At 42.7% G+C, this 144,179-nt stretch overlaps 7 protein-coding genes across 14 annotated transcripts in view; 2 read left to right on the top strand and 5 right to left on the bottom strand.

The window, feature by feature from the left end:
- LOC308324067 (Na(+)/H(+) exchange regulatory cofactor NHE-RF2) overlaps positions 1-2,899 on the top strand; it is a 49,948-nt gene extending 47,049 nt beyond the window's left edge. For 2 of the 3 annotated variants that reach the window (XM_080775981.1, XM_080775980.1), the window contains exon 6: positions 528-2,899. In XM_080775981.1, coding sequence (XP_080632107.1) covers positions 528-695 — 168 coding nt within the window. In that variant the 3' untranslated portion in view covers positions 696-2,899. The remainder of the gene's footprint in view (positions 1-527) is intronic. The other variant, XR_013964872.1, reaches the window with a different exon arrangement.
- Positions 2,900-40,006: 37,107 nt separating this feature from the next.
- On the bottom strand, positions 40,007-49,566 carry dhps (deoxyhypusine synthase). 2 transcript variants are annotated; one of them, XM_080775987.1, is made up of 10 exons: positions 49,441-49,566; positions 48,202-48,403; positions 47,642-47,806; positions 46,748-46,869; positions 46,411-46,507; positions 46,215-46,301; positions 44,715-44,820; positions 43,131-43,234; positions 42,398-42,523; positions 40,007-41,548 (listed from the first exon to the last, which is right to left on the bottom strand). In XM_080775987.1, exons 2-10 carry the CDS (start codon positions 48,394-48,396, stop codon positions 41,453-41,455), a joined length of 1,098 nt encoding a protein of 365 aa, XP_080632113.1. In that variant the 5' UTR covers positions 48,397-48,403; positions 49,441-49,566; the 3' UTR covers positions 40,007-41,452. The 2 variants fall into 2 exon arrangements, with proteins under 2 accessions (XP_080632113.1, XP_080632114.1); XM_080775988.1 differs by lacking the exons at positions 48,202-48,403; positions 49,441-49,566 and adding an exon at positions 47,906-47,997 and having other exon boundaries at positions 40,014-41,548.
- A 1,713-nt stretch (positions 49,567-51,279) lies between these two features.
- Positions 51,280-52,193, top strand: LOC308324076 (guanine nucleotide-binding protein G(I)/G(S)/G(O) subunit gamma-12-like; the record flags this gene model as incomplete). Its single annotated transcript, XM_080775992.1, has 2 exons — positions 51,280-51,372; positions 52,068-52,193. The coding sequence occupies 2 exons, from the start codon at positions 51,280-51,282 to the stop codon at positions 52,191-52,193; spliced, it is 219 nt and encodes a 72-aa protein (XP_080632118.1).
- An 881-nt stretch (positions 52,194-53,074) lies between these two features.
- Positions 53,075-60,495, bottom strand: fbxw9 (F-box and WD repeat domain containing 9). Of its 3 annotated transcripts, none has more exons than XM_080775969.1 (9): positions 60,355-60,495; positions 60,096-60,182; positions 59,555-59,679; positions 59,130-59,277; positions 56,831-57,851; positions 56,384-56,532; positions 55,062-55,265; positions 54,467-54,532; positions 53,075-54,029 (listed from the first exon to the last, which is right to left on the bottom strand). In XM_080775969.1, exons 3-9 carry the CDS (start codon positions 59,671-59,673, stop codon positions 53,958-53,960), a joined length of 1,779 nt encoding a protein of 592 aa, XP_080632095.1. In that variant the 5' UTR covers positions 59,674-59,679; positions 60,096-60,182; positions 60,355-60,495; the 3' UTR covers positions 53,075-53,957. The 3 variants fall into 3 exon arrangements, with proteins under 3 accessions (XP_080632095.1, XP_080632096.1, XP_080632097.1); XM_080775970.1 differs by having other exon boundaries at positions 60,473-60,493; XM_080775971.1 differs by lacking the exons at positions 53,075-54,029; positions 54,467-54,532 and having other exon boundaries at positions 55,109-55,260.
- A 633-nt stretch (positions 60,496-61,128) lies between these two features.
- LOC308324057 (transportin-2) lies at positions 61,129-97,899 on the bottom strand. Of its 3 annotated transcripts, none has more exons than XM_080775962.1 (26): positions 97,796-97,899; positions 95,460-95,559; positions 94,567-94,642; positions 92,997-93,146; positions 91,092-91,198; positions 82,228-82,361; positions 81,769-81,850; positions 81,556-81,678; positions 80,917-81,035; positions 79,673-79,733; positions 77,811-77,982; positions 77,058-77,210; positions 75,994-76,219; positions 74,919-75,090; positions 74,458-74,544; positions 73,693-73,800; positions 72,837-72,995; positions 72,546-72,633; positions 71,766-71,864; positions 70,974-71,009; positions 68,622-68,717; positions 67,409-67,484; positions 67,084-67,183; positions 66,605-66,679; positions 65,373-65,515; positions 61,129-64,968 (listed from the first exon to the last, which is right to left on the bottom strand). In XM_080775962.1, exons 2-25 carry the CDS (start codon positions 95,556-95,558, stop codon positions 65,408-65,410), a joined length of 2,706 nt encoding a protein of 901 aa, XP_080632088.1. In that variant the 5' UTR covers position 95,559; positions 97,796-97,899; the 3' UTR covers positions 61,129-64,968; positions 65,373-65,407. The 3 variants fall into 3 exon arrangements, with proteins under 3 accessions (XP_080632088.1, XP_080632089.1, XP_080632090.1); XM_080775963.1 differs by having other exon boundaries at positions 72,837-72,983; XM_080775964.1 differs by lacking the exon at positions 70,974-71,009.
- A 20,894-nt stretch (positions 97,900-118,793) lies between these two features.
- LOC308324066 (somatostatin receptor type 5-like) lies at positions 118,794-124,996 on the bottom strand. The gene is made up of 4 exons (XM_080775979.1): positions 124,625-124,996; positions 122,521-123,292; positions 121,871-122,305; positions 118,794-120,252 (listed from the first exon to the last, which is right to left on the bottom strand). The coding sequence occupies exons 2-4, from the start codon at positions 123,229-123,231 to the stop codon at positions 120,169-120,171; spliced, it is 1,230 nt and encodes a 409-aa protein (XP_080632105.1). The 5' UTR covers positions 123,232-123,292; positions 124,625-124,996; the 3' UTR covers positions 118,794-120,168.
- A 2,353-nt stretch (positions 124,997-127,349) lies between these two features.
- LOC308324072 (L-rhamnose-binding lectin SML-like) lies at positions 127,350-133,144 on the bottom strand. The gene is made up of 9 exons (XM_080775989.1): positions 133,106-133,144; positions 132,147-132,191; positions 131,782-131,832; positions 130,631-130,766; positions 129,840-129,949; positions 129,692-129,736; positions 129,086-129,218; positions 128,064-128,167; positions 127,350-127,697 (listed from the first exon to the last, which is right to left on the bottom strand). Exons 1-9 carry the CDS (start codon positions 133,134-133,136, stop codon positions 127,684-127,686), a joined length of 669 nt encoding a protein of 222 aa, XP_080632115.1. The 5' UTR covers positions 133,137-133,144; the 3' UTR covers positions 127,350-127,683.
- Positions 133,145-144,179: the final 11,035 nt, after the last annotated feature.

The raw sequence follows: 144,179 nt of genomic DNA, 5'->3' as shown, positions 1-144,179 counted from the left end.
AAATTTGACACACGCGTTCCACACCCCCACAGGGAGTGCAGTGTCCGGCCTTGAGTCGGAGGCATACACCGCTGTCCAGAAACACCACAAACGTATCACCTGTAGAATTTCCAGTCTCTGCCTCAGCCAATTGATTACCATGGCAACCATATACCTGCCCTTTGATTACTTCCACTTTTCACAGTCAGTCTGTCTGAAGAGTGCAATCTTCAGACACAGGCAGACAGACAGATACAGTCAGAGATCTCCATATGGGACACAGACATACGGTTAAAACGGGTGCTATGACAACGGGTATATTGCATACTAGGTTCCCAAGTAGGCCAGTGGCCGACGGCCCGGCACAGGTCTAGTAGGCTACTATTTAAGTAACGCCATACCTGTATGTCGGCAACAAACATACCATGTCTTAAAAAAACGTGTCTGAAACTCTCCACCAGCTATCCACACCACAAATGTCTGCCATAGATGATTACCATCTCTCCAGTACCATTAATGCCTCTCTCTCTCTGGATACGTTTGTTTAGCTGGCGGAAGATGAGGGAGGCCGTCTCATGGACCCGTTCTCTGAGATCGGCCTGCGTCTGAGCCCCACGGCGGCCGAAGCCAAGGAGAAGGCACACGCCAAGAGAGCAAAGAAGAGGGCGCCGCAGATGGACTGGAACATGAAATATCAGCTGTTCAGCAACTTCTGAGACATTGTCCTCCTCCCCCTCCCGAGGTCACCTCAAAGATCCTTTGGAAATACAAACGCTTGGGTATTTTTTGTTGTGGAACATTCTCTTTTTAATCCCAGGAAACGATATTCTCAAACATGACCACAAACGAGACCACAATTTGTTCCCAGCTCAGCCCCATGCATGAAGAAAAGCAGAAAAGCACAGAATAATGATGGTTTACAAAGGTTTGAGCCATTTCTGCAAGCCTCAGAGAGCTCCCAGGTGTCATGGACTGACTGCCGCCGACTTGTAAAGTTCCTGCTCTTACTTTTTGCACACTTTTACAACTAAAGGAAAGGAAAAGCCTTGCATACTTACAAGTTTTTCCTCGTTTTCTTATAACTTGTCCTTTTTTTCTCCAACAAAGCATCTCTCATTCTTTCTTTAGACACAAATGGGGGGGTTAGTTATTTTTGTATTAAAAAAATAAAATTAAAAAACAGAAAATGAGTAAAAGTGTCATGGTCACAACCCAGACTGCATTGTAAGAGTTTTATGAACACTGTGACTTTACTATTTGTAATAGTTTGTATTGACCCATGAATTGGGGGTCCCATTTGTTGTTAGTTGAAGTTCCTATTATTCTCAGTGCTTGACGTTGGTATCCATCCATTACAAGAACGATAAGAGGACTGAACGCTGATTGGTTCATTCATTTACCATTGGTATATGTCTTTCCTTCTGGTATCTCAACATGTAGACTATTTGTCTACCCACTAGCACAATTGTATTTGTATCTACAGTATATACAGTATATTTTATTTTTGCATAGAGTTCAGTGACAATCAATAAGCTTCCTGTACCTAATCCTGACTGCTGTAGGCCTTTACATCAACTCAGCGTTATTCACAGTGAACCACTTTCTTAAAGGGACACTTTTTGCAAAGTTAATGACCTTTAGAAGATTTAGAACACTTTGTGTGTGTAATATGTGGTTTTAGATATTTTTGATTTTAGCAGTGAGCCCGGTGGCTCACTTACTTCCTGGACTACATGTTGTTTCAGTAAGACAGCCCTCCCCCTATCCACAAGGAGGAGCAGTGCACCAAAGCATTATGGGAATTGTACTCTGGGAACTGTAGACACTGGGCTCCCTGCTAAAATATCTAAAACCACATATTACACACATAAATAAAGACCCCTAGGAAAGTGTTCTAAATCTTCTAAATGTTATTAACATTGCAAAAAAGGGTAAAAGTGTCCCTTTAAATGTATGTAATGTACATGTAACATGTAATGCATAATACAATATGATCACTAACCTCTGTCCCATACTTGTAGGTATATTGCTCCAATAAACCCGTAAACACAGACATGGGGGATCACCACTAATACGAAACGTAGTACCAAAAAACAGGAATAAGTGGAGCCAGATGGACTGGTCATGTGAGGACAAGTGGTATAAATAGTTGAGGGTAAAAGCTATGATTTGACGTCATTGATCAGCAAGCCACTGCCTGTTGTGTCCAGCAGAGGGCAGTCTAAGCCAGCAAACATAGGTTTCCCTACATACAGTGTGCATGTGTGTGTGTGTGTGTGTGTGTGTGTGTGTGTGTGTGTGTGTGGCAGTGAAAATCTCAGAAAACAGTTGTTTATCTGAAACATCCATCACCACCTCACAATGTTTTGTACAGGCAGGAAGTTCTAAAACAAAAACGAAACGAACATGGGAGAGAGAGTTCATGGTAAAAGATCTATTCCCGATGGTGTATTTCATATGGCAGATGGCTGGGAATTGAAGGTCAACCTGGTTTATCCTTCGTTGTACGCTGGTGCCACGCGCAGAAAACAACCGATATACAAACTCACAGCACTGTGTGAATCTGGTGCGAATGTGCCACATTGTGAGGCTGTGAGCTTGTAGATCTGTTTTTGCAGAGAGACACCGTCGTACAACGGAGCATAAATTGAAGTGATGGAGTGGAACATGATGCTTGTTACTATGTAAAATGAATGTAAAGTGAGGAAGAGGGAGGAAGAGTATGTTAGGATTTGTTTTTTAAATGCCCGCTTTAGCATAAAAACTCAGTAAAGAAGGTAAACTATAGGCCTACTAATAAACCTGTATTCGTTGTCCACCCTGTCCTCACATTGTTTATAAGTTAATACGAATGTGTAGACATAAAGCTACCAATGAATTTACAATCTTCTGTATCAATAAATATGAGGGAAAACAAACAGAAAAATGAATCAGTGTGGTCGTTTGGATTCTTGAGTTCACTTGATAACAACATGACAGTTAATCATTTTTTATCTCCGAGCCAAAGGATACAATGAATCGAGTACTTAACTGGCAGAGATATAAGTCAATAATTGATAGTAAAGAAGTCGATAGCAGGGCATCTAAGATACAAGTAAACTGAAAATGCATCTGGACAGTTAGTCATTTTGTTTTGAAAGTATAGAATCAAGAATTAACTTTAAGTTAATGTGCACATAACCGGAATTTGACTTGGTGAAGTGGGTTACTTATAAAAAATCACACCCGTGTGAACCGAGTGGTGCAACTCCCCTCTCTCTCCCCCCTCCTCTCTCTCTCTCTCATTAGCAGGCAACAGTGCAGCACTGTCTCTCTCTCTCTGTTTCTGGCAAACAGCGCCCCTACTGGTACTCATTATGGTGCTCATTAATGAAAACATACCGTAGGTGAACACATAGGTGAACACGGGAACACTGACATTGCTGTTCCTTGGAGTGGTTGCACCACTCAAAAACAGAGCATGGGGTGGCCATCGCTGAGTGGTTGGTGAGCCGGCCTGTGGGGAACCAGAGCCCTGGTTGTCCTGTGGGGAACCAGAGCCCTGGTTGTCCTGTGGGGAACCAGAGCCCTGGTTGTCCCGTGGAGAACCAGAGCCCCTGGTTGTCCTGTGAGGAACCAGAGTCCTGGTTGTCCTGTGGGGAACCAGAGCCCTGGTTGTCCTGTGGGAAACCAGAGTCCTGGTTGTCCTGTGAGGAACCAGAGCCCCTGGTTGTCCTGTGAGGAACCAGAGCCCCTGGTTGTCCTGTGAGGAACCAGAGCCCTGGTTGTCCTGTGAGGAACCAGAGCCCTGGCAGGCATTTGGTGTCAGTTGTTCATGAACCTGGCTGTCTGGTGGAAGCAGTTGTCTCTGAGCCTGCTATAGTGCTAGACGGACCCTTGAGGCAGTGGAACGGCTGTTCATACGACCCTCTGCAGCACTCTGCGCTTGAAGGCAGTACAGTTCCCATCATTCCAGCCGGTGATGTATCCAGTCAGGATGCTGTCGCTGGTGCCTTTGCAGGCCCATATGATCTTAGGCCCCATGTCAGAGTTCTTAAGCCCCCTTTAGGTGAATGAGGCATTGCTGTGCCTTTTTCTTAACCACATGGCTGATGCATGTGTGTGTGTGTGTGTGTGTGTGTGTGTGTGTGTGTGTGTGTGTGTGAGAGAGAGAGAAAGAGATAGTGTGAGAGAAAGAGAGCGAGAGATAGAGAGAAAAGGGGGGGGGGTCTGATTTGTGAGAAGAGGCTGTTCAGATGTCATTGACGATCATAATTGATAATGTGTGAAAAAAGAACCCCAGAAATATTGTTCTTTGAAAACACATTCTCCAGAGTTACAGCCAATAACTCTTCCTTCATGTCCTGTCATGGAAATTAGGCTAATGTGATCTGGATGGATGTTTCCCACAGCACAGCACAGCACAGCACAGCACAGCACAGCACAGCACAGCACAGCACAGCACAGCACAGCACAGCACAGCACAGCACAACACAACACAGCACAGCACAGCACAGCACAGCACAGCACAGCACAGCACAGCACAGGACAGGACAGGACAGCACAGCATAGCACAACACAACACAGAGAGCAGTGAGCACAGCACAGCATAGCACAACACAGCACAGCACAGCACAGCACAGCACAGCACAACACAACACAGAAAGCAGTGAGCACAGCACAGCATAGCATAGCACAGCACAGACCAGCAGTGGTTCGCAAAGTGGGGTCTGGGGCCCTCCCCAGGGGTCATTGGGGGGGTTCCAGGGGGTCCCCAGCAAATTGTGTTCATATACTGCACTATAGTGTCAAATTCAGTTTAAACACTTTTATACTTATACAGCTGTTCAAAAATAGAAGACCTACAAGGTCACAATACATATCTGCTATCTGCTATTAGCCCACATCTTCTCTTATGGGGCACAAATGGCACAAGATCTTTTCAGATGGGGGTCCCTGGCCTAGTAAATACATTTGGGGGTCCTTAACATGAACGTGAGTGTGGGAGAGGCTGTAATGAATGAAGAATCGGGGACTAAGGGGAGCCATGGAGCTTACTGAGGATTACAACTAGTGCACAGACAGCTGTCATACATTTAAGCCTAATTTATACATCGTCGCACGCCCGTGGCGCTCACCGGATTTTCAAGCTAACTGCGATACGTCTCATTGTTAGCTCGGAAATCTTTTTTATTTTTTTGGTGGTGCAAAATAATTCAAATTAGGCTGCATGTACGCACCCACGACGCTCGCACACACACACACACACACACACACACACACACACACACTGATGAGTATAAGGCTGGGACCAAAGCTGCATTTTGAGAGGGCAATAATGCAGCGATAGACCAGATCAGGTCAGCTGATAAACTGGACCAGGCATGGTTGAAACAACATTTGGGTCCAGTAGTCATTAGAGTCTTTCTACGTTGTTTTGTGTGCAGAGAACCAGTTAGTTTGGCTGGTGTTTCCACCTCAGCCCGGTTCGGTTGTAAACCAAACCAAACTGCACAGAATCGTGCTGATCAGCACGGATTAGCCTTGATTATAGAGGGTATGTGACATTATCATCAAACCCGGAAGTTATGTGGGAAGTTCGGGAACGCCTACTGAGTGGCAAATAACGACTTTCTGGCCTCGACAGCCCATACAACCAAACAGAAAAGTCCAATATGATTGCATAAACGACGTTAAACACTGTTAAACCCACTTTGCCACTCGATTTGCCACTCACTTTATGCATACCCTCTATTCCATGTCCACCGCTTTGTAATCTTGAATGGTTGTGTGACTGTAGAAGGTTTCCATGTGCAGTGACAGTACAGTGACAGCAGGGTTTCTCAAAGTGGGTGCCGTCGTGACACACGTCCAGGGCTGCCTGCCACAGAACACTTTGACAATGTGTAATTTCTCCATATCACTTCAGGTTAACCACTTAGTGTAGACCCTCTATACCTAGTAAGACGGACCACCAAACCTCCTTGGCAAACATTGACGATCTACAAACTGATCTATAACTGTGGGCCTCACGATAATAAATACACATGAGGTGAATAAAACTAAGAGAAATTTATGTAAATTAGTAAATTATACAAGACACTGCGGGATGAGACAAACACAACAATGAGCAGGTTTGTTTAAGACGCGCCACAAAGGCATCTTTGAACATGACATCATGTCTCCTCCGTCTCTACGTTTCACTTCATCTCAGTGCGCCGAGATAATCCCTCCAAGGATGGGATGCAACTGCTTTTGTTTAGTGTCTGTGGCAATATCTATCTCTGCCCCTCTCTCTCTCTCTCTCTCTCTCTCTCTCTCTCTCTCTCTCTGCCTCTGCCCCTCTCTCTCTCTCTCTCTCTCTCTCTCTCTCCATTCTGGAGGATTATGCCAGTACGGGCATACGGTTTCACTCTGTTCCCAGAATTTCCCACCGGCCAGCTGCCGTGGGTCTTCTGTCCCCGCAGAGGTCACACAGAGGTCAGAGAGAACGAGAGAGTTTGTAATTATATGCATGTGTTTGTGTGTGTGTGTGTGTGTGTGTGTGTGTGTGTAAACGCATCATGTGTGCCCCATGTGGTATCTCTCAGTGTACCCTCGCGTGCGAGTGAGTGAGTGAGTGAGTGTGTGTGTGTGGTGTGTGTGTGTGTGTGTGTGTGTATAAACGCGGCATGTGTGCCCCATGTGGTATCTCTGAGTGTCCCCTCGCGTGCGAGTGTGTGTGTGTGTGTGTGTGTGAGTGAGTGAGTGAGTGAGTGAGGTGTGTGTGTGTGTGTGTGTGTGTGTGTGTGTGTGTGTGTGTGTGTGTGTGTGTGTGTGTGAGTGAGTGAGTGAGGTGTGTGTGTGTGTGTGTGTGTGTGTGTGTGTGTGTGTGTGTGTGTGTGTGTGTGTGTGTGTGTGTGTGTGTGTGTGTGTATGCATGCTCATCTTGGTTCTGAAGCAGGCAGTGACAGAAGGGTCAGCCAGGCCTCTCCTGCCCATCATCTGGTTTCTCACATCTCCTCAGTCACGCTGAGGTCAGCAGACAGGTCAGGTTTGGGTCACATGGTAAAAGGCAGCGATGACAGTGCCAGTAATGTGGTGTCATCATCATCTTCATCACCATTGCTATGCTGCTCTGTGGACGGGGTGAGATCACGCATTTCACATATACGGGGGTAAAATGGATTGGATTGTGTTTAGATGTACACACAGTAGCGAGACAACAACGAGATCACAGTTCAATGAACTTGGAAGTGCAGCTCGATTGTTTTAGCAAATACAGTGGAAAAAAGGCAGTGCTGTCATAAGAACTCTGTATCCACAGTCATCTATGATGTCAATCTTCTTCATGATGATCTATGAGTCGTCTAGGCCTATGACATATATATGACATAATGACTCAAAATTTGACCAACCTTTCAACCTGATCAGAGCCCTATAGAATAGTGTAACCAGACCCTGCCAAAGACCCGGCCATAACTTGCTTCTCCAAGGGAGCTAGCTCTCTTCAATCGGGGGTTGACTCCTGCAGCTCAGGGTGCTAGGGTCTTTACAATATATCTATTTCAAAATGTATAAAAACACATTATGTGTATAGTAGAGGTACCGTACTTCTACTTCCTACTGGCAGAGTGTGCACTGGTCAGGCGAGTGCTTTGTGAGATTATCTCCGGTCCGGACACGGACAGGCACGAAAACAGACCCTTTTTATAGACGACTAGTCTCCTGCAGAGCCACATCTTCAAAACAATTTAATCTACAGTATATCTGTTTTTTGAAAAGACAGACAGAAATGAACCGAGTACAAGCAGCTCTGGTGGAGCACCGCTAAGGCTGCAGCATTCAGGAAGTAGGCCACACATTGCTTAGCGCGAGGTGCGCACAGTGCCGTACCTGGTCTTAGCACGAGGTGCGCACAGTGCCGTACCTGGTCTTGGTGGAAACGTAATACCACAGGTGGGCACATTATCAGCCTCCCCGGAGGCTACGGCGGGGGCCAGCCAGGCTGGTGACGTCATCACATCAAAGGGAGCGACTGCAATTTTCAGGGCAGTGAAAAAGCCATGCAGAGAATGGAAGCAGAGAACAAGGAACCCGCAGGTGGGCACTTTCTCTATTCAGCGAGGTCCCTGTCCGTCCATGCGCTATTTCTAGCCCGTCCTATTATCGGGCCGGGTTGATTGCACATCTCACACCCTCACTGAGGACTTTTCATGTATTTCCTGTTGAACTTCTTTTCTCTTTTTTGTCTCTCATTCTGAGTCTGCTTTCGCGGAACACTGACAATGAGCCACGTACTGTTACTGGTGGACTAACCACACCCAGCTTAACCTCATGATAGTTGTTGCTGTTACTTTTCAGGAATATTAAAAAGTCACACCTGTGTGAAGTGAGGTGGCGCTAATATATTAAAGTATAACTCATGTTGATTAGGTGATGTAATGGTGATGTAAAACAAATGGTGTCAAAACAATACAAATTATCTTTATTGTTAATGGCATTTAATGTTTGTGTTAGGGACAAGATGACGTACATTTTCTCCTCATTGTCAATGGTGTTTTTAAAACAAACATTGAACTAAAAACAAACATTAAACCTGTATATACAGTGCTGGCGCCCCTCAAAAATGCCAAAATAGCAGAACTACAAGCTCAAAATGCACCACGTTTTGAGCTTGTAATTTTTGTGACATTGTGGTACGATAAAGTTTATGGGGAAAAAAACACATAAAAAGTTTAAATATGGAGAGCTTTCTGCGCAACAGCGACGGTATTTAATTTGCTGCACGTTTGTCGATAATAACATAATCTACAAGTGGGGAAAATGCTAGGTGATCGGCAAGAGCTCTCCGCTGTGCCGCACAGAGGGTGTTGTAAGTTGGTCTTTAGAGTGCCACCCATTGAGCTGTGCCAGGCATGCATGGAGTGCACAGGGTGCCCACAAGGAGACACAGAGAAACCATGAGACCATCCACAGAGAGAGAGGCAGAGAGAGAGAGAGAGAGAGAGGGCGAGAGAGAGAGAGGCAGGGAGAGAGAGCAGTGAAGGGAGGGGAGGGGAGGGGGGGAGGCTAGAGGGCGGGAGACTCCGCAGCCATGGCAACAGTGTGTTTTTGTTAGCGCGCGTGAGTCAGACAAGCGGTGAGTCACAGTCAGGAGGAAACACACACACACACACACACACACACACACACACACAGTCACTCAGGGGGAAGCCAAATAAGGGCAACTGCACCAACATTCAGAGAGAGGGACAAAGAGAAAAAAAAGAGACCAGGAGTGAAGACAACGAAAGAAGGAGTAAAAAGAGGAGGTGACATGACGGAGGGGGGTCTGTAACAAACCTAGGACAAGTAAGAATGGAACCAAACAAACAGGCAGAGTAATGGTACAGAGAGAAATGGAGGCCAGAGGTCTGGAGGAGCGCACACACTGTAACCAGACTAGTGGTGGACAAAGTAATATGCTCAAAATTCAGAAGGACAAATTATGATGTACATTTTCCTTTTATATATATCGAATAACTATTAAATTACTATAGGGGTTAATATATATTTTGTGAAGTTTGGGTCCAATATTTCCACTTGAAATGTAGGGCTAATAAGATAAAGTTGTGTTCTTTATCTGCCCTACGTACTACTTACGTTACTGTTCACCACTGCACATAAAACACACATGATGATCAGAGGGGAAGGAGGTAGAGGGCACACACACTGTACCCTCTCCCAGGAGCACCCTTCACATGGGCGGGGGGGTGCGGAAACGCACGCAGACACACCCAGGTGCACACACACACACACACACACACACACACACACACACACACCTTGGCTTAACACACTAAACCACCCATTTATTTGTAGGGATTGTCCAACGTCTGCACGCATTGGAAAGCCGTCTGGTTTTCACAGATCAAACGACATAATTGTCTTTGATTTTCTTTTTAGAAAGTTACAATCTGTGTGGTAATAATAATAATTAGACTTTTATCGATCCCCGTAGGGAAATGCAGTTATGACCTTTTTCTGAGTGGAAAAACACGCCCGTTTCCTTTATTATTATACATTTTTGTGAATTAAGTTGTCAATGAAAATTTGAGTTGACAAAAGGATTCAGTTGACAAAAGGATTCAGTTGACAAAAGCTGAGCTAGCTAAAAACCATTACAGCTAGCAACAACTAGTAACCTAACATTTTAGAGTTAAGACACTCACTAACCACTGATTTGTACTTAGTTGCGTGCTAGTGTCTCACACTGAGAATAGCCGATCTACAAGCCCACAACCCGACGCATGCAGTGTGACATGTTGTGAGCTTGTAGATCTGCTATTTTCTGTGCGAGACATGATGCACAACCCAAGTATAAATCAGGCCTAATTCCCTTCTTCTTCAAGTCTTTGTCCCTCTGGCTGATGGGTTTATTTTCCCACGGCCCATTGTGGGAGTGGAGGAGCCCTTTAGGTGGGCGAAGCTGACTGACTGTATTTACACTAAAGGAATCTGAAGGTTTATGTGTGTGTAGGCAGAGGTTTACATACACACATAGACCACGGCTTAATGTGTGTTTTGGCTACCGTTGGCCCTGACAGAGCGCTTCTACGCAAGCTTGAGTTTGTGTGTGTGTGAGTTTGTGTGTGTGTGTGTGTGTGTGTGTGTGTGTGTGCGTGTGCTCTTTCTTCAGGGTAAAGAGAGTGCTCAGTGCTCCAAATATATCTACATCTGTAGGAGTGGCATAAAATAGCCCCCCAGGCAGACCCTATACGAAGATATGCCTGTTTTTACAATATCATAAAAGCTGATATACTGCCATGCTCTCAACACTTCACTTCATAAAGCCCGTCCCCGGCTGCCCGCCCCAATGAGGCCAGTGGGGGCTGCCTGCCCCAATGAGGCCAGGGGGGGCTGCCTGCCCCAATGAGGCCAGGGGGGGCTGCCTGCCCCAATGAGGCCAGGGGGGGCTGCCTGCCCCAATGAGGCCATGGGGGGCTGCCCGCCCCAATGAGGCCAGGGGGGGGCTGCCTGCCCCAATGAGGCCAGGGGGGGCTGCCTGCCCCAATGAGGCCATGGGGGGCTGCCCGCCCCAATGAGGCCAGGGGGGGGCTGCCTGCCCCAATGAGGCCAGGGGGGGCTGCCCGCCCCAATGAGGCCAGGGGGGGCTGCCTGCCCCAATGAGGCCAGGGGGGGCTGCCTGCCCCAATGAGGCTAGGGGGGGCTGCCCGCCCCAATGAGGCTAGGGGGGGCTGCCTGCCCCAATGAGGCTAGGGGGGGCTGCCCGCCCCAATGAGGCCAGGGGGGGGCTGCCTGGCCCAATGAGGCCAGGGGGGGGCTGCCTGCCCCAATGAGGCCAGGGGGGGCTGCCCGCCCCAATGAGGCCAGGGGGGGCTGCCTGCCCCAATGAGGCCAGGGGGGGCTGCCCGCCCCAATGAGGCCAGGGGGGGCTGCCTGCCCCCATGAGGCCAGGGGGGGGCTGCCTGCCCCAATGAGGCCAGGGGGGGCTGCCCGCCCCAATGAGCAACAACATCTACTTTCAGACAGAATCCTCCCCTCTCGGCAGGTGAAACGCTGCTGAGAGACAGGTGCAGAAAGTATGTATACGGCTGTCACAGGCTTGACCCTGAGCTACCGCCATGGGTCAAAGGTCAGCACTAAGTGGAGAGGCAGCTTTTAGAGAGTGATGTTACTGTCGGGAAGATAACAAGAGGGGACAGAATGTAGTGTGGTGTTGTAAAGCTGGGAGAGGGAGGGGGTACAGGGACCAAGTGTGTATGTGTGTGTGTGTGTGTGTTTGTTTGTTGATTGGTGATTAATAGGACACAGGAAGTCACTCAGTGGTGTGTCACAGATGATGTCAGCGGTTGAGCAGAGGAACCCAACCGCCATGTGGCCACAGATAGACTTCCTGACTCGCTGACCACACACACACACACACACACACACACACACACACACACACACACACACAAACGTAACATGCACATACAAACACACACACGACACATGAACTCATGAGGTCATGACATAACACCATTTTTCGAACAGAAACTTGTTAGTTTCTCACACTCAAAATACTCTGTCTGTCTGTCTCTCTCTCTCTCTCTCTCATGCCATGAGCTCACCTCTGGAGAATGCATCTCCATGTCTTGACTCCTTTGTGCTGAGCACCATCTCCTGATCACTGCGTACTCTGAGTCTGCTCCCCAAAACCTGCATGCCTGACAGCTCTAATGCCATCCATCTGGCCTGACTGAACAACTGCTTCTGAGAGAGAGAGACAGAGAGAGAGACAGAGAGAGACAAAGAGAGAGAGAGAAACAGGAGGAGGTAAAGATGGTGTGTATGATAGGAAACGGGTGCTGGGTGCAAGAGAACAAGTGAGCAAAGGGCAGTAGCTGGATTGAAACAGATGTGTGTGTGTGTGTGTGTGTGTGTGTGCGTAGGCTGGTGGTGGGCTGGGGGTGAAGGTGGTCCTGGCTGGATATATTTAGTGTGTGGAGTGAGAGAGGGCGGTCGCTTCTCAAGGGGTTTTTCCAGGGGAGTATATTTAGACGTGGGGACGTGTATAGAAGACAAGAGGGAGGGATGTGAACACACTAGTCTACTAATGCCAATCTGATGTAAGAGGCTGCAACAGAGGGACACACGCACATCCCCTCTGTCTGTCTGTCTGTCTGTCTGTTCCTGCAGACTGCACCTATTAACCTCCACAGTATTTCACACGTTATGGTCTTCACACACACCCATAAGACTCACTCACTCACACACCCATAGAGGCCTTGCTTGCACAAACATTTTAATAGGGCCTTGTACAATCACTCACACACACACACACACACACACACACACACACGCACACACACACACACACACACACACATTGTATGCTCATATATTCAATGGAAAAACACAATTCGATCGTTAATCCCAATTCTATTTCAGTCAGGACAAATCAAGAATGGATGGAATAGATATTTATTGAATATAAATGAGCAATATGTATATTATGGTTTGGCGATGAATTGGATCTGCTTTTTAGGTACTCAGATCAAGCGCATCAGTCCCGGCCATAGGGAATCCGAATCCCCCGTACCTAAACAGTAGATCCAAAAGTACAGGTGGTAGCTGGGGTGGAGGAGGGTGAGCATTAAGGTTTATATACAGCAGCGCAGCAGATATAGCAGTAGCAAGCAAGCAGGAGGAAGAGTGCAAACCTTCCAGTTTATGTAGCCGGTATGAAAATGTGTGATTGGCTGAGTGAATCATGTGGATGAGAGCGTGATGCTGAGGCGGGCCAATTAATGACCGGCAGCGACTGCACTGAGGTTTCCTGGCTGAACTTGCATCGCGCAAGTCTGTGACAGGCGCGATGCTCATTAGTATGAGTGTGTGCACACCTTTGAGACAGGTCTGACAGCATGGAACACACCATCATATCTCCTATAGACAGCATGGAACACACCATCATACTGTAGGTCCTATAGACATCATGGAACACACCATCATACTGTATGTCCTATAGACAGCATGGAACACACCATCATACTGTATCTCCTATAGACATCATGGAACACACCATCATACTGTAGGTCCTATAGACAGCATGGAACACACCATCATACTGTATCTCCTATAGACAGCATGGAACACACCATCATACTGTATCTCCTATAGACATCATGGAACACACCATCATACTGTAGGTCCTATAGACAGCATGGAACACACCATCATACTGTATCTCCTATAGACAGCATGGAACACACCATCATACTGTATCTCCTATAGACATCATGGAACACACCATCATACTGTATGTCCTATAGACATCATGGAACACACCATCATACTGTATCTCCTATAGACAGCATGGAACACACCATCATACTGTATCTCCTATAGACAGCATGGAACACACCATCATACTGTATCTCCTATAGACAGCATGGAACACACCATCATACTGTATCTCCTATAGACATCATGGAACACACCATCATACTGTATCTCCTATAGACAGCATGGAACACACCATCATACTGTATCTCCTATAGACATCATGGAACACACCATCATACTGTATGTCCTATAGACAGCATGGAACACACCATCATACTGTATCTCCTATAGACAGCATGGAACACACCATCATACTGTATCTCCTATAGACATCATGGAACACACCATCATATCTCCTATAGACATCATGGAACACACCATCATACTGTATCTCCTATAGACATCAGACATCATGGAACACACCATCATACTGTATCTCCTATAGACAGCATGGAACACACCATCATACTGTATGTCCTATAGACATCATGGAACACACCATCATACTGTATGTCCTATAGACAGCATGGAACACACCATCATATCTCCTATAGACATCATGGAACACACCATCATACTGTATCTCCTATAGACATCATGGAACACACCATCATACTGTATCTCCTATAGACAGCATGGAACACACCATCATACTGTATCTCCTATAGACATCATGGAACACACCATCATACTGTAGGTCCTATAGACAGCATGGAACACACCATCATACTGTATCTCCTATAGACAGCATGGAACACACCATCATACTGTATCTCCTATAGACAGCATGGAACACACCATCATACTGTATCTCCTATAGACAGCATGGAACACACCATCATACTGTATCTCCTATAGACATCATGGAACACACCATCATACTGTATCTCCTATAGACAGCATGGAACACACCATCATACTGTATCTCCTATAGACATCATGGAACACACCATCATACTGTAGGTCCTATAGACAGCATGGAACACACCATCATACTGTAGGTCCTATAGACAGCATGGAACACACCATCATACTGTATGTCCTATAGACAGCCCAGTGCCATGCAGGCCCGCCATTCCAGACACCGCAGGGTAGACGGGGCGAGAGAGAGGGCCGCCAGCAGCCCTGTGCGTTATTTTCCGAACACCAAAGCAGCTAACGTAGTAAAATAAAATAAAAATACAAAAAAGAGACGAAAAACGAGGGCCACAGCTGAAAAAGCAATGCTAATAATAATGAGAGCAAAGAGAGAGAGAGAGAGAGAGAGAGAGATCAGAGAGAGAGAGAGCAGTGTGGTCTCAGTTCAGCTTGCTAAGGATAATAGCATGCGCGCTGGCTGGGGCAGATGGAAGGGGAGAGGAGAGAGCGAGCGCAGAGCCGCAGTGACGCCATTGTGGTTCCACGGCACTTCCTGTCTACTGCCACAGTGTTTGTGTGTCTTGTCGCCATAGCAACTGCCAACACATAAATACCAGAGAGGGAGTGGACAGAAAGAGAGAGAGAGGGAGAGAGAGAGAGAGAGGGAGAGAGAGAATAAGGACAGACCTATAACCAGTCAAAGTCAACTGAACCCATTCTGAGCCTCCTGTAGTTGGCAGGTTCGTCAGCTGGGCTGAGCCCCTGCTGGACTTCTCGTGGACTTTATGGCCGCTCTGGGCCTGTTTTCTAGTGACGTGGTGTGGGATGGATGAGTGTGAGATGAGGTATGGCCTGAAATGTCCCTGGATCTGGGGCCCGTATAGGTTGACAGGTTGGTTTGGCGAGTCACCCAGTAGCCGAAAGGTTACTCACAATCCCCGTTTTGTTCAACCCACACTGCCAGTGCTGCCCAAAAGCTACCTCTGAGTGCAGGCAAAGTAGAGTCTGCCCTATACTGTATATCCATCCATCCATCCATCCACTGCCACACTCATTATGCTCGCACCCACCCTATTATCCTCGCTCTCTCCCTCGCTGATCGAGCTCTTCATGTCATGACATCACACACACACAACAGAAGTGGTTGGGTGACATTAGTAATTGTGCTGATGTCAACAGAGTCTGATTTTCACCGATATCGGTGCATGTCCATATTTGGGCATAATACAGGAATACAGTTCTTGAACACCAGTAAGACACGCATCCGTGCACGCCCTTTAGTGTTTAAATCACAATGTTCACCAGTCGGTTACATGTGTACACATGCATTCTCAGAGTTCGATGAGCAGTCAGCATGTTCCTGTGTGGTAATAATAGCGGTGTGGACACAGCCCACTCTCCCACTGTACAGTACAAACACAGCAGGAATGTAGGCCCATCTTGCATCATTAAAGGGTAGGGATATCGTTGCCGTCGGGTGGAAACCTCCTACTGTGTGTCCAAAAGCATTCCTTTTTTGTTTTCACTACTTTTGTGCAACACTCTTGTATGATGAAGTAGTAGGGCATCAATTTATGGAAGAACATACGTTAAAATATGGAGATACTAGGTTGTCACCAACGATATACAGTACAATACCACAAAGAACGGTTTACACTGTGTATGAGTGACTTTTCATCTCCATCCATCTCTCAGAATTTTCTCTCTCTCTCTCTCTCTCCAAATACATTTTTCCGCTGCTTGTTGTATAATTAGATGTGAATTACCATGACGACCAAATGGGAGGTTCTTTCTTTTCTCCTTCTTTCTCCTGCAGGGCCCTGAGGCTGAGATTAGAGTCACTTAACTGCTGTCTGACTCACCGTCTGAGTAGATCACTCAATGACTCAATGACACACACACACACACACGCACACACGCGCACACACACACACACACACACACACACACACACACACACACACACACACACACACACACACACACACACACACACACACACACACACACACACACACACACACACACACACACACACACACACACACACACACACACACACACACACACACACACATCTATACACAGAGTATCCTGGGTGACTTATTCATTTGTTGTTAGTCTCTCTACTACACCAGCTATTCTCTCTCACACACACACACACACAAATAATTGGCTAAACACTAAGACACTATTGATAACATAACATTAATATTATAAAAGTGCGCTATGAGCTTGTAGGTCTGCTATTTTTTTAAATGTGGCACAAATATTTGAATATATATTCTTTCAGAGTGAAGGTTTTTCACTCAAATCTTTGCTTCTGGGGGTGGGGGGGTGTCCCTGGAACAACATATTTTCAGATGGTGGTCGGTGGCCAATTACATATAGTTTCTGGGGGCCTGGCCATGAAATATTGAGCACCACTGACATAGAAACTCTCATTTCAGAAAACTGTCAGGATTTAGAAGACATTTTTAAAATGTCGACGTCAGGCCTAAATGGTTTAAAACATTGACAAATAGGTTTACATTGTGATAAGTAGGAACTTACAGTAAGTCGAATGAAAGACAGAACGCAATCGATCAAATCCATCACCAAAATTGAGTTAAGTGATCCGATGGGTGGGCCACGCAGACACTTTAGATTTTCCAGGTGGGCCCTGATCCAGAAAAGGTTGAGAACCACTGTGCTAACTAATTGTTAACGTGCGTAGGCCTACAGTAGGCCTTTCGCTGCTGAAACCTTGTATCTTCATATTTCAACGCTTTATGTTTTTATGTATGACAGTGCCATGCAAAAGTAGCAAAAAACTGACTGTATACAAACACGCTCACAACAGATTGCAAACTGTAGCTCCATTTACACCTGACATTAAGCTTGGCCTGCAATCGGATAGTGAAAAAATAATGGGGTAAAAAACCTTGAACTAAGTCAGGTGTAAATACAATGCGCATACAGTATACAAGATGCAATGAAGATCCAATTACGCAAACCACCTCTGCAGGTGATCAGAGCCCCATTGGGCCATGCACATACAGTAAGTGATGACATTTAATTGCCATGCATCGCCAATCTACACACAGTCAATAATGACATAAACGGAAATAAACTATAACGCGTGCAGAGAGCCTACTAGGAAGTGTGTGCTCACAGGGCAGTCAGGTTGGGCAGCCAGCCTGCCATAGCATAATGGAAAACAGAAGGTCCCATGCAGGTTTGACTCCTAGCTGGCCCCGGCTGTCGAGGTGTTGATGAGTAAGACACTCACTGTATGCTCCCTAACCGCTTGGTCTGACCACTAGAGCAGCAATCAACTGGGTGGTAGTCTAATTATTATCAGAAAAATTATAAAACGAAATGCAAATAATGAAGCCATTCCTGTGCATTGGACAAATTTCTGCGGTACATGGTTTGAGGAGACGAAGAGTGCCTCATCCTTTACCGAGTAGGAAAGGACAATCTGATTTCAACATAGGTAGGTGTCAGTGTAATCAAGATGAATCCTATCTGGGCACTCTCCGGATATGAAACACATGCTGACGGCAGGTGAAACGGGGCCATCCGCGCCCGACCCACATTACTCCAGATTGTTGTTGCCTGACTGGCATCAACATCCATCCACAGATCTGCTCACAACACGCATACGCACGCGCACACGAACACACAGAAATGGGGGTGTACACTTTTACAACAGTGCTGATGTCTATCAGGTTTCGACATACAGTAGATGACGGGCGGCGAAGATCGTGTTTCAAATAGCTATACAGTATCACACAGTCACACACAGCCAAAATCCCCAGTGTTAGTTGAACTCTGAGGGAGTGCAAAAATGGACCCTTTAGGATTCTGATAAATCTGTCTCTTTGCACCACGATGAATATTTAATGGTGCCCGTGGTCTCAAATCCGGCTCATCTTACCCCGGAGATTCACAAGTACCTTTTACATGTCAAGGAAGTGGACAGATGCTTAATGTACATGAAATAATGAATGACATACTGTACATGTGTAAAAATACCACACATTTAGATGAAGCGAGACAGGCAGAAAGACGAACAGAGCTGCGATGGAAAAGGAGATAAAGCAGATGAGCCCCCCCCCCCCCTCTTGCCCCGCAGACCCCCATGTCTGGCGTCACTGTATGCACACACGCACAAACACGCACGCAAACACTGCAGGAAACAGTAGAGCCTATAAACAAATGCAACAAAGCAGACGCACTCGTGGCCCTTCCTTCGTTCAGCTTGCCAGTTGTGCAACGTAAAGAAAACTGAATCTAGTAAATCCCCCCGTGTAGACAACATAGAGATTGATGTCCGTAAACACGACTCCATCCCTCTGTCTGAAGATAAAGGAGCTGGCAGGCAGCGCTGATGCTCATGTGCCTACTGGAACACTCATCGCCCCTTAAGACTGCACGAGTTGCTAAATGCTAAGAGTCAGTTTTGTGTGTCTGTGTGTGTGTATTACTATACTTGTGAGGGCCAGATGTCTCCAAAATTACACTAGAATTGGAGACATTGCAAGGAAATTTTCCTAGTCCAGACAAATTTGTTAGCTTATGTTTAAAAAAAGATTTGAGGCAGTAGGCTTACAATTAGGAAAAGACTCAGGTTGGGGTTCGACATTCAGGAGGTTACGTTTAGGGGTTAGGAGTCGGTGACATGTCTGATTTATGTCAGATTTTTCGGTTTCCAGTCATTTTCTGCAATTTTCAAAGTTGTCTAAAATGTTGACGTCCTCACAAGTATAACAATACAAACGTGTGTTTGTATGTGTGTGTGTGTGTGTGTGTGTGTGTGTGTGTGTGTGTGTGTGCGTGCGCACGTGCGTGCGGTTGGAATGTGTGATGTCTGCTCTCGCAGGGGCGTGGTCGTCTCTCTCTCTCCCTCTCTCACACACACACACACACACACACCCTGGGATGAGTCTGGGAGGGTATAGTATATGGACGGATGGACGGGAGGAGGGGAGGGGAAGTCATAAAGACTCTAATAACCCTGTCTGTCTCTCAGGAGCTCGTCTTACTCGCCCTGTGCTGGGGGGAGAGGACGAGGGAGGGGGGGGTTGTTTCAACACAGGACAGGTGCAGATCAAACTGAGCTTAGACTCACAGACAGAAAGACACACACACACGCACGCATGTGTGACAGGCATTTATGTACACAATACATATACATATATACCACCTGTCATCTTAAAGGTATAGTGGGATAAGTGGTTAAAACAAAAAGGGTTTTGTCTCGCCCCCCTAGAGACCTCTAGGCGAGACTAACCGACCACACTAGATGTCTGTGTCGGTGGCCCAAATGCCAGGTTATTGTTTTGTTTTTTTAACCAATCACGTCACTTATACAAGGTCACGTGAGGAGGTTGGCCTTAGCTTTCAAAATTGCAGTGTTCCCCTCTGCCCTTGGCGATTGCGATTGGATGCGTCACCAAATTACATGGCTACGTCGCTAGTTGAAAACTAGGATAAAGATACCAAGGATTAGTGAGTGACGTTAGTTACGATTGAAGCTGCTTATAAGATACCAGGCTTATACAGTATCTATCAGTAAGACGCCTGAGGGCGAGAAGCACTGGCCATATATGGAGTGTTATCTGCGACCTTTGGATCGCAAAAATAATTGTAATTATAATAATAATATAATAATAATTGTTGACGTTAGTTGGCTGTGCAGCGATGTTTCAAAGACCGCCAGCGTGCACTGTTGTGAATTGTTTCTCTGTTATTATTATAACCCAAGCAAACGGCAGGAACACAGTCAAAGTTTATTATTCGCTCTAAACTCTGACTCTTCTTCTGTCACATTACAATCACATTCTCTATCTCTCAAAGCCCCATAGACCACAGGTGCTCCCTTGTTGCACCAAAGTACCATTACAGTTCAATTGAAGTGTACTCGGGTACAAAACAACATTACTAATGTGAATGCTGGCCACTAGGGGAGGGCAATTGTATTCGGCAACCGTTCGAATCTTGCGGCCCCGTTGAAATTATTTGCCGACCCCTCTGTGAAATTGCCCTATACCATTGGGTACTATTGGGTTATGTTTTTGATATAATAATATATCAAAAACATAATGGCATAATGTGTTGAAACTGTTCCAGATTTAGCTGGAGACCCCCTGGAACCCCCTCAGGAACCGTTGGGGATCCCCGGACCCCACTTTGAGAACCACTGATCTAAGGTCTGATATCACCAACGACCTCGGCTCAACCCGTGGCAGATTGGAATCAAAAGTGCGTCCAAGGATTTTAAATAATGTCCACTTTGATCCTTGTCAGACAAACATACCGAAGCAAGACCTTATCACGTGGGAGGGGCTCCGGCTCACAAAAGCTCTCAAATGCAGTAAAAAAAATATATAATAATGACAAGAGGTTCTCCTTGACTTGGCCTATATGTCAAAACAGCATATCAGGTTTCGAAACACTAACACCCCCCTTTCTTCTTGCACAGTAAAACACCCTCTGTGTTAATTTAACTCTGAGAGTGTAAAAGTTAAATCAACACTGCCGCTTTCGACTGTGTGCGTGTTTAGCTTGGCTATCTTCCTGCTTGCCGTTGACTCAAACAGCCCTTTTGCTCTTTTATTAGCAGCTGCGCGGCCAATTATCTCCCTGCCCCCCCCTTTCCTGTGCTCTGGTAGTCGCCCTCAGCCCTCAGCCGCACAGACGGGAAGAGAGGGAAGGGACGGGTGGAGGAGGAGGAGAGAGAGAAGAAGTACGAGAAGAAAAGAAGAAGAAGAAGAAGCATAAGAAGTGGAAGAGAAGAGGAAGAACAAGCAGCAGAAGAAGAAGAAGGAGCAGAAGAAGGGGCGGGCCAGGGTGCTCTGACGTCGTCAAAAAGGAATCCCCTTGACTGGGCTGGGTCTGCCTGCCTTCTCACTCTCACCCTGTCTGGCTCCCAGACACACTCTCTCTCACACACACACACTCCTGTCTGCGCAGCCAAAGGAAAGACATACTGACAGATAGACAAACAGGGGGAGAGAGAGAGAGAGAGAGGGACAGATCAACTCACATTAGGACGGGGAACGTCAGGAGAGGCAAAACTAAAGAGAGAAAGAGAGAGATAGAGAGAGAGAGAGGAAAAGAGAGACGAGTAGTTTTCTCTCAGGTAGGTACAGATTTCCGTGTGACTGCTGCCTTCTGAGAATTCCTCTCAGATGCAGGTCGTTGCCTTTTACTGTTATATGGCTTTACTGCCTGGCACACCTTGTATGCCTTTTTCTTTCAACTTTGTAGCCTCAGGACCGCCCCGGCGGCGGGCTCCCACCCACAGAGAAGCTGTTCACACTCATTTTTACAGGGAGTTCCTGCAACCTGTTGATCGGGACGGGAGTTCACACAAAAGTGACTGTGATGCGTGTCTGCTGCTCAGACTGTGGAGCTGCATGGTATAAAGTGGACTATAGCGCTGCTGTTCCGTCTCGCCTGAGGTCTGCTATTGTGGACTGTCTCCGTCACAAAGGTCAGCTGTAAATGGTTCCTTTGAATGGGATGGTAGTTGTTTTCTGTCCGTCTGTCTGTCTGATCTGTGTCTCAGAATGGATGTCTTCTGGCCTGTTCGGGTGATTGGATGTGTGCCGATTGATTGTCCAGACGTAATGACTTACCCTGCCTCTCTGTGTGTCTGTCTGTCTGTCTACCTGCCTCTCTGTCTGTCTGCCTGTCTGTCTGTCTGGCTCGCTCTACACTGTGTGTACGCTGTCTGACTGTCAACATACTGTACTGTCTATCTCTCTGCGTGCCTATCAGTCCCCCTCTCTCTGTGTGTGTGTGTGTGTGTCTGTCAACTAACCACAGCTGCATGCAGAGTTTTTTTGGCAGCAGAGTGCAGTGGACGGAGGTCATAAAAAGTTCTGGAAGAGCACAGGGCGAAAAAGACGTAGCCGTGGTGGCGTGGAGTGCGAACTGGGCCCGCACGAACATTCCTCTCATTGTTCAGAGGCCCTGTAAGTCTGTGAGCTGCGCTGCTTCCACAAAACCTCCATGAAAGGAAGGGAATCTACAGCTACTGTAGCTAACCCAGTTACAGCTAGAGGCTTCTAGAGCTGTCTTCCTGTCTGCCCGCCTGCCTGTCTGGTTCCCCTTTGGGAGTGCTGGTATAGACCATATTGGGATATCTAAGACTAAAACGTGTCTAAAACGGGGCTCGGAGAGAGGCTGACCTATGGGGATGATGTGGGCTAATGAGGGGCTAATTTGGGTTAACTATGGGCCCTCTTGTTTCAGCCGCCATGGTCTGCTGCAACGCTACGGTCTGCGACTTTAACCCCAGATAACCTCTCAGCCGAGGGCCATAACACAGAGAGAATGAGGCAGAGGGAAGGAGTATAGTTACGATTAAGACTCATTTACGAGGAAGCATGAGTTAAGTCTGTTGCTTTCCCCAGGTTGGCGGAGGGTGTGTAGAGCCCAGGATCACATTAGATGATTGACACAGTGGTGAAAAATGGGTTACAAAATCGTGGAATAAAAAATATATTAGAAGACTCATTTATGGTCGGTCACGCGGGAAAGTAGCCGATCTACAAGCTTACAATGCATCAGCGACGCGTTTGTTGTGTGCTTGTAGATCGTTTTCTGCGATCTTTGTGCGACATAGTTATGAATTGGGCTTTATACTTCCCATTCATGGAGGGAGAGAGAGGGAGGAATGAAAAGAGGAATGAAAGTGAAAGAAAGCGAGGTGAAGACCCAGTAGCCCGGCCGTGGTTCTGGTGAAGCCGCGGTGAGCGAGCGAAGGTGTGTGGGTACAGGTGGGTGTGCCGGTAAATGGCGTCTCTAAGAATGGGCCCGGGCTCTGGAAACCGTGGTGTATTGGAATAGTATGTTGTGTTTCAGTGTTTGACCGTGTGTGTGTATGTGTACTGTGCATGTGTGCTTGAGTGGCAGCCGGGGGTTTTAGTGTGTGCATGTGTGGTTGGGTGGCAGCGGGGCATCTGTGCACTAACTACAGGGCTGATGGTGGTAAGGGGGGTTTGGCAGAGAGTCAGGCCCCAGCGTAGGGTTACACGCGCTGGGATAGAGGGAGCACAACCACGGCCTGGGCTGAGCCGGGCCTTTAACTAGGCTGGTTTCACAGCACTAACTGCACTTTTTTTGTAATCTTGGGCTGGAAATACTTTTTATTTTCAGACTAATGTCCCACATGTGGCACGTTCCATTGATTCCAGGCCTCTCCTTCTCTCTCTCTCTTGATTGAAGAAAGGCTGCAGTAGAAAAAGGCTTGTATAGGCAGAGGGGAGCGCCAGGAGTGCTCTGAATGTCATTGAAAGTCGTGGGCTCAGCAATAATTGCCCCGTCACACGCAACATGAAACAAACGCGCCATTACTCGAATGCATACGTGTCGTGTGCACACACACACACACACACACACACACACACACACACACACACACACACACACACACACACACACACACACACACACACACACACACTGTATTGTATTGTGTAAAAGTATCCAGCCATGTTGCGTTTTTTGTGTTATCCCATTCATAACGGATTTGCAACCAAGCCAATATTATGGATCTGGTGGGGGAAATATTATGCTGAATTTGCATCTGATCGATCTAGAGGTGTTTGCGTGTGTGTGTGTGTGATTTTGTTCCCTGAACCAATATTCCAAATGGACTCGTAGTCTCGTACAAATACATTCATGTTTTCCAAGCGTCGGGGACTTACACACACCTTATTGTTATCTCCTCAGCTCTGTGATTACCAGTCTGTCACAGGTAGAGAACTTGCCATTCGTTCTCCATGGTTTCCCTCTTCCAGAGCTAACATACTCGGCTGCGTGCTTATCGGGGAAAACTGTATGTTTAAGAGGTGTAATTTCCACCACAGCAATTATGGAAAGCAAACATTGCCTATTTGCGCTTTTAGCTGCGATTTTTTTTTTACTCAATTGTTTACACAATGTGTCCAGACATAGAATATTTCTTGATAATTGTCGTTGCGTGCAGTGTCGAGCACACCAGATCTACAACCTCAAAACGTGTCAAAGTGCCACGGTCATGTGAGCTTGTAGATCTGATGTCAGTGCTCTTCTAGCTAACAATCCGTCTTAAGATCATGATCACTCGAAACAGAGCATAGGGAGCGAATGGCTGTCTCCCTGGTAAAATTCCCTGATGCTATGGAAAGATACAAATGCATCACAAACGTCGGCGCGATACATTAAATAATTATTAATGGATTGTACAATGGCGGTTGGAGAGAGACTCCGGGGCGTCTCTCTGTCTCTCTCTGTGTTTGCACTGTGAAGTGTTTCACGGCCGGGAGGTGAGAATGATGTCAGACTGGTATGTATTTACACTATTCCTGGTTTATGAGAACATGGTCCGAGGCTCGCTAAACGCACACATGCCGCGTTTGCCCGGCAGCAGTGGCCGACCACTGACATAACCCTGTTTGTTTATAGATAGTGACCGTACTGTGGGGCGCAAGACGCAGTTTGCGCGTGTGTGTCTGTGTGTGCGTTACTGTGAGGACACAGGCAGATAGAAGATATGTGTTGAAACAACAAGGGCTTGAGATCCAGCTGTCTCAACAGAGGCTTTTCCACTTAGCGGTATGCCCTTGTGTAAACGGCAATGTCAACTCTGTAACTCGGAGCGCTCTGAAGAGGAGAGAGAGAGAGAGATAGAGAGAGAGGGAGAGAGAGATGATCGGAGGAACACAGCCTGTAGCCACGTCTACACTTTGGACATCCATATGTCCAGGCTCAAGAAAGATGCTATGCTATTAGAACACACACATCCACTTTTTGTCGTACGACGGTGTAGCTCGCCGGAAATGGCCGATCTACAAACTCATGACGAGTCGTTAGTTTGTAGATGTGCTATTTATTAATTAAGCATCGCAAACCGCAGGCACACGCGAAAGATTCTCAAACATAGACAGATTGCCCCACAGACGGAATTGTCTCAACTTAAACGGCCGCAGGCCATGAGCACATACTCAAAAAACATTTTGCCGTTAACAGGGTACATTGGCTCTTGATCGTTAAGTCAGTGATGTCAATGTTCCTATCCTACGCCTCTGTCAGGATGCAACACGTTGGCACAATTAAGAGCTGCCAATGGGTCGCCAATGTGATGGTTTCTTACCCATCGTAAACATCCAATTTGACTACAAAGAAAACGTTTGAAAGCTGCGAAACTGTCTCTCGCTGCTTTACGGAGGCACGTCACATAAAAACTAAACTGAGCAGAGCAAAAAAAGAAAATCCCACGAAGGGCCAAACGCAGAAAGAAATGCCCAAGGGACGCCGTGAGTGACGGAGACGATTCCAAAAAAAGGCGAGTGTTTGAGGTGAGGCCGGCGCTGGACGGGCGTGCGTCAACCCCCGGAGTGCCGTCATTAGAGAGGAAGGGAAGGAATGAGCTCATGGACATTAACGGCTGTGGGTTCCAACGGGGAGGGGGGAGAGAGCGAGCGAGAGACAGACAGAGAGAGAGAAACCGATGGAAAAGATGAAAAGACAGAGAAAATAGCACACTATATGAAGCCAGTGCCAGATGAAAGGACGGCGGGATGGAGGGCTTTAGGTTGATGGCGCGGAGGAGTTCAAGAGGAGTTAGCATGCTGTCTTTGATGGGTGCCACGTGACCTCACGTGACCTCTCGCCTGCAGACGCTCCGCCGTGTATTGCGACCATATGGATCCTCGAAGCGGACCTTGCGCAGGGATCTGTGCATTTTCATGTGAAGATGACAGATGAAGGTGAAAAACGTACAGAAGGTACTGACGCGTTTCAATCAAAGAGAATTTTAATCAAACGAAACATTAATGCAGAGCTCTCTTTTTATGTGGAGATGTGTGTGGAGGCCCCGTGTTTCAGCGCCGCTGTCCAAAGTGGGGTGATTCAAACGTAAGAGCGATTTGTGAAAATGTACCACGTCACAATGTGAAAAACCATATCTCGGCCTAACTCAATATAGCCCTAAAATGAGTCAGTCCAGCCATGGTCCTGGCTTCCATAATGTTTCTAATTCTGTAATCTATGAGAGACAGAAAGCGAGAGAGAGAGACACAGAGAGAGAGAGAGAGAGAGAGAGAGAGAGAGAGAGAGAGAGAGAGAGAGAGAGAGAGAGAGAGAGAGAGAGAGAGAGAGACAAGCAGACAGAGAGAGAGAGAGAGAGAGAGAGAGAGAGAGAGAGAGAGAGAGGGAGAGATAGAGGGACAAAGAGAGAGAGAGAGAGAGAGAGAGAGAGAGAGAGAGAGAGAGGAGAGATTCAGAGAGCGAGAGAAAAGGAGAAACAATGTTTTTCTTCATTCTACCCAGCAGCATCAGAATCACAGTGTGTTCTGGGTGGTTAATGTGGTGTTATTGGTTGATTGGACCACAGGCCGGGGAAAAGAACATTGGTCTGGAGAGGACCGGGGCCGATATGGGGAAAAGAACATTGGTCTGGAGAGGACCGGGGCCGATATGGGGAAAAGAACATTGGTCTGGAGAGGACCGGGGCCGATATGGGGAAAAGAACATTGGTCTGGAGAGGACCGGGGCCGATATGGGGAAAAGAACATTGGTCTGGAGAGGACCGGGGCCGATATATACGCATGAGAAATGGACGCAGCCTCTGTTGTTTGTGCCTAAAACGCCTGGCCAAGCCAACCTTTCATTCACTATTTCCATGTTCTTGCATCCATTCCCACCATGGTAGCTTGTCCACACCACATCACTGCCATTTCTGTACACAAATCACAGTCAATTAGGACAAAACTGTCTTCAGCTCCACAGAAAATGGAATTTATATAGCCTATATACAAAATTTAATTAACTATTTTCAAGTGATTCTCAATAGACTTGGACATAAATGGCAGCGTGACAGCAGTCTACAGTAGCCCATTTTGCTTTCCAAGTTGAAAGCTTAGATGAAGTAAGGTGGCGCGATATGAAATCTGACAAAGATGATAAACAATTAGCGGCCGTCAAACTGTTTTGTAGGCCGTCAAACATTTTGTAGGAATGTTGTTGACTGAATCAAAATGCGGCTGAATGTAATTATACATTTGAGAATACCTCCGGCAAGTTATATAATATTTGAGGACAAGCGTATTGATGTCTATTAGATGCTTTATCATATTTTCCAGATTTTGCTTCCGACATGGTTGAGGCTCATTTGTGACAGTAATCGGTGTTGGGTTTCTCTTATATATCACTCCAAATTAATATTATTTTACTTTATATTACTTGGTATGAAAAGAAATTCTCTACATTACTCTGAAAAAAGAGATGTTCAATAGAGCGCCGAAGTCCTGGCGTCACTCGCTCGTCCCCTCGATTCCCCTGGTTTCACGGAAGTAATTTCTCTATGGAGAATAACATGGGCTCATCTTAATATCGTTTCATATAAGCGTTGTGGTCCAAAAATAAACAATCTGTCTCTCTGCGTTATTGTCAGGGAGGTGTCTGTTTCAAGCGAAAATGTAACTAATTCAGTAGCAGTAACAATAGCGTTTTCTCTCAGTCAGTTGATTCTTCATATCCATGATGAGTGAAGTGGCCTGGATGATTTGTTTATTTTTCAAACACGCATGAATATATGAGGCGATCTAAAATGCCCCTATAGGGATTACAATGCAAATACAAATTACATGAAGCCGCAGATTTGCGCCCTCTACCGATATTGACGTCAGACTTCGGTGCTCTACAGCTCCTTTTAGAAATGAATCCACTATATTGGAGCAATAATTAATCTCACAGGAGTCAACTGCACATATTGCAGCCTCTCAAACCTAAAGGAATACAATTTATGTACGTATATTAAAGATATTTTCGCTATTTTTGAGTGGTGCAACCACAGCAATGTCCGTGTTCACCTATGTGTTCACCTATGTGTCCGTGTGACGTTAATGAGTATGACTATTAGTACCAGTAGGGGCGCTGTTGTGCCAGAAACAGAGAGAGAGTGCTGCACTGTTGCCTGCTAATGAGAGAGAGAGAGAGTTCACACGGATGTGATTTTTTTTAAACGGACGAATAAATAAATTATTTTATTCAAATATATATTTTTATAAACGATTAAATCCATTAGTTGGATGAACTTTTGAAGCCCCACTTTACGGCCCAACCCTGGTAATTACACACTGTAGCATCTTAGCATCTGCATTGGGTCCCTGGGGTCACTGTCACTGTGTCCCTGGCAGCAGACACTGAGTGAGAGGTCTGCAGACTAAAGCCTATTTAGAGTGTGGAGTTCCCCATGCACATGTTGCACTGGATGACACTGACTCATACCTTGTACACAGCAAAAGAATCACACGCCACTGGAGCGCCCAATTAAACGCCATGCCAAAACAACATTCAATCGGATGTTTCATTTAACCACTTTAAACCTTCCTACTTTGGGCATGTCATTACAGGGCGAGAAGAACAGAATTGCCCCTGAGAAATGTACAAGAATTTAAAGGAAAATCACAGTTTTGGAGAAAATGGTGAAAATAGCCAATCTGCGAGCTTGTTGTGAGTGATGCAACGTTTTGTGAGCTACCGGTATCTTTGCTATTGTTCATACTATCAAGTATACATATAATCCCATGTACTGTATAGTTTATAGTGTTTTGCAGAAAATATCAATACCAGCATAGAGATTCTTTGAGATTTAACTCATACTTCGTCATACGCCCTTCTCGCACTGAAAATAGCCAATATTATGCTTCAAACAATAACTTTTCTTCTTCTTTTTAAGGGTTTATTTTGGGGACGAGCGACGCAGCCGTACATGGATGCATAAAGAGATCTTGAGCCGGGCCGTGTGGTGGAGGAAGCAGAGGGCCAGGGGCAGGGCAGGGCAGGGCGGGGCTAACATCTTAATGGGACCGCCACTTCCTCCTAAGCTTATTCTCCATGCTGTCATTGAAAAGCTATTTTTATAAGAGGCCACAGGAAGTAAGCGAGTCTCTAGAAGCACTCACACTCGCGCACACACACTCGCACACACACACACACACACACACACACACACACGACCGAGAAAGGCCTTCGACAATGGTCTGTGAATGACATAGTTGACACCGAGCAAATAAGGCTCCACTCGGGCTCATGCGGTGGTGCTCACACACCCAGCACATAACCACACACATACGTGCAAACACAGTTGTACTACATTACGCACACAAGTAACTGAACCTGTTGAACCCTAGCGTCCTTATTCGGAGTATGCCACAATGGATGAACATTTGGAGCAGATCTACAAGCTTAGAACGTGTTGAGAGCTTGTAGATCTGCTATTTTCGGCAAAGAGAGTTGGTTTAGAGGGGGGAAAGGAGGGGGCCTATAGTATATAGACCCCTGGGGGAGTGTTGAAATAGACAGACAGACAAATGGATCCTTATGGGTCCATTTGCATGCATTTTACACTCTTGGTAGTTAAATGAAGGCTGAGGATTTTTCTGTGTAGAATTAAGTTGACCCCCCTCAAAAACTAGCCGGAGGCGTTATGAGATGGGAGTTTGACAGAATGCCTGGCAAAGTAAAAAAAAAAAGTTCCATTCAATGCTCAGTTACCTCCAGGCCCCGCACTGGCGTTGATGCAGGCAGCTTCTATGCGATCTACGTGTGTGCACTTCTGAAGTCCACCTCTGCAGCTACTACAACATCTGTGCTGTTGGCCAGGGGAATTCCTGGCAGAGTGATTTTTTTAAACTAAAGGACTAAATCACATTGCCAGGGATTTCCAATGGCTGGCATGAAGGAAGCAACCTGGAGCTGCATGCATGGGGGCCATGCCCCCCTCCCCCCCCCCCCCCCCCCCCCCACTCCACATTGTTAGCAAAAAGTCACACACATTAAGTGTTGCATGGCAGCGGGACTTAACTCGCGTGTGAACAGTGTAATTATCCTTCGTGTTCACAGTGGTTAAGTTCTGCCACCATGGGGCTACAGTCTGCAAGCTGGGGGGGGCATCCCTGGGGAGGGGGGCATAGATGTGATAGATGGATGGATAGTAGTACATGACACTGACTGAACCCAAGCTCTCTCAACGGGGGCTTTGTGCTGCTGTACATGTCTTAACCGCAAAAAGCATATTCTGAATGGCCATTCTGATAGACCCCTCTGTGTATAAACATATCCAGAAAACCTCAGTACTCCAACAAACCAAATGTATTTCCTGTGGCTGCCGAAGACAGAAAAATGGTAATGGCCAAAGCGATGCCAGTACACAATACACCAACATTCAGTTAATATACCGTCCACGGAGGCACTATAGTAAAGTCATGATGAGTGTTCAATTGACCACTTAAGCCCTACAGTATATACTTCTCGGTCTAAGCAGCAAGGGTCTGTTTTTCTGCCAGTGTTTGGGTATCCATAATCCAGTATATACTATACTATATACCCAAATGTACAAATACATCTCCAGGAGGTTCTCGACACTATTACGAGAGAAAGTGCAGTTTGCAGTGAAAGACGGTATACAGTAAATGGCCTCTTATGGCGGCCTACCATTTTCACAGATAACTACCTTATCTGTGCCTTTGATTGTAATGCTCCAAGTCTAATCGTTTCTCTTCTCATAGTGTGCTCTGTGTGTGGTGGAGTGGGCGGACACCTGTGGCGTTCACAAAGGTCTCTCTATTCTGGTAACTAGTGTGATGGTATCCAGTGGTGCATTTACTCACTGTATTACTTAAATTTACTTCTACTCCACTACATCTCGGATCCAAATATTGCACTTTTACTCCACTACATTTATTTGAAAACTTTAGTTACTAGTTACTTTGTAGACTTATATAAATAGCAGATCTAAAATCTCACAATGCGTCAACATTGTATAGTACATTAGAAAACTTTTGTGACCTTCTGCATAATGAGTAATTTCTACTTTTGGTGCTTTAAGTAAATTTTGATGCCAATACCTTTGTACTTTCATTCAAGTGCATTTAGAATTCCAGAGTTTTACTTGTAAGAGAGTAGTTCCACATTGCAGTATTGATACTTTTACTTAAGTAAAGAATGCCAGTACTTTTTCCACCACTGTGTGTCGGTATCAGAGCGGTGCTTTCTAGTGTGGCTCAGAGGTGACATGCACTCTGCCTAGTGCACGGTGACGACGTGCACTCTGCCTAGTGCACGGTGACGACGTGCAGTGACGACGTGCACTCTGCCTAGTGCACGGTGACGACGTGCACTCTGCCTAGTGCACGGTGACGACATGCACTCTGCCTAGTGCACAGTGACGACGTGCACTCTGCCTAGTGCACGGTGACGACGTGCACTCTGCCTAGTGCACGGTGACGACGTGCACTCTGCCTAGTGCACAGTGACGACGTGCACTCTGCCTAGTGCACGGTGACGACGTGCACTCTGCCTAGTGCACGGTGACGACGTGCACTCTGCCTAGTGCACGGTGACGACGTGCACTCTGCCTAGTGCACAGTGACGACGTGCACTCTGCCTAGTGCACGGTGACGACGTGCACTCTGCCTAGTGCACGGTGACGACGTGCACTCTGCCTAGTGCACAGTGACGACGTGCACTCTGCCTAGTGCACGGTGACGACGTGCACTCTGCCTAGTGCACGGTGACGACGTGCACTCTGCCTAGTGCACGTCGTCACTGGAGTGCAGCTCTGTGACGTCAACTCGCCAGACACTGTGTGTGACATAAACCAGTTGGTTCCATTTGTACACTCTCAGAGTTACAGACCCATAAGGTTCCATTTGGTTCCAAACTATCATTTAGCTGGGGACCCCCTGGAACTCCCTCAAGGACCCCTGGGGGTCCCCGGACCCCACTTTGAGAACCAGTGATATAATCTGTATAGACTCAGAGTATAAGGTTGGTGCCGGGTGGAAACCTTGTATGTCGAAAACGTTATTATTAATATTTAAAAAGAAACACACATATCGTGTGTGATGAAGTAGGGAAATTCATGTATGGGGAAAAAAGAAAAACACTTGGAAATGTGTAGATACAAGGTTTCTGCCCGACGGAAACGAGATGTCATCTGTCTCATTACGGTCTTCAAATGTTCCTTTAGGGCTGGTAATATGTTATCATCTGTACCAGAGGCTGGTAATAACCATGTTATCATGTATATCAGAGGCTGTCAACATCACTCACGGGGCTGTGTGTTTGTGTGTGTCTTTGCACAGGTGTCTACTATACAACTCTAAATGTCTGCTGCACGTGTATTCTGGGTGTGTATGTTAAGTGTGCATGTCTATGTAACTTTGTGTTTGCATGTATATTCTGTGTGCATTGTCCCTGTGTGTGTGTGTGTGTGTGTGTGTGTGTGTGTGTGTGTGTGTGTGTCTGTGTGTGTGCGCACACACACTCACGTGTGCTCTTGTATTACTATACTTGTGATGACTGTATACTATACAGTGTATAGTATGGTAGAAATTGATAAATAGACATTGCGAGGACCATTTGTGTGTGAGTGTGATGGTTTCTCTCTCTACGCCTCATGGGCTGGTCTCCTGTGCCTGCTGTGCTGATAATCAGTATGTGATGTTGGCTGGCTCAGTTCAGCAGGAACAGGGGTCTGGTCTCACGCACACCAGAGCACACACACACACCCGCGCGCTCACACACACACACCCGCGCGCGCGCTCACACACACACACACACACACACACACACACACACACACACACACACACACAGATCAGTCTCCTAGAATAGCACAGACTGTTAAATGAAATGATTATCATGCCATGTCCATTGTCCATGTATGCTTTATTTATTTTTTCTCCAATATGGATAATATTCATGTTTATTCAGTGACCGTACTTGGTACTTGACAATATTCCCTAAGGACAATGAATGATGTCATTCAAATGCAATCATTGTCCATTTAACCACTTTTAAGTGGTTAAATAGCTCTATTCTTAGAGAAACGGACGTGGGAGTTACGACTGTGCGTGGACCGCTCAATTCCGTCTACGCCCAATTCCTTCGCCACAACATAGCAGATCTACAAGCTCAAAACGCGTTGCAGCGCAGCACGTTTTGAGCTTGTAGATCGGCTATATTTTGGCGAACTTTCCCCCATGAATAGGCATGCTGCAATTCAAGTGGTTAAACGAAAATAATCTGCACTGCTGCTTGAGTATTAAAAACAATTCTCTCTGTTGTGGAATATGTTTGATGATTTAATAAAGTATTCACTGAAGGTGTTTTATGGGGAAATATTGTACAGGAATAGAATATATTCTGTTTTTATATACTTTCCTTACATATATATATATACTACAGTAGTCCATTGTGTTCAAAGTATGTATTCAGTCCAAGGTTCTGTGCCTACAAAGACCCTACCTAAAAAAACAATAACTAAAAAGAAAATAATTTTCAATTTTCTGAATTTTCTGAATTTCTGAGTCAACCTCAGTAGTTTATCACATATTATAGAACTTAAAAACAAAAGTCTTTACAAGCTGTAAGCATATCCATTGAAACATTCATGGCTGAAGAAATACTGTGCCTAATTCAAATGTGTGTATGTGGTTTCATGATTTTTTTATGATGTTCTTTCACATGCAAATAAAAATCCCTCCAGGCTGGATAATGTGTTCCTTGCCTGGTGTCTTCTCTCTGCACCACCACAATACATCACACTGGTTACATGAGCAGTGGTGGAAAGGAACTAACACTAACATTTTGATTAGTATTACAAAACAGACAGTAACCTAACCACTTCAGCCCAATTTAGACCATTTGAAAGTAGCCGATGGGCTATTTTCAAAAGATTTGAGAATGTGACATTTTGCATAATGAGTATTTTTACTTTTGGTACTTTAAGTACATTTTGAAAGCTTGAAGCCAATACATTTGTACTTTTACTCAAGTAAATGTCTTTCTATATTTCCATCCTGGGACTGAAGTCCTACACACAGCAACATACACCTGGTTTACCATCCTGGGACTGAAGTCCTACACACAGCAACACACACCTGGTTTACCATCCTGGGACTGAAGTCCTACACACAGCAACACACACCTGGTTTACCATCCTGGGACTGAAGTCCTACACACAGCAACACACACCTGGTTTACCATCCAGGGACTGAAGTCCTACACACAGCAACACACACCTGGTTTACCATCCAGGGACTGAAGTCCTACACACAGAAACACACACCTGGTTTACCATCCAGGGACTGAAGTCCTACACACAGCAACATACACCTGGTTTACCATCCAGGGACTGAAGTCCTACACACAGCAACATACACCTGGTTTACCATCCAGGGACTGAAGTCCTACACACAGCAACACACACCTGGTTTACCATCCAGGGACTGAAGTCCTACACACAGCAACACACACCTGGTTTACCATCCAGGGACTGAAGTCCTACACACAGCAACATACAGTGTTAATCAGTGGTGGAAAAAGTACTCGCATGCATGTTTCAGAAGAAACTAGCAGTAACTGAAGTTTTCAAATAATTGTGGAGTAAAAATACAATATTTGGATCTGAGATGTCGTGGAGTAGAAGTAAAAGTAATGAAAATTCAAAGTACTCAAGTAAAGTAAAAATGGAACCTACTGTAATTACAGTACTTTTGTTACTTTACCCCACTGGCGTTCACTGTTAACCACTCAAACCCTTAGTTGAGCGGAATACCCCAGAACTCTATACTGGTCTTTTTCTCTCTCTAGTCTGTCTACACCAAATATAAAATGATATAATACATATACGGTAATCAGTGAAAACAGCTAATCTACAGGCTCACAAGCACTGCGAGTGTGTAGATGCTGTGTTCGGTCAGTTCAATAGTAAAGCTTGTTCTAGAGATTCCAGAATGGGGATGCTAGGGTTCATGTGGTTACCACACAGTGTAATAATGGGCCGTTAAATGTCCATAACACACACTGTAATAATGGACCGTTAAATGTCCATGACGTCAGCTAACACTCTGGCTTTTGCTGTGAAGGCGGTAGGTGGTGAAATGTAATTTCACAACACGGTTGGGTAATGAACAGAATAATGCATGGAGGCCTCTCTCACGCCCAACGCTTATCCAAGTTGTGCAACTCGAGTCAATTACATTAACCTTCTGCATTCATCTATACTGTAAGTGATGGTCACCCAATTGGCAGCAGTGCTAGCAGCAGAGATAGCACGCAAAACTTGGGTAACACCAATCATGTTTCACAGTGATAAATTCCAGTTCATTCAAATTCATATCTTCTCATGATCACAAAAAAGACACCACACACACACACACACACACACACACACACAGGAGTACTGTATTGCACAAGCCACTGGTGTACTGTAAGGTTGTAACCACATGCTTTCACAGAATTATATCCTGTTATGCATGCATGAACAGGGCAGGCTCAGACGCAGTCTCCGGAAGATGACACTGCTTCTGTGCAGATTTCTGATATTAGGGGTCCGAGCAGTGAGGCTGAAGGGACCTTATTGTTCTTGTTATCATTATTATCTTTGTCAGGCTACAAGTGTTTGTGTAGCAAAAGCCATATAGAACATACAGTACAATCACCCAGATTGGCAGGTGGTCACTCAAGGTGAAGTTCAGAGAAGAGGGGAGGAGAGGACACATCCCTGGGGAGGGGTGGATAGTAGGATCGGCCTCAGGTCTTAATGGGTTAATCATTATTCTAGAGTACATAAAATCAACCAAACTAAACAACAAATGGTCACTCCTAGAAGGACCTATTGATGCCTTGTGTGTTTTTAAACTTCTAGCGAGCGGGGTCTCTTTTCTTGACTTTCATGCAATGTAGCACTTACAAATAAAATGTATTATTATTACACCTGTGCTACTGCCCTGAGTGTCCTGACTGAACCTTGAGCTTCCCATATCACTCAGGCTCTGGGAGGGAGCAGGAGATTAGCTCCAGATTAGAAGCACGTTAAAAGGACAGATAGGGCGCTTAGCCGCTGTTGTGCGGATGTTTGCTGTCGTCAGGTCGTCGCCATGGCAACGCACACACAGCGCCCGTCATCGACGTCAGACAGCTGCGTCAGGACACGAGGAACGACGGCGGTTTAACCGACCAACGACTTCCTGTTTCTGTGAAAGCAGCGTGTTCCATGTTCTCTACAGTATATCTGTCCCACTCTGTCTCTCTCCATGTGCATCTGTTTGCCTCTACATTTCACCCAACCCCTCCCCAAGTATCGCACTCATCTTTCCTTCACCCCTTTCTCTCTCACTCATTCATTCTCTGTCGTCACACCCACACCCACCCAGCCCCCCCCACACACACACACACACACACACCCAACCTCACCTGCCACAGCCTATGCAGGTTATGAAAGCACGGGCGGGAGTTCCCAACTTCCCATGGCAACATAACAGGTAAACAGTGGGAGATAAGGAAGTGAGACGTACATGTGGGTAGAAGTGTGAGAGTGACGACAAGCTCACATACTGTATGCACACGTGCACGCACACGCTGACATGAATATGCTAATGTACACAAATGTACCTAAGCTGTGTAACTCTCTCCCTCGGTCTCTGTCTGTGTCTCTCCCCCTCTCTTCTAACTCTTACGGATCCACTTGGTTACATTTGTACATTCTCCAAGTTACAAAATGGATAAATTAAATTGACACAGATTATTTCATACTGTATGTAACTCTCTCCCTCTCAGTCTATGTGTGTGTGTGTGTTGTGTTGTGTGTGTGTGTGTGTGTGTGTGTGTGTCTCTCCCTCTCTCTTAAACTCTTACGGGTCCGTTTGGTTACATTTGTATCAAGAGTTACAACATTTGTAACCATTCAATGGTTAAATTGACACTGATGATTTCACTGTGTAACTCTCTCTCCCAGTAGATCCACCCCACCCTACAGCTGCGTAACCAGCCGACTCTCGCTCTGTTTCTTTCCTTTCCTCTCTCCTCTGCTCTCCATTCTGGTTCTCACAGTGGGGCGCTGCCAATCTGGCTGGAAGGGAAGCGCTCATAATTACCATTATGACTACTGTGGCCCGGCCCGGCCCAGGACGTCACACACTGTACCGATTGTTCCGCGCCAACACTGTCTGCTCTGTGCAGCACACGCCATGCAACGTTATCATAGCGTGACTGCAGCTCACACACACGGCACAGCACCACGCCACAACACAACACATGCGCATGCATGCGTGTACAACTGTACACACACGCACAGACAAACATAAACGCTATCTGAATGTTCTATGCCTCTTCGTCTTCCTGTCATCCTTCAATAAAGCAATGAACAAACATAAGCTTCAATGAACTGCATGATGGAAAAACCATACATCACTCTGTCTTCTGTTAACCGTTAAGCCCTGAACACACACACACACACACACACACACACAGGGGCTGTGTGCGTGTGTGCATGTGTGCAGTGAAATCCTCGGACCTCAGTGCTGATTTAACTCTGAGATGACCGAAAGCAAACCCTTACATTTGGGTCATTTTCTACAGCGTTTAACAGATTGTGTGTGTGGTGTGGTGTGCGTGTGTGTCTCAGTCTGAATGCTAATCTTTGCTTGCATGTACTGCATGAAAACAAGCGTGCATTTTGGGAAAGTTGACCATATTGGAAAGTTCTATTCCAATACTGCAACTCAGCGTCCAGAAAAGAAAAGGCCATCATTCCCACATACACAAAAAAGAAAGATGTAAAAAAACAACAAATAATAAAAGTTCCCCACATCACCAAGGTTTCAACGTACACAACACAGTCAGTATAATACCCACATTTCCATTCCTGCGGTTGCAAATATAATTGGATTGTGACGTGTTCTGGAAGTGAGGGATATATGGGAACTATGATTAGCCTCAGGAAATATCCGCTCCCACAACAGGACAGTGCTCTATTGCTATGGGAAATGTCATTATCGCTGTTACAGTGTGCGCTAGATTGGTCCGCCTGATTCCACTGGCGGTGGAAACGGGAATTTATGAATTCCTCCCGACATGATGCTCTCTTGTGTGTTTGGTGGGTGGAATCTTAAAGCAGCAATCCGGAACGTATTTTAAAACCACATGAACCCTAGCGTAGTAGAAATCTGCTCTTTCATGTGGAGGAGAACCGGGTTCAAATCCAGGGCGGGACGTCAAAAGTAACGGATTGCGGCTTTAAAGCCTGACTTATCGTTCACTGCACACCAAAAATAGACGATCTACAAGCTCGGTGACGTATTTGCCGAGCTTGTAGATCTGCTATTTTGGGAAAAGGGGGAATGTATGTGAGAATTCCTCCCCACATGAATGATATGCACTCTTGGGTCTGGTGGGTGGGAGCTTACTGCGGGTCTTGGCAGCGGAGCAGTCCTCACGTGCAGCATGTCTTCTGATGTCCTCACTGGCCCCGCGGTCCGCAGGGGAAACCAGCTCCAGGGGCGGGACTTCCCAAACAACAAGTGAGGTGATTGGTGGGCTCGTCACCTGAAATGGCTTTTGGCCGTGGAGGAACATTCCACACAATTACTCGTGTGTGCGCGCACACACACACACACACACACACACACACCCGCGCACACGCACACTTTGTTACTGCCAGATGCAGTGCCAAAACAAGTTCATCACCACCAGTCACCACACCTACAGTGTATGTGAGAGTTTTGGAAAGGCAAGATGATTACAGTTAAATTCCCAGAGTCAGGATTCTTTTTTTCACAGTGCCACTGCTAGATTTAATTTGTACAAAAAGCAGTCTTTCCTTTTCGCTGTAAATAAGAACAAAAGGCAAACAACTGAATTAGCGTCTTCATGCCCGATTTAATAATTTAAAACTGTTTCAACAAATCAGCCGATCTACAGATACTTGCACGTGGCGTTGCAATTAAGCTAACTGATCATTTGAACAGATTGTTCCCCCCCCCCCCCCCCCAAATAAAAACATATTTAGAATAATAATGTTAGAACTTGGAACACATCCATTTGAAATATATATAATATATAATATATAAAGAAAACGTATCTAAACTACAGGTAACCGCCAAAATAAAGAAAATACCACAGTAAATGAGGCTTACAAGACCATTATGGAAAGCGGGTTCTTGCAGTGCCATTAGTGTGATGTGCATTTTCCTGGCAGGGCTCAGGTCTACCTAACCAACGCAAAAAGAACATTCATAATGATCACTTTCATCCACAGACCAGGCGTTTCTATCTGGATGGCTGCGGTTCCTTTCAGGTCATGAATGATGCTCCAGCCCATGGTTCCAGCATGACAATAGCTCCATCTGTAGGACAACAGTGGTCACTACACATGTCCACGCTCAAACTAGTTCTGAATAAAAACATTATGGGACTGCTTTCTGCCACTGTATGTACCATGCAAAAGGAAGGCAACTCTTGCATAAAGTGTCTTAATAAATAAAAAATATTGATAGTTATCTTACGTTGTTTTTCCTCTGCTTTGAAAAGTCTGAAAAGGACACGCGCGCCAACAATTCACTGTTTGAGTGAGTGACAAATATAACCATCTTTATTGATTCTCGATTGATTGATACATTGGTATCACATGAACTGTTGTAGATTTGCAACTGTGAAAAAAATCATGTACCGTACGCAGTACAGTGGTTCTCAAACCTTTTCATTTCAGTGACTCCCAGTTTGGTATGCACTGGGCCATATAGAACCCCATAACACGCTCTCATACACTCTCTGAGTTACAGACCTGTAAGGGTCCATTTGGTTCCATCTGTTACAGAACTGTAAGGGTCCATTTGGTTCCATCTGTTACAGACCTGTAAAGGTCCATTTGGATCCATCTGTTACAGACCTGTAAAGGTCCATTTGGATCCATCTGTTACAGACCTGTAAAGGTCCATTTGGATCCATCTGTTACAGACCTGTAAAGGTCCATTTGGATCCATCTGTTACAGACCTGTAAAGGTCCATTTTCAGTGCAATAATTAATAATTTAGCTGCAGACCCACTGGAGGTCACCCGGACCCCTTTGAGAACCACTGCAGTGCATGATATTGTAATATAGGGCTGGGTGATGATGTGACTGACTGACTGAAATAAATAACACAACTATTTCAAACTTTTGTCTGAATAATGATTAAGAATTCTAAAAAAAATACTAAAAAGTGAAAACAGGAGTTCTACAAGCTCACAACATGACACGCTGTGAGCTTGTAGATCAGAGAATTTGGTGAAAAATAAAAAAAACAATGTAGTGGAGGGTAAAAAAGTGAACAATGTGAATAATGCGATCACATCCCCGTTCTTAGTTATCAGCAATATGCTGGTAACTAGGAGAAACATCATTTAGTCTTTTTTCCAAAGCTGCTTGCCGATGGAAAACAAATGACAAATATAGCACTCTTGGATCTTGTTTAGCTGCTGTGAAGTCATCAGGGATTTCTGTCAACAGTAAATTTGGATTCAAACTTGAAATAAATAAAATATTGCAGTTTTGTAATCCAAGCATCTCTCACACGCACTCCCACCAGCATATACACTAGTGCCACATACTCGCCTATACCACAAATCAATAACATTCTGTAATGTCTTTGGTACATGCTACACAGCATGCTATCAGGCTAATTCAATCCCCCTAGATCAAACCTGTAGCAACACTTGTAGTTTATAGAACAACTTTAGAGATATAAAGTTATGTATTCCGTAGCTATATTTCAATCATCAGAACAGAAGTTGAAACAAGTTACAGTACATACATTTTGAAATTAGGTAAATGTCACATTATAACTTACCAGCATCGTCCATTGCATAAGGCATTCTTGTTTAGCATTACAGTGCTAATATTTACATCGCATGGCCCGAACAAAGAGTTGGGAGAATGACAAACTTCTTTAAATAACACAAAAAGGGGTGGGTGGGGGAAAAAAGTTCCTTGGAGTTGCTAAAATAAGGGTTCCCTTTAATCCGTTTTCTTGTTAGCCGTAAACTTGTCAGCATGGAGAGCGAACGTCTCAGCCACAAGGAGGGGGAAGACAATAGTAGCATCTGCATAAACCTGGGTAGAGAGCATAAGGAACATTATATGTTACAGGATGCCATTTCTGCTGCTTTTTAAACATTATGACGTTTCTGCGTATCATGACAAAATAGGGACATGTGAGCTTGAAAGTGGTGTGTCTGTGTTTTTTTAATCTTTAACCAAAGAAAAGTATTAACAAGAGCTTCTGACTGAATAATAACTACACTGGAACATAGCCGTCTGTCAGGTGGAAACCTCATTATGTCCAAAACTGTTACTTTTCAGGATTCAATTTCTAAAATAGTAAGTAAAGTAGCAGATCTACCAGCTCAAAACATGTTGATTTGCGCCGTGTTTCAAGCTTGTGGATCTGCTACTTCTGTGTACCTGTGTGTGACGCTGTATTGTGATCAAGTAGGGTGTTCATTTATTATATATGAATCTTTAAAAAGTTACAAGTTAGTTATGGAGATAAGAGGTTTCTGCCCGACAGCAAACATAGGTTCTTTTTTATATTTCCTGAAAAGTAGCGGTTTTGGACAATGTTTCTGCCCGACAGCGACATTATGTATGTCTGACGCTTGCAACGGATGGAACATAAGCTTAATTAAGCCCAACATTCGCTTAAAATAAGAGATCGACAAGCTCACAACGCAACACGTCAAAAGTCAGGGTTTTCGGTTAAAATTCCTAGTTTTCGTCGTTAGTTTCATTAAACTGTTGTTTTATTGACTTTTCAGTTTATAAATGTCAGCTGGGCGTGTTGAGTTGTGTTGTGAGCTTGTCGATCGGCTATTTTGTACAAAAAGCTTTCCTCACAATGACATAAAATACCATATGGGTATTACCACTGGCCATGGCTGACACTACTGTTAGTAAACGTACCTTAACAGGCTTAGCATCCATTCTGATTTTGCCCCAGGACACGGCCTCATCAGGTCTGGCCCCAGAGTCCGAGCCATCAAATTCCTGACCTGTGTTAACAAACACTGAATAGTCGGCTCCATTTCTCTGGAAGGAGACACAGATGGAGTGTGAGGAGTAGGGTAATTATAGTTAAATCAACCAAGACTAAACCAGTAAGACGCCTGAGGGCGAGAAGCGACCTTGCCCTTCGTGCACTGGCCATAAACAGCATGGAGCATGACCTCATCAAACAGGGTTTGATGAGGTCAGATCAACATATGGAATGTCGGAACAGGTCAGCTCCGTATATGGAGATCTAAGGGTGGCAGCGGGGGTCTTGAGTGTCTTGGGTTTGGTAGGGCCGGGACTTACTCTAGTTTTCGCCGGCTGGCGGGCACGGCTGCATAAATAACTTTGGGGCAGGCCCGTCTAGAGTTTAAAACAAATGTTGAAAAAATGTTTTCGGGATTTTACAAAAAATACAATAAAATAAACAATGCAAAACTAAATAAAACTACTACAAAAAAACTAAGAATTGCATGTAAATCATCTTTGTTTTAGTTTTTTTTACTATCATATCTGATGTCAGGCATTATTTCATTCCGCCTTCATCAGCTTCTATTATATACATCAAGACTCTAAAGCCAAGACTGAAACTAAATAAGAACTCTACTAAAACTAAACTGAAATGGAACATATCAGAGCTGGTTACCATCAGATTGGCATTGGATATGTGGTGTTTGACCAGCCCTCCTCCCAGGATGATCATCCCTGTCCGTTTGGCAAAAACAGCTGTGCTGTTTAATTTACGGATATCTGAAACACGACACAACATGGACAAAAGCATCAAACTGGTTAATCGACAATCCACAATTGCGTTGATTAAACTTCTGTTTTAGTAGTTAGCCGATGTTAGCAAATGTTTCATCAGCCAACAAAACGAACCCTATAAAAAGACAAAAATGTCAATTCATTAATCATCACGGTTCTCATTGAGACACATCAACATAAGAGCAGATCATATTAAATATCAGATGACTAAGATGAGTAGAAAAAAGATACACAGTACTTAAAACCACTGGAACCTTAGCGTCGCTATTCTGGTGCTGATGTTGGTGCTGATGTTGTGAGCTTGTAGATCGGCTATGTCTACAGAGGAGATTTGGTGTAGAGGGAAGAAAAGTGGGCCAAACGCAGAGCCCTGGGTGACCCCGCGAGTACAATATAGGGTTTAAGGGGTTAAAGTCTCATACCAGTGGTCTGGCATGTTTAGTCCATTGACTATGACTCACAGTATACTTGACAAGCTGACATTACAACCGATCATTTTCCAAAGCATATCGTGGTTTGTTTAATTTTCAAGGAGGACACTGGATTCCATTCCTTTTAGTAAGATATGAACACAGACCGGCAGAGACTTGAATCTAGCCTGAGAAAGGTAACACCAACACAGGGAATATTATTGTGTGGTCTTGTCCATGTTGTTATCATTATGTTTGAATGCATTTTAAAGCTCTGATTTAGGTCTAGTCAAAAATATTCCTTTACAACATGCTTGTCTTATTAACCATGGCATTATGTTTAATCAATAACAATGGTAATATCTTGTGTTTATAATATTGTGTGTATCGACACCAGTATGGTCACGAACAAACCAACTGCGTTTGCTTCTGCACCAGCAAATTTCACAAACCAGTGAAACCACAGCCCTCAATCACTGTTTTTACATCACTTGACACACACAGCCGTGAAAGTATGTTCTCATGAGAAAGACATACACGACAAATCAAACAAATAATAGACTAATCAACTACTGCAGTGGTTCTCAACCATTTCAGGCTGTGCCTCCAAATATCATATTTGAACTGGGGACCCCCCACCCTGATAAGCACTTGGAATGTAGGAGGCATTCAACTTGCATATTTACAAGCTCACAACCCTTTGCATTGTATTTTCACATTATTTGTCTCCTTCTCCTATTATTTGACAATTTGGCCAATGTTTGACCAGTTTTCATAATAGTTTGTTGATTACTTTTGATGCAGTAATGGTATTTTTATTTCCTTTGTTTTTGAGGTATTAAAAAGGCCTTTAAAGTCCTTAAATTGTCACTTCACTGTCATCTGGGGACCCACCAAACTTATTTATGCCCAGGAATCCATAATTCCTGGACATTCTTTTTTTTTAAGACACACATGTTGACAATCAGTGAACTACTGTATGATGGTCAGCCCTAAACACTAACCAATCAGAGACAACTGTGGTTGGCACTTGGCAATGGTGTGGTGTATTTTACCTTCCACTATGTCCAACACCAAGCCAGGGTTTCTGTAGGAGTGGAAGTAGATCATGTCCCCCAGAGAGCCATCTGTCAGGGCAGGGCTGAACACCGGGATGTCATTCTGAAAGAGAGGCCACGTCACACAGGTTAACACCACCAAAAAGCACTGACAGCCTTCAGTGCACACAACAATATTAGTATACACTCACTGGATGAGTGACATAACCCATTAAGACCGATTTTACAAATGCCTTCTAAATCAGTAGTTCTGACATTACCATTTTTCAAAAATGCACAAAGTGCACGGTTTGAGCTTATATACAGTATCTCTTATTTTTTATAGCCAACAAAAAAATCTAAAATTACACACTTTCCCAGTTTTAATGGGTTTATCAAAATGTATTAGGCTTCAGCATTCCTTACTTGTCCATGACGTTTTATTTATAGGTTTTATTGTATTTTATTCACACCGGGGTGTAAAATTGAGAAAGGTCTCCAGCCTGAATGGACATTGCAATTATGTGGTCAACATTCTATCTTGTTCAGCTACCACACCAGCCAACTCAATTACTGGTGCAGATTAATTCATTTCTATCCAGGACAAAAAGGTTTATTTTTTCATAAAAGGAATGCAAGGTGAAACCTTGCGCCTCAATCTGGTGTGTAATGTGTATATAGACTGTACACTCCCTACTCTCACTGTTACAAGGAGGATTAAAGCAATGCATGGATGCACTGCTTCCACCTTCCACCTTCAGGCTGTCCATTCTTCCTATAATTAAGGCGATTTATCGATTATTCAATTAGTTTCTAACTAATTTAGTAATCGTAATCGAATCGGCAACTAATTGCTGTAGTTTTTTTTTTATTATTGTCATACTGTTGTATTACTATTATTTAATGTCTTTTTTGTTAGTTAGAACATACAATCTAATTTATACAGTGCTAAATAAATTCCATAATCGTTTAAATAATCGGCCAATTAATCGATCGTTTTTTTTTTGTGTTTTTTTTGTGGAGTTTGTATGTTCTCCCCGTGTCCCCTAGGGTAGGTACCCTCACAAAAAACATGCAGTAATCCTGGTCACTAAACTGCCTCCCCCTGGCCAGCCGGGGCACCTGATGGAGGGGAAAGGAACTGGTTGGAATAACGTGTTCCTTCCACGTGCTACGTCCAACCAGGGAAACTCCCCCCTGTCAGGTGTAAAGGAGCAACTTGGACACTCAGGCATGAAGGAAGCATGAGTTCAAGTCCGTTGCTCTCCCCATGTCCCTCATATATGGGGACTAGGTTGGTGGAGGGTGTGTAGAGCCCAGGATCACATTAGATAATTGACACAGGGGTGAAAAATGAGTTACAAAATCGTGGGATAAAAATAATAATAATAATAATAATAATAATCGTTTTGAAAATAGTTTATCTATAAGCCCACAATGTGTCGCTCGGCTATTTCCGGAGCACGACACCCTCCGTATGAATAAGGTTTCCCCAACCAAACATATGCCAGGGCTCACCTTGTAGGCCCAGTAGTAGACAGAGGCAGGGTTGTTTATCTCCTTGCCCAACCGGTGGATCATCTTGGACGGGGTCCAATGGGTACCCTGGGCGAACAAAGAGAGAGAGAGAGAGAGAGAGAGAGAGAGAGAGAGAGACTTAACACATCATAATGGCAAAGACAAACAAAATTCAAGTAGAGAAACTTACACACACCTCAGTTTTCTGTTCTAGTACCATATGGTCCAAAATCGGCATGAGCCAGTCCTCAAACTTACAGTAATTGGTATTGGGGACCAGAAGATTACCTATCCTGTGGACACAGCGAGAAAGAAGTGAAAACGTGGTGTGGTTGTTAACAGTAACAAGGAATATGGCCGATACGATTGGAAAGAAATTGACCAAATGCCAATGTTTGAAATGTCTGTCTCTAGACTGTGTGCGTGCATGTGTTTTTATTCATTTATTTTTTCAGCATATTGACATTTCTTTCCATAATGGACAAGTGGCTCACCACTATTATTCACTATAATGCCAATAATGGGTAGCCAACCTGTTGATGCCTCTCTGGCGCAGGTCCTTGCCAGCCAGGCTAAAGTCTCCAAGGTAAGTGTCAGCCAGACACTTGATCAAATCCTCCTCTATGCCTCCAGCTGTGGTCACAATCACATCCACCTAAAGAGATCAGAAAACCATGCCAACATAATGACGAGTGTGCAGTCAATGTCACGACATATATTTTAGAAAAGCCTCCAGTTGAAAACTAGCACTCGTGCTTTATACAATGCATCTGTGATTGTGATGTCCATGTTGTCATATTTAATAATTAAACATAACATTACTAACTCACAGTATGTCATTATGCCGGTCTCCATTATTAACTCTACACAAGCTATCTGCATGCATACCAAAATGTTGATAGGCTTCCAAACCCCGTCTGAGGTTATGAACTGCAAATCAACACAAGGGAAACAAATCCAATATGACAATGGAGCTGTGTATTTATAATTAGACACCATGGAGGAATGTGTGTCTTTAGACATTCTGAGCATTCCTGTGTAGATGGCCTGTAGCCACAAATTAGTTCTGTCAGACTATTTTAAAAGCCTGTCACCATTTGTTTACACGTTTTTCACAAGTTCACTGGTCATTTCTCATTCAACTTATTTTTTTGAAAATGTTGAAATGTACCCATTCTACATACTGTGAAATAAAATAATCCATCAATCAATCAGTATATCATATACACTATTACTAGCAACCCCACGTTACACATTTTAGACTACACAACTTTAAGTACAAGGACAAGAGGAACGCCAATTGCGTTTGTTGCAGACATTGCTTACAAAATGTAATGGGCCTATCTGCCATATCTGTTATTAATTTCCCAATGTGAATATTATAGGCAAAAATATATGAAACGTGTCGACTGATTTGTGGGTTGTACCATGTTGTGCTCCGCTAGGTAGCGAATGCTTTCCCTGACTCCAGAGCTGATGAGGTTGGAGGTGTAACCAAGGAAGATGGTACAGCCTGTGTGGCGCTGGGACGGGTTGGAGTCTTTCCACTCACTTCCTTCTCCCGTTTCCACCGGCTCCAGACGTTTCTCTATCTGTATGTGTTGCATGGCAAAGATTATAAAGCATATGAAACATGACTCATATTCACATCACATGTAAAAGATACACTAAATCAGAATGCATGTCATTACCGGTATCTTAGTGCCGAAATCAACTGGAAATTGTAAACGGCCTCAGGGGGCGATTTCTCTCGATGCATTGACCCGACTATCACATCACATTCTCTCACTGACTTTTGGATTACATTCATTTTAAGGGAAAGCCAAATACAAAAAATACATATATCTGACAGCTGGGATCTATAAAGGAAGAGGAAGAATGGGGGAAATGTATACAGGCCATACACAGATGATCAATGTGTTTTAGACATCAGCAGCTCAAATACAGATCTCCCATCCTTGATCTGACACTTGCACGTTCCTCTCACCATTTTGTTGATCTGTTCGATGGCCAGGCCCATGTTACTGGCCTGGAAGCCTGTAGTGAGGTAGGACCTGAGCAGAGCGCGGTAGTCCACCCCCTGGTTGAAGTCATAGCCCCGGATCTTGGGCACGTCCTCGGGTAGGTCCTCGCTCTGTTTAAGGACCGCCTCCGTGGCCACCGACGGAGCTTGATCTGCCATGTCTTCTCTACAAACAAAACACAGGACAGCAATGGCAAGTGTTAGCAAAGACTTGGATCACAAGTTAATCAAAGAGAGATACAGTCATCTATAGGCGCCTTTTCCTTACATAGAACTCAACTGGCGTAGAAGTCCACACCCAGAACACCAGAGGGAGTTCAACAAACCATGTGCAACCCAGAATCTGAATCCCCCTCACTGTAAATGTTTTTCCCTTATTACCCCCTCTATGATGATTTCCTGTTTTTGGCTATAATAGAAGTGTATATTTGTACGTCTCTAAATGTTATGATGAATTGAACAAGGTGGACCCTCGTGTAAACAAGTGGTTTATTGGGTCGTCCACTCAGTTAACAGTTTTTGTATTGAGTTGTGCTTGAAATGTACTGTAATTCTGCAAACTGTTCATGAATACTTCAATCAAAAACTTTATACTGTATTTAAGATTATGATGACTAATCGAAATCGTATTCAAATTGTATCGGTCCCCAATGCTGGACAGAGCCTTAACTTGTTCTTGGACTCAATTGACTCCCATACCAGAACAAGGTGATAGTATGCTCCCAGACTGGGAGCATGTTATCTCCTTGTTACAGTTTTTGTTACAGATTGGAGGTAGCTTTGAAGTCAAGGATGTAAAGAAGGTGCACGGTTTTAGACCGAATACCCTGGGCTGGGAGGCAGGTGCCATAACTGCCATTTGTAAAGGCTAGGTTTTATTGTGAATTTTCAGTGAGGAACGTTATCAAACAAGCGAGAGTTCAACGTTAATGATCTTGATCAATAATAATGATCACAAAACCAAGTCAAAGGCATAACATTATGAGCTAGGCCCACCTCGCATTTTCTCTGTGAACAGTTCATTGGACGGCGGATTGCTCTGAAAAGCCGTAGGACCTCTGATTGGCTAAGGATCAAATCAATCACAGAAACGTTTCTCTGACAATTATGTCATGCTAGTTATGTTAGCCGCTCTGTACGTATCGGCTTGTTTTACTGTCCAGAAAGACACACAACCTATTCATTTAGAGTTGGTTAACGTACCTATTTTTGAAGAGCGTGGCGGTTTAGGAGAGGAAGGTGTCAGTTAGTGTAGAATGTGTTGTGGAGCATTTTCATTGTAGACAGCAGCAAACAACACATGAGCCTGGTGGAGCCTGCATGTACACTACGGAAAGCGTAAAGGGACAAATTGTGGGCGGCTTAGATTTGCGTTTCGTTACGTAACTAAAAAGAAATAAATAAAAAATATAAAATAAAGATAAAATGAAATATTAAAAAAATAAGAAAACCATATGACGTTTTACATGGTTTTCATCTTTTTATTCTTTACATGCTTTTTACTAATAAAGTACGGTAGGCCTATGTCATCAAAAACAAAACGACACAGCCTAGGCCAGAGCCATAATAGAAAGGCTACCGGTATGTCGCTTTTCCTGGTTTTCCTTTCAAATCATAATTCACCAAACCATGGTTTTATGATAAGAAAAAATACTATAATACAGTACATGACATACTATATAGTAGGCCTATGTCGTTTTTCCTGATTTTCATAAAATAAACTATCATAGAAACACCTAATGGGCTGCCTGCCACTGATGTGGTTGACTGTATTGTTTTCCATGAGTATTTCCTCATCTTATTATTTTATTCTATAGCATGCAGTGTCATAGCCCTAGAACGGCTCTTGTTGTTACATACAGTATGTACAGTATTTCACATACAGAGCCATAGTACACCCTCCTTTATTTGTGGTAGAATTTTAACATACAAAATTTACGAAGTATAATTAAATGATCACAGGCATTCTAGGTCTAGCGGTGTCACTGAGCAGTATATGGGAGGGATTGAGGGTTTTCTTTTTCTCTTCTTTTTTGTTTTTCATAAAAAATGTATACTATATTATACAAATTATAACAATTTATAACCTGTTTGACAAAAAAATTAAAATAATCAAACCATGATTTTCATGATCTTTTTTTTGTCAGGTCACGGTGAAACCTGACATATGAATTAGTCAAATTGAATGACTTGGCTCCTAGTCGGGACCTAGTCCTGATTGGCTGCCACACACGCATGTATTGGTTATATTTTATCGTTGAAAACCATGAAGAACGTCAAAGGCCTACTATAGTATAGTATGTCGTTTTTCACGATTTTCATCTTTTTTTTATCGTTGAAATCAATGTCAATCAATAAGTGAAACAATTAAATCTTTGGAGCACCTGGGATCTCCTCAAGGACCCCTGGGGCTCATGCACACACCTACTTTGATAAACACTAGTGTAACCTACTGTACATAGAGTATTGTCTTGTACTTGTCTTGTAAATCTTTGTACTTTTATACTTCTAAACATGTAAACTATGCAGAGGATCAAAATACGTATTATGAGCTTGTAGATTGCCTATTTTTGCATAGCCGGCTCCTTTTTTCTGCCATGAAAGTGGCCCCCATACTAACTCCATGATCTTTCATCATCAATGGAAGCTATGAAGTGATGTTATGTGGCCTTTCCTGCACTGTGTTCTAGCTGTGACCTTTATGTATTCCACACATCACAGAGCCTTTCAAATGGCCTCTAGTCTGCACACAGAATGACCCAACCAAGGGCATAAAGAGGAGTAGCCTAGAGTACACAGGTCACAAAGGAAAGACTGCTGTCTGCTACTGGAAGACCATTGAGATTTAGAAAAGATAGAATTACGAGTAGAAGTAAAACAAAATTGTGAAAATTGTGAATAAGTGATTTTGTTTGTTTATTTGGGGTAGAAGCTGGCTCCTGCAGTGCTGGCCGATAATTTTTCAGTACTAATGTCTCCATCCTCCTCTCACTTTTAAAGTTGGTCTACTGATTGTTGCTGCCTGCTCATACACAAGAAGCCATGTCAGGAAAAGTGTGCAGTAGCAACAGTGTGGTGCAGGCACGGAGAGTGGTGGAGCAACTACGTGTGGAGGCTACCATGGAGAGAATGAAGGTATGCATGCATTTATTCATTTCATTAATCATCACTTCACTGTAACTCAGAGGGTAAACATTTGACTGTGTAAGACAAGACAATCTGAAAGCAATATTATGAGCATAACTGCATGTAAAGAAAATCAGAATAGGCTTAGAATGATTAAAACGAAGGTAGGAATAAATTATTGTGTTCTTTAATTGAAATTACATAATTCATTATGCAGAAGAATGAGGTAGTTATTCAACAATTTCAATAAATATATCAGGATCTTCAACAAAATAAACAAATAGTGTTCACCATATAAATACTGTTTTGTATGTTTGTAAACCAGCCCATATTGTAAAAACATAATTGCTAAATTTGTGTTTTCTTGTAAAAGGGGTGGGGGTTCCACTCAAAGTTTTCTAACATTACGAAAATGTTTGGACATTCCCAGCTGTATTTTACTTCACTTATAACTCCATAAAGGTAAAATAGACAAATTGTGGATATGGGGTTGCTTTTCATTTCTAAACCACTTTGAACCTTAGTTAGGGCATGTACGTCATTATAGATGGAAATAAGCCCAACCACAATACATGTGCTTTGTGATTTATTTTAACAGCAAAACGCATCCAATACACGTATAAAAGTTTGCATTCTTTGAATGCGTTTTTAAATTATATTTTGAATATTTCCTGCGGGGCCAACCTATCTGTGTGTGCCTGCAGGTCTCCCTGGCAGTAGCAGAGCTGGTCCAGTATTGCCAGAACCACAGACGCAGTGATCCGCTCCTCACTGGCATCGCCGCCAACGCCAATCCATTCAAAGACAAAAAGACGTGTGTATTGCTCTAGGATTCATTTATGCACAGAACAAAACTGCTGGCTGGGAAATGGGCCGTAACCTTTTTGCAATAACATCAGAATTAGGGTTTATTACTGCATGCATTTGGTAGTGATGGAGCCCATGAATTGGCAAGAATGGCTGTCCAACACTTTAGACCTAAACACATTATCTTGAAAAACATACTGGCGCTGTACCTTCATGTTCCCCAGAAGATTTCCCTTACTGAAACAGTACATGTTTTTATGGTTGTTAAGATATGTTTTGTTTTGATAATTGTTTTACATAATTGATAGCCTTTGTTTAAGTTAACATGTTGCCAGGGGACCGTAGATGTCTGCTGAAGACAGGAACAACACAGAGAGGAAACTATGGAATGGAATTTCCTAGGTATGATCATGTTAAAATGCTGAATTCTCTGGGATTGCCAATACGGTTCTGAATTCTGACCACTTATATTTTTTGTTGATGTTTCACTCAACTGAAATCAGAGACTTAACACATCAACCTGTAGTCTCATAAACACACACAGCCCTCTGCTAAAAAAGAATATAACAAGTTCTGGAGAAATTGCTTTTCCGAAAACATAAAACATAATTTACAAGTCTTTGGCTGATGGCCCAGATGCTATAAATATATTTTAAGTACCCATTCCTTAACTGAAGTAACTTTTATATGTCCCTTTAATCTCAGGAATGGTGGAGTAGTTATTCAGGACTTCACTGTGTGTTTGTTTTGTAACAATGAACTGCCCAAGGCAAGTGCATTAAGTTAATTACTACTTTGTACCACCATTCAGTAAAAATGGCTTCACACACACACACACACACACACACACAGTCAAAGTTTCAAAAAAATATGTTGTGCAGGGTTTTTATAGTTCTTGAAATACTGCAAAATGTTGAGCAAACGATTTGAACGAACAGTTCGAGTTTGAACAGTCATTGATTAAACGTTAAAACCTTTACAGTTGTATTGTGCAAGACTGTGATACATACATTTTGAAGCAAACATTTTTTACTCAAATTTCCCCCTTCTAGAGGTCCATGGAACAAAAATATTTTGAGATGCGGGTCTGCGGTCATTTCATTTTGGGGGTCCTTGACATGAAAATGTTTGAGAAAGACATGGAAATATAGGTTTTTCAGAAAACTTAGGATTTAGAAGACATTAAATGTCTTCTAAATCCTAAGTTTTTTGTAGAATCGGCCTCGGGCCTTTATGGGTTAGGTCGGAGACACTCAACTGAATGACGACTCTCTTCTCCAGGGAGAAAATGTCTGGAATGTTTTTCTTTTATTGTCAAGTTACTGTGAGTTGTATAAGTCTTCAAATAAGTGCTGAGTTGTAAAAAGCTCCACTATGAAGATTGATTTATATTCCTATGGCAATATGTGTGAATATTATTTAAATAAAGACAAATTAAAAATACATTAACAAAACAAAGCTTTTCTTTTAACAAACACACACAATCAAAGCTTTGAATGTTGGCTCAAAACTAAAGCCCAAAGCTCTTGGACTGTACCCATTCTGCAATACAATTTTCAATCAATCATATACCCAATGGCAGTTGCATTGGTGCGGTTTGGGCTTAAGTGTTACCAAAATATGTATTGTTTGATATGCAAGACCATAGTTTAGTAAATATTCCTTCCGCACTGCTGATATGAAATGTGTGTTGGAGGAACGATGTGGAAAGGACAGGCCTCTGTTTTTTTCCCACTGGTGTAATGTCTTCACACATCAGTTTAGTGATGTGTTTAAGTCTTGGTCTTTCAACTTCGGACCCTCCATACCTCCACATTATCGCCCGGGGCTACTGCTAACACGCCAGCTTCTACGCTCAACTGATGTGTCAAGACAGTGGAGGAGGGAGAGAGAGAGAACAGACAGGAAAAATAAATTGAATGCAGAGCGACCACAAACAGGTGTCTACAAATGCATGCTGCATTTAGTCAGATCACTGCAACTGCTGCCCTGGTATGACTCTATAATGTAGAGAAATAACACTATATTAACAATGCAAACCAAATCCTTCGACTCAATTAAGCAAGGAAAATCTCCCAAGAAAAAAAAAGCTTGACAGAAACAAATGAGGGAGAAACCTTGGGAAGGCTCACAAAAGAGGGGACAGGCGTGCAATACTGTAGGTACAGTATATTGACAAAACAACGTGTAGACCATTTGCCTTATTCGTCATCAATGACACATAGGGCTTAGGTGGTTGAAATTACTCAAATCAATCAAAGCCTTTTAATTAAATCAGAGACAAAACAGCACTCACCCCACTGACTGCCGTGTGACGACATACAGTGCATAGAGTCCTTGGAGGCGCACATGGGAGATGTATCTAAATAGACAAATAGTAAGAGAGGATGAAATGGTAAATGGTAAATGGTGCATTTATATAGCGCCTTTATCCAAGGCGCTTTACATAGATTGTGCATTACATTCACCCATTCACACACCGATGGCAGCGGAAACCATGCAAGGCACCAACTAGCACATCGGGAGCAATTAGGGGTTCAGTGTCTTGCTCAAGGACACTTCGACAGTAACTCTGGGGGAGCCCGGGTTCGAACTGGCAACCTTGCGGTTCCCATCCAGGCACTCTACCCCTGAGCCACCGCCGCCCCCATGAAGAACTAGATTACAGTTATGTGTTGTATGACATAGACAACATACACATTTTAATTTACAAAAACAAAAAGGAATGGAACAAATAATTGATTGAGCAATCATCTACAAAGATCCATGAACAATATTTATATTTTAACAATGCACTTGAATCCATATTCTGTGGGGGAACATTGGCCACAATAATAGCAGATCTAAGGAATTTTTAACCCAAAAGGCCACGGGTGAGCTGCTAACAATACCTTGACGGTTCCGTCAGCGGAGCAGGTGTAGAGACTGCCGGGCGAGCGGTGGATTCCAGTGACCAGGGACGTGTGGCCCACGTCGAACTGGGACACAGCCTTGATGGTCCCTGACCGCATGGAGAAGGCGTGCAGCATGCCCTTCTGGTCTCCAGCCCAAACCTCACTGTCACTGTAGCACATGGACAGCAGGTAGGAGCTGAGCTGCACGGGAGACAGAGGGGTTCCAAGTCAGTCTATTATGTATGTTAAGTTAGGGCCGGGTGGCGATCATTAGGCCTGGCACAACTATTACATAATCGTCCATTCACAATTACTTTAGATATAATCGCAGTTATTTTGCATAATCGTCATAATCATTTGAATTTCCATGCTGAGAAGAATGTTCATACATTTTTAAATATATTTAAAAAAAGCTAAAATATGAAAATAGCCTCAGCTATTTTCTATATTTCTGTACATCACCATTTGGGTTTATGTGGTTAAAAAAATCTATTAGAATTGTTCTGTGTAGTTTTCTATGAGTATTTCATCATCTCACTGAGCAGTATGGGTGGGAGGGATTGTGAGAGGGATTTTTTTTATACTGCATCATATCAATAATATAACAATTTAAAACCTGTTCTTAATAAAAACTTTTGACAAAAAAAAGAAATCTGTTAATGTATAAGACATTTTAAAAAATATATTAAAAGAATCTGCTTCTTGATTATTCAATTAACCTACATGAGCAAGATTATGTCAATTATTGGTTTCAAATCCAAATATCGATTTGAATATATATTTGCGGGTAATTGCCCGGCCTAAATGAATCAGACAGTGGCCTTGTGGTTAGTGTGTCCGCCTGTGGGTGGTTCGATCCCTGGCCGGGTCATACCAAGACTGAAAAAATGGGACCCAATGCCTCCCTGCTTGGCACTCAGCATCAATCATGGGTTGGATTGGGGGGTCAAATCAACTAATATAATGATTCCCAAGCGCTGCAGCTCACCGCTCCTAGGCTCCAGCTCACCGCTCCTAGGCTGCGGCTTACCGCTCCACGAGATGGGTCAAATGCGGAGAACAAATTTCACTGCGGTAACGTGTGTGATAAATAGTGCGACTTTGACTTTATACCATTGCATACAAACATGCAGTCTTTGTGAAGGTGCAAGTTCAGAGTAAAGGGCAGCCAGGAATCCTAGTCAACAAACGACTGGGGACGTTTTCAAATGGAGTACAAAGAAACCATGATGTCTGTGTCTGAACAAGCAGTAACATAATTATGAAGCATGTCAGTCTACTCTAAACAAACAGTAATATATGATTCCATGTCACTGTACCCGGAGTTTCTTCAGCACTTTCCCTGCCCTGCGGTCATAGACGGCCACGGTGTGATCTTCACTTGCAGAGATAATGTACTGATCATCTGCAGCCACGCACATCACTGCCTTACCGTGGAGACGAAGGCTCTTCACCAGCGGCTGAGCAGCTGCAGCACAAATGCATGATATTAAATTAAAATGTAGCGTCCAGAATTAAATTACTTTAAGCACATAAACCCTCTATACTTGGTAAACTAATACTTAGTTGATCAGGGTCGGCTCTGTACTTTTTTTTGCCCCCTCTCTCACTGAATGACTTTGCTGAAAATAGCAGAACTACAAGCTCAGAACGTGTTGCTTTGTGACGCATTGTGAGCTCATAGATCTGCTAATTTCGCAAAACATTTTGCCCTCGGAAGAAATAGGGACGCTAGGGTTCATTTGTTTAAGTATACATGGTCTCACCTCTGACATCGTAGATGTTCACCCGCTTGTCATACAACCCGGCCAGCAGCACGTCCGGCTGACAGGACAGGCAGAGCACAGCGGCCCGGGTGCTAATGATCCCATTTTCTGCTCCGCCTGCCTCCAGGTCCCACAGCCGCACTGTGCTGTCGAAGCTCCCCGAGGCCAGCAGCGGGCCACTGGACGCAAGGCACCACACCCAGCCCTGGTGGCTGGTGTAGAGACCCTGCCCCACCAGCGTGCTGAGCAGTGTGCCGCGGGAGCCCGCTCGTAGGTCCCATAGGTTCACGTTTCTGTCCCGCGAAGCCGAGGCGCACACCGCCCCCTGACCCCCCAACAGCAGCACAGAGTTAACATGCCCGATGTGGGCCGAGGGCAGGGAGATGCGCTCCAAGGCCGCCGGGGGTGGGCTTGGGGATCTGGGAGGCTCCCCTTGCTCCACCTCCATATCTACCTCTCCTCCTTCATCACCATCACCCTGATTCCGCAGGTCTGCCAGGTGCTCCTGGCCATCAGCTCCATCCAATGCTCCCTCACCAGCGCCTCGCGGCGTTCTCTCACGCCTTTCTTCCCCCATCAGGCCGGCTGCAGCCTCCTCCACCCTCACCCTTGCCAGTGGCTCCCCACCTCTCTCCGGCTGCATGTCTCCTTCACCTTCCAACGCCACCTCCAGTACTTCGTGAACACCAAAAGCTACCTCTTGCGCAGCCACCCCCACCCCCTCTTCATCATCTGCTCTTCCATTCCCTTGCGCCGCAGCTCCAGGTCGTCCACCCTCCCCTGGCCTTAGCTCATGGCTTTCTCTCCCCCTCTCACTCTCATCCTCCAGGGTCTGCTTGGCCACCCAGTCAGCTTGGCCCGCCCAGCAGTTTATCAGCTCCTCCATCTCCAGGCAGGCAGCGGGCCAGTCAAAGTCTTCCTTTGGACCCACAGGGAAGGCAGCCCGGGAGCCTGTTAGCCTGCGTGCACGGAGCTGCCAGGCTATACCATCTTTGCCAACATTTCCCAATGCATGGCACACCTGAACATAGTAAGAGAGACAGCATCATTCTATCTAGAGCAATATTAGTAATCTCCTTGTTCTACACAAGGCTAATAAGACATTATTTGGAGTGAGGTTGTTTATGACCAGTGTTAGGGATATAGACTATAGTAGACTAGAGTGTAGTCAGGTTACTTTTTAGTGTAATGAGTAACAAAACAATTAATTTATCACTTATCAGCTACTTACTGTAGTTATGTTTTCAAATGAATTGCATTACTTACTGTCACTTTAAACATTTCCCTGTTTTGTTGCCACAAATGAAAAATAAACTATCTCACACATTCTGTCTTTCTTTTAATGTCCTACTTCTTGACTCCATTGAAGTTCCAGATGGGTGTGTCAGTGTCAGTGCACAATGTTAAGCCCATTCAACTAGCGACATGGCAGACATTCAGAGATGGCAGAGAGGTCAGCCTTTACGTCATGGAAGTATTCTAATTATTTTGAGTTTGTTGGTCAAAGGAGCCCGTTTCTTAGCTGTCAAGTCATATGAGCCAAAACCTCACCATAACCTTGAGTCATGGAAAGAAATGTGGGATAAAACAGTAGATCCGGGCACTCATACATTTAAAAGAGGAGAAAGGGCTTTATTAATTAAAATGCTGTTTGATGTTTCAACCATCAGGTCTTCATCAGGCACTGCAGCTAGGATCTTCTGTTTTGTATCCCACTAGATCCAGGTGCAGAACTGACACTTTTGTAAAACCTTTTTTCTATTCTCCGTGAGAACCTGGTCCTTCTGCTTTTATAACCTTGTCAATTCCCAATCAAATGTATATAAGGCTGAAGACCAATGTATCACATATTTTGTAAATTAATGCCCTATATGCATGTGATGAGATCATGCGAGGCATTGTGAGCTTGTAGAACTGCTATTTTTTAATAGCAATGAAACCACTGAAAAGTATTAACAAGATCTTGTGACTGCATAATAACTTCATTGAAACACAAGCCATTTCCTGAATAGTAACGGCTTTGGACATACAAGGTTTTACCAGACGGCCACAATTTATGCCACCTGACTACCATGTGGATTAAACACCCTCTTCTCCATACAGCAGACCAGGAGGCAACCGTTTGGATTGAGGGCTTTGCATTAGCTAAATACAAAAATAATCACTATATGACACAATACTGTATAAAAGGTATGCGCATGACATCATCATACCCGGACGTTATGCAGGAACGCCTACTGGCAAAAAACAGTCACAAAGCACTGCTTGTCGTTATTGAAAGTCGTCCCCATCAACTAACCTTTGGCAGCACATTGATGACACACTGTGCAGGGAGGTGTGAGGCAATGCGGGCCACCATCTCCCATGGCAACGACAGCAAGCCACTGTCGTCAACAGAAGTGGAGGGTCTCGGTTCTGTAGAGGAGGGGCAAGGGCTGGAGAGAACACTGGAAGAAATATATGGGGGCAGAGGGAAAATGGCATTCAATTGCCATGAAAGCTTTCCCCACAATAACAGAAAATACACTAGCATAGAGCCCTGAGAAACTACGCCAGGTCTTATAAAATGTTGTGAACTTGTAGATCTGCTATTTTCCATTATTGAAAAATGTGGGAATCGAGGCAAATGTCTGAAATAATCGTGATATTTGGGGAACTATAAACGCGTAGCTTGTCAAGGCTTCGTCAGACCAGAAGCAGCTGAAATGAGTCAAATTACTTTACCCATGTAGGTCAGCCTGGTCAGACTCAGCTCTGAGGTCATCACTAATGTCATCACGAACCCCCTCGTTGGCTCCTCCCTCTGCATGCTCGCAGTTCACACCCACCTGGTCCTCAGACATCACCAGCTTCACTCATAATAAAAAAACAAAACCATTCCATACAGTTATATAGTGATATTTCCCACTGAACACGTGACTGAAAGTGAAAGATTCTAAAATGTTTACACATGTACAACTGGTAGCTTCGACCTAGCCTAAGATTTAGACTCTAGTAGATGTGTATTTATCGATTGACATTTTCAATCTACGAGAATGTCAGAATCAATAAATCTACAGGTGTCTAAATCTTGGGCTAGCTCCGACCATGGCTTAGCAATGTCACATGTTAATGTCAAGACGAAAAAGCACTTCAGTACCAACCAGCATAGCAAATAGCACCACAAGCAGAACCCAAATGGTACTGAAGTTTCTGACAGCGAAATCCAATCCAATTTCATAAAAGCTTTATGGAGGGTTCCGAGAGGGGCTACATAGCAACTTACCCAAGTGTCCCTTGTCGGCGGTGTTGGCTGTCTGTCAGTTCATTTGAGAGTAATTTCCGATGTTTATGTTCAGAAGAGAATATTCAGCTAGAATAGACATTTCATAATCAAGTTAACTTATTAAGTGTACTGTATAGTAATACATGTTCAAGAATCAAGACAAGTCCAGCATTGATCGGGTTCAGTCAGTTCAGTTCCAAACAGACCGCCGGCCGGTTGGAACTGTTGTACAGAGTCAAATGTTTGTTTGCTCAGTTACCTGCTGATAGGAGAGCAGGCACGACTCTCGCTGCCATAAATGTAGTACTTTCCACACACAAAAAACTATTAGACTATTATATTACTGTATGCCTATTAGGAAGAAATGTTTTACATACCGAACTACAAAAATTCAAAACACTGGTTCCGGCGCATGAGGAATTCGTCACCACGAGACTGCATAAAACCATAATCCAGAATGTGGCATCACCGCCATCTACTGGATTACAATGGTTTACCACTACCAGAGCAAACGATTTTGGGTGTCCACTGCTGTCCTGTTCACTTGCAAAAACAAAGTTAAGTATATCCTGGCAACTTCATCCCCTTCATAGTACCTACAAATAATTTCCATTCATGCGAGCATATTTTTAAATACCTTAAATTATATTGTTTGAATTTCCGTTTCTGCCAAGCAGCAAACTAGTCTGGATAAGTAGATATGTTAAATTAAATGTATTTACAGTAGATGAAACTGAGGATGCAGAATATTCAGTCTTCTTTTGTTCATACAGTTAGTGTTGTCGGCAGGCAGCAGCAGCCTTTGCCAGCCAAAGTTATTGTTCAAATCATTTAACACACATTCAGTTCAGAGTTCACAGTAGTTAGTAAAACAATTAGAATTTGCCTGGCATAAAAGGTTGTCCCTGCTTTTGAGGTCCAATCCTAGCATCCATCCAATTCCATCCACTGGGGAGGGCAACACCTGCCCCCCAGGTGATGAATCATGTAATTATTTATTTCCATTCAAACAAATAAGACACTCGCATCCACATATTCCCAGCTTGATAGAAAACCTTTTATTTTCCCATTCACAAAAGTAAAATAGAAACCATCCCACCTGCACCACAGTTGAGGGGGAAAAAAGAAATACCGGTACTACATCAAATCCATTGATTCAGATTGAACATAATGATGGATGAGTATTTTTTTTACATTCTTCCCTAAGGTATGCACCAAGCTCTGTCTCTCCCACTCATGTCCTACTACTTAACCTTGACAAAATCAAAATGGTCCGCTATAAAACAACGAAAACAAATTCTTTAAATAAAAAGAACATTGCAGAAAAAAAAACTTTTAAAGTCTAAAACATTTGTGCATTTGGGCACAAAAAAATAATCAAAAATCTCAATTAACAAAAATAAATAAAAAAACAAATTAAATAAACAAAATAAACATCTGAGCCATAAGATTAAAAAAAATAAAGAAAAAAAACTCAACCTGTGGAAAACTTACATTTGAGAATGAGATTTCGCTTGTACATTGAAATTAGCATATCGCTACATTGCAAAGGGTGACAAAGTCTAAACTTTTCACCCTTTTATGGTGTTAAGACCAGTGTCACACTAGAGCGCCATGCAATGACTGAGTTTAACCACTTAAAACCCTATATACTTGGCTGGCCAGAGTCCCCAGGGCACAAACAGTTGAATGTCATTGCTTGGTGAAGCCTTTTGTCACAACTTGAGATGATTGCCCCAGCTGATAATTTAAGATTCCTCATTGTTTCCCTTTTCTCATGCCAGATGTTCTAAGGGGAGATGACGGAGTGTTTTTCTCCTGTTAAAAAGTGTTTAAATGCCAGCACATCTGAATTAAAAGTCCAAGAGAATCTCCCTGCTCGATTTAGTATTTCTATATTTGACTGTCCTGTAGCAAGTCCCTCCTATAGGACTACGTAATGCTAGGCCCTCTACAAGCTTGTAGATTGGTTACTTCCGCTGACTGGGAACATGGATGCAAGGGTTCATGTGGTTAAGTCAGTTCTCTGTGCACATCTGTTCCAACGACCTGAGAGAGGCCACCTACCGATCAACGCTTGCCTACCAGTTAACCCTTATAGGAATATACCATTAGTGTTCACCCTTTGGGGTGCTGCGGCTTACAAAAGTGTTAGTCCAAAATATTACATTCCATGTAGCATGGATAAAATGAAATAAACTACACCTACCTAGGAACTATATTCATAGATATGAGCTGGTGTCCAAAAACGCTCTTCCCGACAATAAGAAAATGCATTTTCTTTATTAGTATTGAATGCCTATATTTTAAAAGTAGCTCTGAGCGACCTACTGTATATTCTGACAATCACAAACTGAGATGGTAACTGGCATGTAAATGCTGATTCTCCACGTGGCCTCTTATCTCAAGCATGATGCAGGCTCTGCCTACGACATCACATCGGTCGGGTGAGAGCTGGTGCAAAGATAAAGTATAATGGCTGATTTACACTTGATTGCGTGTGTCACGCATGGGAAATAGATCTACAAGCACACCATGTGTCACATTGATCAGACACATGAGCTTGTGAATCCATTTACATTGTGCAACACAAAGCATAAATCAGGCTTAAGCGGCACTCCTGCATACACACCCTTATAGTAAAATAAAGACGAGTAAACACATACATACACAGTCACACATTCAATCCAACAGAATAGTCCACTATGGACAATGACAAGAAGATACAGCTGGATACAGACAACCGCTCCCCTCACATACGCTAACCAATGTCAGGGTAGAAGAAAATTATTCGGATAAAGAAGTCGTATATTCCCAGGCATATCCTACACAGTATCAACGGGTGTGTATATGGCAAATGGCAACGACTGTCACCATGTTTGATCTTTAGCTGGAATCGCACAGCTGCCATTTGAGCAGCAAAAGTTGCATTGCCATCGACAAAGCTCTTAAAGGCAGACCCTCAAGAGGGGGATCTGTTTTATGATAGTCTAATAAAAAAATAAAATAAAAAAAGCAAACATCCAAAAGCATGCAACATTGTTCACGACCGCCAAAGAATGGGTCTCGATGGCCGGAATCGAGTGTAACTCATAGCCTTATTCTACAAAAAGCTCACATGAGGGGGGAAAAAAACATCCTCTAACACAGATATGGACTGGCAGGAACACTAGGATATGGATCCCAAATACTGTAATTAAGATGTCCACCCCACCTCCCACCTCCCTCCCCATGATACCTATACAATCCACTTTAGGAGGAGCTACCTTAAAGCTAATCCTATGCAGAGGTCTTAATCTTACCTGCTCATTTCACCATTGATTAACAATTATCTTCATTACATTGTTTGCTTACTGTAGCAAGCCGTTTACAGTCCTAAAATCACTTATTGGAGAGAAGGAAAAAAAATCTATACCTTAACATTGGTAATATTATTACTGAGTATCATTAAGAGTGAGATTCTAAATTTCTTACAAAAAGAAAAAGTGCATTTATATCGATAAGAACCAACTCACTTAACTTTTAAGATCTTACCGATGCCTTATCGCTCTCTTTAAAGCCCGTTTTGTATATAGTCTAAAAACAAAGAAGCAGTAGCAGCAAACGGATTCTCGTCTTTTCTACAGTATTAGAACTGTTGCAGTGATTCTCATAACAGCCAGAGAGGAAGCTGAACCCTGTTATCTACCTAAGGTGGATTCTCAACAATACAACGCACAACCTCCATTACCTATGGGGACAAGAGGGGTTTGAGCGGGAGGGCGAAAGAGCATTTATGTCTGCCACCTTCAAACTATGGCAACCCTGTTCTATTGATGAAGCCAAATGAGAAAACATTGTGTAAATGCTCAACAAGACGGACATATTTCAGTCTAACATGCGTCACTCAACAAGAGGTAATAATTTGCCATGCAACAACTGTCTCTCATTCCCTTATCACAGCTAGTAAAACGATAAATGACAGATTTAGCACTATACGGTCTTGACTCACGGAAGGGGGTATGCACTGATGTGGTGAAAACCTAGAGAACAGACCCAATGTGTAATTTTTTTCCCCTAAAGAGATGAGAAATATGGATCAACAGAAAGAAAAAATAAAATTCAGCAACCAAGGGAAGAGGAAAGAACAAAAATTTGGTTAAAGTAACACCTTGATAGAATAAGACCTACATCTATGTACTGTCTATGAATGGTGTGTGTAGTTTGCGTAAAAGGTGCAAATTACTCTTGTACAGCTCCCGCATTATTTATGTACTAAAAGCATCTCATGCTTTTTTTATTTTTCATTTAGTTTTACCACTGGCTAGCCTTTAGGTGGCTAGCAATTTTAGCGCTACATCTGTCCCACCCACAGCCCGACATGGATTACCAATGCCTATTGTATATGGATGTGTGCCTGTGCATCAACCTCTCAGGCAGGGCAGCCCATCTTTAATATGTCTATGTGTGCCGGTCAACATATTTATGTGCATTGTGGCATTTTTAACTGTGGCCCTCAAGGCTGCGTCAGATAATTCCATTGTATATGTACCTATCTGCAGAAGGCGATGCTTCTGCCTATACCACCCGCCCTCCCTACCCTTTCTGGGATCCCTGCCGCGTAGTCGGCAAGTCTTTTTGAGTGTGTCGGATTTCACTGGGCGTTTGACCCAAGAGGTATGTGTAAATCCCCGGTTTACCCTCCCACACCCACCACCCTCCTTCCCACCCACCCTCACAGAAACACACAGGGCGCACGGGAAAAGGGGGCCGTCCGTAGCGGAGGGTCAAAGCCAGTCGCGTTGCTCGCTGTCCCGGGTGTCCCCCCCTGCGGTCAGGGCAGTGCATTTACACAGATGGATGAGTTCCCCCAGTAACCCTCCCCTAGATGAACCTACGGAAGAAACAAAAAACAAACAGCAGGTCAGAGGTCTGTTGGTCTATGCTGAGCTACTGGAATTGTTCAATAAAATGTAAGGTCAACACTGGTAGTGTGGTATGGCGTTAGTAAGCTGTACCACACTAGGTAGGTCTGAGTAGGCTCAATGTTTGGTTTCTCTTCTTTTCGCTAAACACGTCATTTCTGTGGTACAACACAGCTGTGCTATAAAAAAAAGTCCCAGAGTCAGGAAGGAGTAAAGTCCATGTAAGACAGGCTAGAATAGGTTCTGGATCAGAATATAATAGGAACAAAATGTATCATCGTTTTATCAATGAGCTGGGTTTTTCATCATATCCAGACAAAGACACATAGCAGGCCATGTTATTTTAGGAGCGACTGATGTTGGGTGGTCCTACCTAACAGGCCTGTGTCCCGTGTGGACCAGGGTGGGCTAGACGCCATAGCAGGCCGACAGACGCTCCTTCAGCAAAGGGGGGAACTGCTCTGAGAACTGCTGCCAGTTCTCCTCGCCCACCTGGTCCTTAAAACCATGCAGGATCTAAAGAGAGACCACACAAACACACATCAGGAAAACCTAATAGCTTAAGTGTTAGGTTTTGAAATGCATTGAATTTATAGGATTTATTCTCATTCTGGCATCCAACTAGCTCAATCGAACCGTCTTTAAGTGAAGGGCAGATTGTTTCTTACTACAGAGAGGCTCAAGGTGCTGCCAAGACCAGTCTCTGCTGTCCCCCCCATCCACCACCTGTCTCAGATTCAACCAAGTTCCACATGGAATGTTCAGGATTCGAGTGTCTTAAATAAGCGAATCAACAGCGTGTGGCTAGAGATGGGGAGGCAGGAGAATAAGATGGGGAGCATCCCTGATGGAAGGACATTATTTACCACACTAGAATAATTTAAATTGATTCCAGCTGTACACAAAATGTTGGGAGCACAAAAATTGGGATTGTGTCATTGGTAAATATGGTATTCTAAAAAGGTATTTGTTGTAGACAACGATTGTTTTAGTAGTGAGTCCTCATTTAGTTTAGGGAGTTTGGTTGGATTTAGTTTTGTAGCAGGGGCAGCTACAAGGCATGCTATGCTACACATGTTGAGTCCCAGAATGGGCCTGATCTCAGCTACAGGGACAAGAGAGAACACCACACTCAGGATACCTTTAACATACAGTACACACGACACACATGGACATTTAACAGATTAAACTGTAGATCAGGATCAGAAATCCAGAACAAAAGATATCATTTTGATTCAATCGGCTGAGTGTTTCATCATATCCAGATGACAATTCGATTAATTAAAAAAAAAGTAAATGACACGGACACATCATTCATAGACTGGACACGCTTTTCGGGAAAAACGACAGAAAAGCACAGATGCAGTGTGCATAAGTGTTACTGTACATCTTGTCCCATTTTGCGTTGGGATAACAAAACCTAGGGCCTAAACACCAAGATTTGTTGTATTCAATTAGGGCAAACATTCAAAGTATTAAATGATCAAATCCGAGTCCGATATGAGCTCATTAAAGCTTGCATGCGTGAAGAGGTTAAAAATAAATAAAGAATACACCACGCTTTGCCTTTTAGGATAAATGGAATGGTCTTTGGCTCATACTCACTTTATAAAACATGTCTCTCAGGTCGTCCTTGGGGTTCACCCAGGAAGCCACCGCATCGCAGAAAAAGATGAAATCCTGGACAAACACATGAATAGTTCATGTTAGCACTTTTATACATTTAGTTGGTGACCTTCTGCTTCTCCTAATCCACTGATGTCAGACTGTAAAAATTCCATACATGATTTCTTCAGATTTCGAGTGTCTTGTTTAAGTTTCATCATACAGTGGATGAATATTGAGACAGAAAAATAAACTTATGTTACAGTGATGTGTCTGGGGTGCATGCTCTTTCAATTCAACGGTTTGACATACTTACATTTCTTTAACCAATATATATATATATATATATATATATATATATATATATATATATATATATAAAGATAAATGGTTTTGAAAGAGGGGTCACATCCATTTCCACATCACCGTGCATCAAGTTTATGTTCTCCGTAAACCAATAACCAAAACAACACACCCACCTGCACCACTCCTCCAGGGTTGACCCCGATCATCATGCAGATGCCTCGGAACGCCGAATCCTTCTCCTCGTTATCCCGGATATTCCTCAGTGACGTGCACCTGGGCACGAGTGGTTACAACAAATGTTTCGTTTTAACCATTGTCGTTCAAAAACATAAACTAAAGAAACCAAACCTAAAATACATTCAAAACCATAAGGTTTCTGGATCAGAAATCCAGAACAAAAGATATCATTTTGATTCAATCGGCTGAGTTTGTCATCATATCCAGATCAGCAATATGTAAAAACACTAGATGGAACTTTAACCATTAATTGTGACTCACCATGGTCTGATGAACTGCTGCAGCTGTGGCGCCACCTCCTGGGGACAGACGTAACCCAGCCTGCCAATCGTAATGGCTACACACATGGAGACAGGTCAGATAGATATGGTTAGGTACAGTTGGTCTGGCTGTAGTTCTTTGAATATTAAAGTACCAGAACATTTACCTTAAAAAAGGGATGACACATCTCTCAAATAAACCCCCTCAATTTATTTATGTATTTTTAAATCATAAATCGTTGAAAAGAAAAGGGCACAACTCAAATCTTCTGAAAACTATGCTAGCCAGAGCCAGTTTTTAAGAGACAGATGTGCACAGTTTTGCAGTCTTTCTGGGTAGAAGTAACAGGGAGGGCCATCACAATGCTCCGAGTCTGCTTTAATTAAACAAACAGATGCCCTGGTCCTCACCAATTCGAAGTCAGCTAGGCACCAAAGCCAGCCACTACCATTGCCCACGCCCTCCTCCCTCCCGTCCTCAAGTACAGTGGAACCCGGCCCAAAAAGACTGCATCCGCGGCGCAGACCACAGGAAGAGGAATCCCAGAGACTGGGCTTTGCTGTGCTGCTGTCATAAATGGGTCTGCAGTATACATAATCCTTTACCTCCTGATGCAATCTTTTCTTTCTGTATACAACGTATAATTATAGCACGAAGGGTGAATCGCCTGTTTTGTTGTAGACAATGATTTAGTTTAGTTTATTAGTTTGTTTTTTCTTTCCCTACAAAACATTCTTAGTTAATCAGTTTTTTTTCTTTTTCTTATTCCCTAGTTTAGGGAGTTCGTTGGATTTAGTTTTGTAGCAGGGGCAGCTACAAGGCATGCTATGCTACACATGTTGAGTCCCAGAATGGGCCTGATCTCAGCTACAGGGACAAGAGAGAACAACTCAGAACACCACACTCAGGATACCTTTAACATACAGTACACACGACACACATGGACATTTAACAGATTAAACTGTAGATCTGGATCAGAAATCCAGAACAAAAGATATCATTTTGATTCAATCGGCTGAGTGTTTCATCATATCCAGTTGACAATTCGATTAATAAAAAATAAAAAGTAAATGACACGGACACATCATTCATCATCCTTTGGTACCATGTGGGTGACGGTCCCATATACACCCATGCCAAGAAACATTCTGGTTTGAATATCCATGGAGTATATCATCATTACTAGTAAAAGACGTAGTGCATGCATGTTTACCCGTGTTCTCCAACAGGGTCTTTGGGGTGTTGGGCCTGTTGATGATCTCCACCAGGGGTGGCAGAACCAAGCCCACGTAGGGCTGCATCTCTGCACCTGGAAAACACACCGGCAAGACACAACACAATGTCAAACACCTGGGAGCACCCTTTGTCCAACCAGAGCACTCAGCACCTTTTGAAATGCCATTATGATTTAACCTGACAGTAGGTAGTTTCACCAAAATCCACTCCCTGCTGAACAGGCACCTTAAACCACCAATAGGATTCACTAGTGCAGTGATGTCCATGATGCCCCCCTCCCCCCAATGCTGACTGGATCATAACATAGAGGATCAAAATGTACCATTGTAAATCAATGAGTTGGGTTTGTCATCATGCAGATCAGCAATAAAAACGCACAATTGTTTTGTTGGAACCAGAGGCACAGTGGACTTTCCATGGTGGTGGGAAGGAACATTACCTACCCAGATGCCATTATCCCCATCGTGATCAGGAATCCCACTCTGGAAAAGTTTGACTTTTATCTCCAAAGAATCAACCAATAATATTTTTTTCCCATGCAGTTTGTAATTGTATGCATAATAGCCACATGGTAGTGCTTCACATGGAAACTGACAGGTTTAAGAAGTACCTCCTGATATCTGTATTTTCCCCCAGAGTTGTCACCAATACTTCCAAAAGATACAATATCAACAGCATAATTCCATCTAGTATTGCACAATTAATTTTCTTCAACAGTAAAACTAGCCTTCTACGTTCTAATTTAACACACGACACATATGGACATTTAACAGATTAAACTGTAGATCTGGATCAGAAATCCAGAACAAAAGATATCATTTTGATTCAATCGGCTGAGTGTTTCATCATATCCAGAGGACAATTCGATTAATAAAATAAAAAAAAGTAAATGACACAGCACATCATTCATAATCCTTTGGCATCATGTGGGTGACGGTCCCATATACAACTAGAGATGCAACCGATCCGATATTATATCGGGATCGGCCTCCGATCCAGCTTAATTAATGTATCGGAGATCGGATTTGACGCCACCGATACACGCTCCGATACAGGAGGGGGACACATGTTTAATGTTTACTACAGTCCGTCCTGCACAGACAGTGCAGTGAGCGAATCCAACCTCCAGTATGTACAGACTGCAAACAGTTTATAGAAAAAAGCCCCACTAAGGTGCAATATAGAATGGAATCACTTAGACTTAACAGTATTAAAAGTACTATAAAGTTTACCCGTCGTCGCACGGATCAGTCAAGTCACTGCATGCGCAGTTCAGTTGTGTGGAGCTGCGTTCTGACATTGTTGTTGATGAGATTGCTCTTGTAATCCATTCTTCTGCTATATATTAACTGCACACACGTGCTGTTTAGCGTGTGATTAAATATTTGTAACTTTATAATTGCCATTGAAAAAAAATGCTGCTGTGACGATGATGATGATGAAGAATAAGCGCGCGTCGTCGTCGCAGTTAAATCCGTCTTTATATAATTGGCTCAGTTATCAAACCATGACATTGTTGTCAGAAGCTCAAACACTGATTCAGATTGTAAGTTTAGTGCAATTCTTAAGACAAAGACAGAGTTTGCAAACTAAAGTAGCAACACCAGCACCATAACAAACGTCCTGAGGTATTTTTTCTGGTTCTGTCGGTAAGGCTCAAGGCTTTTGTCACATGATAGCGCAGCTGATTCCAGGCATCACATTAGGGGTAAAAAGGTACCACGTGTATAATAGCAATAATAATTACTATTATTATTATTAATAAACCATAGTATTAATTAACAGGTTACATGCAGGCATCACTTTAGGGGTAAAAATGTACCTTTGCACATAATAATAATAAACCATAGTATTAATTAACAGGTTGCCATTTCCTTAAGGTTTACAGGTTAAAGACTTCTTATTCTTACAGGTTAAACACTTAACCATAACCATCCCCTCTTTGAATTTAAATGTAAGGCATTTGTACAATTAATAAATGGCTTATTGAAAGTTTTTCTATTTTGCTATGTAGCCTACAGCAAATATCGGATCGGCAAATATCGGATATCGGGAAATTTCAAAATTAATATATCGGATCGGAATTGAAAAATCAGTATCGTCAGTATCTCTATACAACCATGCCAAGAAACATTCTGGTTTGAATATTCTACGTTCTAATTTAAAATCAGGTTTTTACAGCAGGGAGAAGAGTCAAAACACTTCTAAAGGAACAGATCAAACAAATCTATCAAATACAAGAGTTAATCATCGTCTACCGTCCTGGATTTCTACTGCCTTTTATTCTGAAAGCGTTGATTGGCTGGGCTATTGGACTACCTAAGCTCACCTGCATCATTCCCCGTTTCCTGCTTGTCACCTCTGCCTGTGGGGATATCACACACATACAGTCACTAGGGCTGATATCACACACATACAGTCACTAGGGCTGATATCACACACATACAGTCACTAGGGCTGATATCACACACATACAGTCACTAGGGCTGATATCACACACATAGTCACTAGGGCTGATATCACACACATACAGTCACTAGGGCTGATATCACACACATAGTCACTAGGGCTGATCAGGGAGGAATGCAGTGCTGGCCTGACCACACTCACGCAAAAAACACTCCATAGCTGCACAACGGGACTCACACGAGCAATTAAGTTAGAGTGGAAGATTCATGCTCCACTTTATCCAAGGCACCATCTAAAATCTACATTCAACGCACGGGCAACGTCCCGGCACACTGCACAAGCATGCTGTTCTAGTGTCCTACTCAATCAATGATCCAGAGGCACACACAAATGCAATGCCAAATTCCAAGTACTAGTTACGTTTCAAGCGCAAGAAACAGGACAAGAAAGGTCCACCCCCACACACACACACACACACACACACACACAGAAAGGTCTTCTACTATTCTAGTCTACAAAAGCTATGTAGAGGGGTCAATGTTTCTTCAAGTCATTAGATCAAGGTTAATGGAAGAATGGTCACTAAGATACGGTATCACACACACAAGTGAGAGCAAACCAGTTACTGGACACAGAACAAAAGAGCAAAGAAATGACGTTAGAGATGCTACATCATCAGGGGAAATTACAAGAGAGACGCCAGCTTTCTCACCCATCTGCATGGAGATCTCGCCGATGGCCCAGGTGGCGTTGTTGCACACCGAGATAAACTCTGGGTTCAAGTTCAGTCCCAGGATAGGCATGAACTCAGCTACAGAGACAAGAGAGCATACAGGGTCACACAAACATTAATGTTAACACATATGAATGCTAAACAAATTCATCTGCCGATCTGGATCAGAACGTTGTTTTGGGAATAAATGTTTTACCGATCGGTGCTGCAGACCAAAAGGACACATCGATTGCCGTTGCTCGTCTAAATCATACCAAATAGCTGATTTATTCTTTGAACTAGACAAAACCGTCCTGAAATTTAAGATTGTATCTAGCTACTGAGGCTCTAGGTGCTGTCCCCATCCACCACAACTCAGACTCATCCTAAAGTCCACATGGAATGTTCAGGATTCAAGTGTCGTAAGTTAGTTCATCACAGTATGTGGATGGAGATGGGGAGGCAGGCAAACAGGATGGGGAGCATACCTAATGGAAGGGCATATTAACCCATTTAGACACTGAAAACTTATATATTCAAAGATTTGCGCCAACTTACGATTTTTGGCGCGCTACGAGCTTGTAACATAATGTTTAAAACACCAAAAGGGGTTCCCGCCCAAAATGGGTTAACCACAGAAGAATTTAAATTAAGTCCAGCAGTGGTTGAATAGTAATGTGATTTTAAGGGGGAGTGGTTAACCAGGTTGGTTGAGTAGCGAGTACACACTGTTAATTTGCCAGAGATTTATTTCCAAACACACACACGCATACAACTCACCAATACAGGGCTTGACGTGAGGGAAGCAGGCCTTGGTTAGATCTCCCAGCAGTGCAAAGGAGCTCTGTCTCACCTCAGGCATACTGTCCTGCAACACGAAGACAAACAGCAACATGAGAAATGAAAGACCAACACTTGGAGATGTACTTTGTCCTGACAGACATTAGCTTAACATCTAGGGATTATCTGGATCAGGACATTATTTTGGGAACAAAATGTATCACTTTGAATCAATGAGCTGGGTGTTTCATCATATCCAGATATGGGAAAGATTATTCTGCCACACAGTACCTGCATGCACTGGAAGAGCAGCGTCATGATGTTGGAACGAGCCACCAACTGTTCCACATGGCCACCGAGGCCCTCGGCCAGGCCACTCAGCAGGTCCAGAGCCACGATCATGAAGTCCTTGTCGGGGGCTTCATATTGGTCTGGGTGCTGGTTGTACATCTGTGTGCGCACACACACATATGATGCGTGTGTGTATATACAAAACAGACTGCTGTGAGTTCAATTGAATACCACCAATTGGTGTTAGAATTGGTCCCTCTACCAGAAGATGAGTCTATGGATGCTAATCAAGCAGATTGCTTTAACATGCGGCACATAGCCTTTATTTAAGTGGGTAGCGCGGATCACACATCCATTCACGCCGATGAAGGCGGAGGACCGAAAAGATTTGATCATCCTTGGAATTAAACTGTGAAAATGTTGCTTAAATGTTTTACCGATCGGTGCTGCAGACCTAACTTTGAAAAAGGATTGCCGTTGCTCGTCTACATCATACCAAATAGCTGATTTATTCTTTGAACTAGACAAAACCGTCCTGAAATTTAAGATTGTATCTAGCTACTGAGGCTCTAGGTGCTGTCCCCATCCACCACAACTCAGACTCATCCTAAAGTCCACATGGAATGTTCAGGATTCAAGTGTCTTAAGTATGTTCATCACAGCATGTGGATGGAGATGGGGAGGCAGGCAAACAGGATGGGGAGCATACCTGATGGAAGGGCATATTTTTCCCTGAGCCTTGCCAATAAGGCAGCAGTTGCAGCAGTGCAACGTGGCAGCTGCAGTGAAAGAAAGCTAGAGAGCCATTACTAGTGGCTTATATAACACTCATACAATGTTGTGTGCATGTTCTCACCATAGCCTGTGCAAGTGTCTTCTGGACTAAGGTGACGCAGCGCTGGTACACAGGCTCACAGTAAGGCAGGAAGCCACTCTGTAGGGCTGTGGCGACTGACGACAGACACTGGAGACAAACATATAAGAGCTAGTTAAAGATGAAAGAATACAATATAAAATTAAAAAGCATATATATACACACCTTTTTTTTCTTCTTTTTACCAATTGGCAATTACCTAAAACTAGTTTTATAGGGGAATGTTTTGTCATTTTGACCTAGGGTGCCTCCACAACAAAAGCCAAAGGAGCTTTTCAGGAGGTAAGAATTCAATTGAAAGCCACAACTTTATCACTCCAGAAAACATATCACAGGTTGAAATTTTTTCAGCTAGCGCCACAAAGTGGCCTGCACTGGTATGATTTCCACTTTGGTATTTCACAGATCAAAATGTAGCACCGATCATTGCAGTGAAAATCTTATAACTCTGAAAAAGGGACATTGAGTGCAGATGCTTGTCTGCATTATACCAGATACGGTAGGTGATTCATTCTCTGAACTAGTCAGATGGAAGTATCCTGAAATAGAAGACTGGTATACTGCTACAGAGGATGTAGGTGCTGCTAAGACCCAACTCTGCTGTCCCCCCCATCCACCACACAACTCAGACTCATCCTAAGGTCCACATAGAATTTTCAGGATTCGAGTGTCTTAAAAAAGCTCATCACAGTGTGTGGCTGGAGATGGGGAGGCTGTGCGTGCGTGAGCGGAGCTGTGCGTGTTTACCTCCAGCAGAGGGAAGAGATCCTTGTCTTCATCCTTCAACTCATTCCACTTGGCGATGAGGGGAGGCATCAACTTCTGGATGTACTCCTTGAGAAACATGAACCGAGAAGATTGTGTGAATGGAACACACTAGTATTCAAAATAGAATTGCACACTGGACCATCAGAACCCCCACCAGGCCAAATTAATATCAAATACCTATTTATTAACATATGCTTATAGATTAAACTGTAGATCTGGATCAGAAATCCAGAACAAAAGATATCATTTTGATTCAATCGGCTGAGTGTTTCATCATATCCAGATTATTTCATTTATTCAGAAATAGATAACCTGGCCTGAAAAAGATGATATAATATCTAGGGGAACCTCACCATTTAGCATTTCTAAGCCTGTGGATAAACCGTTGGCAGTCTTGGCTAAACATCATCTCAAAAGGCCTGCTTCACTCCGACACTTACTGGCTGGTTGAGATGGTGCCCCACAGAGTCTGCCAAAGTGCCTATGGCGTCATAAAGGATGAGCAGGTTCTTGTGCTGGTACTTCCCAAACGCAAACACCAGTGTGTCCAGGATAAAGCTCAGGTAGGGGACAAGCTCCGTGCACGCCTCCTCCTCCAACGTGGCAAACGCACTGAGCAAAAGGAGGAACAATGGATAAGATGCGATAGTTAATGACAACACACGCTCAATAGATTCACCTGTAGATCTGGACCAGAAACAGGAACTAAATGTATCATATCGAGTCAATAAGCTCTCATAGTATCCAGATGAGAAATATATTAAATTTATTCAGAAATCGGTAATATGAAATAAATGCATTAACTGTCCGTGATTGGTTTGTTTTAAATCTCGGACATAAGGCGTGAACAAAAATGTTCTCAAATATAAATTGCAGAACATATGCTGCGTTATAAAATCTTATAACTCTGAAAAGGGACACTGCTTGAGTGCAGATGCTTGTCTGCATTATACCAGATATGGTATTACCAGATACGGTAGCCGATTTATTCTCTGAACTAGTCAGATGGAAGTATCCTGAAATAGAAGACTGGTATACTGCTACAGAGGATGTAGGTGCTGCTAAGACCCAACTCTGCTGTCCCCCCCATCCACCACACAACTCAGACTCATCCTAAGGTCCACATAGAATTTTCAGGATTCGAGTGTCTTAAAAAAGCTCATCACAGTGTGTGGCTGGAGATGGGGAGGCTGTGCATGCGTGAGCGGTGTGCAGTGTTTGAAGTATGAAATGGGGCTTAATAAATTAAACTCTAGCATCCCTATTCCAGTGGTGAATATTTGTCAATAATAGCAGGTCTACAAGCTCCCAACACGTTGCGAACTTGTTTTAACAAAGATATTTAGTGTTACGTGAAAACAGGATAGAGTCTAGGCACTGGAGTACTCCGGTCAACTAAATATAAAAAGTTTTAGGTTTAGGTTTTAAGAGGGGAACGAGAGATTACAACTCAGAACAAACTGGGTACTTGCGCACGCCGTACACCAACACATAGTCGCTCCTTGAAGCACCCACCTGCAGGCAGCCTCCTGCACCCTCTTGTTGCCGTCCAGGATGCGTTTCAGCAGCTCTGTCATGAGAGGCTTGAGGTGGGAGTCGGGGGGCTGGGACACCACCCAGTGGGCGTAGCGGCTCAGGGTCCAGCAGGCGATGGAGCGCACCAGGGCCTTCTTGTCACACAGACACTGGATGAGGTGCGGGATGAGCTCGGGCAGGTAGGGAACCATGCCCTGCATGCAGCCTGGAGGACATATTATACAGTCAATATGTGCGCGTGTGTTAGGTTGCGCACAGGTGGTGAAAAACAACCATGCTGTTTGTGCTCCGAACTCACTATAAAGTTCAAAATATAATTTGAAACGATTATGTGCGAGTGTGCCTGTGTGGTCATGGGGGTCTCTGGATCAGACAGTATGAGTAACACCTTCACTGACAGTCAGATGTTTGATTGTGCATCACCTCCAGAGAGTCAAGGAAAGAAGATAAGGAAATGGCAAATATGTAGTCTTTAGTATTTGCATCCCTATGTTGCTACAAGCTTCTTTGAGTCCTTTGAGTAACCATTACAATAAGAAAATAAGTCGGAAGACTGTATTGTGTTTATCCTTGACGCTTCTCAGATGAACATGATGTAACTTTTACTTGTTTTTCTTGCTTGACGTCTAATAAAATCAAATACAAAATGGTGAGAACGGATGATTTCAAGGTTCAAGGTGGTCCTTTTATGTCTTGTGTACAAGTACCTCTGGGGATAAATACTACAACACATCTGCTACATTTGGCATCCCTATTCCAGGGAATTGTTCAAAATATTTATGATACAAATGTATAGGGCTTAAGTAGTCACACAAAAACAACCATTCTGTTTTCGTGCTCAGACACAGCTAGCTAGCCATCCAGCCACCCACCCACCCACAGCTCACATAGTAGTTGCACCACTTAAAAATACTATCAAATTAAAACGTATAAGACTTAACAAACGTTCATCTTGAATGAAGCCTGTTCCTTGTATTACCGGATGAGCCAGCCATTTCATTACGCCAGGGTACCAGGGAAGGAACAATCATGCAAGGCCTTACCTTCAGCGATGGCTCCCAGCACCAGTATCCCAGACTCCTTGATGACCCAGTCGGGGTGGAAGAGTAGGCCTTTGAGCAGGGGCAGGAGGTGGGGCAGTAGATCGTCACGGAACACATTGGCCAAAACATCCAGGGCTGCAGCAGAACACTTTCCTACAGAAATAAACAAGCCGGTCATCTGTGATAAGCTGGCAGAGCAGTAAGAAAATGTAGACGCCATTTAAAAAATAGCAGATCTACATGAATGACAACTCACAATGACTTCCACCTGTAGATCTGGATCAGAAAGTGTTTTGTTAGGGAGATTTTAGATTAGTAAATAAGGTTAAATTGTAAGCAATATATATATAACCTAAATTCTCTGGTAGGCTCAACATGACACTACAGAGAATGTTGAATGTGTGTACAAGACCAGTTACCAAGAAATCATTACTTATGGGGGTTTTTTATGAGTTGTACTATAACTAACTTAACGTTTCCTTGAGCTACTGAGGCTCTAGGTGCTGTCCCCATCCACCACACAACTCAGACTCATCCTAAAGTCCACATGGAATGTTCAGGATTCAAGTGTCTTAAGTTAGTTCATCACAGTATGTGGATGGAGATGGGGAGGCAGGCAAACAGGATGGGGAGCATACCTAATGGAAGGGCATATTAACCCATTTAGACATTTTGAAGTGAAAAGTGACTGCCTGACCCAATTTTCCTTAGGTACATTGCAATATCACTACTGCACAAGGGCCAAATACTTACGGAGGTTCCAGTCGGACAGCGTGTCATCATCATCGTCGTCATCATCGTCTATGTCCTCGCCTTCCTCACCCTCCACCCCCTCATGCTGGAGGGTGACTGTTCGTGACTTATGGAAACGAGGTTTGATGTCCTGTTCGCTGTCCGGCACTGCCTCATCCTCTTCCACATCGCCCTGGAAAGACCAGACACGTACACTTTCACGTGTTCTTTTTTTTTTTATCCACACAGACAATAAGAACAAACAAAAACAAGAAGAAAAGCCTGATCTCATCGAAAACCAATTTTTAGAGGCAGTGAATGGCATTTATGATTTTCTACATTCAACAAATGACAAACTTGTCTGAGGTCGGACCAGAGATCATTTGATTTACTGGTTCATACAGGTTGGTCATGAGTTTCTTAGTGGGGTGGGGTTAGTTCGGGGCTTAAGAAGAACCATGCTAACATTAAGCTGCAGGCAGAAGTTATATTGACAGCTCTTTAGTAGGTCAACACTTTCTGGGTACGTGGCGTGGCACCATGACAGAAATAGCAAACCAGGCGCAAAACATATTTAAAAATGTAAATGAGCAGGGAAAGCTGTCAGGACAGACAGCTGTGGAAACAGCAACTCACTTGGGGACATGGACGCTAATGTTAGTGTCACAGTGACACAGTATATGCGTACTAAACTTCAGAGGAGCCTCACAGGATAAAGTGGGACAGTGGGATTGGTTTGGGAATACAATTTGCAAAAGGACAATTGTCTTGGCCTTAAAAGACAATACAGACATCAGTGTGCAGGGCTTAAACTTAAGCAAAAAATAAATCCCAAGACTGAACATTTTCAGACCATGTCCCAATATGTGATTGGTCAAACGTTGTGAAAGGGGAACCCCCCCAAACTTGCATCGGTCTACCCCTGTACTAGACAGGGATAATAGGTCTACCCCTGTACTAGACAGGGATAATAGGTCTACCCCTGTACTAGACAGGGATAATAGTCAGCGTAAGAGAAAAATAAATCATACATTAATAACAGCGCACCAATTTTAGAGTTGGTAAAATGGTGTTTTCCCAAAGTTGCCTTTACCGAATGCGTGTGCAAATCCATTCTTCATGGATGGAAGCAGCTTTTGAAGTTCTGTTGTGTTATATTGCTAGTCTGGCCAATCAATTCAAATATTCATATCTTGAAATTGAATCCAGCGTAATCGTTGTTCACCACGGCGCAATGACATCGTTGCGTCGTGTTGAAACCCTTACGTGAAACACATACACGGCCCGACGTTCACATCAAATATCACCACTCAATGACGTAACGCAGCAGTCCAGCAGAGGCTGTAAAAGATCTCCACAAAAGTTTACTAGTTTCCTCATGCAGATCACTTTGATAACTTTGATTTGTCCCAATGTTGGTTGTTCGTAGACCAGGGCAGGCTGAGTGCACATGGGCCATGCACATGAGTCCGTGCACATGGGCGCGTTATTAATTAAGCGGCGGAGCCGCTAGAGAAATTTATTATTAGGAGGATCGGATTGGCACTTTTTGTTGCCCCCCTGAGTCCCTCATATCACTTCACTAGCATAGCAAGCCTGCTGCGTTGCGACTGCATCGGTCATGTCATTCACACCACGGCCAACTCTACACTGTACACATACATACGGCCCTTAATATTTTTTTGCGGATCTACATGCGAGGGATCTGCGTGCGAGTGTGCCTGTGTGGTCATGGGGGTCTCTGGATCAGACAGTATGAGTAACACCTTCACTGACAGTCAGATGTTTGATTGTGCATCACCTCCAGAGAGTCAAGGAAAGAAGATAAGGACGGAGAACTTTAAGTGTGTCTGTATGCACTGAAACAGACAAGAGCAGCTCACCTTAAGTAGTATGATGTCAATCTCGGAATACTTCATCCCATTCACCAGGATAGGAATCAGTCTAGAAAAAGAGAGAAGAAATTAAAACTAGGTCCAACAAATCACCCGGCATGTACTTTGAGAGATCTAGAGTCAGCCTACTGTACAATGTATAACAGCAGCTGATTAGAAACGCTGTATGTGTTGTATGTTTTTTTTTTTCCAACTTAAATTTTATTCATTTTTCATGAACAGAAATGACATACAAGGACATACAGAAAGTAAAAAGACAAACAATCGAACATTACAATATGTGTTGCCAACTCAGTAAATAAAAAGTAAAAACTGTGTTGTATGTTTAAACTTTAAAACATTCCAGTTAGGCGCATGCATTACAACTGACATTTGCTTCATTGGAGCCTTTCCCACCCTGGAACTGACTGAGGTGTTTTTACAACCAATCTAAACAAATGTCACTTGAAACACTTAGGCTTTGTCCTGTTGCCTATCCCACAGTCTTGAGGGCTGTAACTAATCTTAAAATGGCTCAGATTTACTTTCCACTGCCAAGCTTTTCGGAATTCAGAGGATACATCACCGTTAAAGGTCTGTTTGGAATGAGACGCAATAGCCATGTGAAACTCAACATTGGAAGCTGTTTTTACCATAAGCAAAAAATAAATATTACAACTGTGAGCCATAAGAGAACTCACTATGAAGTTCAAAATATAATTTGCAACGATTATGTATGCGCGCGAGTGTGCCTGTGTGGTCATGGGGGTCTGGATCAGACAGTATGAGTAACACCTTCACTGACAGTCAGATGTTTTATTGTGCATCACCTCCAGAGAGTCAAGGAAATAAGATAAGGAAATGGCAAATATGAAGAAAGCTTGTATCAACATAGGGATGCAAATACTAAAGACTACATAAGTCCTTTAAGTAACCATTACAATGAAAATAAGTCGGAAGACTGTATTGTGTTTATCCTTGATGCTTCTCAGATTAACATGATGTAACTCTGTTTTCTTGCTTGACGTCTAATAAAATCAAATCAAATGGTGAGAGCGGATGATTTCGATTTTATATTGAAAGATTTATCAAGGTTCAAGGTGGTCCTTATCATTTATGTCTTGTGTACAGGTACCTCTGGGGATAAATACTACAACACATCTGCTACATTTGACATCCCTATTCCAGGGAATTGTTAAAAATATTGAATTTGCTTTATGATCCAAATGTATAGGGCTTAAGTAGTTACTTACTGCACCAGATGTCCAGATAGGACCTCTTTACAGATGGGTTGCTCTGCCAGGGTAAGCCAGAACTCACAGGCCTCCAGAGCCACATTCTCATCCGGGTCCTGAGTCCGTTGCAGCATGTACTAGGGGTGGGGAAAAAAGCATGTCAGTATTAGGGCGGTCACAATCATAATTGTGCCCTCGTTCAACAACCGGCGTGGCTATCCCCCCCCCCCCTTGCCAAAATCATTGTACAAAGAATATCAGAAGGTAGGATGTGTTGACCATATATTATTTAGAGTTCTCAAATTCTGCCCAAACTTGACCCGACATTTTAGGGGCCAGGCCTAAAACGTGAGCTAATCAGTCGGGCCTTCATTTTCAGGCCCGTTGAGAACTCTAATATTATTCACCCTTCGTAACATCAGAGTGCAGTGTACAGAGTTTCAAGAAGGCTTTCGACAGTATTCAGAGACAGGTTGCAGAGAATACTACACTCATACGGGATTCCAAAACAAATTGTCCATATCACCACAAGTTTTTATACCAACTTGTGGTATACAACAAATGCCAAATTGGAAGCAGTCAATACAGTTTTGCAGTTAAAATAAGGTTGAGGCAAGCAGAAGAACATGAGCAACCGGCATGCACACTTTGCATTACCTGGATGATGCTGTGCATGTGGGGGATGAGGCGGTCGATGCGGACCTCCAGCAACATGACCAGAGCCCTGCACACGTTCTTCCTCACCTCCGAGTCCTCATCTGCTGCCAGCGCAAACAGACTCTGGGAGAGGGAGAAAACGATGGGTGATGAAGAAAGACTGAAACACAGACTGTTGGTGTACTTCCATTCTGCATTGTCCTGCAAACCCACCTCTATGAAGGTGTCAATGTTGTCCATCAGTGCCTGGGCTCTGCCAATGATGAACTGGTTCACACAGGCTATGGCATGTGACCTGCACAGACAAACGTCATAATCATTAGGTCCATCACTGCCATCGAGTCAAAAAGGCAAGAGAATTTAGCCGCTCCCCGTGGGGTCTAGACTAAAAGAAAACCCTCCGTTTTCCTCATTACACTAAATGTCTTTATCGGAAATAGTTGAAATCTACGAGTCTTTGAATTCCTACACGCAGCAGCACTCGGGTTTTTAAGTGGAATATTGCAGGGCAACTGGATCAGACAGTATGAGTACCACGACCTTCACTGACAGTCAGGCGTGTCTTTATGCATCATCTCCAGTAACTGAAGGCAGGAATTGGTAGATTGGGGGGAGGGGAGTGCCCAGTTAGCTACCTGATCTTGGATTGGTAGATTGGGAGTGTCCCGTTACCTGATCTTGGGGCTGCAGTGTTTGAAGAACTGGAGGAACTTGGGGATCATGATGTTGAGTGGTCTGTTCAGAGCCTCACTGTCCAGCAGCTCCGACGAGTCCTCACAGATTTTCTGCAGTGCGCCAAATGAGCCCTGCAGGCGAACGTACACAGAGGTGGTTAAACCAAAATGCAAGAGAAAGGTTTGTTTTTTTTTAAGAAAAAAGGACAGAGGATTGTAAGAGAAGTTTTTTAATGAGAATACTATCCACCTGTTGGCTGTCCATCAGAGGACCTATTCTTACAGGAGGCCAATGTCTGACCATGTTTGACCACTACTGACCACACCTTCAATGTATTTTCTGCTCTCATGTGTGTATAAAGGAGAGCAATGTATAGGGCTCGTGAGGCTTGCATGCGTGCAGTCTCCCTGGGCTCGTGATCCCTTGTATTAAACAGTATCATTGTTTCAGTCCACTCTCTTCCCTGTGTATTCTTAATGACTCTGATTATGAGTTCTAAAAATATCTTTGACAATTATGGCGCTGTGAGCAGGGTTTTTCCACTGTCCGTCAGCATTCTCTTTTTCAGGATATAGCGCTGTACATATGAATCTGAGTTGCTGATCGACAGGGATAACACCAAGACGGACTTTGGGGTAAGAGTGGTTTGACTCAATGTTTAATTTAGGGTTTCGTATTTTAAAGCTGTGTCATTACAGATACAACCGTACAAGATACTAGCACTCTAAGGTGACATTTCCGTTATCAATTTATTTGGTACACATGTCTTGGCTATAAGGCCATGTGGTAGTAGTAATCCACTCTAAGGTGACATTTCCGTTATCAAGTTATTTGGTACACATGTCTGGCTCAAGGCCGTATGGTATTAATAGTCCATACTAAAAGGGTGACATTTCCCTTATCAATTATATTGGTAAATATGTTTGGTGACATTTCCTTTATCAAGTCTTTTGATAATATATGTCTTGGCGATAAGGCCATGTGGTAGTAGTAGTCCACTCCAAGGGTGACATTTCCCTTATCAATTGTATTGGTAAATATGTTTTTGGCTATAAGGCCATGTGGTATTAATAATCCACTCTAGGTTAGAAGTCCTTTATCAGTATATCACTGGCATAAATAAATAGGCTAGAAGTCCTTTATCAGTATATCACTGGCATAAATAAATAGGCTAGAAGTCCTTTATCAGTATATCACTGGCATAAATAAATAGGCTAGAAGTCCTTTATCAGCATATCACTGGGATAAGTAAGCAGGTTATAATCCTTTATCGGTATATGGCTGGTATAAATCAACTGAAGTCCATAGTTATGTTGCGCATATAATCGATATGCCGATGTAACATCTCGGTCATTAAAACAGGGACAAAGGAAAATAGGCGTGATATTGAACTACACGTTTAAATAATTATCTTCACATTACAGACGATATAATTAATACGTTAGCAGTAATGTAAAGTGAATATAATTGCAGATGTCGGAGCCCGTAAAATAGAACAGGATCAAAATCGTTGTCCAGTAGCAAGCGAAAAATGAAGCCCGTATAGTTAGGCATTTATATAAAAGAAAACTAGATAAAATGTCAATGGGATGGAGCAAGTATTAGGAATATCATATAGATAGCGTCCACTGAAATTCTCTTTCATTTCTCTCCGTGTGGGAGAATTGTGAGACAGCAAATTGTATGAGATTAATTCATAGGTTCTGTGCGTAAGACTCGAGCAGCTGAGTATGAATGTGCAATGTAGAATGTACACCTACATATGGATGAACGGAAATACTATTTTGTAAAAATCAATCATGATCCTATAGTATTGGTTGTGGCATTTTGAACAAAATAGTATAAAGAATGTATTCCTGGTAGTCGGCCAGGAATAGCACTGTCCATGGTGTCACCACAAAGAGTGAAGGGACACCAGTGTAACCTTGTTGGCATGTGTCAAACAGGATAGCAGAGCAGTAGGTAGGAAATGGTTAAAATTCGAGTATTCAAAGTAATTAACTAACAGCAACATGATTAACTAATTATTTTGGCCATATAGTATGCTATTAGTCTTATCATAAATGTGATGACAGTATAGCAATGTTCCAGTGTTATGGCTGGTTAGGAAAGGTGAAGCAAGGGAAAAAATATATATGTATATGTATATATATATATATATATATGTATATGTATGTATATATAGAGTAATTGTGCTTTGTCGCTTCCTATATTTGGACAAAATCAATAGGCAAGATTATACTCGAAGCATAAAAGAAATATATAGGTAGATTATAGTATTCCATATAGAATAAGGTAATGTGTGTAACTATCATCATATTTTTTTACCTAGTCAAGACAGGAACCCATGTGTGTCTTTCCTGGGAGATTTCCCGTTTTGTTTTGTTACTATACAGAATATATCATTGTGCATTTTTGAGAAATACTAGAAGGTCCTCAGGGAACCTAAGGTCAGATTTAGCTAAATGGACATTTGTCAGGATAGGCAGTGTTCACCCCCATCCTCCATAGCAGCTGTCCTGAGTGGCCACACACCAGATGAGATGAGGCAAGCAAGGAGGATTTTTGGGTGAGTGTTAATGAGTCTAGAATTAAGTTCAGTGTTACAGCATTACAGGAGAAAGTTTCTAAGATGTATTACGTAATCGCTATAAGTATACTCTGTAACAAGTAATTGTAGAATTCAAACATAGGCTTACTTAAGTAAATTGATATTGGTTGTGGCTATATTTAAGAAACCCTTTCAATTTAGCAGATCAACAAGCTCACAAAAGTGTGCCCATGGAGAACAGATATTTCGACATGGCTAAAATGTATGAAGGGCTGAAGTATGTGGGTTGGGACTATTTAATTGAGCACGAGACGCAGTCCCACCTAAATATACTAATAGGTCCATCCATTAGGGATAATGAAATTGGAATTGTGTTGGTCATATATAAACAAGCAGAAACTTGAGTTACCACATTGGAGTATTGAGTAATGGTATTATATGAACCTAAAGTGAAACGTGCGGAACTCTTACATGAGTCGTATTAGCAGAGTTGATTTACCAAACATAGAAATGAATAGTACTGTGTTTTTGCGTAACCTGTTTATTGTTGAACCACTGATAACACTACCTATCACATCGCACAGTTGCTAAAGAGAGGTCAATACAAGCCACATGCACAGTCAGTAGACTGTCCTGTACTTGGATTTCTGAACAATATCTGCATGTGTTGGTTTGGGGCCCAACACGGCAGGAAATGGCAGGAAATGACATTTTGGGAACAAGGACATGTGAGTGACAGCGTGCACTCGGACAGATGAACAATGGACCATGGGCTTGATGAACTAATGATTTTCTTTTTCTTTTCATGTGATTGAACACTGGGCATCTCTGAGGCGATGTGCTGGTTGTGGTGGTGGTGTGTCGGTGATCTCACAATGAGTGGGTGAGTAAAAGTGGCTTATGAGCCAAGTGTGCTATTTCCGCTACGATACATGCCTAAATTAAGCAGTTTCGAGACACAGGTAACAAGACACTCTCCTTCAAAGGGGGGGTCATTGAGCTTGTGAGCTGAGGTAACCATATAGTTTTATATACTGGTACTTCTGGTAGTAGGCCTACACTAGCTGACATTTGACATTTTTAGGGAATATACTTTTGATTCAATGTGGAGTATGTAGCGCTGGCTTGTAAATATGACCACACCATTTTCCTATAGTCAATAATCTAATCAGACAATGGAATTAAAGTTCTAGGACTCACTAGTCTCATAGTGAATTGATTCTGATGTGAATAAATATCAAGGAACAGATAGTTTTAAAAGGCATAATGATTTCTTGAGAGGAACCAAAAATGTAGGGGCCTATATAAGATTACGTTCAAATCAGAAACCCCTACAGCCCAAAAGGGGATGTAATTTTGTGCAGAGTGGTTAATTGCCACTCAGATATAACATGCAAATAGTGGTCTGTAGTCAGAGGCAAGTTCGACTCTACAGATTTACTTAAGTATAGGTAGATTAGAAATGCGTAAACAATATTGTACCCTTAAATAAAATAGATAATGTACAACGGTATAGAACATTAAGAGATATGTCATTTGTGGGATATGAAAGATGTAAAATCGTCTGCAGACTAGAGTATTCCTATTTAAGTGGCCTTGCCGAGCCATGAGGCCCATAGAGCAAGAGCCTATCTCCTGTTTCTGTAGCGTGAGGCAACTTGATGTATAAGTACACCCCCTGGACATGACACTAGTATGTCGCAGGGATTGAACCCCAGTCCAGCCCTTGATGCTGAGTGTCAAGCAGGGCAGCACTGGGTCCCATTTTTAGAATCTTTGATTGACCTGGCCGGGGGTCGAGCTGTGACCTCCCAGTCTCAGGGCGGTCAACCGGACACTTTGTCCACAAGGCCACTGAGCTGGTCATTGTTTTAGTTTTTAGGTAACTGGTTTTAAATTACGTGAGAGGCTCATAGCATGACATCATGTCACTTAAGTAACAGGTGTCCGTGCTGGACACCCCGGTGATTCAGTCCGTAAGAGGGTATTCCTTATAAGTCAAAGGGATTTATGAGTCCCACTTCAACAACAAGGCGTTCTAGAAGTCACCTCAGGTGTTAGATTTAACAGTCGATGTTGCATTGCAAACAGTCTGTGACTGTCATGTTTCCCTATGGGATAAACAATGGTCAGAATACCTGCAATTGGATACTTGAATCCGATTTTGTCTGTATTACTTGTAGCAACAAATGCCAGTAACGTCAATTTTGAAAGTGAGAGCTTCGTCCTTGTAAGTAGAGTAAACTTGCAAAATATCCCAAGAAGGGGCGTAAACAGTTGTCACTTCCAGCTTGCATCCTTGTGTTAGACAGGGACTTTTCTATGCCATAACAGAAGGCAGCAAGCATGCTGATCAGTTCATTAAGACACATACACATTTGTAGGATAAGCTATGAGGCTCAATTTGAATTGGGTGTCTAGCTGATCATATAATTTGTCCCAGGAGGCCAAAGGTTTAGTTATGGATAATATCACTTATATTATCTATATAGAAAGCAGTAAATGGCCATTTATGATGATGTACAATAGAACACCCCTCATTTCGCAGGTGTGGTTTTTGTATTCTCTACTTGCCAGTTGAACGTTATGTTTTTGTGCAAGTTACAAGTCATGTAAATACTAGCGTTATTATTTTATCAATGAGAACATTAGAGGTGCCAACTTTCACAACCCACATGAGTGTGTGCAAAGTCTCTTGGTGTCATTAACGGTGTCAATTTTATAACTTTCGTTGTGACATTGTGACAGCATTGACCAGGTTGTTGACCATGGCTCCCTGTAGGCCCGGGGCCAAATTAGGCCCATGAAGGAATTATCGTAGCCCGTAGGATGATATTTAATTGGTATTAGAACTGGCCCTCTGGGATATTGCACGGACCACCATAATATTACAAGTCCCACAATGCACGGCGAGTGCATTGTCACGTATCGAGGGCCCACAAGCGCAATCATGCGTCTTCTCTCCACTATTGATCGGCAGTGAAAGTATATCACTTGTGGTCAACTTTCAGCTACCCCTCCCGTCAAAGATGGGCCGTGTGTTGAAACACAGTCCGGCCCTCGACTTGTACCAATTTTACCAATTTTGGGCCCACTGTGTCAAGCTGTGAGGTTTCAATCTTGTAGATTTGTAAAGTCTTGTAAAGTTGATGATCTTAAGTGAGTTGATGATTTACGCAAATGAGGGGGGTGGAGGCAATCCGGTTTTAGTAAGTATTTTGTATTTTGGCCTGCAGGTCTGATCTACGGGAGGGGACTTGCAGATCAGCTATTTTCAATAAGCGAGATTTAACAGTTAAAAAACCACCAAATCTACATTGTATTATATTTTGTTGATTTTTCTGAATGTATTCCTAGATGTTATCTTTCCGATTTGTTGTTTTCTAGTTAATGTGAGATGAGTTTATTTGAAGTTAGGGAAATAATTATGTAAATTAACAGTATCGGCTTAACGGTAGTCCTAAATATGTTTTAACATCCCATTAAGGTGGGATGACCAGATCCTAGGCATGCCATTAGAGGCGGATAAGGCCATGCCTTTCCAGCATGATGTATAATCTAGGCATGGCCCATTTTAGCTTATTGAATATCGCTCAGAATTAAGTGCATCGGTAGAAAGAACAGGATTTTTAGAAATAGCAGATTCCAACTACAGGGCCAGATACGTATATGTATTATTGTGTATATATCCATGGAGGGTCTTTCCTCACCAATGTGCTCAGTCTGAGTCATGCAGCTGTCAATCAAACAGCTGACTTGACTCCTTCACACTGTCATGTCAACTGACACTTTGAGGGCATTCCCAGAGTGGAAAATAAGGAGAAAGTCACAGTTAGTGGTAATAGGTTGGTGGTGTTTTAAATAGCTTGATAATATTATCCCTAGCGATTGTGAGCAGTTCTCTCTGTCTGAATCAGAAATAAATGCTCACAGGGGGGGAACGCATAGGCTAATTTAATTCATTGCATAGGCTAGGTAATTTGATTCATTTGATAGGTATTGGAACATATAGGTAATTTAAATTAATTTGATAGGCAGTGGAACATTTAGATTTAATTCATTTTAAGTATTTGTAAATATTTTAATTATTTGTAAGTAAATTAATTTGATAGGCAGTGGAACATTTAGATTTAATTCATTTTAAGTATTTGTAAATATTTTAATTATTTGTAAGTAAATTGGAGTGATTAGTGAAATTATTCATCATGTTTGATTTATTTGTAGCTTTGTACATGAGTAATTAGTAAACAGCAACATTAACTTGTCTCCATGGGGAGTTAGGTTTTGTTGGTGTCAATGGCACCTGGCCATTTATGCAGGCAACTTCAGTAAAAAGTAAGCTGAGTCTAGTGACTCAAGTACTGTCCTATTGGTTAGGCCACAGCTATGAGTGTGATCAAGGATGAATGACCCGGGTATGGTTTGTGTGGTGTGTGTGATGTTTATTGAGTAGGCTTATAAGTGTTAAAATGTAAAATGTATCACTATGTGTAACATGTTATCTTTAGGTAAAATCATTGTAATGTAATGGAGATTGTTCTTTCCTACTTTCCAGGATGGAAGTCACTGTTAATTCAATTGTTCCAGGTGGCGAGGATGGCTGATGTACCGATCAGAGATGGTTCCAAATGTGTGATGATTTAATGAATATTATCTTTTTCCCATTGTGCACGGCACGACTAACTCACTAAAACCTTAGATTAACTTGTCTAGGAAGAGTTTGTGGTATTGTGATAAAAAAAAAAAATGCAATTGCAGGAGGACATTACAAGGGAGAAATTAGTATCTGTCTAACACATTACGTCAACAAGGTAAGAAACCAATCCCACAAAAGAGACACGAATGTGTTACAGATCTCAGACATTATTGAAATATTCGGATTGGCATACTGAACTAGAAGTATAGTGTAATAATCTGATGAAATACTGTGTAAAGATTCAACAATGTGCAACATGTCTATAAAGTTAATAACTATAAAGGAGAGTTTTAACCAGAAATTGGACAACCATGATCAAGATAGGTCTTAAATAATTAGGAAATACCATCCGAGAAATTTATAGAACAAATGTTTTAGTATAGAGTGTAGGGTTTGTTTTGTTTTTTCCAGCTCTGAAATCCAGAGAAACATATCAGGAGATGTGTTTAAAAAAGGGAAAAAAACCCAAATGGAAACAAGGAGAACGCAATCTGGGTTTGTATGTTGGGTAAATATACACATACATTGACATTAGTCTACTGTTTTATGAAAACAATTAATGTAAAAATAAAGAATAATAATGAAATGAATTCTATATAACCACCTTTTTAATCATGGTGGGAATAATTCAAGTGAACAAATAATGTGCACAAGGTGTTTTTCCCCCTCTATAGTTCTGAGGAACCTGACAGATATAAATGTCACATGGGCTAGTGACACCCATGCGTGAAGTCACATCATCATGTCCATCCTACAAGGCTCCCAAGGCCGAAGGCCCACTCACATTCAACCCCGGTCACCCCCCAGTGACAGATGTGAGGAGAGCCAGATAAAGAAGGAATGCTGTGCCAACCATGGGGAGAACGACTAGATGCCATGAAGCTACAACTTGTGACACAACGAACATTTGTGTGGAGGAAAACCATGCAACCACTATACACTTGAAGTGCTGGCTATATGAAGTGATCGCTCACAAAAGACAAATCGAGGATCGTAGGATTGGAATTTTCGCCCAAGAGAATGGGTTTTCGCCCCTACCAGCCATCAGAAGTGTCCTGAGTGTAATAAAACAAATGATCGTGTGACATTGGATACACTTGAATGTAAACCTTGCTCAGTCCAGGATATAGTCCATATATGAAAGTCATCTTTTTGTAGTGAATTTGCATAGAGTATAGTATTTCATGTTCTTTGGTGTCAATTAATATTCATATTCATATAAATTAATATTTAGATTCATTGACAAAAAACTAAAAGGATGGAATGTAAGAGAAGTTTTTTAATGAGAATACTATCCACCTGTTGGCTGTCCATCAGAGGACCTATTCTTACAGGAGGCCAATGTCTGACCATGTTTGACCACTACTGACCACACCTTCAATGTATTTTCTGCTCTCATGTGTGTATAAAGGAGAGCAATGTATAGGGCTCGTGAGGCTTGCATGCGTGCAGTCTCCCTGGGCTCGTGATCCCTTGTATTAAACAGTATCATTGTTTCAGTCCACTCTCTTCCCTGTGTATTCTTAATGACTCTGATTATGAGTTCTAAAAATATCTTTGACAGGATCAAAATCGTTAATGTATCATCGTTAAAATCAATCATCGTGTTCAGACCTCACAGGTGTTGTAGTCCTCCGAGTTTAGCAGGTTGCAGAGCTGAGGCAGCAGTTCGGGCCATGCCTGCAGCTCCCCCTTGGAAGCGATTGTCGTGATCAGGATCCCTGTGAACCATAAAAGAGAAGAACTCACTATGAAGTTCAAATAATCACATTATGTATGCACCTGTGTGGTGATGGGGGACTCTGGATCAGACAGTATGAGTAACACCTTCACCGACAGTCAGATGTTTTATTGTGCATCACCTCCAGAGGGTCAAGGAAGGAAGACAAGGAAACAGCAAACAAGAAAGCATGTTGACGATACTACATATAGGGTTGACAAAAAAGCTGCCTTAAGTAAAACATATGCTTAAACAGGACATTTATCAACTTTTCTGCTGTGCCTATCTGTTATCAAGTCAGCCCACCCAGTAGTAACAAGACAAGAAGTGCATTGCTTTAGTTGCAGTAGTTAAAAGTTCATCGATCTGAATTACAGTATAATAACCACTGCTGGAGTTGGCTATTCACTGTGGGACCATTCACAGAAATCATTTTCCCATCGAGTTTGATAGGACATTTGGTCTAAGATTTTTAATCATCCCGTTTTACGCCAACCGCTGGTTTGTACTACTACTCTATTCTAGCCAGCTACACTTCATGTGTGGGTTGAGAGTATCATCAGCCCATCTGGACACCTACAAAGTAGTTTTGTCAACAGACGTTTGTGAGCTGAAACATATGCCTACAGCAGTGGAACAGTGAATTGAAATGGCTGGAGGAATGGAAAAAACATTTTCCTGGTTGAGGTGGGACAGCTACAAAGCTAGTGTACTGACAAAACACACCCAGCGTTAGAACATTTAAGACACCACAGGGTCAGCTAATGTTAAGTTAAAACTATATCAAATTAACATTGTGTCAGCCAAGACAGAGAAAAAGACTAAAATGTCCTCTGGTGATTTTGCCCTGCATGTGGAGAGGACTACGTCTCAAAATGCGTGTGGAGGAAAGAGAGCAGTGTGTGTAAAATGCAGCTGCACAAACAAGACTGACGTTCTGACATCTTCATCCATTTGTCAAAAAAGCGATTCGTATAATTTACCCAAATCCTACTATAAATTTACAGAACCTCTGTATTTCAGTCTGTTCGACACTTTTCTCCCCAGTGGCTTGAGCAATTGATAATTGACTTCTTAAAAATTTGCATAATTATGCAGACCCATTATTGTTTATTAGCTTAAAAAGATTTGTGTAAACAGAGATTCATAGTTCCTGCGCATGTGCGGCACGGTTATGGTCCCATATGATGCAACTTAATCACCCCCAATCGCAGTCTACCGAAGTACAGGTGTGAATGCGACCAGAGAATTACTGTTACTGAGCACTCAAGGCCTATGGGCTGCTGTCGTGGTTACAATCCCTGCACAGGATTTGTAGCCGCTGCGCTGGCCAGACTTTAGCCTCGGGGCTACAGAGTTTACACACACAGAACGGCAGCAGCACAGCAAAGTTAACAAAGTTTGATTTAGCGACCATGTGCCCAGACCTCTTTTAATAGGCACTTGCACACACATCGATGTCGTGTCGTAAATGACCAGGTTGTCACACACCACGTGCGATAACAAGAACAGCGCATAACCTCTGCACTCTCTAATAAGGACAGGCATGCATATAGTTTGGGTAAGCACAGACCCCAGGTATGGACCAGTTCATATTTAAAGAAAAAGCAGCACTCGCAGAAAAGGAGTTCCTTAGCAGGTGACGGAAATCTTTTTTTTTAAATATACAAATTTCACTATTTTTGCACAACACTGCTGTAAAATAGATATTGTTTAAGTGTGCCTCTCGTTTAACCTAAAAAGGATCGACAGCACAAAAACAATCCATAGCTGCAGTCGTACCCCACACATACACTCACCAATGGTGGCACGGATGAGGGGCGAGGGGTCGCCAATGTTGTTGAGACATTCCTGCTTGATGAAGTCAGCCACAGTCGGTGGGAAGTTCTGGTAGTGGGCCTTGACATTGTTCTTCAAAATCAGACCACTCAGCGAGCGAGTGGGCTCATCTGGAGAGAGGCGCCATGAAGGACAATTAGATAAATTATAGGGATGGAGGTTATGAAAGAGACGCCGTGTGTGCGTGTTTGTCGTCAACAGGGCCTGAAATTAACCATTTTTTGATTACTAGTAAATATGGCCATTTTCACTCTTTGAGGGCCAGGTATTAATTAAAATTATCCGCCAGTGCCACAGTATTTTCAGCATTAAGGTTCTTTCAGATGGGCAGTGACTGACGCACCTAGTAATTCATTTTCAATGAGGCGTGCTTTTTTTTATACAGGAGATGTTAAGGGGCGACAACTCAAGCGTTTTTCGTGCACATGCCCATGGCTGACAGTGACTAGACCTGGATTGTGTTGAGCTTTTTTTTTTTCAAGCTACGTGTCCCCGCCCCTCATGAGCAGATGTCGTTGATCCAGGCAACAACGCCTGCTCCCTGTCTGAAAGGACCTTTAGTCTTTAGATTTAGAGTGTCCCGCAATCTTATTTGAATTCGCCAGAAACAAAGATTTTGTAACCGTTATCAATGCTTTAGTTATGGGCCATGACTAAAGCTTGTTTTGGAAAAACAAATGTGAAAAGAACTCGAGATAAGCGTTTAGAAAAACCTGTTCTGCTGGAGGCAGACAGCAGGTTGACTCATCACGTCGGGTTATTTTTTAACCCCATTTTATGCTTCATCATGCAGTCGGTTGTGATGCACAGCAAAAATTCTATAAAACTCAAATTGCATTTTTAGTCACAAACACACACTTTCTAAACTGATGAATGTACTGAAACCTTGAGATTCAACATTGCCTAGTAACGTAGAAGGTCGCACCAACTAAAATGCATCCTTGTGCATAAAGTAAAAAAAATTATAGTTTGACTCGTCAAAATTTCAAAAACGAATTCAAATTTAATGAACGTGGCACAAAAAATTCAGAAATGTGTATTCGGTAGAACATTTCTGTTTTAATTATGCTTCTTGGCAATAACCTTGATACCGTATATTTACCTTTGAAAATGGTGCCCCATTTCTAGGTAACATGCATTTGTGGGTTCCACCCATAAAAAACATTCTTCTCTACCAATGCCAACAGCTTCTTCTGCTGTTGCTATTGACTCGTTTTGAGCTTCCTACCCCAGGTGACGGGGGTGGCTGTTTCCCCATAGGATCCACTCCAACAGAGGTCTCAGTGGGATCCTATGGGGGGAGACAAAGCCCAGGAGGTCCTAAGCTATTCCCCTCTGGGGAAAACCTCCATAAAAAGAGAGGGAGTCAGGCCAGCAGGTGTATGGGAAAAGGAAGGCCTATCCGTCGGATAAGATTCATGGCACAGACGGACCCTTAGTGGCCTGTAAGTCTGAGGTTTAAATGTATGGACTTTTTATGTCCCCTTTGTATAACAGTGCGCCATCAGGACAGTCATGCAGGGAACTCACCTTCCGTTTTCAGTCTTGTGAGGACAAAAATTAGATAGTTGTTAAAGTCAGGGAACTGGTTGAGCTGTTCAAGTTTCTGGCATGGCGGTTAAGGACAAGCACATAGACACCATCTAAAGTTAGCAGCGAGGCTTTCCAATGGTAGGAAATTAGAAACAGCCATGTCACTTTAGTCCAAGATGTCACTTTATAAAAAAGCTAAACGAAACAAATGTCACTTTACAAAATTCGAAGTGAAAAAAAAATTCTTTTTGTATTCTCCATTTCTCCAAATGGCGGTGATCAAAATATAAACCACAACAAACATGAACAAAATACTAAAAACAGTGCTAATGCACAAACAGAACATTGCAAAGCAAACAAAGCCCACCCCCCGCCCCCAAATACACTGCTGTACTGAAGGAGTCAAAGTCCTTGACCACCCACTTCGAATGTTATCAACCAGTAGTTTACTTATCACTTGAATGCAATCGAGCCAGTAGGCTAGCAACACGGAAGTGAAATTACTGTCCGCCGAAGTGAAAACATAGTGAACCTGAACTACGCGGCCAGTTACGAGTGATATGAGGTTAGGGGATTTTGTGTCATGTGGCCGGTTAAGACTGAGGTTAGGGTTAGATTTATGACAGATTTAGGATTACTTGGACAACGCGACCAACGTCGCAGAGCCTATTGGCTCAATTGCATCGTCTTGATAAGTAACCTACTGGTTGAGATCGGTTGATTTTCATTAGATTCCATTACCTTGACAGGGTTCCAGTACTTTTACATTATTTGAAAATAGCCAAGATACAAGCTCACAATGCTTGTAAAGCAGACAAAAAAAGAAAATATTTTCAGGTTCTGTGGGCAAATACATATTTGGGGGTCCTTCACACGGCATGGTAGGATACTTGTTGGACAGCTCTCTGTGTTGCTGTGTTGGGTGACTGGGAATCCTTGAGAAGTTGGAGGACCTGCTGGAGTCCCTGCTCATCTGGCTGCCACTCCATCCTAGGGGACAATCCAATAGATTAGGCACACACACACCCCATTATATCACATGACCACACCATCCTGGGGGACAAACCATTATTTCACATGGCTTCCTTCCATGACTGTTTTTCCATATAATGTTCATGTAAGGCGTGGCAATATTTATGACATGCAACTAGATAAAGGATTTTTGTATTGTAATCATGATAATGGCATGAGTGGATTCATTTCCTGGTTTTAAAGGCTGCATTACAGTAAAATTATGTAATTTTCGAAACTTAACGGACAGTTCACCATTTGCCTTTAGCCAATTTGTTACTGCATGTACACGCCAACGGCAGACTTTATCAAAAAACGCATTGGGTACATGTTTTGTGAAAGCGCCAAGTCATCCCAACAACAGATATAGTATTGGTCAAAATTTGTGATATCTGATTTGGTCCAGAAACATTGATGTCCAGATGTACATTGATTGTATTTGACTGCTGCATGAGCTATGATATTAATGTGTTTTTTTTAATTGCCCTTTTTCTCTGGACCTCATTGTTTTGTGACTACTTATTTAATTTGCAGTTATTCATTGTTGAGGAAGCTTGACACAAGAATTCCACCACCTGTAATTTTATATGCGTACATACAATAAACACTTGAAACTCAACTGACAAATGATACCAGGAAATGGGGCCCCTGCAGGAGAAAATAAATGACAGCGAAGAATCTGGATCAGAAACATCACTGACCGGGTCAGGTGAGAGATATCAAGACACAAAAGCCCTCAAACAAAATATGTATCCTTTTTGTCTCTCATAGCGGACACATCATTCTTCAGACTGAATAATTCAGGTCAATATTAATAGATTGAATAAATTAGGTACCAGTCTTGATTATCACTTAAGAGATAGATTCAGTGTAAACAATCATCTAGAGTCACAGAGATCCTACACAGTTCCTTAAACAACATTTCCATCACACATATTTACAAGAGTTAGACGGTGTAGTACAAAGTTCAACTTCCAAGGAAGTTTGAATGTTTAATAGCAAAGTGCTGGAGAAAGAAAATGGACAACCAACAGATGAGGATGTAATTATTCTTAATCCGTGAAGGTACGACCTGTCCATTAGTAGACTGGCAGTAAGACAATGGCCATATGTTGCCATTAATGTTAAGACAATAGGATGGTGAGCAGTGCACATGGTGTCGGGGTCGTGGTGGCAGCAGACAGGGCCTGTGCTGCGCTCAGCCAAGCTCATAGATTCCACCAACACGGTGTCTCGGGCATACATGCACGTCAAAACCTAAAATTATAACTGGAAATCGGCTTGCGGCACAAAAACGAGGACATTGTGGACAACACATGCAGTAAAATCTCCCAGTGACCCGGCTTAACCGGTTTAATCCCCCCCACCACCCCCACCGCGGGTGAAGAGGAATGGCTTGCGTTCAAAGACTCGCAACGTTTACCGTTATTCTGCAACAAACTACTAAAAAGACGCCCATGAAACCCCAGACGATCAGTAATGGACTGGTGGCTGGTCAGAGAGAAGTTTGTAGGACGGAAACTGGGGGATCCCGGCCGCCCAATCCATCAGCGTGGCTAGCCCCTTATGCCACACACCAAGCCCGGACTGGTTCTAATTCTACATGCCCTGGATAATTTAGCTCGTTGGTCGCATTGAAAGAAAACATTGACTGGATTGAAGATCCAAATATCACTGTTTGTTAGTTGAATTCCTCTGAACTTGCCCTTCTTTGCCAGGCCTGGTCGATATGGCAGTACCCCATCCCCCCCCCCCCGATCAACGAGCGTTCAAAAACGTGCCTCGTTAAAAGGCTACTAAACTTTGTTTATGTATCGTGAACTCGCACTCAAATCATGTCCCTTCAAATACATACACGATTAAATTACTATTTGGACCATTGTCGTTGCTGTTGCCGAGTTAGGTAATCAAGGAATGCTACAATGTAGCCACAACACGTTGTGCTGGCTGGCGTTAGCCGCTAAGCTAACTGGCTGCTGGCGTTAGCCGCTAATAAGCTAAATGTTGGCGTTTGCCACAATGTTATCTGCTGCTGGCGTTAGCCACTAAGCTAACTAGCCGGGCAGCCGGAATTAAAGAGGAGCTAACACTCCAGCTAACCGCTAACACATTCTCAACGCCTTGACATTACCCAACTAACTAGTTAGCCGGTCGGCGTGGTCATTTCCACGATAACAACACCAAATACAACACGTTCACGACACAGTTTACGTACAATATCGTTTTGTGTAGATTGTTTTGTTTTTTCTTCGACGGGGCCGCGTTCTCTTCTTCTTGTGCTCTTCTTCTGTCGCTTCTCGCTGCTGTTGGTTCAAATAATGAGCACGCCGCACGGAACTGTCTGTCTCGACTTCCGTAGTTGATATGCCGACTTTATACTATGTAGTACGACCGTGTCGCGTGCACAGACTGTAAAAAGTTCGCGTGCCAAAAAGAACAGATACCGGTATACAACTTGTACATCTTTTTGGCAAAGAGCTCGGGGTCTTCCTCCCATCGAGTCCCAGTTGGCACTGGCTGGCGTCTCTATATATGAAATATGATTATGAATTGTTCATATTTGATTGACCTAACATCAGATTTAGTCAATACTGAATAAACTCTGACTCAACTGAATAAAGGTTTAGAATCACCAATGAAATTATAAAATGGAATGCACAAAATATCTCAAAGAGCAAACTTTGATAGCATTTTTCCACATTATGTCAAGATCGACATTCTGGGAAAATTCAGTAGTCCAAGTAAAGTAAGCACAGCAGTTTGGCATGTGGCCCATTAAGATCCTACAGGCCTTCAACAAAGACAACACTGCAGAATCATCTTATTCTTTACTTATTCTTTGTGATGTCACTCACATGTCACATCACAGGTTTACAGGTGTAAAATTAAATTATTTTCCGATAGTTTTTGACAGAACCCTGATCAGTTACATAACCGGCTGGTATGGGAACAGGCTGTGTCAGTGGAGGTGAGCTTTCCACCATCCAGGAGGATAAGATGTTGCGTCAGTAAAGCCTGTAGGATTATCAAGGAACCTATCACCCCATCCACAGACTGTTAAATTCAGCTACTGGTTGGCAAGCGGTTCCAGCTGAAGCTGAACTCCATGACAGATATAGGCCTACTTCCCCCTGCAACCAGGTTGGACGATAGGACTGTCTGCCACACAGTGCATGCGCCGGAGCCCGGAACACACTCTCTCACGCACGCACACACACACACACACACACACACACACACACACACACACACACACACACACACACACACACACACACACACACACACACACACACACTTCTGCCACTTGTCCAAGTTGACTAAACCAAACATTCACAGAGGGGGCAGGCCAGGGGATATCACAATTTCAAATTGGGCAATTGTGACTCAGACAATTCCGTTCTTTTGGTGGTGTAATTTTCAGCCACACCAAACAATCCCAGAATGTTGCCTTATAGGGCAGTGGCATAGGTCCTGTAACAATATAAGCTTATACACTCATAAAAGCCAATAAGTTATACGCTACATAATAAAGCGTTTGTAGATACACTGATACAACTGCATGCCAGGTATTCACTTCTTCAGCACTGTTTTCCATGTTTCTGGAAGTTTTGAGAATGAGCGGATCATGTCATGTACGTTACGAATTTGAATACTTACGAATACGTATTCAAATTCATATTATTTGATATAAGGTAAATCATAGAGATAATGAGTAGAACCATGTTGTTCTGCATCTGCACTGTAACATTTATATGTTATTATATTAGACTACATATAGATTATAATTTCAATAATAATTTATACTGTTGCAATTGTTTCATGTTTGTAAAATGTAGGCCTAGGAATTAAGTGACATCATAGCTAATCAACTATCCTTTAGTGACATGATGCAGTAACTAGAAACAACCACCAGGTGTCCTCATTTATCCAATGAGGATCAGAGGATTTCACAAATCAGTTTTTGTTTAAAACTGGACTGCGTCAGGGACATAAGACAATTTACACCATTTTATTAGGCCTACCTCCCCAATTTGATTGAAATGAATTGACATATGAAAGGACCACAGTTTGACATGGTTAGAATATTTATGGATCGGGCCTAAATAGGATATAGAACAGATTAAGATAGACATTGGTGAGATTACCCTAAATCGCCACTGAATTCCTATAGCCTACTCTCAAGAACCGCTATTCTGTCCGTGCCTTACCACGAGCAGTTCTCGGCTCCATACTCGTCATTTACAATTACTGTAACACCACTTTTATTGTTTTTCCATAAACAGTATAGGCCTACAAACTATAGTCCTCCAGTCCATATGGCATGTGGCAGGTTTCAAATAGCTATAGACTGATTGATTGATTGATTGATTGATTGATTGATTGATTGATTGATTGAAGTAGGCTATTTATTAACAGTTTTGGAGAATTACAGTAGGCCTACATTTCAAGCACAACTCAATACAAAAACAGTTAGCTGTGGACGACACCATAAAGCATTGCACTTGTTTACAATATGGGTTCCCTTTTCAATTAATCAGAACTGAGCAACAGATTAACCTGGCAAGGCATGCACAACCACAGACTTAACCTTAACCCATGTCTAACGAATGACTAGTCTAAACTAAGTATGCACCCCAAACCGACCTGTGCTAAATCATGTTGTGCACACTGCCAGACGGCATCCCTATATAAAAATAATGTGTACGCCTGTGATCACTTATTTATCTGACCCTTTCACATGTTTTAGTTATTTTCTTCTTCCAACCATGTCATTAGTCATTCTTACTGTTTGACAGCCTTTGAATTGCAAGCATAAAATACAGACACATTTCCAAGTGAAATTGGCATGCATAATGTGTTGTGGGAGAAGATGGGAGCTACCCGCATGTGTGTGTGTGTGTGTGTGTGTGTGTGTGTGTGTGTGTGTGTGTGTGTGTTTGTGTGTGTGTGTGTGTGTGTGTGTGTGTGTGTGTGTGTGTGTGTGTGTGCGCGCGCGCCACTGTGCCAAGAGGAGCTCTATAAGCCAACGTAATGAAAAGTTTTAGGTTATCAGATGGGCTGCATGCATTTTATAGCCTACAGCATGCTCATTTTAATGGTCAATTATAGCATTGTGATCGCTTGTAGATAATTCCCAGAATAGGAATACTGCTTGGGTTAAGTGGTTAAACGCCAAGTAGGCCTATAAAAGTTATTTTCAGTCTTCTGATGGAAATATTCTCTCCAGTTTTCCTCATGACATACTGTATCTTTGGGGGAAAGACTTACATATTTAAGTAGTGACAAGTAAGACAAAAGGTGCTATAATAACCATGTAATTCAGGGGTGCCGTGATATGGACAGGGGTGACCACCAAGGCGCAGGGGAACCTGCGGGTATCGAAATTGGCAGGTGTGAAACCCTAGAAGGTAGCAACATGGCATGCAGGGATTGGCAGTCTCTGAAAGAACAGAACAACGAAAATAAATGAGTGCGTATGAGGACCGGGAAATCAAAGTGTCAGCTTGACATTTGGAGCACAGGGTCTTGTTGTATCTAAAACAAGACATCCATAAAGCATACAGTAAGCTATGGCGTAGTAGACGCATGCATACATTCAGCACACGCACACATGCACGCACGTACGCACGCGCACGCACGCACACGCACACGCACAGGTATACATTGAGCTCAGCTGAGCTGGATGCAATCCTACCTGGAAGGAAGAGAACAGATGGTGAAGGTGAACGGAACAATGTCCCCCCCCCAACCCCCAGACAGGAACAAACTGCAGGTTGAAAAGGCTCTCAGCTCTGAACTCAATAGAATCTTCTGCACCTGGCTCACTGATAACAAACACACCTGGGAAAAACTGAATCCATTCTTTTTTGTTCAAATAGTAATCTGAGCAAGGCAGATGGCTTCTTGGTTAGTGTGGGTGACAATATTATCACACGAAAAGATGAAATTACCTACCTAGGTTCCATCCATCCTGGAGGCAAATCTTTCCGGTGATAACATGGCCACCAACATAATCAAAAAAGTCAACCAAAGAACAAGATTCCTATACAGGATCTCCTCACTGGTCAACAAAAACACACCCTAACAGGAGCCCTCGTACAAGATTTATTCGGCTATGCATGCACCTCTTGGTACCTCAAAGGCCTAGAAAGCCTACTTTCCTTAGTGGACGCACTCTGAGCCCCCCACCACACATACAAACGGTACCTTTTGGGCAAAAGGGGATTTTATTTCCACCGGGGAAAAAATACTTTTAGTTACTCCGCTGCGCCCTCTACCGATATTGCCCAGAGAATTGCCTCATAGAGAATCCCTTTCTGGCCAAAAAGTACCGTTTATAGTGTGTGGTGGGGGGGCTCAGAGTGTGTCCACTAAGAAAAGTAGGTTTTCTAATGACACAACTCGCCTTTGTTTTGGTGAGTAGCAAAAACGTTCTTTTTATTTACGCCAAAGACGAGAGGCTGGTCTGCATTCATGCGAGTTCCAGAAGTTGACAGTAACATAGCTGAGCTCTAAATGCAACGCATTAGAGCTATGGACCAGAGCTAGGTGGACGACAGCATGGGTCTGGTCCACAAGATTCGATACACCACCAAAGATACCCATGTACCTGTCTAAATACTTCCTTAATGTTAACAAAGTCCACACCCACAACACCAGAGAGAGTTCAACAAACCATGTGCAACCCAGATTCGACCAACTGTCATTAAGACATGTGAATCCCTTGACTCCTTCCAAACCGCTCTCAAACTGGCCCCCGTAAAACCTGAATCCCCCACCCACCCCTTTTCCCCCTCGCTGTATGTTTTTTCCCCTTTTTTACCTCCTTTATGATGATTTCTTGTTTTTGGCTATATAGAACTGTATATTTGTACGTCTCTAAATAGATGAATTGAAAACGGTGGACCCTCTTGTAAACAAGTGTAATGCTTTATGGTGTCGTCCACTCACAGTTAACAGTTTTTGTATTGAGTTGTGCTTGAAATGTATTGTAATTCTGCAAACTGTTAATACATACTTCAATCAATCAATCAATTAAAGTCAATTATGCAACGCTACTCGTTACGAGTCGTTAGCTTTGTAGTTCACTGATTGGGACCTGATTGGGTTTATCCGGACTCTGAGATGAGATCTTAATTTCCCCTCTCAGTCAAAGTGGGCATTTCCACTGAGGGAAAAGTTGAGTGGCAGGCACGCACAGTTTGCAACACATGAACTTGATGAAAAGTAGCAGATGGCAGAAACACGTACAGAAGGTCATTCATAAGTAATCAATCATAAGTAAGCTAGAAATAGAGGCATAGAGAGAGAGAGATAGAGACAGAGAGCGAGAGAGAGAGAGGAGATGGAGATGGAGATGGAGATGGAGATGGAGATGGAGATGGAGATGGAGATGGAGATGGAGATGGAGATGGAGATGGAGATGGAGATGGAGATGGAGATGGAAATGGAGATGGAGATGAAGATGGAGAGACAGAATGACAGCTAAAGAGACAGACAAATCAAGTCAACAGCACACTTAAGTACCTGTCCTGGGGCCTATTTCACGAATCTTGGATTAACTAATCCAGGATATAGGCCAAAGACAGGCTTTTTAAATCCTGATCTTTACAGCCTGGTTTATTCCGTTCCACTAAAGCCAAGCGAGGCTCAGAATTGGCGGATTTGGCGAGCCGGGATCAGCAAGCCTGGCTTAATAGACAGTCTGCCTTTTTTTCTCTAGACCCCTTCTGTGGATCAAAGATTTACTGATCCTTCTTCTTCATGGGGTATTAAGGCAGTTTGCATCCTTAATAGTTGCATTACAGCCCCCTTCTGTATATCTCATTATCTTTACTAATCTATTCAAGACTTACTGATACAAGGACTTAAGCTTCTAAAATAAATACTGCTGCTGTAATTAAAGAGAGAACATACTCTCAATAGTGGATAGACTGAATGATTAACTACCCCAAAAATATAGTTTACATTTTACCACTACTATTAACTTAAAACAGAATTATTAATATTGTAAGCATAATGATATTGTCGCATTGTGATATTTGGCCATAACTCCCTCCTCTGAGGGAGCTACCTTTGGGGAAGTTGTTGTCCAGACAGGGGCCAGACTGGTGAGGGTCATGGGTTCATGTAGCATGCCAAAATTTGTGCTATTGCCATTGAGAATACATTGGGCGTTTAAGTTAAATAACTCTGAAACTACAAAACATTTCAAAGTAAAAAGTTCCAGCATGTGTCTCCACAGTAAGCTGCATTTTACAAAGTGTGAATGGAGTTTCTAGGTGAAAGTGATTTTTTTAAGTGCCACTATCTGCCTATAAATGTCTCAAATTTGAAAGCACTATATTTCTAAAACTATGAAACATTTCAAAGATTCCTTTTCAGGCACACATGTCCACCGTAGGATGAACCTAAATAGGTTTGAATGGGGTTTCTAGGTGTAAGTATGTAGGACTATGGGTGAAACGTTATAATGGTAATATGTTGTAAAACAATGAGTAATGGTAATATTTAGTGGTTTTCACTTTTACAAAAAAAAATAAATACTGTATATATATAATAATTCTTCTTAACCGTGCACTTGCACGACAGCAAACCTATTCATGGGGAACATTCACCAAAAGCAGCTGATCTACAAGCTCACAAGCTGTCATGATGTTGTGCAGCCTATATATTTTGGTTATTTGATTTTATATAGTGCTTAACTTAGTCCTTTAATGCAGACCGATACAAATAAGGCAACATAAACCCATAATAATTGAATAAATCTGGAAAACATCATTGGTTTGTGATCAGTTTGACTGCTTAATGAACAGTAAAGACATCAGGATTAGGTTAAACCTGGCTGTTAGCCTGGTCCGGAGCAGGCTAAGTCCAAAGCATAAGTTTCCATGGTAACTTATGTAGCATCACTTTCATGAAACCGAATCAAGCCTCAACATATCCAGGTTAACTGGTTAAGTTAATCTGGCAAGATCAACCAGCTTTCATGAAACCGGTTAAGCACTGATCCAGGATATATTAAGCCAGGATATGTGTTAAAGCCCGGCTTAATCTCTAATCCAAGTTTCGTGAAATAGGCCCCTGGACTCAGTGTGCTTCAAAAAGAAAAATAAACAGAAAAATGCAAAGTGAAAATTGCAAATCGCAAATGACACAAATAAATACACATATTTACATTTTGTTAAAACAATAATGAATTACAATAAAGTGACAGTACAATAAAAAATATTGATAAAATATTGAAAATAGATAATGGCACACTTCAAACCTAGATAAATGCTTGTGTTTTTAGTCTGCTTTTAAAAGAGGACACTGTTGTAGCAGACATTAGTTCAATTGGTATAGAATTCCATAGAGTGGAACCATATGGTGACTGAAAGCACCATAACCTGATTTAGAGTCAATTCTAACTTTAGAGAGGAGACCTTTATCTGATGATCTAAGGGATGTGGTCGGTGTGTATGGAGTGAGCATGTCAGAAACACAGGAAGGAGCTAAGCCATTGATAGATTTAAAAACAACAAGAAGCACTTTAGTTTCACTGGGAGCCAGTGAAGAGAAGATCAATATAGGATTGAAAAAAGGATATTTATTTACTCGTGACCCATACAAATGGTTTGTGAAACACTGATCTATTTATGACATTATAGTCATAGTCATTATAGTAATTTTAGTCATTGAGTTATTACTTCAGCTATCCTCCTTTTCTCGATGTAGAACAACCATCCCCTGAAAAAAAACTTGCTTCCTCAAAAATTTCAATTTCACCTAACTTTCCAGATTCACTTAATCAGTTTAAACCCACTGGCTTAGTCTGTCAAGCTCTCACCTAATCTCTCCAAAACCATATCTCAAATGAAATCCTCATCCCTTAAGGCCTGCCTAGCCGATATGCACTGTTGCATGTCCCAGAACTTCCTTCAACCAAACACAGATACATCAGAGATTCTCCTGTTCGGCACCATCGGTTCCAAATCCTATAAAAAATGGTCTTCTCTCTATGTCAGCTACGTGTACGTATATTTGAATCTGAACTTTATTTTGAAGAGGGAAATTAGTGGTAAAACGTGACACAGGGCAAAGTTACATAGTATGCATTTAAAAAGGATGCTATAAAAATACACATTCTGTGTATCTGAAATACTTCAGTCTCATTAACACCATAATCATTAATCATATTCCCTCCCGGCGCCAGGAGTTAAATGCAAAACAGAGCTCTGTGTGACCTATACCATCTTTGACTGTTTTTGGTGAGGCATGATCTTTGCCTGTGGTCTTTTATCACCTTGCACACACACAAGCATGCAAGCACGCACGCATGCACACGACGCGCGCACACACACACACACACACACACACACACACACACACACACACACACACACACACACACACACACACACACACACACACACACACACACACACACACACACACACACACACACACACACACACACACACACACACACACACACACACACATATTGTGAGGCTTGTTTACCAGCCTTGGTTATATTAGTAGTGTGTTAGAGACAGAGTCAGTGGATGTCATCACAGTCGACCTTAGGGGACAGACCCAGTTTAGTCTCCCTGTCACATGGCTCATCTAAGTAGGACCAAGAGTCAACACACGCACGCACGTGCAGCCAGCCAGCCACGCATACACACACATTCCTAGGAAGAAAATGGAGGTATGTTTGAGAATAAACAGAAAATCGAACAGGATGCGGAGGAATCCCAGGACGGCTATGTGTCCTGTTGAGTATAATATCACCAACCTGGAAACCCCTGTCAGAGTAGGAAATGTCCTCCATCCATCCAGTAACTGTAGGTTATGTGCAATCTCAAACCAAACAATTGGTAAAGAGCTTGATGTGTACCAAACACAACTAAAACAATTGGTAAAAATGTCTGACTCCTAACATATGTGAACATAGATAAAAAAGAAGAAATAAAGGGAAGCGCCGCACACTCAGATCTGCGCACAATCAATGTATTTATTTAGCAAGCTTTCGGTCTACTGACCTTCTTCAGGCATAAGTAAAAAGGACATCTAGATTTTGTTTATGTAGTGATATTATATAACTGTTCTGTTTCTTCTGTGAAGAAAGGGCTTGGTTGGACAGGAATGTCAGCTACTTAATGTTAACTTGTCCCACTCTAATGATGGAGAGAGATCATTTCAACAATTCTTTCAACAAAAACTATTATTACTCTGTTCAGCACCACGGATAGCACCTTCATTTTATTATCGAGACAAACTGTTTAGGCTGGGGGTCTCAGGCAAATCTGGGTATCAGATATGCTGTACATGATGTTAAATGTTAAATTGTAGAAACACAGTACACACAAACAGAGCAATTACCTTAAACACTTTTGAAAAACAACTGCTATTTGTGCACAACCTTACAAAAGCTTACCCCTAGCTAACCTTTCCTGAATAGGCCAACTACTTCTGACCCCAAATGCACAATTTGTATGGCTTTGTAAGTTAGATGTTCCAGGCTTGAGGCGCATGGTAGATTCCATTTGTTGTTTGTAACATCTCATTTGCACAAAGCCCCAAGTTGTGCAAACTGCAAATACCCTAGATGTTCTTGTTTACAGCAGAATTCATGAACACATGTTTCCATTCGATGACATTGTGGCAACATAGTTTAGTATAAGTGTGTGTGGGGTATGCAGCAACCGTCACCATTTCTCTCCCTCATCCATTAAGCAGAGTGCTGATTGATATATGGGCATTGATGAGAGATGAGTAGCCTACAGATGTGTTACTCTCAGTGGTAAAGGCCACAGTAACAAAACAAACCAAACCAAAACAACAGGATGATAAATGTATCTGAATAAGGCCTTTAAACTGGAGTAAATTGTGTTACTAAATCTCTACATTCTAGACACACCACACAAAAACCTGAATCCAGGACTATTTTTGGTGAGTTTGTGCAATTCAGTTTATCACTGAATTATAATTTATCACAATTTCAGTATTTCACGCAGGTAATCTGTGGATTACAGATGGAAAGAAGACAAGCACAAGTGTTGAGTGCTGATGACCTAGCTTGCTTTAGAGTAAAGATAGCACTGGTGAATAATAACTCGGTCAAGGCTCCAGAGTTCAGACATCTCTGAGAGTCCTGGTCCTACTTCTCTACCCGGAGATTCAGAATGGTTAATTTATTGTTTTATTTACTTCTGCACAAAGTTTCCCTCACTATAGAAACTTTATTTGCAAATGGCTCTGTCCATCCAACCTGCATCAGGTTATTTAAAATACTTAAATATACAAAAAACTGTATTATATAGTGCTTTTATCCAAAGCACTTTACATAGATGGATGCCTGGATGCCCTGGGCGCGGCGGTCGCTGGGGTGTGGCCAGCACTGGTTTGCTGCACCTGGCTGGCAGGTTGATCATTCTCCTGGTGGCCAGGTGTGGCCCTCTCTCTCTTATATTTGTATCTTTGATGTATTTACAAACTTATAGCCCGGGATCGAAGGCGCCTTTATCCAAGGCGCTTTACAGTGATTGTGCATTACATTCACGGCTCCGACTCTCTGTTCCATCCTCCTCCTTCTCCTCCTCTACCTCCACCTCCTCTCTTCACACCCCTTCGCCCGGTCCCTTCTTCTTCTCACAACTTTTCCCTGGCATAATTTACCTCCTTCAAGGCTTTGTCTGAGAAATGTACCAGCGAGTGACTAATTAACTAACTTTACCTTTTAAGCAGCAGCAGCAGTTATTTGCATCTTTTTTCTTCGTAAAGGAAAGATGTCTGATCAGGACAGCCCAAGAGACTTTAACGAGCACGCTCTGCGTTGAGCAGATGGGTGACAGTGAGCGGGTGGCTGTCTGCAGACAGAGTTTCGTCTTCGCCTGACATCGTTTCACTGCTCATATCGTGATCAGGAATTCAAGGGTTGGAGCGACGTCTCATCTCATGTCCCTCTCAAAGGGCCTTCATAGAAATTTTTATTGATCCAGTGAGTCATGCTCTTTCTTTCTGCTTTCCTTCAGCCCTTTTGTTTCTTCTCTCTCGCTCATACCCACGGTCCCATGCACGGTCCCACGCACGCACGCGCACACACACACACACACACACACACACACACACAACACACACACACACACACACACACACACACACACACACACACACAGCACACACACACACACACACACACATGCACGCACGCACACACACACACACACACACACACACACGCACACACGCATGCACGCAGACACACACTCACAGGGCTTCCAGGCAGGGTTGAAACTGAGGCTGGCCCTCTGGAAGACTCTGAGGCAGGAAGTGCACTACAGTCTCACGGGTGGCAGAGCCATCAGTAACAGTTACACACACACACACACACAACACACACACACACACACACACACACACACACACACACACACACACACACACACACACACACACACACACACACACACACACACGTCTGACAGTCAGAAATAGCATAAAAACAAAAGCAGAATATGATGTTGTCATCAAAGGAAATAAATAGGAGATAAACAACCCATGTGAATTCATGTGTGTGTGTGTGTGTGTGTGTGTGTGTGTGTGTGTGTGTGTGTGTGTAATGGCTGAGGGATGCAGCAGCTATCAGCACACACACACACACACACACACACAGACATTGAACTTTAAGACATTCTTACACTTCCACACAGTTTTACCACTTTAACCCTGCAACTTCAGCAATTCAAAAGCAGCTAATCGATCGCCTATTTTCTTTATGCATTTAGAAAAATCATGGAAAATAATTTTTGAATAATATTGAAATTTTTAAATCTAAAACAAATCTATAGGGGCCCCTGGAACAAAATGAGTTTGGATGACCAAATATGTATCAATTTGGGGGTAGTGAAGATGTTTGAGAACTGGTCTACATATCATTGCTGTTCTATCCGTTTCTTCACCCTTGCGTATCATTGCATCCTTATTTTTGAGGCACGCTAGCCCCTCCTATGTCCAGCTTTGAGGGTTTGTGTAAACAAAAATATTGTCCTATTACGAACATTGAATGCCATTGACAATGAACGGACAGTTTTGAATGTTTGTACAAACACTATAATATTGAATGCCATTGACAATGAATGGCCAGTTTTGAGTGGTTGTGCAACTAACATTGAACCATTGACAATGAATGGCCAGTTTTGAGTGTTTGTGTAAACACAAACATTGTCTAAACACATTGAAGACAAAAGTGAGGATGCAAATTGTGATTGGCCGGAATGAGACGATGTATGATGATGTATTATGATTAGGGCCGGGACTAATTGCGATTAATTACGATTAATTAACTACAGAACAATTAATGCATTAAAAAAATTAACGCATTTTAATCGCACTATTTTTTTCACCGCGGAACGTTGTCACTGGACAGTTTTCAGACGGACCTGCGTACCAAGTGTCCGTGTCCTCTTCAGACAATAACACCACCAGACACTGCAGACAGTTCACCAGACTGGGGGAAGCCGCTGAGATCACTTTGCTTGTCCCCGTGGATTGGAAATAGGATTTAAAAGGCTATCCGATGGTAGCGTGGATTACAGCACAGTTGTGTGCAATTATTCAATAAAGAATTATTACCCCCATTACTACAAAAACAATGTTTTATTGCTTAAACTTATGTATTCACTATTCATTGATTCACTAGTATACCAAAATCCATTTGAAAAAATTGCTTTCTCACTGTTCTCGGGTCAAATAATGATATGCGATTAAAATGCGATTAATCTAGATTAATTAATCGCAAAGCCTCTGATTAATTAGATTAATTTATTTAATCGAGTCCCAGCTCTAATTATGATAAGAGTGCCCCTCACTTCACACGGCAGTGATTTTTACAACAACTTATGTGAACACAACCTTGCAACCAAGCAAAACTGCCAAAGAAAAAAAGCAATTAGATCACTTCATAAACAAGCCTTGGTTCCAGCCAGTATACTTTTATGTTAAGCTTTGACAACTACATTTTCTATTTGGATGTTCGTCTAGGGCATAAGATAATCCTTAAAGCTGAACCTCCACCGATGAAGAGCTTTATACTCCGCACTGAACAAATGAGCAGAGCTTCAAGGTTCAATCAGAACTGCAGCATCACTCCCAATCTTCCGCCATAGTCTGAAAACCCACCTTTTCAGACTCCATCATGGCCCATAGGCTTAGCACTTGCCCTACCCCCTTAGATAGCATTTGAAACAGACTTATAGCGTGTCATGTAGACAGCACAATAATTGCATTGTATGTAGTCATAGCGCTTCATAGTACATATGTATAGCATATAGTAGTGTATAGTGTATATGTATAGTGTCATTATATATAAATGTTCTAGTTACGTTATGTTTCATGATAAATGCATTCTATATATGTGATGCATGCTTTTTTGTTCTTGCCTAATGTAAATCGCTCTGGATTAAGAGCTTCTGCTAAATGCCTAAATTGTAAATTGTAAGGTTTGTCTCAAGGGAAGACTATAACATCAAACAGTGCTCTGCCTTTGCAAAATCTACTTTTTGGAATTAGTTCCATCAGTCAGTCAGAAAGTCAATCAGTCAGTCAGCATTCATTTTCTATATTTGTAGTAGATATAGGGGCTTTGTTTGATATTCTCTCACCTCACCTGCCCATGGAGTGATAGTCTCTCACCTCACCTGACATGGAGTGCACTAAAGATGGAAATGAGATGGTGGCTAAACCACAAAGCATCTTTTCTCTTTGCTTGAGATAGCTTTTCCTTATACATTTGTTTCTGTTTAGTAAAGCAATATAAAGTTAGTATTTATAGAAAATGTAGGTGTACATGTACATGTATGTATGTATGTATGTATGTATGTATGTATGTATGTATGTATATATGTTTTATTATAGTCCCTGATACAAATGAAAATCTGCCACACACTTTTAATACTGGATGCAATCCTACCCGGAGGGGAGAGAGCAGATGGAGGAGGTGAACGGAACACTGCACTCACAGAGCTGTGGCGTTCCACAAGGAACTATGGGCTAGGGGCTTTACTGTTCCTAATATATGTAAACAACATGACATCAGCTTGTGACTGCAACATGTTCCTGTTCGCAGATGACTCTGCACTGCTGGTCTCGGACAGGAACATCCATCCCCTCCTACCTACACATCCAGCTTTTACTTAACGTCCACAAACTTCGTCTTAAACAAACATTAAATTCCCATTGACAATGAATGGAAAATGTTACGTCATATAGTGTCTGAGCAAATAGACATAGTATCTATTTTACGTCATGATGATGTACGATGATAAGAGCGCCCCTCACTTTACACGGGTGTGATTTTTCATTCTGTATCTGCCCTGTGTAGTTTCCCCCGCGGGATCAATAAAGGTATATCTGGCCCGGGGAGATTGACTGCCAATCGGTATGAAAAGGTAATCAGTTCTTCTCAATGTTTTGCACGAGCACAGCATGCACACACATTTCTAGAACCAGCATCTTGAAAAGTGTTAACATACACACTAACACACAACCACACATTTACACACAATCTAAAGGTCAACAAATGTAAAGGTCAGCATACTCCACACTTTGTACACGCCTGTCTGTCACACTGAACACTGCACACCTCTGTAGACAAGCAACTACTAACTCACATGACACTGAGACTGAGTCAGAGATACTCGATAATGCCCCCATTGCTTTTGTTCAAGTCCAATTGTCAAAGAGTTCCAAATCTTGACACTGTCATATGTGTTGCTTCTATAAAAAGGTGCCATAGGTGTGATTACCTTCCCTAGAGTAAGCGTTACAGCCTCCCAGAGGCAGAGCGCATTAGAATAGTGATGACAGGTCACGTACATGCAGGCCCATTATTATCATTCGTTTGATGGATGGAAGCAGCGCTTTAACAGCATACTGCTTCCATCCATCAAACAGTACTAGACCTCATGTTGAGTGATTGGTACTTTTTCGTGGCATTCTGCACACATCAGCGTTTAAGACAAAGGATGTTTGGGAAGAGACACTCGATTAAAAATTGACCCTGCATCATCTAAACCCCCCCCCCCCCCCCCCCCCACACACACACACACACACACAAACACACAGTCTCCCACAACAATTTATGTGAACCCAGGGATACAGAATCATACAGGTTCACAACCTTGCAAGTTGCAACCAAACAAAACTGCCCAAAAAAAGCAATTAGATTACTTCATAAACAAGCCTTGGTTCCAGCCAGTATACTTGTACAATATTTTATGTTAAGCTTTGACAACTACATTTTCTATTTGGATGTTCATCTAGGGCATAAAATAATCCTCAAAGCTCCTCCACTGTTGAAGAGCTTTATAATCTGCACTGAACAAATGAGCAGAGCTTCAAGATTTGTCTCAAGGGAAGATATAACATCCCTAAACGGTGCTCTGCCTTTGCAAAATCTACTTTTTGGAATTAGTTGACTGTCAGTCAAAAAATTGTCAGCATTAATTTTATATTGTAGTGGAGATAGGGCTTTGATTGCCTCTCACTGCCCATGGAGTGCACTAAAGATGGAAGTGAGATGGTGTTTCTGTTTAGTAAAGCGATATGCAGTGAGTATTTAGAAAGAAAAGCACTATATAAATTGTATGTACAGTATGTATTAGTAAGACCCCTTGAGGGCGAGAAGCGACCTCTCCCTTGCATGCATCTGCCTGGGTGACAGCAGACTGCTGGGCGAGCGCTGGTGCTTTGGCATGGGTGGAAAGACCTTAATTTCCGGGCGGCGGGCCTGTTGAGAACTTTATTTGAACTATTTTAAAAGGTTTTTTTAAATAGTAAACAATGACAAATAAGTTTAGGGATAAGGGTTAAGGGGTGGCAAGATATAGCCCAAAATAAGTATACAAGAAATGTGAGTATTTAAATTGTTTTCATGAGACGAGGGGTTAATAGTGATCATTTCTCTTCATTATATTAGAAACTAGAAAAAGTGCCCCTCAGGGCACAGGTCTCCACCAGGGCAGGTCAGGTTGTGGCCTCCTGGTGGCGCTATATTAGGAAAGGGTCCAGACGGTAGCTATAATGTGAAAAGGGTGCCATTTGTTCTTATGCCTTTGATGGAAATTGGATGATTTGAGGCTTTTTGTTCAAAACGGGCCAGTCCGGCAAACTTCGAAAGCCAATGTTAGCCAAATTGAATGGAATATGAAATATCGGACAGATCTGTCTTGAGCACATGACTATAGAGATACCGTGTAACGATTTGCGGCAAAAAAATGTGCTTTGCAAAATTCGGCCTCCTGGTGGCTCTATAACAGGCCGTTCTGGAAAATGTGGTGCAGAGGGTTCATCGTTGGCATCTAGGGAGTGTGTGAGTGAGTGTGTTTGGCATGGATCGGGCAAACGGTGGCGGAGATTAGCTGGTAACTGATGGACGGACACACAGACACACGGACGGACGGAGGGCAAAACATACTCTCTCCCCATGCGTTCAGCCTGGTGGAGACAACTATTGCACTAACTATTAGTGTTGACTTTAGTTATGCTTTCAACACCATTCAACATCATCACATGATCAAGAAACTGCATCACCTCAACATCCCTCCACTCCTCATACACACAACTTCCTGAGTAATAGACCACAAACAGTTAAAGTAGGTACATATTTCTCATCAACTGTTATGGGGCCCCCCAAGGTTGTGTCCTCAGTCCTTTCCTCTACACACTATACACAAATTACTGTATTAGCCTCACCCACTAACATCACATATACTTTAAATACTCTGATGACACTGCCATTCTCGGACTGCTCCATGACAATAACTCTATTACGGACTATCAGCACACTATTTCTCATTTTACACAGTGGTGCACTGACAACTATCTAGAGTTAAATGTGGACAAAACAAAATAACTGGTCTTTGAAACAACCCTAACCCACTCCTCATTAATGGTAAAACAGGTGAACAGGTTGACAGTTTCACATATCTTGGACTCACACTGGACAATAGACTTAGGTTTGAATAACACATCTATCCAGTCACACTTTCAGCAAAGACTCCATGTAATCCGTAAGTTAAGATCATTATCTGTTGCTCCTCATCTTCTGCTACTATTGTACAAAAGCATTATTCAACCTGTTCCGTTGTACTGTTCTGCATGTTTCTACACCATACTGTCCATGCCTAACAGGAACACACTTTTCAGTATTGCTTCCAAGATCATCGGACTTCCCACACCCACACTTTCTGATATGAATAAGGCGATCACACGGCTAGCACTTTCGATATCAAATTACACTGATCATCCCCTGTATCGCTTCTTTAACCTCATGCCATCTGGACAAAGATACAGAACCTTGCCATGGAAAAAGGTCAGTTTTAGTAGGAGTTTTGTTCCCTCAGCCATCGCGGCATTAAACAAACTACCCCGCCGATAGGATGGTTCTGTATACTGTGGGGAACTCATGTTTTTGTATTGTCTTGGTGTTATACGTGCTCTGTGTTATTTTTGATGTGGGTGTTTGAACAGACTGTGAAGATGAATATCCTTCGAAAGCACACATAGCTGGTTTCTGCTCAACAGATATGGACCTGCTGTTGAAGCCAGGAGATGAAAATCGATCGTGAAGTTGTTATGGGATATACACTGTGGGCGCTGATCCATGAAAGGTTGAGAACCAGTGATGATGATTTTCCCCAAAACAGATGTCTGTCTGTGATACGATTCACGTTGCTCTTGACTTGGTGTATGGTAAAACATAAAAAGATAACTTGAAAATATGGGATAGATATGGGATAGACTATGAAAAACGATATCTTGTTTACAGTTCATTACTGATTCTACACCCAGTCAACAGGTGGGGCCAATGACTAATTTGTGTGTAACTGTAAATGAAGTGTAACTTCATGCTCATCTCTGCCAGCTTGGAAAGCCAAACTAGACCTTGAGAGTAAATCACTGCACCACACAAGTTCAGGCTATAATGTAGTCTGTTTTTTGTTTGTAGCCTTTGTTTTTGTACAATAACACCTGGATTGAAACATCATAAATCCCCAATGTGCCTATTGAATGAAGCTTTCATTTATTATGTACAGTATGTCTATAAGATGTACATAATGCATCAAACCCTGAAGCCATATGGAGAAGATGAAGAAGTGCAGGTCCTTACTGCAATATCATGTACTCATGAAACCCTGAGTGTTAATTTAACTCTATTAGAGAGTATTTTTGTTTTACAGTGCACACTGTTTTGACCATTTCCTATTAGAAGCAAACAAACGAGAACAAATGCAGTGAGGTGGCAGTTATTGTAGTGTGCAGTTATTTTTGAAAATGTATTCTTGAAATGACCTGCAACTTTGACCTGTAACTATAGGTACCTAAAACTGCCATGTGTTGTTGTCAACAGAGATGGAATGGTAAAATAAGTAAAACATAGGTTGTGCAGATTTTGAGACCATGTAATAAAATATTGACATTTGTTGTCTGGAACGGTATAAGCTGTAACATTATACGACTACTACTCAAGTACAAATCTGAACTTTTGTTTTTGTGTCATTCTGTTTTCCGAGTATACCCAAACAGAGAATTATTTGACAGAGGAGTTCTACTACACCTGCCCCACATGTGAAAACTGCTATAATGATTTTTTGCATCAACTGTTTTTGCACCAACTGACCACCAACTTTGCATAACTGCCCTCCCAGGTCCTTACCTGGACCTTAACCCCCTATACAATCTAAATATCTCTGATCTAATGCCCCTTGCATATTTTGAAAAATAAAACTGATTCCGATCTCTGATTGCAAGGATTTCACAGAATTACTAAAAATACAATTTCAGATTCAGGTGCCTCTTGTTTTATTATTCTCTTCATTTCTGTCCTTGTGTCTGACATTGAGCTTTATTGGCAGTTGCGTGACCACAAACACCTGCAGGCGAGTGGATGTGAGGGTCCGCCTCAGAGGAAAAGGGCAGCCGTGTTTCTACTACCTTGACACCTGGCAGAGGCTGCCAGAAGAAAGGGTTGTCAGTAAACACGCTGGGAATAAGGGCAGTGGAGGAGGAGAGTAGCACGTGGAGCTGAGATAGAGCTGGAGGGTGTTATTAAAGGGGAACTCCTATTATTCTGTTGCGAAGGGACCAGCAACTCTTAATACACCTGCCGTTCCTGTTTTGAGCATGCCATTATCCTTTGAGAGGATATTTGGGCCTGGGGACATGGCCACATCTGCCATTGTCTTGGAGCAGGTGCAAACACCACAAGTATCAGCCATGTGTTTATCAAACAGATCGTGGAAAGTGATAAATAAAGATTATAATTATAAAGCTAAAACTATTCTTATGTAACACTGCAGGGGAACTGCAACAACAACCATCTGATGAAAAATGAAGACATCTAGACAATTACTTTTTTCAAGCTTCTTAGTCACAATAAGGAGCCAATTAAATCCATGCTAGCAGCTCTGTTTGCACCAACAACACTCTCTCGTGTCATGACATCCATCCCCTTCACCTAGTCATGCGTACGCACTGGACATCACAGAGGCTAAAATAATAGCCATTTTTTACATAAAAAAAATAGCTACAACTAGATGAAGTGCCCCTCGGGGCACAGGTTGTGGCCTCCAGTGCCCCTCTGGGCACAGGTTGTGGTCTCCTGGTGGCACTATAATAGGCCAATGTGAAAAGGGTGGCATTTCTTCTCACATCTTGGATGGCAATTGGTTGATTTGAGGCATTTTGTTCAAAAAAATGTGTTTTGCAAAAATCCACCTGTTGGTGGCACTATGACAGGCCAATGTGAAATTGTGGGTGGGATATATTCCTCAGCCTAGTAGGAAAGTCTGTGAAAGATTTCACGTAAATTGCAGGCTGCGTTCAGCTGGTGGCGCTACAGGACGTTCTGGAAATCTTGGGGCACAGGTTCATTGGCATCCAGGGAGTGTGTGCAAATGTTGGCATTGACCGGGTTAACAGTGCCGGAGATTAGCTGGTAACAGACGGACGGACGGACACACGGACACAGACACACACACACGGACGGACGTAGTGCAAAACATACTCTCTCCCCATGCCTTCGGCCTGGTGGAGACAACAAACTATAAAGGACTTAATTGGCTAAGAAGTATTCCATAGTCAGATTTCCACATGTCCTAGTAAGGTACTGAGAGATGAGGAAGAAGAGAAGAGTATAAAAAAGGAAGGTCGATCAACAAGAACAGTACTTGAGGGGGAAAGAATTGTCTAGACAGAGGCATTATGAAAATGTATTAAAATGTGAGCCAGATCGCTCTAGTTTTACATATATTTATTAAGCTGCACCACTGCATGTGATATGCTGTTGATTTTTCACAATATTGAGATCACTGGCATATTTCAGAACTAGACATAACACAAACCTTACAATTTCATTTTCATGATGTAGTACAGAGATTCCCAAACTTTTCTGGATCAGTGCCACTTGAAAACATTATTATTATTATTATTATTATTTGGGGGCCTACTTGTAACACCCTCACAGCCCACTAGTGGGACCCGGCCCAAAGGTTGGGAATCAACAGGGTTGAATGGAGTGTGCTGTGTAGCGCATAACCACATAAATAACATATTTTCATCCCATGTGTACAGTTTATAACAAGTTCTGCTGAATTTATCAACCCTGTCTTCTTGTTTTGTTTTGTTTCATTTCACAATGTACACCTCTGTTACACTCTAAAATGAACACTATCTAGACATTCTAGAGTGTACCATTCATAATGTTTATACAACAACCGGCCCAAAGTGGACTCAAACGCTGAAACCAATTCGGTTTCGGGGGTTTTCAGTTGAAACCCACTGGTCAGGTTGTTTTTATGATAATAACTGTAAGTGTAGGCTGATGTAATATAACTATATAACACAAATAAATATTCGGTATACATACACATGCGTCGTATATACGCATGCGCACACACGCGCGCGCGCACACACACACACACACACACACACACACACACACACACACACACACACACACACACACACACACACACACACACACACACACACACACACACACACACACACACACACACACACACACACACACACACACACACACACACACACACACACACACACACACACACACACACACACACACACACACACACACACACACACACACACACACACACACACACACACACACACACACACACACACACACACACACACACACACACACACACACACACACACACACACACACACACACACACACACACACACACACACACACACACACGCACACGCACACGCACACGCACACACACACACACACACACAACTGCATTGTGTTATATTACAGTGCCAGAGACTATAGACTAGAGCCTAAATTGTTCTTTGTTACTGTAGGTACTATAGGTAGGTTACAGTAATCTTAAACATACTGTTTTGTGGCTCAGTCTGAAACGTAAATTCCCTAACATTGATCCATTTATTTGCTAGCAAAGCATATCACTGGACTGACACAAAGACAAAGCTCTTTGGATCTATCCACAATAAACCAAATCATTCACCATTGAATAAAAAGGCACACATCAACATGCTGGGGTTGTACTGTAATTGTCAATACTACAGTGTGCGTATTCGAGTTGAACCATTTTCATTAGTGATAGTGGCTGCCTTCTGTTCACCAATATCATAAAAGCACATTGCAAGCAAATTCTTTTAACATACATAGACTGTAATGTATAGCCTAATTCATACTTAATGGCCTGCTGCAGTGTCACATACCGAAATGTTCACAATGCATCACAACATGACGTGTTGTGAGCTGACATGCTGCTAGCTACCAAGTATAACTCAGACTTAACACAAATAAATGAATCTCATACTAGTTGCAAAACATCCAGCATGCTTACAGGTTTAGCTTTAGCAATGGATGAAACACTTTAGGTGGAAACACTGTTGAGATAGTGTTTGGCTAAAGCTACATTTATGTGGAATTGTCCAATTTATCTATGTAAGATTGTCTGTAAGATTGTAAGATATGTCTTAGAGGTGAAATCTATACCCCCCAAAAATGTAAAAGTGCTTTCCATTTCCTCTGGTGTTTGGAACATCGGGGAGAGGAGAGTGCAATAAGTCAATTGTGGGAGTGCAGTCATGATTGACAAAAGTACACAATTTCCCCTATTTTGTCCTGCCTCACAGCAACTTACACCGCCCTTTATCATTTGATTTTATAGATATTGTTTGGGCTTTTCTGGCATTATTGGATAGTACAGTTGAGAGTGACAGGAAACTAGAGATAGAGGGGGAGTGACACGCATTAAAGCCTATGTGGTATGTGCATTAACCACTTGGCCATTGGAAGAAGAAGAATCGTAGTACTGATAAATAAATCAGATAAGGAGCAATACGAAACAAAATGCATAATTCAGTACCGTACTGTTTTTGTCTGTGACCCTGCTCCTACATGTCTTCCATCAATATCTTTCAGTCAGACAGCATGAATGATTGAATACAGCGGGGGGAAGGAGTCAACAGTCAAGTCTTCAGGGGTCCAGCCGCAGAGTGTCAAATCCGGGTCCTGCTCGGAGACACCACTCATAGCGTTGACTTGTCAATCAGTACTGTTTCTGTAGGCAAGAGCTCCACCTTGATATTCCCACAAGGTCCCGCCTGGATGCACTGCAAAGTCACAAACAACAAGACATAAGCGTTAAGTGAGCAAAAGCTTGAACTGGCTGAACTGCCTGTCTTATTTTTTAGGTTAAATGTTTTAGGTTAAACGCCATTGACAACTAGAACTGCACTCTGTAGACTCGCAATTACTGTCGACCGCTACGAACTTTCACATCTCAGCCTCTCTGTAAAACATTGAAATTAAATACTAAAGTCGGGTTATAACTGGCTGTCAAGGTTGACTTAATTACGATATGTTTCACTATTGGTTGGGTAACAGGTAACGTATGTACTGTATGTATACATGTATGTAAGTTGTAAGTACTACTGTGGTCGGCTGGCTTTTTTATGTGCGTATGCTTGGTAGGTGTATATATACTAATGTTGATGGTGACGTAATTAAGATATGTTTCAATGTCGGGTTATAACTGGCTGTCGATGGTGAAGTGAGAGTTTGCTCTCAATGCATTTTCCGGGATTTTAAATAAATATACGAGTAATTCTTGTGAAATGCTTGTGTTGATATTTAATGAACCCGGGGTCGTGTCTTTGTTATGGCTAGGGCGTCAGTGCTCCAGCAGAGCAAAGGCAGACTCTGAGGAGACGCATAAAGAAGCAGTGTCATTAACATTAACATCAGACAAGGAGTATTCTGAGTGCTGGCTGCATTAACTCGAACCCCATGGAATCAAGAGTGTGGTTCAGAGAACATGTACTGTACACACGTTTCTCACACACACACACACACACACACACACACACACACACACACACACACACACACACACACACACACACACACACACACACACACACACACACACACACACACACACACACACACACACACACACACACACACACACACACACACACACACACACACAGAGAGAGAACATTGTCACTGTGGACAGTGCGTACAGTACAAACTCTTAAATGCAAACTTCTTGCGGAGCCTCAAAAACTAAGACTGGAAGTCAGTGTTTCACATTTTAAATTGCAGGGGCGTTAAGGGGCAGCCTGTAGGCCTACAATGTACACTGACATCTATGTGACATTATAATAGGGATGTGACAATTCACTGAACTCATGATTTGACATGATTACTGGATTTCACGAGACGATTTTGTCACTTAAAACAAAAAACAACTAGAAAATACTGTAATTATCTTATATTTTCTATATCTAGATCAAATTAAAGAATGTTCAGATTGATATAAGCTCACAATACATCGCGACCTGATAATCGTTACATCCCTGTCTAACGTAAATCTGTTCTGTGTTTTTGGTGACACGTAGTGATAGCTATCTGTATCTGGTCATTGCAGTGATCTTTATTGCAATTTCAGTCAGTTTGAAATGAAAATATACAAATATGTTCTTGGGCTGACCGGATAATGGATTAACCACATAATGCGCAGGCAGTTTGATTCGGTGAAGTGTGTTTCATGTCAGCATGAACATTTTTTTTTTTTACATACGGTATAACAAGACAAGAAATAAGGAAGGAGGACACACAATTAACACAGGTCCCCTGCTGAAATCGAACTCGAGACATCATGGTTATGTGGCAATACACTATCCGGTCGACTGCTGGCACACCCCTTTCTTTTTGCTACTGTACCTGGCCGCTCTGCACGTGTCCATTCTGCACATGGCTCCTGGGGGAAAAGAGTTGGCCGCGCCGCGGGTCCGCCTTCTGATCCCCTTGAAGCGCAGACGAGCGCAATGTGATCTGCTCTGTGGTGGTGCCAACGCCGTTGGCCGAGCAGCGGACACAAAGCACCTTCCGAAAACTCTGCTTGAAGTTCTCGGAGAGGAAGCCATAGAGGACCGGGTTGGCACAGGAGTTGACGTAGGTGAGTATGACGAGGATGAAGTAGAGTGCAGCCATGACGTTGGTCTCGGGGATGATGTAGACCAGGTTGTAGATTTGTGAGACGAAGAACGGCAGCCAGCAGAGGATGAACACCAACACGATGATCACCACCATGCGTGTCACCTTGCGCTCTGACTTGCGCCGCTTCGTCAGGCCTACTCGCGCACCCGCTGTCCTCACCTGAAACGTAGTGGTTTTGTGTGAGTCAGTAACACGACAGAACAAAGTTCCTACAAAATGCATACAGAAGTACAGACAATTGAATCTAATATATTTGTACCTTATCATTCATAATGCATGCTGCTGTGTTGCATTATGCGATCAATCACATTGCAATTTGCACAAAGTTAACGTCAGGGGAGGGGGACATGACAAACTGAATCCCACCCACTTACCTTAATGACAATGAGCAGGTAGCTCAGGCAGATAATGAGCAGGGGACCAAAGAACCCGAGGATGACCGTGTAGAGGATGAAGGCGGTGGACCACGTATCAGTTGGCTCGGGCCAACTGATGTTGCAGGAGTTGAATCGATCCTGCACATCCGAGAAGATGGTGACGGGCAACACCACCAGGAAGGACACCACCCACACCATGCTGTTAATCACCATGGCAACCTGCGGCCTCCGCCACTTGGAGCTGCGCATGGGATGCACCACGGCCAGGTAGCGGTCGATGGTCATGACCGTGAGGCAGAAGGTGGAGGTGAACTGACTCATACTGTCGGCAGTCATGTACAACTTGCACAGGAACTTCCCGAATGGCCAGTAGGAAAGCACACTCTGGGTGCCCAGGAAGGGAATCCCTAGGATATAGAGTTCATCAGCCAGGGCTAAGTTCAGAATGTACATGTTTGTCACCGTTTTCATCTTGGCGTAGCGCACCACAACGTAGATAACCAGCGTGTTCCCAAGAAGACCCACCAGGAAGATGATGAAGTAGATAACAGCCGTGGCCACTGTGCCGCTGCCAATGAAGGGCGAGACCCCACCGGAGACATTGTGTGAGCCGTTGGCGATGGTGGCGTAGCCTGCAGAGTAAGGTCTTAGTGTGGTGGCTGACGTGTTCACATCAGTCGCCAAAGACATCCAGCTTGAGTAATTCATCTTGCAGTTGGAGGTCGAGTCAAAGGGTCCTTTTGGATGAGCCAATAAAAATCACCAAGCCCTATAAGGGAAGAGGCACAGACATTCATTTGCAATGAAATAGCAATTGCTATTATGGAAAGTATCATGCATAACTTGTGATTTGGTGCTGGCTCAATAAAATTTACTTGAATAATATTCTGAGAAAAAAAATCTATCTCATGTATCATGCAGTAATGTAGTGTGTGGAAATGTAATTAAAAAAATGTGTGGTGAGGTGTTGTTTTTTTTCTTCTACTGTGCACAATTATTGCACCCACAGAAGCACATGGAGGTGTACATATTTACTGTACTAAGTGTGGGGGGGAGAATTTCCATTGGCATATGGCCAACCTGCCATTTCTCTTAATGGGAAGGTACACTTTGGAGAAAGACAGTGTTGGTTAAGCAGGTGTTCAGCACATGCCCTTGCCATTGATGTAGCCCATAATTAAATGAAGGGAGAATTAACCAGCTGCAGTAACTTTGTAAAACAAACAAAACACTATAATGTAAATCTATGCACGTCTTGCGTGACCTTATAGTCAGTTAGCGGCTAGCCTATACAATCTGGGAACCCATTGGCAAAACAAAGGAAAAACGAAACTGTGTTGTACAAACAGTAGTTTGACGTCGACATTAATTGAACCGCACTCCAAAAACACAGCAATGACGCGCAGCCCGCACCCTAATGTTGGGGAAACAAACATTCTGATGCCCACTTTGCCTGGGGCTTGACACGTCTGTATAGGCTACTCAGGGGGATGTCGGCCGGGGCTATATGCAAAGTGTCTTGACTTGAGACAATAGGAGGATTTGACAATATAACATTAAATTGAAATTGATTTGAATTTGCAACAAGGCCGGCGGTTATAACTTCGTGCACATTTTGTTGAGAGTTATAAGTGTCGTTGACGGCGTCATCATACATAGCTATACTATAGGCTATTCTGTAGGCCTATGTAACAGAATAGCATTTGTTAAATGCATGCGAGTTGCGACAGCCCAACATCCTATAGCCAGTCTATATCTGCTGTATACTGTATAGCCTAATTATTAGAGCATGCAGTTTATGTCCCATATTATAGGCTACATGCACTAACTTGCATTTCTAGTGATGTGAAACGATCAAATGAGCCGTTTCAGAGAAATTAGACAAAAAGTGTTTTGCCTGAGATATCAATTAAATTACATTAAACTTCAACTTATTCTTTTCATGAAACCAAGATACTCAAAAAATAAAAATAATAAAAATATTATCTTTCTTTCTTTTTTTCTCTTTCTTTCTTTCTTTCTTTCTTTCTCCGATTGTGTCCTCGAAGGAGAGAGATCATGTTTATAGCAGAACACAGTCACAGACAGAGGCTATACGTACCCTTGATGTTCTCTCTCCAGTTCGCTATCCAAGGTACTTATCCGTTGGCGCCGTTCGAATCTCCAACAGCGTTTTACAAACTTCTTTAACTGCCAAAATCTAGCCTACCCTTTTATCCGCTGGAATGAAGTCCTCCTCACCGGTTTCAAATGACACCGTCTTACACCCGCATGCATTTTCAGACATTTTGTCAAAATTAACTCGCACCAAATTCTATTTTTAGAAGGATGGTCGAATTGACATTATCCTTATTTATCTTCAACTGTTGTGTGTGTTTTTCTTCTAAAACAAATGTCCTCCGTTCAACTGGTCAGAATTCCTATAGCTGCAGTAATATGTGGATGATGTTCTGAACAGTGGTGCTATGCTCAAGGAGTGCGTGGGGCCACGATGGCTTCGAGGAGCCTATATTTATGAGTTGAAAACGTCACCGCACAAGACCCACCCATTGACATTATGAGAGAGCAACACGTAGGCCTGACATGATTGACATCAGTGTAGCCAGTACATTGTTGCTGTTTTTTCTCTCTTCTCTATCGACAGAGATTAAAACACTTTCAGTAGGCCTATATATAATGGAGTCTAGACTTTATAAGATTCAAACGAATGACATGCAGCAGGACTATAGGAGAGAGAGGGGGGAGGGAGAGGGAGAGAAATCCGAAAATGACCTGTCCCACTCGAATTCCCTTTGATAACCTTATTTGTGACTGTGGTTCTGCTCAGCCTGAGTAATTCAATGGTGAAGTGGACAAATGAGGGCATTGTGCACAGCAAGACCCAGCACATAGGACAGTAGGCTAAACCCATATCCCTTCTTTGGACACACATTAAAAAAAACTAAAATCTAATTCTTTCTTTTTCTTTAAAGATGGAGTGCCACGATTTTTTTCCTACCCTAAAACATGATCATCAGGTATTATTATAATATAAGGAGGAATAACTTTTTCCAAAAAGTGTACAGTATTTGTTAAAATCATGCTTTCTGCCTGGTTTGCCTGGTGGGTGGTGATGGGTGGTGATCCACCTGAACTGAAGCCGCACCCACAGCTGTAGTTGTATGATAAAGGGGGAGGGGTTAGGGGAGGGGCTGATAGGGTGATGTCACTATTTTACTGTTTATTTCATTGACTGTCAAGGGTTCAGCCTCCAGGAAGAAACCCTAAATACAAAGTTAATACACCATTGCACATCAAAACGACTCCAGGGTGTCTAATGAAGTACTGTCATCTCATAGACACATGAAAAACTGGAAAAATGAAAGAAATGTGGCACTCCATCTTTAAAAATAGTGAAATATAGCTAAGCTCACAACCGAAGATCAGCACTATTTGTCGTACAATATAGTCTACGTATATGGATTAAGTGGTTAATTGAATTCTGGGCATACAAATGCAAAATTAACTATAACTCTTGATTATAGTTTAACCTCATGACTACGTGAGTCGTATACGTCGTACCACTCACTGACCTGCAGTGACCCCATCAGATTTATGACAGTGCTGTCTGTGTGTGTGTAAACAGTAGATGCTGACACAGAGCGGTGTGTGAGGGTCTGTCCTGGACTAACAGTGGAAGTGCTCCTCAGGTGCCAGGATAATGCTATGCACGGTACAATTACAATATGACATCACGGTCATCACCTCTGGCAGTGTCTGACACCAATGTGACCAGTGCCATTATTTGTCAAACTCAGAGTGGAAAAAGAAGTTCTCAGATTCTATCATTTAACTATATGTCAACTTTGCGTCCTGTTGTGGGTCTACATGGGCAAACATTTCCTGATATGTGAGATATTGGAAATAAAAAATAAATATTTTTCAAATATAACAGATCTACAAGGTCACATAACGCACCATGTTGAGCCTGTAGATTGACGCTCTCAGAGGCTCCCTCGATGGGCGTTCACGACAAATAATCATCACTGGATATCCTTGGACGACACTGGACTGACTCATTTGTTATAACTGAGCTCTGCTGCACTCCTCAGTCCACTTCGCTCTATTCATAATGGGGTCCATGCTACATCGTTCTGCTTCCCTCACCTGCATCTGCTAGAACTAGTGACTAATCTGTCCACCTTTGTTCTATATGGAAGGAGTCGTTCTCCCATTACTGGTCTCGGCAGGCTGTCAGAGTCTGACCAGGGTTACCAGCTATATGGCCTGGTCACCAGGAGCACATGGTCCACCATCATCTGGCTCTTGACTGTGTTCATGGTTTCATTTAGTTTTCTATACCTTTCTCATATTTGCCTCCTCGCCGTCTTGCTGGAACCCACTTTCTGACACGACTTCATTGTAGGATCCTAACTAGGTCAACTCAACTGCCTGATTAAAACTGTCTGCCATTTATAGGGCCCTGCTTCAGGTAATTACCTGGACGTTATTCACTGGAGGTAATTACTAACCACATAGATAGATATAAATATATAGATGACATGAACAAACCATCCAACGGTAATACAAAAAGTTACAAAACCACCCGCCCCATAATAATATCCACTACTAAACATAATATACTGTAACGCCAAAGTAATTACTGAATCACATTACTGAACACCACTTCCATGTTGTATACTGCCCGTGACCTTTAAAAGGTGCCCAGCCACCTTAAATAACTATTTTCCTGGAACATAGTAGCATACATGACAGGTAAGTTGTATTATTGTATTATGTATTATATTTTATTTTACCTGTATTGCTATAGCTAGTTTGTTGGATTTCAGCTTATGGCCAAACAAATTACAATGAAATTAACTATATTCAATTTTGATTGAAATATGTATTAACAGTTTGCAGAATTACAGTACATTTCAAGCACAAACTCAATACAAAGACGGATCCAGTTAGCCAAACAAGATGACCACTAGTTTGTAGAATGGGCTGGCTTATATAATGTAATATAATATTCAAAACATGTTCCAAGTTGGATCAATGTTGTTTGATTCCTGCATACGTATTGAATAAAGAACTGTTTGCTGAAACTCCATGTTCTTGGGATGGTTTCTAGATCATGCACTTCACTTCGCTTGCACAACATTCCTAATATTGGAACTTTTAGACCTCCGCATCTGCAGAAAAGAAATTGACAAAATACATTTAGACAGATGTACAGTAGAAAAATACAGTATGTATTGTCACTGTTGATCATCCGTTGACAGCAAATGTCAGTACAATTAAGTACATTAACCCATTTAAAGAGTCTCCATTTGGGCTAAATCTATAGTGCAGTTTATGAGGATTTGGTTCTGCATAAGCTGCAGCCTTTATAGTGTAGGTCTATTTTCTGGTATAGACAACCACTGCAATATAGGCTAGTAGGTTGCAATAGGCATACTTGCTCAATGTGCTAACAATATTATGTTGATATATCCCTATGACGTCACCTTTTCCCTAAAACATGTGAAGCAGCTCAGAAAAGTGTGGGAGATACTTACACACACATGAGTAAGCCACCTCCATGTACTTGAAAGTGCCAACACAGGGGTCTCCAAACACTGAGTTGCTCACATTGATGGTACATTTATTCTTTCCATTACAGCTGTGGAAGCAGGAAAGGAAAGGCCATGGATGATCAGAAATATGAGCACGTAACCACATTATACTCCTCTGGAGGTGCCCTGAGATGGGGATGAAAGGCAATCACATTCATATTTTCAAGTTCAAGTAAAGCAAGTAAGTTCAAGTGAAGCAAGCAAATTATCCATGCACTGCAAGCAGCAGTAGTCTGCTTGAGCAATAGTTGAAAGCTAGCACACACTCATTTAAAGTTTTATGTGGCATATTATTATTGATAGTGTGTTCCCAGACTAATGCGATTTGTTTGTCTACTTAGTATAATGGAGCATGATTCTATGTTTGTATACAATCCTCTCCAAATACATTTTAGTTTGGGATATTCATTCATGGTTCAAGGTGATCTTATTGTTACATCGTGTGTAGCCTACAGATACAAGGTACAGTTAAACATAGTAAACATCTATTTTGTTCGGCTCCTCTGACATTCTAGAAGCAGTAAACAGTAAACAAAAAGACAGGCACACACACACACACACACACACACACACACACACACACACACACACACACACACACACACACACACACACACACACACACACACACACACACACACACACACACACACACACACACACACACACACACACACACACACACACACACACACACACACACACACACACACACACACACACACACACACAGTAGAGGGTGATCTCTAGTTCTCTACATATAACTAGTTATTGGCTACATTAAATATCTTTGCTGAAAATAGCATGCAGCGTGTTGTGAGCTTGTTGATCTGCTGATATCCTGTTGTCTGGATATGCGAGACAATCAGTTAGCAATATATTGATTGATTACACATTTATATATATTTTTTTTTTCCTACACTCCTCAAACTGATATTGATCTGTACTGAAGTGTGAAGCAACACCTTTCAGCTACTTTGGTAGCCGGACTTGAGCAGTCAACGTTTTGGACTTGAGCATCAGGGCGTTGGTATGAGCATGTGGTCCGATCACGGCGACCATAATCTGCACCACGCACAGCGATGATCTGCCCTTCATCTGAGAGGAAGAAGGCAAGTACAGAGGGAGATAGTGAGATGTATCATGTAAGGGTGCAACAGTATGATTTGTAACAATAATAACCACTCATTTAATAAAATATATACCATTAATAATCAATCCCTATTTTGGATCATAGATCATCGTGTGTGTGTGTGTGTGTGTGTGTGTGTGTGTGTGTGTCCTATTATCTGTGTCCTATTATCCCAGTCCACTCCATGGACTGGTGGTCCAGCCTGACACATGCCCACAGACTGGGTGTTTGAGGGGGGGTTCGAACTTGCGATGCCTACGCTACTCCTTGTGCTCAATGCTCATGGAATGCTGGGGGACATGACATGCTTGTTGTATCGCCACTGAGGACATATTTGATTTTGTGGATGTAATTTGGGTGCACCTGAACTATTTATGTTATTATGCATAATGTTATTATGTGGACCACACACTGTATAAAAGAAAATGTCATGACTTACCACAATATAGGTTGGCCAAAGAATGCTCACATGCAACAACATGAACTGTAAAAGGATCATGATTTACATAGATTAGACATCACTTTCAGTGATTATTGTGTGAATATTCAGCTATTTCATTAGTGATGCAAGCACCCATGCTACTGACTTGCTGGGAGGCAGGTGTGGGTAGAGTCCAGGTATTTGAAGGTGCCAACGCAGGGGTCAGAAGAACGGAAGGCATTAACGCTCAGTTCACACACTTTCTTACCATTACACCTGGGGGTAGAACATACAGGTTCATACTGTGCATCTGCTGGAATGTAACTCACCGGTGGTAGTACTTTTAATCAAGTCCTTATTAAGTACAATTTTGAGATACTTTTAATTTACTGGAGTATGCATCTTTTATACTTTACTAAACTAAAGTACTCCAGTACACCACTAACCACCACCACAAAGTTCTGTAAAGTTACATTGCAGATTTATGATGGATTATTATAAGTTACTGCGAACAGCACATTAAGGAATTAAAATAAGCATATGATGACGTTAGCATTATGATGAACATATTTAATGCATTACTGTCACGGGGCAATTACTAGTCATTACAATTCAAGAAACTAATATGATTAGTCAGGAGGGCCTCTGACTGATCGGCAGGCGTCAGTCAACCCCCCGTCACCATGGCTCTCTCTCTCTCGGAACAGGTGTCAAACAAAAAAATATCTTGGCATGTATATCCTCTTTGCAGACTCACTTAACAAAATCAAATCGATTTTGGAAAAAAATAGCAACAATAACAGCCGCAACTACAAAATAAATAATTGTTAAACAGCAACACAAATGTATGAATTAAGTATAGGACTGTCAGTAATAGAAACATAAAAAGCACGACTAAGCATTTGAATAAAATGTTTCACCTAATCTCATAATTTTGAAATGATTGGAAATGTGTACCTTTGAGCAAGGACGTCTAAAGTGCCAATCTGAGAGCATGCTGTGTTAGCAAGCTGGGCAGGAGGTCTGCCCTCACCGCAAGTCTCTCCATCTGCACGTCCATACAATGCTTTTTCCACACTGATCACTCCATTCTCTGTTACACACAAAACAGATCAGGTGGTGGTGGTGTCAGGCAAAGTGAGAAAAAAACTAAGGGAGACTAAGAAACAATACTTTAGATTATTTTTTTATTCTTTATTGTTTTGATTGTCTTCATTGTTTTGATTATTGTTTTAATTTGGGTGACATTGTTGTATCAAATATTGCTTTGCCCTTCGGATTCACTGTAACCTCTTTTTCACTGTCTGTGCTTGCAATAATTTAAGTTTTGTACACTCAGTAGAGGGCTTGCACAAAATAATTATCACAATACTGTAATAAAGTACATTTACTTGTACTGTACTTACGTACATACATTTTACTTGAGTATTTATACTCAATAGTCCAGTTGTCCACTATATACATTTCAAAGACAAAATAATATGGTAGGCTACTTTTGTCTCCAAAAGTACAATATTTACAAGCTCACAACGTTGATCTAAATTTCTAATCCGGCTAGTAAAATACATTTACTGTGTAACAAAATGCTTTTTGCGACTGTAGGTTGCAGATTACTATGAAAACCTGCAATGCCCGTCTGTCGCTCCGTCACTGACGCTTCCATACAGTATGGTTGTCAGTAAATCATGCCTCGTGACGCCACGCCTCGGTACACGCTCCATATATGGCTGTCTCCATCTATGGCTGTCTCCATCTATGAAGATCACGACGCCTCGTGACACGCTCCTGAAGGTTGTCAGTCCGTCCATATGAAGATCACGACAATGTCGATCTGACGTCATCAAACTCTCTACACTCAAGACACGCTATATATGGCCATGAACCCTGGCATATAGTAGGGTTTGATGAGGGCCCAGGTAAGGCCAGGCCTTAACTTTCGGGCCTGTTGAGAACTCTAGTTTTCGCTGGCTGCCGGGCGCGGCTGCACTATAAGAGAGTGTCTTTATACTGGTAGAAATCACAATAGTCTTTAATTCAGGCCAATCAGAATACTGTTAATATACCGGTAGTATAAATTAATTCAATAAATGATTAATCATATACAGTACCACAACTTAGTCTATGAACGTTTTCTCCATTGTCACAGGTGATGAGTCTTTCTATAAAGAAAGTACACAGATATTGTAAATACAGTATCTTCATTCATATTTTTCCTCTCCACACACACACACACACACACACACACACACACACACACACACACACACACACACACACACACACACACACACACACACACACACACACACACACACACACACACACACACACACACACACACACACACACACACACACACACACACACACACACACACACACACACACACACACACACACACACACACACACACACACACACACACACACACACACACACACACACACACACACACACACACAATACTGCATACCTTGCCCGCCTGCATTTGTCACTGTACAGAAAGCGGCTGCCAGAACTGCAAGACAAATGTTGAGTAACAAATGTTACTCAAGAAATATTGTACAAATGTTACTCAAGATAACGCCTTCCGTTTTTTAGATGGTGGCCCTGCTTCAGTTTATATTACCCTTATTGTGATCGGCCTTCAATTGGCATTTAGCAGACAGTTTTAACCAGAGCAACTTACAAAGTGCAAACTACTGAGTAGTGGCATGAACCGTAATCAACAAACAGGGTAAATGGTGAAGTAAATGAATTGCAAAGAAATCAAGTGGTACAAAGAACAAAGTGCTGTAGAATATCAGATAAATCACAACTCTGTCTACTTTTCATATCATATCAAGAAGGACCTCTCTATTTGCCCGTGGACCCCCATCTGAAAATTCTTTCACAAATGTTTCTAAAATATCTGATCTACATGCTCACAAACCATCACATCAGGTACTTGTTAAATAGCCGAAGCATAAAATAGATTTTGATGCTACTGTATATAATATTGCTGGGGACGCCCTGGAAGCTTCCCAAAGACCTCTTAATTTAAATAAACCGACATATTGAATCTGCTAAATATGACTAGCATCTACCTGTAACAAAATAGGCAACATATAGGCAGTATAAAACCTTCAAACAATAAATATGACGGCCGCCCCCTCGCCTCCTCAGAAAACTATAGGGTCAAGATAAAAATCTTTACATTGAAACTATAATAGGATACCAAGTAATCAATGAACCTAGCATCCGTTTAGCAACTAAATTACATTTTAACATTGTGGTCAATTAACAAAAACAAGCCTAATAATAAAAACACGAGAACAAATGATCACGGTCTGGTCAGTCGCTAGCATCAATATCTAGACCAGAGCATGCCAACTTCATTTAACGCAATAGTATTATATCCAACCAGTCCAGTCAGTTGTACTGATTACTCACACAGTGAAGTGGTAAATCTAACCGGGAGCATGGCTTCAAAAAGACAGTGACACAAATACTGACTCAATCTGCCTCCCTCACTATTTATACAGTGAGTCGGGTCCACTTCTTGTTTTTTTAACCAGGCCTTGCACAATATAGACCGTTATCTGACACACATATATATGACCCTGGTTCATTATCAGGATATTATGACTGTTATCAGTCACAGCAGGAGTTTCAGGAAATAAAGTGGATTACTCATTACTTTACTGTAAGTCATTAGAATTTTATTGGAAACCTCTAGGTCTAGTTTACTATGAAAACCTGCATTTCATGTCAGTCAGTCACGCCTTGTGTCTGTCAGTCCGTCACGCCTCGTGACACACTCCATACAGTATATGAAGATCACGAGACTGACCTCATCAAACCCTGGATAGCTATATATGGAGAAGACTGCATGGATCATCACCTATATCTGCATATATGGAGCCGGCCAGCAATTCTACATCTACATCATCTAGCATCACGGACACCATGTTGATCTGACCTCATCAAACCCTTAGATCTCCATATATGAACCTTTCCCGGCCAGCCGGGGCGCCTGATGGAGGGGAAAGGAACTGGTCGGAATAACGTGTCCCTTCCACGCGCTACGTCCGGCTGGGGAAATTCCCCTCGGTCAAGTGAAAAGAAGCAGCTTGGACTCCTCATGAATAGATCGAAGGACGCATGAGGTCAGTCCGCTGCCCCCCCAGGTTGGCAGAGGAAGTGTAGCGCCCAGGATTACTTAGATAATTGGCACTGGGTGAAAAGAAAAACTGGGGAACCTTTCCCGGTCCTTGCACAATAGGCTGTAATCTGAACACAATAAGGTGACGCTTCTCAGAGTGCAGGTCTCCACCAGACCAGGTCGCCAATATCAGAGATTAGCTGTTCACAGTGAGAGAGACACAGACAAAAAAATCACTTGTGTGAAGTGAGGGGCGCATGCACTAGCTCGGCCACATGACGTCTTATGTTCTCATTTACTGCCCTAAACAAACATCGTAATTATGAAACCTTGCGTTTTTGACACCTAACCCACAATCCCAGTGACTGTCACGTCAACTCAAATCCCTGTCGCTCACCCCAGGCAAGCCCCCAGGTCATCGTGACCCAGGTGGATGTGTGCACACGCCGATCTGCCCCAGCAGAATGTACTCTGTACATTCAATACATTGCCCCCACTGCCACTCTTAGATCTCCATATATGGAGCTGACCTGTTCTGACATTCCATATCTTGATCTGACCTCATCACATGCACCCTGTACACTCAAGATACGCTCCATATATGGCCAGGGCAAGGTCGCGTCACTGCTTGTGACGTCCTCAGGCGTTAAAATATACCTACTACTGTACCAATCGTAAAAGTACTCAACATGCAGAATGACCCATTTAGTAATCATAATGAGCATCGCGCCTGTCACAGACATGCGCAGAGCAAGTTCAGTCAGGAAACCTCAGAGCAGTCGCTGCCGGCCATTAATTGGGCAGACTCAGTCTCAGCATCACGCTCTCATCCACATGATTCACTCAGCCAATCACACACTCACTCCATCTTCATACCGGCTACATAAACTGGAAGGTTTGCACTCTTCCACCTGCTTGCTTGCTGCTGCTATATCTGCTGCGCTGCTGCTGTATATAAACCTTGCTGCTCACCCTCCTCCACCCACCCCAGCTACCTCCTATCGTTTTGGATCTACTGTTTAGGTACGGGGGATTCGGAGTCCCTATGGCCGGGACTGATGCACTTGATCTTAGTACGTAAAAAGCAGATTCAATTCATCGCCAAACCATAATAAACATATTGCTCATTTATATTCAATAAATATCTATTCCATCCATCCTTGAGTTGTCGTGACTGAATTATTTAACTGTGATTTGTAATACATGAATGTTCGAGTAAATATATTTGCCTCTGAGATGTAGTGGAACAAAGTATACAGTATAGAAAAAAGTACAGTGGCTTATAAAAGCACATATTTACTTTTTTCTGCGCTGGTCAAACTAGACCCTGCCCGTAACTTAAAACAATGTTTGAATCTGAGCTGTAGTTTACAACTTGGGGATTATTTTGTCCCAAGTCTCAATGAGCTTTCACTCTGCCTTTGCCCTTAATTGCTCCCCCTGCCTCTTTGAGCCGTGTCCTCTCTGTGGGCATGCGGTTTGACATTCTAGCACAGTGCTGTCCGTCAGTGCTTGACTTTGTCTAATTGCTCACGATGAGAATAATCAATAGGAGGATGCTGCCTCGTGGAGCGCTGCTGAATCCTAGTGAGCTGCACCGCTGTGGTATAGAGGAGGCACCTTGAATCCATCCTCTCTAGACCACCACCCTAGTCATCAAGGAAATTACATGGAGAAATAGAGATTAATGTCCAATTTATGCTCCGTATACTTTACTGAAAGAAAGAAAGAAAATTTACCAGTTTTCTGTTCATGTAGGGGGAAAGAAAGAAAGAAAGAAAGAAATAAAGAAAGAAAATGTACCAGTTTTCTGTTCATGTAGGGGGAACAATATATTGTGGTGCCCAATGTAACTGTATATATAAACTGGAACCTTCGCCCTTTAAAAATAATACAGTGGTTATTTGAAAATAACGGATATACAAGCTCACAACGGGTCAGCATGCACGCGCCTGTGTGTGTGTTAATTTGGCTGTTCTTAACCCCGGACGGGTATGGTCTAGTAGGTATAGATCTACTCTTTTCGGTTCAAAATACCATCAGAAGAAGAAAGAAAGATGAAACAACACTAGGGGTCTTACAGGCTTATGTCAGTATATTCTGTCTAATTCCCAGCTTTCCTGGGCTAACTTCTACTTCACTGCACAAAGATGTCGCTCAATGAAAATAATTAATTTTTGACTGGAAACACCTGACATGATGCAGTTTCAGTTTAAAATCTATTTTCACGCTTGTGCAAAGACGTAATCATAAATTACACACGTGACTGATGCACATCTCTTCTGACCACTTTCTCTCTGAAGTGCATCTCCACTCCGCTCCCAGCACTGTGGCTACCAGATAGTCCTTCAGAGAGATTAGGTGTCCAGGGAGACTTGTTGACATAGCCTTCTCCATGGATGACTCAGCTTGTCAGGCCTTTATTAGTTTCTAATCCCCATTCTATGGGGATACACAGACTTAAGTAGTTCCCCGTCTGAATACTGGCATGCATTTTAATATTCTTTGCATCTTCTGTTGGTATTGGGACGCGGCGGGTAGTGGAGTGTTGGACGCCAGGGAAATGTAAATGATCTGCCAGCTAATAGAGTTAAACTAACACTCAGGATTTCACTGTGTAGGATGAAAGGAGAAATTAGGTAAAATGTCTGCCAAATATGAAATTTGTGGCATTGACAATGAAGCGGAAATTTACGTCCTATGTAAATATGACGTAAATTTTGTCCCTGCACGTCTCAGTATTTGACAATGACAATAAAAGGAGAAATTGGGTCAAATGTCCGCCAAATATGATTTGTAGGATGACAAGAGCGCCCCTCACTTCACACATTTTTAAGTATTAAAAGCGTCTTAAAGGTTAAAATATTGTCACTTCACGGACATCTGGGGACCCCCCTGAGGATCCCGACCCACAGGATGAGAACCACTTTATGCCAATGACATTTCATTGATTTCATTGTGGTATTGATTATGATTATGACATGTACAGGAAGCATGCTACAGTATAAGTATACATGTGGACGGAGCAAAATGAGGACACCATGGATGTGCGTACAAAGGCAGCATGCAGTGCACATCGTATTGGGCTGTGCACCGACGTTTATTTCAATTAGTCTACGTCTGGAAATTGGACTATTCTTGAATGACATTGTTGTTCCAAATAGTGCTTGAATAGAATGTGTGTGCGTGCATGCGACGTGCGTGCGTGCGTGCGTGTGTGTGTGTGTGTGTGTGTGTGGTAAGTAAAGTTTATTTGTAGATCACCTTTCACAGACAATCACAGTCACAAAGTGCTTAACAACAATAAAAGTAGAACACTGAACACGTCAATAATTAATTAAGACTACAGGACTAGGAATACAGGATTATGTAACAACACAAAATCTGTAATCAAATAGGGCTATGAAACACACACACACACACACACACACACACACACACACACACACACACACACACACACACACACACACACACACACACACACACACACACTCACACACACACAGGCCACATTGCAGAATTGCTTAATGCTATTCAGGTCAAAAGCTATCCCAAAGAGTTCTATTGACCATATGAACACACACCACTGCCATCTTGCCAGCAAGGTGCATGGTAAGTAGGTGCAATTTCCCATTGACAGCCCATTAATCCAAACAGTAAAGAGTGTTGTCAAGTCCTTTAAAGGCTGTAGGCCTGGGAAAAGTCCCAGCCCAGACAATATTGGGAGTCACCTGATAAAGACCTGATTCATCATTAAGTACGCTGACGACTCGGTCGTCGACAGCCTGCTTGATAATGATGAGAACTGTCACAGGCAAGTGGTACACGACTTTCTATCCTGGTGTGACAATGCCTTCTTGCAGCTTAATGTCTCTAAAACAAAAGAGCTATGCATAGACTTTAGAGTTAGACGTTCCCCACAATCCCCCCAGAAGAGTGTTGTCAATGGACAGACTGTAGATATTGTACCCACTACCCAGCTACAAATATCTAGGCACAATTATTGATGACAAGCTGAAAGTCGACCTAAATACTGATGTGATGTATAAAAAAGGTCAACAACGCCTGTACTGTCTAAGGAAATTGGCTAAGTTCAATGTTGACAAGACTCTGATGAAACTGTTTTACAGTGCCTACATCAAGTCCGTAATTTCTTTCTCGATTATCTGTTGGTATGGTAATCTCTGCATCAGAGACAAGAATTCCCTAGGGAAAATTGTAAAAGTGGCCTCTAAAATAATTGGCTCACAAATGAACAGCCTAGACCAGATCTTTAAGAAACATGGTGCTTAACAAAGCCCTGTGTATCCGATCTGATGCTGCTCACCCACTACACGGAGTGCATCCTTCTCCCATCCGCCCTTGTGCCCTTGAGCCCGATGTGCCACAAAAAACAGGCACAAACATTCCTTTGTCCCTGTCTCTATTTGAACACTAAATGCTGCTGTGGGTAGATCAAGGAGATAACCTTATGACCTTACTTTTTACTGGTCTCTAATGTCTATGCACACTCACTTTCTATGACCTATCGGATAGCACTTTAGCGGCTGCACTTTAATGGTTATGTGCACCTTACTTTGGTATCTGCTATGTGAACTGTATTTATTTATTTGTACTGTTTCATTGTTTAATGTACTGTCTATGCTGCAACCCAATTTGCCCTTCAGGGACACTAAATAAACTTGAACCTTATCCTATCTGATTGTATTAAACAATGTCAAACTCACCAACATTGCAGCTGTACGAAAAGCTTGAATTATACTCATCTGCAAAGTGTCAGAGTTTGGAAGCGCTCATATCAGTAAAGCAACCTCCAAAACAGGTGGTATGCATGCAGGGCCGCTGAGTGATATTCAACAAGCACTTTCTCTCTCTCTCTCTACCTCTCATTAGCAGGCAACAGTGCAGCACTAATACTATATATCTCTCTCTTCGTTTCTGGCAAACAGTGCCCCTACTGGTACTAATAGTCATATTTACCATGATGAGTTTTGTTTTTGTATTTACAAAAACAGCACAGACAGTCTGTTTTCTATATTTTAATGGCACTGAAACCATATAACACATAACACTCCAAGACGAAGTTTAAAGGAGGTGATTTTGGAAACCCCCCGGCCGGTCCACCCCAGTAACAAGATGTGCACATGCACACACTACAGTGGTGTAAATGGTAAATGGTACATTTATATAGCGCCTTTATCCAAGGCGCTTTACATAGATTGGGTGAATGTTCACCCATTCATACACCGATGGCAGCGGAAACCATGCAAAGCACATCGGGAGCAATTATGGGTTCAGTGTCTTGCTCAAGGACACTTCGACAGTAACTCTGGGGGAGCCCGGGTTCGAACTGGCAACCTTGCCACTCTAGCCCTGAGCCACCGCCGCCGTTACATGTGCGTGTGACACGCGACAGGCTAACAGCCCACACACCAAGACCCGCCCCTGCTCGATCATGATTGGCGGAAGGCCCCTCTCTATCCTGATTGGATGAAGGCTGGGCCACCTAGCCAAAAACTAAACCTATGGTTTTTTGACCCCCAGGGGTTAACTGGGGTCAGCACACTCTATAGTAGGGAGGATTATCACAACAAAACAAAAAATAAGTGATATTTGAATTAAGTGAAATGAACCTTTAAAGCAATTATAACATCAAAGTTGCAGAGCAGAAATATAATGGTTCGTTGTGTGTACACATAGTGTACAACTATGGTAACTATCGTTGCTGCATCACTGCCTCTTATGGGCGTTCTTTCCTCAATATGGCACCCACATGATACATACAGTATGCCCTAGAGTCAGAGGAAGCATCTACCATTTTATGTCTGTGGTCATGCCTATGTTAACTCAGACCTTTTAGTCCGGGGCCTTATAAAATATAAAATGCCACCCTCTTAAATTCTTAAGATATTTTATGGCCCAAAACTTCAAGATGTAAAGAAGGAAAGCGTTATGCACATCCCAGTTTCAGAATACGGTGCTGGACCCAAAAAGTGACCAAATGATGAAAAAAGTAATTAATGACTTTTTTACCTCCTTCCAGGAGAGTGTCTCCATTTCAGTCACTGCTGGGCTTCTTCAGAGGGAAGGAGAAATTGTCATTCAGAGTAAGGATCCAATGATGCAGGGACACAAAACTAGACGTAGAACCACACTTTTAAAATAATAAACAGAAGTACACCTTCACAGAGGAATTAAAACTGTAACTTATAAAACAACAAACACAACCAACAAGCACCTAACTCACATCAGAACACAGTCCAATTACACCACAGTCTACAGCTGGGTTGCACAGGTGCAACCAGTCTCTCAATCATGCAGGGCCTGCAGTTCACGCTCCAACCACTAGGGTTGAGTGCTTCAACGCTGGAGAGCCTCACTGGGGGCTTGGGGGAAACATCAGGGAGGCAACCCAGGCGGGGCAGAGAGTGTGTCAGGAATGTTCAAGTGGCCACTGAGCTGGTGCAGCACTGACACAGTGCATGGCTAACAACACCACTCCACAGGCATGGCCCATGGGCAACAGCAGCCAGCTCAGTGCCTGACAACAAATGTTACACATCTGACACACAGCTTGCATGCAGGTGACATTGCCGCAGGCCGTGCTGACCATGAGATAGGTATATCCTGGGCTGCTGATGGAGGATGGCAGATGGAGAGAACACAAGGAAGGGCATGAAAACATCATAAGCACCAACATGTTTTACTGCCACACGCCTTAAGAACATTATTGCAAAGACTCAGGGGTAGGCTCACACAGAAGGAACAGGCTAGGGTGACGACAAAGAGGTCTCTGTAGTGAAAATGATTCTGAATCTCCCCATGATTAGCTGATAACACGTTTCTACGTCAACCGCAGCAGTCACAGTACCTGGTGGTCACTACTGTAGGCTATCATAGTGCACCACGGCAGGAACAACACCCCAGTGAGGTATTTCACCCAGTGGGACAGGATGAACATACAACAAGTAGAGAGTGACCATATCCAACCATGCCTCTCTAGTCCCTGTGCCCGATGTTGGCCCAGCTCAGCTGTTGTCCAGGCCATAGTCAAATATGGCCTGTTTGCCATCAACGCCATCTACAGTAGTGTGTGCCAAGAGGCTGAAGAGACCAGCGCGCAGCTACCCAAACTCAAAGTCATAGAAGGCCAATAAGGAAGTTAAGAACCATGAACATATTTACGATTCATCTTTATGTGGAAACGTAAAAATTCAATAAAAAATGTTATTTAAAAAAAACCATGAACATGAAGGCACTAAGGCAGTGGAATGAGGTTTGGAGCCAGCCATGCTAGAAGGATCTTGACCACAGAGTTCCAGAATGGATGCAGATAAGGGTTTGGACTCCAGCAGTGAGTTACGTATTGATGGAGAGCCATGGTGGAGTCGACATCCACCTTTTAATGTGCAACTGTAATGCCCCGTCATATACAGTAGACTTAGCCAAGTAGGCTACATTAGAACCACTTGGCATAATAATGCACCCTTTTCCGACCGCCGTGATGTCACAGAAATGGTGTATTTTCGATTGGGCCTTTTGAAAGGCTTACACAGCTTTCAGGAAGAAACCAAAAATACACATGGAAGACATATGAATAATAGTAAAGTAAAGTAGTAATAGTAAAGTAGGCTACTTGTCCATGGAGTTTAGTTTAACTTTGAATCCACCTAATTTATACAGGTTGACGATAATATTTGCAGTGGAATATTTTTGCAGCATCAATATAACCGGGTGCATATCTTTGGTCCGACATCCTAAGGGCCGATTCATACTCCTATTTTAGAGCCGAAAAAAAGTCAGTTCGGCGCTGTAGGGCCTACAATGTGACGTCATTTGAGGTTCGGGGGCGGGTACCATCCTAAAGTCGCCTCTTTTGTAACCCATTTTTCCCCCCATGCAGTGTCAATTATCTAATGTAATCCTGGGCTCTACACTCCCTCTGCCAACCCGGGGAGAGCAACGGACTGACCTCATACTTCCTTCTATATATGAGGAGTCCAAGACGCTTCTTTTCACCTGACTATAATTGAAAACTAAAAGTCAAAGGAAGCATGGGAATGTTTCCAAAGCATTGCAACTGTTAAAAGTGGGCCCTTGGCCTTCAGGCTTTTCTCATTAAACACTGCCATCTTTCTTCATGACGTGAGTCAATGCTGCCATGTCAGCTTCCACCCACAGGAGGGCTAGTCTCTGTGAAACTGAGTTACACTTTCAGAGCCACTAATGAAGTGGAACTTTTACAGGAGATAATGATCAGTGGAGGAGGGTGGATGACTCATACCGTTCACCATTTCGTGTTCATGTATTGCACTCATATCAGTGGATCACAGCATGTGCTGGCCCACGGTTGTCTCGGGGCAGGCAGCTCACATCTTAGGGCATAGCATTATGTCAAATCCTCATATTTTCTTATTCCCATGTGTATTTGAAACACATGATATTGCCCCTGTGTACTCAAGATTGCACACATGCATGCATACAAGAAATGTATGATTGATCAAACATGCACTACAGTATACTGAGAAGAAGACGGTATAAGTTTGGAAGAACGTTACATTTGGCTTTGACTTGTGCCCCAGTGATGTTACAATTACAGCTTATATTGTTATAGACTACTGTAGGCTGTACAATTAAAATGTAACCACTTTAACCATTAGTTTATACTTCGGCTATTCCGAAATAGCCGATCTACACCGTCAGTGATGCTTTTAAAATATTTTTCTTTTAACACAATCCATCCAGTCCATCCCTGGTACGAAATATGTTTGTCTGTGGCTAAATACATCAATTTGGGGGTGCTTGACATGTTTAAGAAGCACTGGCATACAGGATCTCTTAATTCTACCATGTCATCTACTCATCATCTACATGTGTTTCGTTTGTTCAAAGCTGTAAACTGCAGAGCTGAACTTTCAGGCAATGATTGACAGGGTGTGATCACAGCTTTCGCATGAGGTCATGTTTCTGTTGGATAATGGAATGGGAGGAGCCTCATTTCTACTCTGTGGTGTCACTTGCCAAGAACAATTACCGGTAATCTACATTTTTATGGCCGATATGGCCGATTTTGATATGCTAATCACTCATCTTAAACAGCACCTTTTTACCCCAAGTCCCACCTCTAGGAAGTGTCGGTCGGTAGGGGTTCAAATAATTATTGCAAACAAACATGCTGCACTGTAAAACGGATGTCAGAACGTCAACAACAATTATAAAGGACTTATTTATTTGCAGATGAAGATATCTCCTGACTATACAGTTGCTTTTTGGAAGATCATTTTTCTGCGCATATTTGACTGCAGGTGCCTCCACTGCTGCTGCACTGGCACTATCACTTGTGTAAACTCTGTGTTTATCAATATTGTCTAAGACCTGAGGCTGATTCTACAAATGCCTTCTAAATCAGTATTTATCAATTCAAGATTTTCATAAAATGTTCAAAAATAGCTTGTACAAGCTTGCAGTGCGGCACGAAGTAGATCTGCTATTTGAATAGCAAAAATCTGAAATGATGATGCTTTCCAAGTTTGAATGGGTTAAAACCAACCACCGTTAAGTAAAGCTGTTGTCTGCTGCTATTTAACTGCCTCATTCCACTGCTATTGTAACCTATGCATCTTATCATGTACCGATATGCATATATCACAGCTCATATTATCTGGTCTGTTTTTTGGTTTCTTTCTCTATCTCTTTCCAGCTTTCTTGAAGTTGCAATAATGGAGCTTCTACGACAAAGACTTTCAACAACAAAAAATGAACACCTATAAACCTGTAGCCTCGGAAACCCAGACGTTTTTATGTCAACCTGTGAAGTGTGATGTGTCAATAAAGTGTTGTTGAAGCCATAGAGACCATGGAGAGAGTCACTAAATACTTTGAAAATGTAAATCATTTGAATGTCAGGATATAGCTTCATGTTATAATATACGTCTATCTCCCATTTTCTGTTCAAAGATGTTTCGGGCCGGCAAATTTGAAAAAGCGGTACTTACTTCCATTGTTCTGCTGTTTTTGAGAAACCACCTTGCAGTAGCTAAAGCACAGAAAATTACCCCTATTATCTGTTTTCTCTTGTTTCTGTGACTGTTGCTGGTGGCACTCTAGTACCCACATGAAAGCAGAATGTGTCATCTGCGTCTCACTGCCATATTGACAAGACAGGACTTCATGTCTGTGGGTAACCATGCAGGGATGCTGTTGTCATCTGTAATGGTTGATGTGAGAACAAAGGACCTTTTCCGTTGCTTGAGCAGCAGAACTAGGCCACTTAAACACCACTCAGACGGATTGGTGCAGGTGATACCTTAGTTCTAGGACCAATAACTATAAGAACAGAATGACATCACACTTTCGGAC

Source organism: Protomyctophum bolini (genome assembly GCF_963924005.1).
Source record: "Protomyctophum bolini genome assembly, chromosome: 11".
In the NCBI taxonomy this organism is placed as follows: Eukaryota; Metazoa; Chordata; class Actinopteri; order Myctophiformes; family Myctophidae; genus Protomyctophum; species Protomyctophum bolini.
The sequence above is the reverse complement of the archived record's forward strand: the minus strand, read 5'-3'. Positions and strand labels throughout refer to the sequence as shown.

Excerpts from the sequence above, each read along its gene's own strand:
- dhps (XM_080775987.1), bottom strand. The coding sequence starts at position 48,396 with ATGGCAGATCAAGCTCCGTCGGTGGCCACGGAGGCGGTCCTTAAACAG. Across the intron at positions 42,524-43,130 it reads TATCCAATGCCAATCTGATG|AGAAATGGAGCCGACTATTC; the intron begins GTAACCAGCTCT and ends GTCTCCTTCCAG. Across the intron at positions 41,549-42,397 it reads TGGATGCTAAGCCTGTTAAG|GTTTATGCAGATGCTACTAT; the intron begins GTACGTTTACTA and ends CTCTCTACCCAG.
- fbxw9 (XM_080775969.1), bottom strand. The coding sequence starts at position 59,673 with ATGTCTGAGGACCAGGTGGGTGTGAACTGCGAGCATGCAGAGGGAGGA. Across the intron at positions 56,533-56,830 it reads GAACATCTACGATGTCAGAG|CTGCTCAGCCGCTGGTGAAG; the intron begins GTGAGACCATGT and ends TTTGTGCTGCAG. Across the intron at positions 54,030-54,466 it reads GTCACACGGCAGTCAGTGGG|TTGAGCGTAGAAGCTGGCGT; the intron begins GTGAGTGCTGTT and ends TTGACACATCAG.
- LOC308324057 (XM_080775962.1), bottom strand. The coding sequence starts at position 95,558 with ATGGAGTGGCAGCCAGATGAGCAGGGACTCCAGCAGGTCCTCCAACTT. Across the intron at positions 81,036-81,555 it reads ACATGCACAGCATCATCCAG|TACATGCTGCAACGGACTCA; the intron begins GTAATGCAAAGT and ends CCCCACCCCTAG. Across the intron at positions 74,545-74,918 it reads GGCACCATCTCAACCAGCCA|GAGTACATCCAGAAGTTGAT; the intron begins GTAAGTGTCGGA and ends ATGTTTCTCAAG.
- LOC308324066 (XM_080775979.1), bottom strand. The coding sequence starts at position 123,231 with ATGAATTACTCAAGCTGGATGTCTTTGGCGACTGATGTGAACACGTCA. Across the intron at positions 122,306-122,520 it reads ACCTGCTCATTGTCATTAAG|GTGAGGACAGCGGGTGCGCG; the intron begins GTAAGTGGGTGG and ends ACTACGTTTCAG. Across the intron at positions 120,253-121,870 it reads GACACGTGCAGAGCGGCCAG|TGCATCCAGGCGGGACCTTG; the intron begins GTACAGTAGCAA and ends GTGACTTTGCAG.
- LOC308324072 (XM_080775989.1), bottom strand. The coding sequence starts at position 133,136 with ATGCTCCCGGTTAGATTTACCACTTCACTGT. Across the intron at positions 132,192-133,105 it reads TAGATTTACCACTTCACTGT|TTCTGGCAGCCGCTTTCTGT; the intron begins GTGAGTAATCAG and ends TTTGTCTTGCAG. Across the intron at positions 129,219-129,691 it reads TTTGGCCAACCTATATTGTG|ATGAAGGGCAGATCATCGCT; the intron begins GTAAGTCATGAC and ends TCTTCCTCTCAG.